Source organism: Carettochelys insculpta, chromosome 18 (genome assembly GCF_033958435.1).
Source record: "Carettochelys insculpta isolate YL-2023 chromosome 18, ASM3395843v1, whole genome shotgun sequence".
Taxonomy (NCBI): domain Eukaryota; kingdom Metazoa; phylum Chordata; order Testudines; family Carettochelyidae; genus Carettochelys; species Carettochelys insculpta.
This window is the reverse complement of record NC_134154.1, coordinates 23,197,313-23,339,939: the sequence shown is the minus strand read 5'-3', so window position 1 is coordinate 23,339,939 and position 142,627 is coordinate 23,197,313. Positions and strand designations below refer to the sequence as shown.

Below are 142,627 nucleotides of genomic sequence, written 5' to 3'. Positions count from 1 at the left end.
TTCCTTCCTGTAGCAGTTGAATCCTGAATGGCCCAGAGAGCTATTAATGGAGGTGAAAGGCTTTCTTCACTAGGTCCCACAGGAGGACAACACTGCTCCTTAGCATCACAGGTGCACCATCTTGGAATGTCCAAATGGCAACCTGGACTCCATCTTGGCTGCCTTCCTCCTTCCTCCCCTCGGGGCGCTTTCCCGCTCTTTTGGCCTTTGATGGGAAAAATGAGGAAGAGCAAGTGACCTAAGTTCTGCCTAGCAACTACGGGCTATTTAAGGGTGGCCGCTCCAGTGCTAAGGGGTTGCCCTTCCCAGGTGTAGCATGTGGAGGAACTCCTGAGGGTATCGCTGGGAAGCAGCACAGTAGTCACCTCAGCTCTTCAGCTGCTTAGAGGTGTACCCCAGTGCCACACATACAGGCGTGGGCGCAGGAGGCTGTTCTTCCCTTCACACAAGGGGGGGTGTCACTAGCTGCCCCCAGATTTTACCTGAGGACAAACACACCCACAGTGTCGCAGGGAGGGTGAATCAGACCATCGCTGGAGCAGAGCTCACACTGACCAGTCCAGAGGTCCACTTAGTGCCAGGAGATGGAGTCCAGAGCTGTCCCATCGTTGCGAGGGTCCTCAAGCTGCAGGACATGGTAGTGGTCATCTGATCCTCCATTCCCGTACTGGGCTCCTGTCCGGCGGGAGGGATCTCACCGGCCTCACAGTCAGCACACCGTTGTTTTGTCATTTACCCGGAGTTGGAGAGGGGCGTCCTCGCTACCCCTGTGATCGAATCCCCTGGTTTGCCTTGTTTTAGACCTGTTGCTGGTTTAATAAATACCCTGCTTTCCCCCACGCATTAGTTGGTTTTACTTTTAAGGGGCTGAAAGCAAACTCTGGTGAGAGCAGGGCAGGTAAGGGGCTATCCCTCTAGCCTGGTTCTCTTCGGCCAGACACAGAGGCAATGTGTGGGCGTGCAAAGGTCACATGCAACCCCTCAGCATCACCTCCCTGCTCTCACCATCAGCACTGTGCTGTTTCTGGGGTGTGGGGGGGAGGAGGATTAGTCCCACATCTTCCCTGGAGTGGTGCGGCCCAAGAACAGTGCAAGCTTCACGGTGCATCGCTCCTGGGAGAGAAAGCTGGGGCTGCCGCTACCCTCACTGGAAATGGCAGGTGAAGGCAGAGTAAAGGAAGGGGGCAGAGCAAGGACAGGATGAGGGCCTAGCATGGGCAGAGTAGGACTGGGACATATGGCCAGTGCCCCCTGGAATTTCCATACCAGCCACCTCTGGCCAAGTCCCACCTACAAGGAGGTCTGAAGCAAAACCTAGGCCTGAAACCCCGACCTTGGGCACATGTGGGTCTGCTTTGTCCCACTTCTAAACGTCTTGCCCTTTGACTAAGGACAGATGGCTAATACCTTTCCAAAAGAGCCTCCCAAGGCTCTGTGCAGTCACAGGAAACTGTTATAATAATTACCAAGCTGGTTTTGGCCAATTACAGTCCTCAAGAGAACATACCTGTCTTTGTGGTACAAAGATGCTGACCTGACAGCAGAAAGCAGAAGGAGCACATTAACCAAGGGTAGAAAACCTGCTGTGTTTTGTCTCTTTTTATTACCTTAACAGTCCTGTGGCAGGGAACGTAACGTGCACAGCAGAGTGGGCCTAGGAGAGCCAGTCAGGGCCAAGAAAGGACTTGGAGGTTGCTTGAAGAGTTTTTAAATGAATTGGAAACTTCAGAGGGAGCCAATGAGGTGAGTGAAGCAGTGGGGAAATGTAATCGGTATCGTCTGGGCGGAGGAGTTAACCATATTGCAGAGCTGCCGACCAGCTGTGGCTTCCGGGCAGCGTGTGCAGAGAGCCAGAGCCACATCGATTATCATACCCCAGCACCAGCTCGCAGAATGGAAGCTGCTGAGGAGAGAAAGTGGCCAAACAGCCTAGTGAGCATTGTTCATTGACCAAAGATCTCATTCGTGGGCTTAGAGCAGAGAAAAGAGATGCCCCAGATGCCCCGCTAGATACTGCTCCCAGCTCTATCAGGCGCCATCGACAAACCATTGCAATGTGCTGTGCCTCAGTTTCCCCCGCTGTAAAAATCAAAATAATAAGGACAGTCAGTTCCTTTCTCTCAAAGGTGTCGCAAAGCTTGCGTGGGAAGTGCTTCGAGGCTGCTGAGAATCTGCAACTTCTATGGCTATATGCAAATTATACAATCATCTGAACTGGGTCAAGCTTCACATTTCTACTGCGGGTGGATGGGTGTGCAAAACAGGAGCCCAAGTGTTAGGTGCCAGCAAATCCCTCTTTCCTGCATCACTTGCTGACCACCTGTTCTGTTCATTCCCTCCGAGACACCGGGCATTGGCCCCGGTTGGAGGAGAGGAGGCTGAGCTCGATGGATCTTTGCTCTGACTCAGTGTAGCTGTTCTTATGCTCATTAGAGATGAGCATAAATTTCTGAAGTGCCCAGCAGCACTGCCCATGCGGGGGCCCAGAGAAGCTGACTAAAGCTGGCTGTTAGCCCAAGAGACGTGAGCAGACAGGTGCTACAGGACAGAACCCTGGGGGACTCGTAAACACGGTGCTGGAAGTGACATGCTCAGCCCAAGCCTGAGTCTGCACCCTCTCAACCCACTGCTGAGGCAGAGCGAACGAGCATTAGGGAATCACCATGGATTCAGATCGTGGGAATATTCTGGTCTCACAGGGGAGCCCCCGTGAGACAAAGGGCAACAAAATAATCACTGAGAACATCAACTTTGCATCATGGCTGCATTCTTTTGCTGCCCCCTCCCGTTAGTCTGCAGCAGAAAAAGTGCTTCCTAGTGGTTAGAACAGGGGCTTGGGAACCTGGTTCTCTTCCCTAACAGATCCCTGCCTCAGCACAAGCAAGTGGTTTAACCTCTCTGTGCCAAGCATTAAACTTGGCTGTAAAATGAGCATGTTGATAGAAGAGGTGCTGCTGTTTGGGCACAGTTGCCCTCTACTGTACAGAATCAGAATGGCTCAACCATGTGTCATGTGACTTGCACTGCTAATGAAGATTCTCCAGTTGGAAACTGTGTGTTATCCCAGCTGTTGCCCTGGGGTTCTGAGCTGCTGTGGTGGATACAGCAAAGCAATGGCCATGAATTCCTAGTGGGGCAAAGACTGGGTGCAGTCTAATAGCTTCTGACCCACAATCAGGGTTTGGAAAAGACTTGAAGATCTTGGGCCCCTTTACAGAAGTGCCAGGTCTCATTGCCTGGAGCAGGTACTGGGAAGAAGCAGAGGTTAAAAATGTATCTCCCAGTTATTGGTGACATTAATGTTGTCCTGTGAGCAGCTGCAAGGGATCACAAGGGTCACCACTTAAAACTAAATGAAAGGTTTGCACATTCTACCCTTTCCTCTGCACTGTGAGGTTAAATTAAAACTTTATAACTTCAGTTGGCTCAGTCAGTTTTATCTACCTACAGCATTGCCAACAGCCGTTCATACAATCCTCCTCGGATTACTGGACTGGGACTGCGGGTTTGCTGATGTAAGACACTCGCCCTGCTGCCTGTATACCAACAGTGCCCTCCAGTGACCATTGGGATGTACTTCTAGTAGGAATTTCCTGACACAGTTGCTTTTAAAGATCTACTTCATGCCCCATGACATGTAAGTTCTCAGGCTTTTAGCAACAATTAATTATAGGGTAGGCTTCTAAATCTGTTTCTTATGCTCACTGACAAACAAATCCACAGGATTTATGCACTACTGCTTTCCATGCTACATAAAAGCCTCCGTCTGCTGTTTTAAAGAGAGACGAGCTCACCAACAGCAGATTTGTTTGGTGAAGAGGCACAGCAACTCCAGCAAACTCTTGAGTAAATCAGGGATTAAGTCATGGCTGCTGGTCTAGACACAGTCCTGGAAGTCTGGGACAACCTGGAACAGTGTCATGTTCTTATTTCACTTGCTTAAAAATCACAGGGATGGAGTGGTAGTGATAGGTTTACTTGCAGTATGTTAGCAGCCAATAATACCCACTTCCATTGTCTCATGTTCCAGACAAAGCAGAATTGGTAAACAGAAGGAACAAAGCTGGAGCTTAAACTGTGTGGAAGTCTCCATATCTATAGAGTGATTTTCTTTAATAGATACTTCCTGGTGAATATAATTCCACATAGCATGACAACGTAAGAGCAAGCCTAGAGAGTCAGCCCAGAGGCGGAGGCTAATATTTGTACTTCGAAAGACATCATCTACAAAACTAAAGTTCCTATTTTTAAAACAATTCCTAACATATGAGCAGCTAAGTACTTGGTAAAGAACTTCTTAAAATTCAGATATATAAGAGAAATGGAATGAAAGCAATTTCCTTCCCGTGAACTGTTTGGACAGTTATAAACCATAATTTCCAACTGCACACCAGTGCTTAAAATGATGGAGCAGCACCTCTATTCTTGTGTGCCCAGCTGTCCATCACCCACTCCATGTGCAGAGACTGAGGGGGCATTTCTCAGAGTGTTGGCAGAGTAAAGAGGTTGACACTCTCTGTGACTGTTGCTAAGCAGTTTGAGTTTGTTTTTAAGAGTTCAGGGTGGCTTTATGCATTCCAGAACAACAGCCATCTACCAAGAAGAGGAAATTCAGCCAGCTCCATGGAGGATGGTTGGGGTGGGAAGGAGACTGAACATCACAGCATGTTTTGCAAGTCACGTATAAGGAATGGCAAAATTGCACAGCCTCCTCACTGCATCAGTGTTGGAACATGCAGATTCCCATCTTCTACACAAAACTCACGCAGCACAGGAATTATGCCAACTTGGGTATATGGGCCAAACTGCTGGAGCCTTGTAAGCCCATAAGCTTAGTAGCCATGATATCTACCACCATAGAACCTACAAATCATAGAATACTAGAACTGGAAGGGACCTCAAGAGGTCACTGAGTCCAGGCCCCTGCCCTCTTGCAGGACTAAGCTGTACTTAGACCAGCCCCGATAGGTGTCTGTCTAACCTGCTCTTAAGTATCTTCAGTGATCAAGATTCTACAACCCCCTAGACAATTTATTCCACTGTTTAACCACCCTGGCAGTTGGGAAGTTTCTCCTACTGTCCATCCTTAACCTCCCTTGCTGCAGAAGCCAAGGAGCACAATTTTTCTCCCACCGCCTTGGAAACTTCTTCTAGGTACTTGAAAACCGCTATCATGTCCCCTCTAAGTCTTCTCTTTTCTAAGCTAAACAAGCTCGGTTCTTCCAGTCTTCCCTCATAGCTCTTGTTCTCTAGACCTTCCATCATTCTTGCTCCTCTCCTCAGGACCTCCTCCAAATTCTGCATATTTGTCTTGAAAGACAGTGCCCAGAACTGGACACAATACTCCAACTGAGACGGAATCAGCGCAGAGTAGAGCAGAATGACTTCTCGTGTCTTGCTCTCAACACTCCAGTTAATGCATCCCCGAGTCAAGCTACCTGATAGTGTTTCTCCCTCCTTGCTGAGCAGTGGGCCTACCTTATCCTTGGTCTTTGTCTTGCTACTGCAACAAAGCCCCAAGCTTGTCCTCCTTGAGTCATGCGCTTTGTGGCAGCTTAGGTGCTGCCTCAGAGGCTCACTATATCCCTGCTCTGCCTCCTGTTCACACAGAGGCCTGGGTTACAGCCTTATCGAGCCATCCTCATCATTGGCACAGTCATTAGTGGAGGAGACCCCTTAGGTGTGTCCAGTTGTTTTTCTACCCCCACCCCCAGGCTGCCCTGGGGAGGTGGACCCAGACCCCTCCCACATGAGGGGTTCTGGCCCAGAGACCCTATGCAGCTGCAGCTAGCGTGGCTTTCCTCTCTGGGCCACTTCTCCCAGACGGATCCCCAGTACCTTCCTCAGGTGACTGCAGCAAACCGTTTCTTCCTGCAAGCTCTCCTTTCACACACCTTGCTTCTTTCTCATCCCTCCCTTATTGGAGAGAAGCCCTTTTGAAGGGTTCTGCAGGCTGGTGCTGGTTTAGCCTGCTGCTGCTGGCTGCTTCTTGAGAAGCCTCAGTCTCAAGGAAACAAACGATAGACCCACCTGTAGGGTGACCCTCCCTGCCGTAGGGGACAGGACGGTCCCGTATTTGGAATGCCAAAAAGGCATCCTGACTTATTATGTAAAAGGGATGAATTGTCCCACATTTGGGCCCTCTCCCTGCTGACCTTTTCCACCAGCAGCTGTACAGCCACAGCTGCTGGCAGGAGTCACTTCCCTGAGCCTCAAGAAAGGGGAATGGGGGGCAAGTCAGGGCAGCTGCTGCTTCCCCAGGGGCTCAGGGAACAGGGCAGGTGCAGCTTCCCCAAGGCAGGGCCGGCGGCTGCTGCCCGCTTCCTGGCTCCCTGGGGCTTGGTGGAGCCAGGAGGAGCCTGTATTTGGGACAGGGAGATTGGTCAACCTATCCAACTGCCCACCTAATTGCCCTCCATAAGGCTACTGGTCCCCACTGTGGTCTAGTACACTATGAATATATTTATAGACTGTCTCCTTGATAGCCTTTACGTCTCTAGCTAGACTGAACTCATTTTGTGCCTTTGCCTTTCTAACCTTGCTCCTGCATACACATATTGTTTGCTTATATTCATCCTTTGTAATTTCTCCTGACTTCCACTTTTTATAGGACTCTTTGAGATCATGCAAGATCTCCTTGCTAAGCCAAGGCTGTCTTTTACCAGACTTTCCACCTCTCTTATGCAGCAGGATAGCTTTCTTTTGGGCCCTTAATAATGTCCCTTTGAAAAAAACTGCCAACTTTCTTCACCTGTTTTTCCTTTTTAGTCTTGCTTCCCATAGGGCCAGCTCTGCATTTAGCAAAATCTGCCTTCCTGAAATCCATTGTTTTGCTGTTCTTCCTTTCATCATTTCTTAGAATCATGAGCTCTGATTCCATGGTCACTTTCTCCCCCCCACCCCCCAGCCACCTTCCACTTTCAAATTCTCAACCAGTTCCTTGCTATTCATTAAAATCAAGATGATGTAGCCTTTGGGGGTAGACAGAGTTGCACTACACTTATGGAAAAACTTTGAAATGGCCATGCTAGTGGCCAAAATGAAGAATACTGATGAGGCACTGAAATGAATATTCAGTGCCTCATTAGCATGACACCAGCTGCAGCACTTCAAAAGTGCTGCATTTTGCTTACCTGTAGCTTGTCTACAGGAGGGGGGTCCTTTTCAAAAGGACCGTGCAAACATCAAAATCCCCTTAGTCCTAGCTGAAAAAGACTCCCATGTAGATGAGATACGGGAGAGCAAAACGTGGCACTTTCAAAGTGCCATGACTGGCAGCATGCTAATGAGGTGCTGAATATTCATTTCAGCACCTCATTGGTATTCTTTGATTTGGCCATTAGCACGGCCATTTTGAAGTTTTTCGTAAGTGTAGACACAGCCAAAATGTTTTATTGCCAAACACTAAAGAATACTGAGATACAGTAGTAGGCATCCTTCAGTCTGCATAGACTACGGATCGCGCCCTTTATAGTTTCAATTGAGGACTTCATTTACAGCGTCTACTGTGACTATGAAGACCCACACGAGAGTGACAGTCCTTGCTGCATCTCTTGCAGATGTGGTGGGTGTCTGGCAAGTCCTTAGCGTGCTTTCTGTGCGCTCGCTTCTCCTCTGCTAGCTGTCTGATCCTCATCTCGCCCTTCTGAAGGTCCTTGTGTAACCCCTGCCTCCATCTGCTGCGGTCGTCTGCTAGTTCTTCCCAGTTGTCCAGCTCGATGTCTACCTCTCTGAGGTCTCTCTTGCAGACATCTTTGTAGCACAACTGGGGGTGTCTGGGAGGTCTTTTGCCAGAGGCTAGCTCACCATACAGGATGTCTTTTGGAATCCTTCCATCATTCATCCTGTGGACGTGGCCAAGCCAGCGGAGCCGACGCTGCCTGAGGAGGGTGTGCATGGCTGGGATTCCAGCTTGCTCGAGGACAGCGGTGTTGGTCACTCTGTCCTTCCATGATATTCCAAGGATGCTCCTGAGGCAGCGCAAGTGGAAGACGTTCAGCCTCTTTTCCTGGCGGGCATACAGGGTCCAAGTCTCGCTGCCATAAAGGAGGGTGCTGAGGATGCAGGCTCTGTAGACTTGCATTTTGGTGTGAGTGTACAGCTTGTTGTTATTCCTTAGAGAGAAGACCATGTCAACGGTAGACCTCTCTGCGCAGAATCCGCACTGCGATTCGGGGTACACCCTCTCAGCAATCTTCTGGAGTCTGCCAAGGATGACGAGAGCAAACAGTTTACCAATGATGCTTAGGAGGGAGATTCCACGGTAGTTGTTGCAGTGGCTTCTGTCTCCTTTGTTCTTATACAACGTTACAATGTTAGCGTCGCGCATATCCTGTGGAACCTCATCCCCTTTCCAGCACAGGCACAGTAGCTTATGTAGGGGTTCCAGGAGTGTGTCCGCAGCACACTTGATTACCTCTGGCGGTATACCATCCTGGCCAGGGGCCTTTCCTGCTGCAATGCTGTCGATGGCTCTCTTCAGTTCATCCACAGTCGGTTCCTGGTCCAGTTCGTCCATTACTGGTAGGAGCTTGACGGCATCGAGGGCTGCGTCAACCACAACGTTCTCGCGTGAGTACAGCTCGGAGTAGTGCTCAACCCAGTGCTCCATCTGTGAGCGAACACTGTGAGCAGCGAACAGGGGCAGCAGCTAACAGGGAAGGGAGTTTGTCTCTGGGCAAAGCGTCCTAGAGGAGCTTGGGTGAGTGTGGGATTTGGGGGGGCTGTGTGGTGAGCTGGTGGGTGAATGTCTGTCTGTGCAGCTCTGTTACTTTGCAGAGAAGGGCAGTTTGATCAGCTGCCTGTGTGCCTGGGCCTGTATTGTGCAGAGAGGAGCAGTTTGCAAGGTGTGAATTCGGGGAGTTCCCTGCCAGGTGAGCCTTCAAGGGCTGATTAGACTGGAGACCAGGCTTTGAGCCAGGCCTAACCAGCTAGCAGCTCTCTCTCTAAGAAAGGAACTTTCAGCAAACACTGAGCAGTGAACAGGGGCAGCAGCTAACAGGGAAGGGAGTTTGTCTCAGAGTTTGCTGAGGGAGGAGCCCAGTGTTTGTTGTCCTTTTCAGGTATGGTGTTCCACCTGTGCTCTGCAAGGCAGCACTATCAGGAAAAGCAGTCTCTGAAGAGAAGAGCCTGAAGAGCAATGGGGGAAGGTGGACCTGGGGGCACTGAGAGCAGCTGGGGGGAGAGGGGCCAGTGCAGTGAGGAGGGTGGACATGGGAGCAGATGGAGGTAGTGGGTTGGGGAGGGTCCTTTGGTGATGGTAGCTGGGGGTGGGGCAAAAGGTGGGGAGAGGGTCCCAGGGATATGAGGTCATTGCTCCACAGGGAGCTATGGTGACAGGGAGGTATGAAGTAGTGGGATCCTTAACCACATTCTCCACACCCCACTGCCTTGTGGGTTATTCTGGGAAGGAGCAAGCCTAAGGGAGTAAACCCTGACAGAAAATGCGGAGTGGAGTCCAAAGGCGGTTCAGTGTCAACTTCTGGCACTGTCCCAGCAACTCCTGCAGCTGAGCTGGTACCAGACGTGGAGGTTATCCTCTCCTCTGTACTGTATCAGTAAAGGCGAGAGGGGGACACTGGTGTCTGAGAGATATATGTGTACTCCAACATAGCTATACACAGAAATGCCTTCACACAGCCAGTTATAAAGGGACTTTGTAACAACAGCTTATTTTGCTTCAGCAAATGCTGTATTAGCACAATTTTTTTTTTTTTTTTTTTTTTTTTTTAAAAACAGATGCTGGTACAACTTCACCTACAGTGAGGTCAGGAGGGGTTGCTAGTTTTGCTGTGCTGTCACAATGAGAGAGACCATTACCTTTTTTTAAAAAAAAATAAAGTAAAGATGTGGCTTGGGACGAAATAGAGGCCAAGCAGCACAGAAAGGAGAATTATTTTAAGTGACCGAGTTGCTTTGGGGTAGCAGAGACATTACAATGTAATGTCAAACGCTAAACAGTTAAGTGCTTTTCATGTAGCATCCGAGCTGGCTACTTCTCCTATCTGCTCTCTGCATTAGATTTCTAGCCCCAGATAGGGAACGGCCCACCCATCAGGCAGGAAGTATTTCTCCTTTAACTTAGGAGCAGCCAGGTTTCTGACTGACCCCATCCAGTTCCAGATGCTGGCTGTGCTGCACAGCTGACACCAAAGTGGGTGGAGTTGCCACTACTGCTGCTGTACCAAAACAATACCAAAACTTAGCCTGCTCCCTGCTGCAAGCCTCTTTTCCCCCACTAAAGGGGGATCAGCACCATCACTAGATTTGTCCAGTTGTAAGTGGGAGAGGGGAAGAGTAACTTCTCTTTGTTAAAGCAATTGGTTGGGGATCCCCAGCTGTAGTCCAACCCCTCTCCTGCTGAAGGTTAGGGTCAGTGTTCCTAAGCTGAGCACTTAAGCAGGCACACAGATTCAGGTGCTGCCCTGCCAACCAGCTGAGTGCCACTGCCAGAAGCATGTTTCTATTGATGGTGCACATCCACACTGCAGAAAGTTTATTCTGCATGTAAAGGGAACACTGGGGAGACCTGATACAAAGCTGGCTAGTGCACAGGAATGGAGTGAACAGCTGTTCCTAGCTCCTGCTCAACTAGCACAGCTGGCCATGGCAGTGGTGTTCCAAAGAAGGATCAGGGCTGGCAGGGAGATAGGGCTGTCCCACCTAGGCCACCTGTTCTAGATGCCCAGCTTTGCTATAGCATCTGGCTTTTGAAGGCAGCTGCAAAAGCATGACCAAAGCCTTCCTATTGCCACTAGCACTTCCACCCTTGTGAGATTTAGAGGCCATTAGTCACTTGAACTCCCTCCCCTGCCCCCATGCAGCTTGAGCCCTCTGTGTGCATGTGACTGGAGTACCACTCACTCCAATTGTCAAAAACAGGGTAGCCCATTACCCAGCCTCTGCCCAGCTATTAAATATGCTCTCCCCTCACCCCTGCCCCCAAGCACCCACCTCCCAGTCATAGGCCTCCTCTCCCAGCCTAGAGAGCAGCTCTGGGGGCTTTCATGCTGCAGGAAGGAAGGAGGAACAAGACTCCTGGCCCCATTTGCTTGTTGACAGTAGTGGAGGGGAGGTGGCTGACCCTCCTTCACTGTGAGTGCATAGTGGCTGGAGAGAAGACAGAGCTCTGCCTGGCACAGCTGCCCGGAGAATGCTCAGGGCAGAGCTTCTTGCTTTAGCAGTCAACTGCTCCAACCCCTGCAAAAACACAAAAGAAACCAGGGCTCTAGAAACACCCTGAGAGAGTTGGCAAGGTGGGGAGCAGGTGGACAGAGCTAGCTGAGGCAATGGACACAAAAGCAGCTTGTGTCATCTTGTTTCTTTATAATGGATTAAGCCTAGAAGGTCCTGTCAGAGGCAGCCCCTTTGGGCTTCAAGGGAAAAAGCACATTTCCAGTAGGACATGCAGAGCAGCTCAGAGGCACGAGTGCTCATGCCAGCTCTGACTTGGGTGCTATCCTCTCATCCTCCAATGAGTTACTATGGAACATGACTACCATGTGTAGCAGATGGGACCACCCACCCAGGGAACCTTATTAAACTTGCATCCTGCCAGCAGCTCCTCACTGTTGTATTCCTGGGACATTTGCTACCTCCACAAGGGCCAATGGGGGGGGGGGGGGGGGAAGAGGGCTTTTCCATTTCCTCCAGCCCCTCAAAAGCAGGAGGGGCCTATGGCAGAGGAGGGGGCTGGAAAGAGGAGCCCCCCTCCCCCCCACACCAGAAGATTTGACAAAGTTAAGTTCCAACCTTAAAGGCTGCATTTAAGCACAGATCTTGTGCCCTGAGCAAAGCCAAAAAAAAAAGGGACAGCCAAGCATGACATTAACCACACTTAAGAAAACCACACCAAGAAAAAAGTCCAGGTTTGAGTTCAGAATATTTTATTTTGCTCTTAGAGCAGCTCAACATAGGTGATTACACTAAAATCTTTGTTCCTTGCAGTACAATTTGGCCTGAAGTAAACAGAGGAAAGTTACCGCAACAGTTTTAGATAAGAAGTTTCAGGGTTTGTTTCCTATAAGTCAAAAAGGGAGAAAGATCAAGACAGTGCAAAGGGCAGACCTCCCTCAGAAGTCTGCTACTTTAATACTTCATGCAGATACAAATGAAAGACTTAAGTTATTGACTTTCAGTAATGTTGTACTCCATAGGAAAAAACCATTCCATCAGTGCATCACGCCCTGCAGGAGTGCAGACATGGGAAAGATCTATAAAATTCAAGGTAGTCTATTAAAATGGTCAGAATGACAATTATTGGACAGTGAAAGTGTTTTCCAGCTGTCCCTATACCCAGGCTGGTATTTACCAGATTATAAAAATCTAGGCCTTTGCTAATGACGTACATAGTTGTGTTTGGCAGATTTTTGGAGTCCACTTTAAGGACAGTCTTAGACCCAGACTAGAGTTGTTCATATTCCAGCATCGCTCCCTCATGGTCCTGTTGGTTGTGTGTTGTCTTTACCTCACCCACCCTCTGTGGTTGAGGCGGTTTTGGAAATGTGTCCATGGCTAGTTTGTGGCTCCAGTGCCGATTACTTAAAAGGGAGCAGTGTGTGGGTTACCCAGCTAACACATGGACTCTCCTCTCCTACCCCAAAGGACAGCAGCAAGAACTGTGCATGAGGAAATCCTCTGAAGGGAGTGAAGCAGCCAGAGAAGAGTCACTGAAGTTCTGTCATTTGATACAGTACTGGTTGTGCATATCCCTTACAAAGGCTACTACAGAAGCACCACAAGTGACAGATGGAACACAGCCATGGACTGGCCAGTCTAGCCTTGGCATTCTGAGCAGAGGCCATCCAGTAGACTGTGCGTGAGTCTTCTGCTGCTGACCTTAATACTTGGCTATTCCTCAGCCTTCAAGCTTTACTGTCTTTATATTACAGGCAAGGATAGATTTCCTCAGCTAGCTCTCCTAATGCAATCTACTGCAAAGTAGAGAATTCCAGGGTGCCCCAGGAAGGCTTTGGGCACTGCTAATCACTGGGATAAAAAGCTTTTGCTACAAAAAAGGTTGCAGTGGAAGAGAAAAATAGCCTGATAGCACAGAATAGGGAAGCCAGCATATACTTGTTTCACCAGGCAGGCCCAGATATAGCCTGTGAGAATGCAGCACCAGCTGGATATTGGAGATGAGGACAGGGAGTTTAGTGTGATTTGCCAGGAGTCCATCATCTAAGACAGTATCTTGGTACATGTCCCTCAACATCTCACACCTGCTTGGCAAGCCTAACATTGGCCCAAGAGCTGCAAGCCCAGCCCACTGATTGCTCTGAAACCAGACTGATTCAAGCAGTCCAGGGGCACAGTAGTTAATAGCACTTTATATGTGCAAAAGAAATCCCTACACTGTGCCACACACAGTCCTTTGCTGCCTCAAGTACTGCGACGTAAGCTGTGAGTTGGCAAGAGTGGATTTTCCTCCCATTCAGGTCCATTTCAGCTGTTGCTGCCTGCTTGTCTGCAGCCTGTATGGTGCCCTTGAACCACCCACAGAGTTACAGAGTTGCCTGACTTGGCAGCAGCTTTCCAGCCTGGAAAAACACAGCAAGTTACATTTTTCCTGCAAAGTGACTATTTTCATTCAGATGTTACACAGCTGCCAGGTGGGTGGGTTGGCCTCCCATTCTGCCAACAGACATGGAGCAGTGACAAATCACCACCCCCTCAGACAGCAAATCTCTGCAGCCTTGAATCTTACACCAGCCCATCCCTGTCTAGCTAATACTGCTCTATAAAAAAGTTGGCAACATGTTGACAAAGGTGTGAGGCACATGAGAATCCATTTCCACTCAGTGAAGCTCTGTGGAAATAAGCCCACTCTATCAAGTTTCAGATGGGATTATTAGTACCAACTGCAAATTACTGCAGTTTTCCCAGATTAGCATTAGCTCCTAATGGGAATCAACTTCAGCTCATGTTGATGTATTCAGTAAGCACCTGTCCATAAGCCCTGAGTGGCACAGATTGTTAAACACTGACATTTTCTATACATACCAGTTATTTCTACAGAAGATGTAAACCTTGTTTGCTGTGAAGGGTTAGCGATTAAAGTACCTTTTCCTTTTGTAATGCTCTCCATGTCTAGGTGGGGGCAGAGAGGGAGATTATGTCAGCAGAGGAAAGGATTATGCAGGGGATTAGCCAGCAAGTATCTTCCTTCATCCGTTCCAGGTTGAAAGCAGCACGTGAAGGGTCTTGGAACATGCCAGCCCCAGGCCAACAAGTGTTCTTTGAACAACATTTTGTATTTCAAAACAATGGGACTGAAGTGGCTCAATCCTCCTTTGTGTCTTGGTGCAGGAAGCAGGAGCCCTGGCAGTAGAATTCAATAGCCTTGGAGAGTATTAATTTGTGCTTCTCTTAAGATTGTTCAGAATCAAATACTTTATCCAACTCTGTACCTCCTTTCTAGGGCCCTGCTAAGGGACCCTGCATGAGTCTGATTCCCTTCAGTCACTGGTACCATGGGGCATTACTCTCCTGTAAGCAACTGGCAGTTCAGGCTTCAGCAGAAGCATCCTGGTTTGGTTTACTAGTATCTCGAAGGAGCGGTGTTGTTTCTGAATACTCAGGTGGTTCGTTCTGGGGGTCTGGCTCTTGGGGGCTCTTCTCTCTGGCATTTATCTGGATGAACAAAAGCAAGGACACATCACTCAGGGTGCATCTCGACACTAGCACTGGCCATCCCATAACCCCTGGACTATGGATTTACCTAGGATACCTGACAGTATGTTCAGAACTGGAATTCATCATTGAAAGACTGCAGTAAGGGGGAAAATGAGCTGCTTCCCCTCCATATGTCCCATTCAGAAACCAAAAATTGGAAGTTTAATTCACAGCTACTGTCCTCCCAAGGGCAGCAATAAACTCTGGGATGAAATAAATGCTTGAGAGTCACTTGACCCATTTTGTCATAGACCATTCTACATAGATTATGAAATGAAGCCAAAAGGTGAACTCTGGGTCCCAAGATGGAGTGTAAAATGGGCATTTACCACAGTAGCGTCTCAGTAAATACATCAGGCATTCTAGATTAATACTACCCCAGAAACCTGGCACTTGAGCCTGTGCTAGGTTATTCCAACCTGCATATACAAACTTTCATTGGCAGAAGGCTTTTGCAGTGAACAAGCTGCATAGCAGCTTCACACAGAAAGCTTTCCAGAATAAGCATCATGCAAGAGACCAGAGTGACCTGGGTGACATTCTGCAGAAGCGTGTTGATTTTGATTAGGATTGCTCTTCATTACAGAAAAGCATGCAATGAGTAGGAAACCGACTGGTATCTGGACACCTTGTGAGGAGTATTCTTTAGGTCTAAAGATCAGAAGCAATAAAACCTGTAGTCTGCCTAATGACAATGCATTCTCAGCTCCATACTTGCATAGAGCTCCCGAGACCTTACAGAAGCCCAACAGAGACCCCTCCTTGGGGGCTTCTCACCCAAATTACTATGCCATCACAGACTGCTCAACCACAAAAGCACTGAAGCATATGTACTGATTCCCTTCCCCCTCGGGAGGAGTTCCTCTTGATTGTAAGGCCTTGGCGCTTTAACCGGCGTATACATCCTGATTCACTTCGCAAAGCACATATGCTTAAAAGGTTGATTGTATCTAGATGTTAGGCTGTTCAACTAAAGATACTTAGCATGGGCCAAGAAAGTTGTATTCAAATCAGTTCATAACGCCCAGTCTCCCTGGTGTTGGCTGTACCCGTTACAACACTTAAGGAAAACACCCCACGAGTAATTTAGGGTCTCCAAATTCAGCCAAGGTCCACAGTTGTCACCCAGACTCTTACACATCATTGCCGATTTTAGCCCTCTTTGTCCCAGCAAGCAGAGTTCTTACAGATGATAGGACCTCACGCCCCTGCAGGCCAACCAATCCACACCCCTAGCCAATGCTGCACCCATCTCCAGGGCTTCAGATAGTGCTTCTCAGGAAGTCAACAAGACGAGTCTTAAAGCAGAGTTCCCTGCACCTTCTCCCTCAAGCACCTAATGAAGTGTGACCCGACACATGCAATAATTCCCCATTTCCTAGTCGATCCCAAAGTAAGTTTATTGCCATGAAGCAAACCAAGACATTACCCCAGCACCTTCTTATTCCAGAGCACTTCAGTTGGAGAGCAGATGTAAAGCAACATTTCAGCAAAGTTAGCATTGTTTAGAGAAGAGTTTTACCTTTACTGGGTACCCACCTACAGTCTGGCTTCCTGCAGCACCGTCCCCTTAACTGGAGTCAGCTGTTTGTCGGATAAGGCCTGGTTGGCCTCTTTAGTCTTTTTATTGCTACTCCAAAATAAAAAGCATTTTTCCTAGAAGATAATCAGGCTAGTTTATGTTGTATTTTAAAGAGACATTTTGAAGATTTTTACTTGGAAAAAGGGAGGCTGTGTTAAAGTTATAATCAATGTTTGCTTAAATTACTAAATTCTAGTTCTTTAGAAGTTGAGAGCTACAACTTTGTTCTTGTTTAGGAAGATTAATAATTTGCACTAAACCATCTTTAAAATGGTCTGTTCACCATTCAGATTCTATAAAAAGACTTGGAATACAGAAGGATTGGGATTATAACATGCTATCAGCTGCATGTAAGCTTTGCACAGCTACAGTAAATGGGAATTTTTAGCCCCAAACTTGTTTGGATTGGTGAAACAGAAACCCCATTTTAAAAAAGATCAAGTGAATCCAGAGTCTAATTTTGTATTTAAGAGACTATGTAACATTTTCCAGAATCTCATGGACATTGAGGTTAGACAGTGCTCCCTCTAGAATGCTGCTCTGGGAAAGGAAGTATATTTTACATGCAGTTGCAAGAATTTAAGGGGATTTCATAATGGATCACAGAGGAATTTAGCACTATATCCATCTCAGGCACCTAGTCAAGAGCATTTTGGCTCTTAGAGGGAGGACTGTGGTTGATTAAGCAATCTAGGAAAAGTTGATTAACACTTCACTAGAACAAAAAAAAAAAAAAAAAAAAAAAAAAAAAAAAATCAAGCAAGTACCTTAAATGTAGCTTTTATTTTGACCAGGGTTGCAATTTGTGTTGTGCACCTATTGATCACTATGCAGTTCTGTATTTCTAAAAGCTCAGCAGTGAATCCCTAGGGGAATCCTGAGCCACTTCCAGGTTCTCTGCTGTGATTTTTTTGGTCACTCACTTTTTCGTGAGCAAGAAGAAAGTCTCCTGAAGTTGTATTTGGTAGAGCCAGCACCTATACTGGCTCAGGAATGCCTTAACTGACAAACACTAGTCATTTAGCTCACCAATGAGGAACAGCAGCTACATTCTGCCTACGGCTCTCTTTTACAGCGCCACCTTCAGAGTTGGTCACCAGAGGTCTCCATTCATGCAACTCAAGTTTGTTAACCCTGCCCTAAATCCCCATTGGGGAAGGTGCTTCCTGTGAAGGATTCCCATGTTTCAGAGACCATCATGGGGTTTTAAAGCAGACTGGCCACTTGAAGGAGCTAAGGTGTAATTGACAGCAGAACACTGATTGCAATTTTGCTGTACAAACACCCCCATGAGTAGCTCTTTGGGCTCCTCTTGCCTGCAGATCAGGCTCCTTGCTTTGTGCTCAAAGCCCCACCTTTAAGGGTGCAGATGCTGAAAGGGAAGGACGTGGTCTCAGACCAGTGTGTCAGGTACCTTCTGGTTTCATAGATTCCAAAGCTAGTGAGAATTGGTATCATCTGACCTCACTTCCTGTATTGCATAGACCATAAAACCTCCAACAGGCCTTCTCAACTACAGCATCCCTTAAAAAAATCCAAAGGATTGAGAACCCCTCCGCACACAGCCTCCGTTAACGTTTTCCTATGGTTAACTATACTTACTCATTGTTCAAGTACAATCCAAGTCAACAGCATGCTTCCCACTTCAAGTCAAGCAATAGCAACATTTGGCATATCATGTAAGGAGGCTTGGTACTCAAGTCAGCCACTAGGGCTATGGCTAAAGGATGTTCAACACTCAGTTAATTTACTCATCTAAAATCACTTCAGAGAACCACAGAATGAATCCAACTCTGCTGAATCAGTTTCAGTAGTGAGTCAAGAGGTTAGCTTTAAGCTTCCAGAGATGTGGTATTCCTTTGAAACCACATCCGCACTCACTTTGCCATAGAGGGATTTGCAAATAACAGGCTTAAGACAATTATGCTGCTGCAAGGCTTTGTTTCAGTCCAATTATTTACCACTTGGACAATCCTGGCAATTAATTAAAATGGCTTTGAACTAAGATTTGAGTATCAGCTAGTAAAATGAACTTGCCAGGACAAGCTAAGCACTTCAGAATATGCTTAAGTCAATACTTAAGGATTTTAAGGACTTGAGGGGTAAGTATTGATCTGCTGGGGCATCTGGTGAAATCATGGCTGGCAAACTGAGCCAAAACACCGAGATTTAAAGCCAAGTTTAAACAGGATAATAGTGAGGATATGTACCCACATGACTTGAGGATCAATAACCAAGAGGCTGTTTTAAAGCAAAACATGAACAGCTTGGGTTACTGTAACCTTCTCATGTGCACATTTTGGGACCAAAGCTGGAAGACCTCGCTCTCAAAAGGTTTTAAAAGGCTATTTAACTTTGCACATGCCACTCTCCTGTTACACAGCTATTGTCAAGATTACTCCAGCACACTAAGGGTACATCTACACAAAAAGTTATTTCAAAATAACTTTGTGCCTACAAAACGAAAGTGCTACAATCAAGATACTTCGAAAAAGCCAACTGCCATTTCAAATGTAGGTAAGCCTCTTTCCATAAGGCATGGCACCTATTCTGAAATAGGGGAGTGCAGACAGGAAAAGAGGGCTATTTCAAAATACATTTTGACTACCTCTACACTTGCATTCCTCTATCAAAATGCAGATGAGACACTGATTTACATCTCATGCTTTATCTGCATAATCTCTTTTCTGGGGAGATTCTTTCCAAAGGAAAAAATCAGTGTAGAGAGGGCTCTTTCAAAAATAAACCCCAGTCTTTGAAAGAACCCTTATTCCCAATTCCAAAAAGATTATGCAAATGAACTACATGTAAATCTGCACCTCATTTGCATTCAGTTTTCCTCATTTGCATTCCTCCTTTGAAAGTGTAGGCTTAGCCTGTGTGTTGTGTTCTCAAAATAAGCTATTCTAGAATCTCTCTTCCAAAACAGCTCATTTTGAAATAATGCTGATGTGCAGACATAGCCTAAGGGAGTGGGATCGCCCCATAGTGCCTGTAAGTCCCAAAGTCACTCACGTTAAGATGCCCTATAAAGCTGCACTGTGAGTGAACAGCACAGACTGACCACCAGATCTTCCCTCAGAAAGCCCGGCAGGAAGTTTTCCTGCCCTGTGTACACCTGGGAGGAACCACTGCACGCATACTTTGACTAAGACTTCTTCAGCGCTGGCTTGAGCCACCAACACCTTGTCTACATTACAGTTCAGTTGACCTAAGGCAGCTGATGTCCATCTAATGATGGCACAGCTTTAGTCCATCCACAGAGTGCCATGTTACACAGCCGCAACTTCACCAGCACAAGAGGCGTAAGGCTCATTGCAGGGTAGACAAGAAGCTGAGTATGAGTGGCCACTTACATGGGATGGCCCCTGATCCCTGCAGGGATCTGCCATCTAAGCTGGGTGACAGGGTTCTGTTCCCCACACTGCCAGCCACTTTGTCAGGAGAAGTGCTCCTGGTGAGAGCCATACCACTGATCCAAGGAAGGTCATGGGGACATGGACTCACCATAGTAATTATAGGGGTGGCTCTAAGGTGACATTATACAAGTCGACTTAAGCTGGTGTTGAGGCACCCTAAAAGCACCAGACACCAGCAATGGAGTCTGAAGTCTAGACTAGGACTCACTAACTCACACTACTGCCTTGGGTATCAGCATGCAGCAAGACGACCAGGCATCAGAGTTAAAAATGGATAAGAGGGAGAAAGCAACTCGCCCTCTTCTTCCTCACTTGCTGCAATCAATATAGTGAGCACCCAGCCTTGTTCAAAGCTGATGACCATTGGTCAGGGATGAGCTAGAAGGTGCTTGGCCTGGCAGGGGACAGGACACTAAAACCTCTCAAAGTCCCTTCTGTTCTAGGATTTGCTGTCCAGTTTCTGCATAGCTTACCAAATCCCACTGTGAAGGCACCAAGCCATCTTAAAACAGAGATGTCCATCGGCGCTATCATTGCTGGGGTGGAGCCATCTCTTTGCTTCTAAGATGCTAAACAAGGTAATCTCTCATTGGATCAACTTCTATTACTGAGAGACAGACAAGCTTGAGCATGAGATCACCCAAAAGGAGAGCACCATTGAAGAGCTTGTCTCCCTCACCAACAGAAGTTGGGGCAGTAAAAGATTCCCTCACCCACATTGTCTGGTGCCTGTCCTGGCACCCAATCTAGCTACCGAAACACTAAGTAAACTAAGCCAGACTTCCGGAGAGCAAGCTTAGGGTTTAGCTAAGACTAGTCTCAGGTGAAAGAGTGTCAGTAAACTTCAAGCCATTCAAGCAAGAATGAATGGTTACTTCATTGCCTATTCTGGTCAGAACTCAGAAGAGGGCGCATGAGGAGGAATTTGGAGGCAGGGCTGGATCATCTAAGACAAGGAAGCCTCATTGCCCCGAGTGTCAGCTAAGAGACCTGCTCATTTACTGAAGACTTTCAGGTATCAAGTGTTAGAAGTGACCAGAGGTGAGCAATGCCCACAAGTGCCAGCTTCACAGCAGGGAGCGAGACCATCAAGCTAGAACATAATGTAAGGTGGCAGGTGTCTTAAGATCAATAGCGCAACACAGGGGAGCGGTGGGGGTGGGGGAACCACATGAATTTCTTGATTAAGTGGAAAGTTGGCATCAGCTGATTGAGCCATGAGTTTTGCCATGTGTTTGCACCTACCTGTCTCTTCATGTCCAACACAATGGCCATGATAATCAGAGCCACACCTAGACCGAGGCAGATATATTGCACGTATTCCATCACAGAGGGGATCAGGACCAGGCTGGTGTAGAACTGCTGTAAGACTGAACCTTCAATGGCTCCACTCTGCCCAGAAGAGAGTAGTTTTCAGTGGCAGTTTTGTACATCAATTCACAATTATCACCTCCCTTCCTCTGAGACAGTGGTTCTAAAAACTGTGTAACAGGAGAACTACAGAGGTCTCCATAAACCACTTAATGATATTTCCAGTGTTTGTACGAGTGTCCCATTATTGTGAAGTGCTTTGGGTAAAAGCATTAAACCAAAAGCCTCATTAAATTTGTTTATAAATAAAAATCCTCATTTGCGTATCAATAGGGAGTCTCTCCCCTGCCACAGGAAAGACTGGTAAGGAAGGCCCTCTCCCCCCTCTGCTCCAGGGCTGCAGCTTCCAAAGTTGTGTCTCTGGTCATGACAGCCCAGCAAGTCCTAGATCTCTGCCTCCTCTCTTCTCTCCAGTTCCCCAGCATCACCCATCTACCTGACCTCACTGCCCCTTATCCACTCCCACTTGTTCCCCCTCCCCAGAACATGACCTCACTTCACATAGGATGGTCCAAGCATCTAATGCACAGACCCATACCTGTGAGGCACTAATTAAATGGCCAGCCCTTCAGCTTCTCATGTGTGGCCACAGGGGTATGCCCCTTACGGCAGGGGTGGGTGTAAAATTCCATAATGGAGCACAGTATGATCAGCTGCTGGTGTCAGGCCCATTTATCTCATTGAAAACGGTAACATTAATCAAAACAAAAAGCAGTCAAGTAGCACTTTAAAGACTAGCAAAATGGTTTTAGGTGAGCTTTCGTGGGACAGACACACTTCTTCAGACCATAGCCAGACCAGAACAGACTCAATATTTAAGACACGAGAACCAAAAACAGTAAGCAAGGAGGACAAATCATAAAGATAATATTTCAGGTTTATGAATATTTGGCAAGCTCTTAGGTACAATCACATTTGCTCTGATCCAACTGACAGAGACCAAAAACTACAAGAACTTTACCAAATATTCATAAACCTGAAATATTATCTTTTTACGATTTGTCCTCCTTGCTTACTGTTTTGGTTCTCTGTGTCTTAAATATTGAGTCTGTTCTGGTCTGGCTATGGTCTGAAGAAGTGGGTCTGTCCCACAAAAGCTCACCTAATAAGCTATTTTGCTAGTCTTGAAAGTGCTACTTGACTGCTTTTTGTTTTGGTATGTATAGACTAGCACGGCTTCCTCTCTGTTACTAGCACACACTTGTTGATATGGGTGTGTGTATGTATATATAATATATATCCCATTTATATACCCAGCAAAGTTTTTACATTCTACAGACTTCCTTTCTTACACATACCAAAAAGGCTTTTCATATCAAGTGTATCTGAAATTTCCACTGGTTTGGATTACATTGGACAGGTTGTGAGGGGGGGGCATGCTAGCTGCAGGGATGAAGGTTGGACTCAATATAAAGCAGCTCAGCCCTGCTTAGGGGAACCCATCTGCAAGTCACCCAAGCAGAGATCATGGGTCACTGTTTGGAAGAAAAAAAAAATATCTGCTCTAAAGCATGGCCTGGCAAACTGAAATCTGGGAATATAAAGAGGAAGATCAGTAACTAGAGAGCAAGGAAATAAGTGCTAATCTTTACAACAGAAGCTGCACTGAAACTTTGTATTACAACTGAAGTCTACTATTGGTAAGAAACGCCTAGGCAGCATTTACAGATCCAAAACATTTTGGCCAGCAGCATGTTTTATTCATGTAATTAAGTAATAACCAACATGCTGTTCCAACCTGTATGGCTGTTAGTCATTTGTGTTAACTTGAGACCTAGACCAAGAAGTTGAACTAGAATATCACTGATGCTTTTTAAGAGACTCACAGAAATGGACAGAAGTTACAGGAGCGCCTCTATTTACAGGAGGGTTGCATTCCCATGCACCCTCCCATAACCACAATTTCATGTAAGTCGGGGACAGCTTTCCCCCCCAGCGGAATGCACATTCTGCAGCTGGGGAAGCAGCAGGAGCACCCAGAGATTCTTTAGAAAGGTAAGTCCTGCAGTTGGGGAGAATTAAGCCTAGGGGTGGGCTGAGGGTTAAGCCTGAGGTGGGTTAGACCTGGAGCCACACAGCCCTACGGGATCTTCAGCTGGAGCCAGGCATGGAGGTGAGTGGGGCGGGGGTTGAGCCAGGGCGAGTGGGATTTTGAGTTGCGCTAAGAGTTAAGCACAACCCAAAAGTTGCAAATTGAGGGTTTGCTGTACTCAAAATTACAAATCTAAGTCAGGGGGAGACTAAGCGCCCAGCCAAGTGTTTCTAACCTGCTTATGCTAAGTTGCCAATTTCTTAAAAAAAAAAAAAAAAAAAAGGGGTGGGGGGCAGCTAAGACTATTCTAATTGACCTTTCTTTCTCCTGTAAAGTCATACAAAAACACCCTCTGCTGCAATCCCTTCCCCCACATTGCTGCTCATCACAGGCTCTCCACTTGCCTCTGCATTTTCCTCATCAATACAGATTTTGCATGGTTAACATTAGTTCTCCACCCAAGGGAAGGAAGTCAACTTACCTCTGCAAACCAAAGTAAAGGCAAGACAACCGGCTTGATCTCTCCTGTTTGACTAAACAGAAAAGATTAGGGCATGCTTATAAATCAGTCCGTCTATCTAAACAGATCAGCATTATGCTCCAATGGTTTCTAAGGAGCTTCTCAGAAACTTTGACATATCTGGTAAAAAACAGACACGCATTAAGACAATGGAGAGTCAGTCATACCCCTCTTATCTCCCCCATTTCAGTGTATTCTTTCTGGAGCAGATCAAATATCACATTTGTTAGGTTTTAGGAGAACCTCAGTTTTAGTTCGCTTTCAATAATTACAGCCAGCATTTGCCAGACCTCAAATACTCCAGTAACAGTGTTCTTCCCTTCACCTTCCAAAAGGGATCACTAAACTCCATGCTTGGAAAAAAGGTCACCTCTGTACTTAATCCAAGATTTGTTGGAACTCATTCTGGCCATCTATAGGATGCCAAAGCACAGGCAAGTGTTGCTGTGTCTCTGCTCATTGATAGGGGCTGGAATAGAACAGACTAAGAGGGCAAGTTTATCTCCAAGAGGAAGTAGCCTCCTGCTCTCACAGCTAAGCACCCACTTTTGCCACTTGTTTCAATACATGAGTGGCACGAGTGCATGCTTTTAGAAGGCTGGCTGCAAGCATGAGCAAAACAGCACTTTGAAATCAGATCCAGAGAGTGTTTGTATTGCATTTGAAACAGGGCCAGCCAAACAGACTATCCCATACCTAAGCACTGCTATGTTGTAAATGCCTAAAGCTACAGTCTGATGTTCGGCAAAGCATTTCTAATGTGGACCTAGCCTATGGATTGCCTACTATGGATGCAAAACTGTGCCTTGCACCAGTATAGAAACTGCCCCCCAAACACACACCCCCCACCCACCGTGGAATGAAACAAGGTACGCAAGTAAAAGTAGTTTTGCCTTTATCACAGACAGCACTTGAGGCTTCTGCAGGCACCACTATATCAGGGAGTCTAGTGTGGCCATAGCCACAAAGTAGTACAGAGCTTTCATCCATGTCAGTCATGAAAGCAAGCCAAAGCAGCAAGCCTACTGAAGAGGCAGGCACCAGCACATGGTGTGCTAGATGGGGAAGGCCATGTAGAACTTGTCTGTTCACAGGGGGGGACCCCCTAGGGACTGGGCTGCAACATGAGTATACCTGTAAGAAACTCTTGGGGGCATGCAAGAGAGCTGAGCAAGTGTTGAGGACTTGGGAATCTGGGCTGGAGGCACCTCAGGGCAGGGGGTTGGAGGGAGGCAAGGGCATGCTTTGAAAAGAGGGGGCTGAAGCCCTGCCCCCACTATCTCCTACCTTTGCTGCTCTTCCCCTTCTGTCCCTGTCAGAGGGAGAGGAAAGCTCACAGCATGGGTCAGCCACGGCTCTATTTCCCCCCCAGCCCCCTCCGAAGTGACTCCAGGGGGAGGGGAGAGAGACTCAGGGCTGGAGAGAGTCAGTTACCCCAGCCAGCTCCTTTCACACCAGCCTACAGAGAGCCCTGGGAGCCAGGCTGGGTGTGCATCAGGCTGCCTCCTGTAGCCAAGCACCCCAGCCAGCTCTTACTGGAATAGTGCACTGGACACACCACCTTCCTTTCACCTCCTAGTGAGAGGCCAAGTACATCTTCCTCTCAGACAGAGAAGAAGTGAGGCTTTGAGGTATATGTAGGACCGATGTAGGTTTAACATGTGAAACTGAGGAATTGGATTAGATGGTGACCAGAGTATTACAGTAAGAGCTGGTTTTTGGCTCCAATGATATGAGCAACATTATGCTTGAAAGTTAACTTTCAAGCATGTTTCTAGGACAGCCTCACAGTGAGCTACTGACCTTATGCCAGCAACCTTCTTCATATACAAACTCAGTTGCAGCTTGATGGAGCAGCTCATTGGAATCCCCGTGACCTGCATTAAAACCAGTCATTTGTTACTGCCTGCATGTTCCTGAAGAAAGCCCTCACAAAGCCAAAAGCCACTAACAGACATGTGAAAGGACATGCCAAAGAGGCAAAGGGAGGAGGAGAGAAAGGACACTGGAAAGCAATGATAAATGGTTAGAGAGAAACTTTCACTTCACACCAGAGCTATTGGTAGCGCTTAGGCAGACACAAGGAGACAGGCCAGCCAAGTTGGGATTCAGAGACAGAACAGTTGTCTAGAAGGATCTTAACACCTTCTTAGCAGAATGGGGGTGGGGGGTGCCGAGTTTACAGAACTCGGCTTTCAAGAGACACTTGAAAAGGGCCCTCCCATGGGAATGACTGAGCTGTTCCTCAAATCACACAGAGAACCGAAAGCCAAAGCAGACATGGAGAACTGATGCTACTGAGAGAGCAGAACAGTAATGCTAGGTGGCACTGTAGCAGACAGCGAACATCAATTTAGCACACAGCCATGGGCCAGACTGGCCAAATAACTGGCCTACACTCAAGCTCCGACAGGCAAGAGACACTTAAATTTGTATTTTATATCCTAGTCTAGATTAGAAGACCATAGCTGCAGTGGAACTTCAGCTTGCTTTGAAGTTTGAGAGCATGAGGATATTGCAGACAGCTAAGTGCGGCAGTGACACAAAAAGCCCCAACCCCAGGAACTATGATAATTTATCACTCATACAACATTCCATTTTCCTTTCTCCAGGCCATTTAATAAGCATTTACTCATTACACCCACAACTGCATTAATATCTGTTAATATTATTAGCAGGTGCCAAGATACAGACCACTCAAATCTCAAAACAACAGCGTTCCAGAGAGGTAAAGCTAAGATTAAATCTTCAGCAGAATCCAGGCTCGTGACAGCTTATGTTCACAGGCAACACAATACTTACACCTACTTCACATCTTCCCCTCCCCTGCACTCCTTCTCCTACAAACTGCCAGTAGGTCTGTACAGCAAAGTGACAGACCACCTTGTGAGTTGTGCAGTACTGAGATTTTATCTCTACAGATAACTTTATTGTAGCTATTTTAATTAAGCTTTTATTGCTATGGACTTTATTTTATTGTCTACTCAGATTAGCAAGTAATTGAGAAAATTAATCTTTTCCTTTTGAAAGGACAAAGTACAGTTACCTCAGCCCAAACATTGTAAAAACACGGGGACTGATGGCACCCAGCCATGTGCAGAAGATGGTGCTTCGCTCTAGAAGACCTGCTACCTCAAGGATGGGAAAGACACCTGCAGGAAGCATCCTGTTGTGGTTAGCCAGAGGAATTTGTTTGAAGCCTGTGCTCCTCTAACAGCAGGCTTTGAACAGCTACCCAAGTGATATTGGGAAGTCAGGACACAGGATCTTTATTTCCTAGAATCACAGAACTCGAGAACTGGAAGAGACCTTGAGAGGTCACGAAGTTCAGTCCCCTGCTCTCATGGTAGGGCCAGCCACCAGCTAGACCATCCCCAACCTGCTTTTAAATAACTCCTCTACGCAATTTATTCCAGTGTTTACCCACCTTGACAGTTAGGAAGAGTTTCCTAATGTCCCACCTAAACCTCCATTGCTGCAGTTTGCTCTTCTCTGGAGCATCTTTAAATTCTCCACATCTTTGATATGTGGTGCTCAGAACTGGACACAAAACACACTCCAGTTGAGGCTTAATGAGCACTGAAGAGTCGAACAGTGACTTTGTATCACAACTCTCCGGTTAATGTAAATCAAGATTGCTTCACTGCCCTACAACCCACACTCTGGGAAGACAGCACCACGGCACTCTGCGGGTTCCCTGACTGTTGGTCAAGAGGTGAGCCTCAAATTGTTTTCATGGAGCTTTAACACACCAGACCAGGCCTTGATGGTTTGTTACCTGGAGAAGCCCTATAAAATACAGGAACCAGGACAGTAACTGGACTTTAGAATGGACCTTATGGCCCCTCTGACATGGTAGGCCATGTGTGCTAAACATGGGGAATGGAAAAGAAACTGGTGAGAAATACAAGGGAAGCCAGCCAAGCACTAGTAACCAGAGGTGATGGGAAAAAAGGAAGATTACCTCCAGAAGGTTCAGTTAGGCTTTGGATATAAACATTTAAATTTTAGGAGAGGCTCATCCAAAAATGAATTGAAAGGGCCCCCAAGGCGCTAAGTAGTGCGGTATGCAGAGAAGCAATGATAGCATGTTACTTACACTTATGTTGCACCAGGAAGCAGGCCCTGTTTGAACCTGCCACTGGGATACTCTCCATCGCATCGAGCAGCTTTGTTTTTAACTCTGTGGACAGCTTTCCTATTTGCACTACCCAGCAGTCTTACCAAGAGATACCAAGAAACCATTTCACCCACTGTAATAGGTTAGCTATCAGCTCCAGATAAGTATTTCTCCAGGATTAGCTGGTGCTCATCAGCTCTGAATGTTGTCAGGACAGACTACATAGGAGAAAGGCCACATTCTGATCATGTACAACAGTGATGGGCAACCCAGCTGAGAGTGGGTCACATGAGTGGCCCTCCATCTCAGTGGGCTGCAAGATTGTTGTAACCAAGACAGTCTCCCAGGACAAACGGGTAGTCAATGGCTCAGTATCTGGATGGCGGTCGGTTTCGAGCAGAGGGCCGCAAGGCTGAGTTCTGGTGGCTGGCATTGTTCAACATCTTTATTAGTGGACCTAGGTGAGGGACTGGATTGCACCCTCAGCAAGTTTGCGGATGACAACTAGAGGGAGAGGTAGATATGTTGAGGGCAGAGCTAGAATCCAGAGTGACCTGGATAAACTGGAGGATTGGGCCAAAATAAATCTGATGTGGTTCAGCAAGGAGAAGTGTAGAGTCCTGCATCCAGGGCAGAAGAATCCCAACCATTGTTATAGGCTGGGGACCAACTGGCTCAGCAGCAGTACAGTGGAAAGACCTAGGGGTCAGAGTGGATGAAAGGCTGGTTATGAGTAAACAGTGTGCCCCTGTAGCTGAGAAGGCTAATGGCATACTAGGGTGGCTCGAAATGCTCCTCCTAATGCAATCTAGAGAAACGTTTGTTCCCCCTCTATTCGGCACTGATGAGGCCACATCTGGAATTGTCCAGTTCGGGCCCCCCAGTATAAAAAGGATGTGGATGTACTGGAGCAGGCTCAGCAAAGAGCAACAGAAGTGATTAAGGGGCTGGAGCACTAGACCTATGAGGAGAGGCTGAGGGATTTGGGCTTGTTTAGTTTACAGAAGAGAAGACTGAGGGGTGATTTTAATAGCAGCCTTCAACTTCCAGAAGGGGAACTCTAAAGGAGGAGTGTGAGAAACTGTTCTCAGTGGTGTCAGATGGCAGAACAAGGAGTAATGGTCTGAAGTTGAAGAGGGAGAGGTGTAGGTTAGATAATCAGGAAAAAACTTCACCAGGAGGGTGGTGAAGCACTGGAATGCGTTGCCTAGAGAGGGGGGGCTTCTCCATCCCTTGGAGTTTAAGTCCTGGCTTGACGAGGTCCTGGCTGGGATGACTTAGCTGGGGTTGATGCTGCTTGAAGCAGGGGGCTAGACTGGATGAGCTCCTGAGATCCCTTCCAGCCCTAGGATTCTATGACAGGGAAGTTTTGCTAACTGTGCTTGCATATCTAGAATTTATGATCTATTCCAACTGAACCATAGCAGTGGTTTGAGTGGCTGCAGATGGAGCACCCGGCTCAGACAGTCAATGTTGTGTGCAGTCACACCTCACTTCCTGTGCACGTCACTTTAGTGATACTAGTGTGTGGGGAGAGCCATGAACAGAAAGCAGCAGAATCTGGCAACTGTAAGCAAAATTCTTTTGAGCTACACACAAAACCCTGATATACAGTCCATGGACTAAGTTGCTCACTGTTGCTATTCAGTCAAACACAGGACTTAGGTGAGGTTCTATGTGCAGCGATGAAAGGGAAGTGGAGGGGTTTGACCCCCTTATTTTATTCCTTAGCACAGATTAGACTACTCTTCACTAACTGAACAGCCTCACAGGGGGTAAGCACTCTGCCCGCTAGGGCTATTTGACCAGAACTATCAGTTCTGCTGATGGGAGTCTCTGGCACACTGTATTTTGCAATTCTCTGAGAGATCAACACGTTTGTTTAATTAAGGTTTTACGACCATTTTATCTAAACCCATCTCAGCAATAACCATTTAACATCCTTGTACTATGGAATCTGCATTTGTGGCAGCAGTTTGTGTGTCAGTTTCTTCATGCTCAGACAAGCGGCCATTCTGCAGCTCTGCCGGGGGGTTGGTGCCTACACCAAAACCAGCATTCCCAGCCCCTATTTTGGGCAAGGCAGCTAGAGTCTGCCTCAGAAAGCCTGCATGAGAGCAGAAGCCAGCTCACCGGATGAATGTCAAGGAAGAGGGCATGCTGCTCCTTGCTGGGATGTAATCCACCAACGGCTTCCACCAGGACAGGGTCAGCGTTGTAAAAGTGTGGATGGGAGATGAACACTGGTGCATCTGAACAGAGTTAAGACACCTTAGCAGGCATGCATGAACACACTTGAGGGGTGTTAGCTGGAAAACACAAGCCTGAGGTCTTTCTGGGCTGGGAGCCAGATTCTGAAGGGCTTGCATTTCCCCTGGTCACCACTCCACATCCCAGAATTGGGCAGACAGAAAGCAGCTCTAATCCTGCTTTGGCAGATGCATATGAAGGAAAGAAGATTTCCATACCTCCCCAGCAGCTAATTTCACTGCTCAAAGCTTAAAAATTTCTTAATACTTAACCTACATTTTCCCTTCTGCAGTTAATCCAATTATTTCTCATGGTCTGTGTTGATTTAATAACTCATTTGTTTCCTCACGCATCTACATGCTGGGATATTACAAAGCCTCAGGCTTTACTGGCCAATTTACCCTTCTGGGATCTGCTGTTCTCTAGAGCAGCAGCTGAAAAGGTGACCTGGCTTCACCTTAGCTTCTTTGCACTCTGGGATATTTGTGTGCCCAACTGACACATGTACTAGAGATGAAAAGTATCAGAGGGGGAGCTGTGTTAGTCTACCTTCGAAACAATGAGAAGCCCTGTGGTATCTTATAGGCTAACATTTTGGAGCATAAGCTTTCGGAGGCAGAGACCCACTGTCAGATGTATGCCCATGTCTTTGCCCGTGAAAGCTTATGCTCCAAAATATGTTAGTCTAAGATGTCACAGGACTGTTGCATTCTAGGGATGTTAAAAAATTCACTGTTTTGACGCAGCTCAGGCCCACTGATGGGTAAGGAGGGGTGGATACCAGGAGCAGTTGCCCAGAGCCTTGGGTCCTTTTTTACACACCAAATCACTGCTGGAGTGTTGTCCTCTGGGCAGCACTGATAGATGAGGGAGACAGTGTCCCAGCCCTTCTGCCTGAGGTCACACCCCTCCCAGGGGCACAGAGCAGATACCTCCTCTCCCACCTCCTACACGTCCCTGGCACAGCAAGGCTACTATTTCCTGACTCCACTCTTATCACCCCACCTACTGCCCAGCCCTGATGTGACTGGGGTCCCACCATGGCTGTGTGATCCTGCTGCCCGACCCATTCTGGCTGGAACAGCTCTGGCCACACACGGCACCAGGTGGGGGAGGGTGATGGAGTCCGCTGCCAAAGGTTGGTTAACTGGTAAAAAACACACAAGTAGGCCTCTTGCTTACTGGTTAACTGATTTACATCCCTAGATAAGCACAACTGATAAGATATATATGCTATGTCACCTCCCTGTCAAGTTAGGAATGCACAATTCAGAGTTTCAAATTTCCTTCAGGGTTTAATGTCCTAGCCTTACCACTAATCCCCTGGAAACACTCCAGATACAATGAAGTGGTTTGTCTAGCCCATGGACTCATGCCATCACTGTACAGGGCACAAGCCAAAAGTAAAGGGCTTGGTTCTACAGGGCAACATTCACTGTTATCTGGATGTCTGCATTTTTAAGAACTAATTGCATGGACTTCCTTTCATTTGTTTTAAACCTGCTGCTCAGTTTCTTTTGGAGTCTCCTCACTGTTATATTACGGGAACGAGTAAATTTTCCCTTCTTCACTTTCACACCATTCAGTTTTATATACCTCTCATATCCCCCCTTAGCCTCCTCTTTTCTAAGATGCAAAGTCTTAGTCTCTTTAATCTCTCTTCATATGGAACCCGTTCCAAACCCCTAATCATTTTAGCTGACCTTTCCCGAACATTTTCTAGTGCCAATACATCTTTCATAAGAGGTGACCATATCTCTACACAGGCCCAAGCATGCTGCCCTCACTCACTTGTCTATTGCTTAGATCAGCACAAAGATCAAGAAGGTTTTTGCCTCCAGGGAGTGCTCAAAGCATTATTGCTTATGTCTGGATATTAGCCTAGCGAACACCATGCACTAAGGCACATTCTCCCCAGTGGAAAGGGAACAGACTGCATTGAACAACAGCCCTGTCTCCAACCGCCACTGAGCAGACACGGACATAAGAGACTCACTCATTCTACAGGTGCTGACATTCTGGATTCCAGATTCCCTGCAGGGGCAGAAGCCTTCATTTGGTGGGTACTCTGTTCCATTAGCAAATAAAGTCTTCGGAGCCACAAACCGATAGGTTGGCACCCCTTTAAATACTCCAGACTGCTCATACACTAGCTTCATAGACCTAGAGGGATGACAGTGAACTGTTAGAGGGAAGGAAACTGCCCTTCTTACGGATGACTAAGGGATATGGATTAGCTATGGTGTGGTGTCACTAGCCTGATGGCACCACAATGTCTCCTTTAGTCTTATGTTCAAAGTGAGCGCTCTGGGGAGAAAGTTCAACCCTTCACCGGTGCTCCATACCAGAGGAATGCTGAGTGGCCCCAAAAGGAAAGATTCAGGCATCCCCCATCTTATCCAGATAAGCAACACAGCCAGCAGCATGTGATTCTATGGTGATGCACATCTGCACGTGCCTTGGTGCATATAAAATTTATTCCACCCAGGATGGAAGCATTATAGGAACACTGCATTTCACCCTCTGGGGCATTACTCTTCAGGGCACTCTGGTAAGAGGAGTCAGGCAAACATACATTGTAGCACTCAAGGGAAGTTAAGAGGCCTGGTGGAAAATCCCAGGCCCCTTCCTCATGTAGTTTCACTCATGGCTCTAGGAATTAGAGTCCTCCCTCCTTTGTTTGGTTCTGGGACAGCAATACTCAGAGCACACTAGCCTGACAGCCATGCTGCTGGGGGAAGGCAGGGAGAAGCAGCCAGGAAACTGGCCAAGCCTCACGTGCTGTTCCGTTTCCTGGGTCTGCAAGCAGAGAGGACCTGGGAACCATGTGGTAGCCTGGTTCCCATCTCCCACTGGACTTGTGTGAAAATTCAAGTTAGATGGGGGTTGCAGGAACACAATCCCTGCATAACTCAAGTGTTTACTGTACATAGGTTTCCCAATGCAGAGAGATCTGTTTAGTGATGAGCTGTGATTGCTGCGTGGTGTGCAGCACCCAGGAAAAACACCCAACAGCTACTTTGGCCCTCTGGCATTTGCTCATCCTTGGAAGAGAATATATTTATTCTGTTGGAGAATGATAAGACCAATACATGATCCTTGCTTGAGTCTTACAACCCAAACCTCGGGACTCAATTACTTGGGTGCCCAACCCTGAGTCCTTAGCACTAGGTTCTCTTGGTATTGCTTAAGCCCTGTAGACAGAAGGGAAGTGTCTACTGTAGGGCAGACTTTGGCTTTGAGAGCTAGTTGGCATGGTAACAAAGAAAAAGTTTGTTTTGTTTGCTAGAAGCTCAATCTCAAGATTTTACATTGCAAATGCTCTAACACAGCTCATGTTGTCATGTGTGTTGCAGACAGCGTCTGTTTTGCAATGAACATCTGTCCCAGCAATACACGTTTCAAAACACTTTATGCACATCTGTAACCTCTACTGCCATGAAAGTAGTTTCCTTGCTTTCCAGCAACATTCAGGGTCTAAGTATTACTGCTTCCGACTTGGCCATCCCAAGTACTGTTAATAACGAAGGTCACCAATTTAATACCTAAAGAGATATGCTGAAGACCTTTTATATACATGAAAGTGCAGCGGGAGCATCTGAGCTGGTTAGAAAGCAAAGAATACCTCCACTTCCCTAAAGTTACTTCTGTAATTGACTGTCCTAGAGTTCCTAGACACCAGAAGGCACCACAGTGACCAGAGTGATCTCCTGCCTTATACCAGCCATAGGCCTTAACCATACTCATGGCGGTTTGAATTAGATTAAAAGACCAACTTTTTTTTAAAAAAAGGTGGTCTAACACTAGAAACAAGTCACAATCATTCTTGTGACAATTCACATAAGAATGGCCATATGGGGTTGGATCGAAGGTCCATTCAGCCCAGTATACTGTCTGCTGACAGTGGCCAATGCCAGGTGTCCAAGAGGGAGTGCACCAAGACAGGGAATATTCAAGTGATGGCTCACCTGCCACCCTTCTCCAGCCTCTGACAAACAGAAGCTAGGGACACCATTCCTTACCCGTTCTAGCAAAGAGCCATTAATGGACCTATGAATTTATCTAGCTCTTTTTTAAATGCTGTTATAGTCTTTGCCTTCACAGCCTCCCCTGGCAAGGAATTCCACAGGTTGACTGCGCACAGAACTTAGTTTTATTTGTTTAAGCCTGCTGCCCAGCAATTTCATCGGGTGTCCCCTAGTTCTTATATTATGCGAATAAGTAAAAACAACAACAACAACAACTTCTCCTTATTCACTGTTTCCATACCTGTCATGATCTTACAGGCCATGATCATATCCCACTTCGTCTCCTCTTTTCTAAGATGAGTCCAAGTCTCTAATCTCTTCCCTCATGTGGGACCTGTTCCAACCCCATAATCATTTTAATTGCCCCTTTTTAATGCCAATATCTGAACACCATATTCAAGATGTGGTCATACCGTGGACTTATATACAGGCAGTAAAATATTCTGTCTTATTCTGTCCCTGTTTTAGCTATTTTTAACATTCCATTTGCTTTGACTGCTGCTGCACACGGCAGGGACATTTTCCGTGAACTATCCACAATGATGCCAAGGTATTTCCTTATTAAATTGTAGCTAAAATTAGCCCTCATGTATGTATAGTTGGGGTCGTCCCCCCCCCCCCAATATGCATCACGATGTTTAACCACTATGTTTTTTTGCCTTTTGTTGCCCAATCACTTTGTTTTGAGAGAGAGACTTTATTGGAAGCTCTTCAGTCTGCTTTGGTCTCAACTATCTTGAGCCGTTTAGTATCATCTGCAAGCTCTCTCTGAATCATAGGTTGAAAGGGATTGGCCCTAGGACTGACTCTTGGGAAACACCACTAGTTACCCCTCTCCATTCTGAGAATTTACTATTTATTCCTACCCTTTGGTTTCCAGTCTAACCAGTTCTCAATCCACAAAAGCATCTTCCCTCTTACCCCATGAGGAACTTTATGTAAGAGCCTTTGGTGAGAGATGTGGTGAAAGGCTTTCTGGAAATCTAAGTATACTTTATGTACTGAATCCCCTGATCCACGTTTGCTGTCCTCTTCATAGAGCTAACAGGATTAGCAAGACATGATTTCCCTTTACAGAAAGGATGTTGACTTTTGCCCAATAAATTAATGTCCTGCTATGTGTCTGACAATTTCATTCTTTACTATTGTTTCAACTAAGTTGCCCAGGACTGACAGACTTTTTGGTCTGTAATTGCCAGGGTCACCTTTAGACCCCTCTAAATATAAGCATTATGTTAGCTGTCTTCTAATCACCAGGTACAGAAGGTGATTTAAAGACAGTTATAAACCACAGTTCTGCCATTTCACATTTGATTTCTTTCAGAACTCTTGGTTGAATGCCATCTGGTCCTGGTGACTTGTTACTGTTAAGTTTATCAATTAGTTCCAAAACTGCTAATGAAACTTCAGTCTGGGACAATTCCTCAGATGTCACCTATGAAGGCAGCTCAAGTTTGGCCATGAAACCTGAAGCCACAAAAGCTGAAGCTAAGAATACGTTTAGGTTGTCTGCAGTGACTGGATTGTCTTTGAGTGCTTCTTTTGTATCTTGATCCTCTCTAATCTTCATTAGCATTTCATTGTCATGATCACCGTCCTTGTCAGATGGGTGGTAAAAGATCCCTACTATTATATTCTTATTACAGCATGGACTTATTAGCCACCAAGATTCTCTGGAACATTGATTCATTTAATATTTTTACTTCATTTGATTCTACATTTTCTTTCACATCAGCTGTGTCTACACTAGCACAAATCTTCAAAATGGCCATACAAATGCATGTTAAGTGCCTCATTAGCATGCCCCCAGCTCCAGCTCTTCAAAATTGCCACTACTCCCTACCCGCACAACTCGTTCTGTCCTTCTGACATATTTTGTACTCTGGTAAGATTGCATTCCATTGATTGACCTCATCCCACCATGTTTGTGTTGCCTGTTACATTAATATCCTCCTTTAACATGAGGCACTAGTTCACCCATCTTTTTAGACTTCAGCATTTGCATATAAGCACTTTTAAAAAAAAAAAAAAAAAAGCTTGTCACTGTTTGTCTGCCCTTTCCTGATGCATTAAATTCTTCCATGTGATTGTTTCTAGTCTGATCTGGCCCGTACTGTGTCTTCTTCCATCCTCTCCTCCTGACTAAAACCTAGAAAATCTTTAAGAGAAGTCTCTGTCCCATCCACCTACTCCTCTGCACCAATCAGCTTCCCCCTGCCATCTCTTCATTTAAAAGCTGCTCTGTGATCTTCTTAATGGTCAGTGTCAGCAGTCTAGTTTCACTTTGGTTTAGGTGGAGTTCATACCTCCTGTATAGGCTCCCCCATCCCCAAAATTTCCCTACTTCCTAATGAATCTAAACCCCTCCTCCCTACACTGTGATTCATGCATTGAGACTGAATTTCTGCCTGCCTACCTAGAAGCATTTCTGAGAATGCCACCATAGAGGTCCTGGATTTGTGGATGCTGCCATGGGGGAAATTACCCTGTTAAAAGTTTGCATCTTATGCCCAGTTTATCTAGCTTTGACTTCCAGCACTTTGATCCACCCCATCTGTCTTCTAGGCTGAGTCTCTGAAGACTGGGTTCTATAACATTTGAGAGTGTTAGTCTATAGGTTAAAGAAAGAATAAAATCAAGCCTGCCTTAGTCAAATCCTTTCTGCCTTATATAAAATTTCCATTTCCCAATACCCATTCACCTTTGGATTAAAGAGGCAGTAGACAAGCACAAACTCTTATGAGAGCAGCAGATCCTTTGATAGTAAGACACACCCAGTCAAACTGCTCTGCTTAGTTCTACAAATCAGTGTTCTTAGAAGAGGGGACTTATAATGAAGATAAGTAGCTAAACAAGACCACCCACCTTTCACCAACATTGCATTCTAGAGATGAAGGCTCTGCACTTCCACTAACAGGGTAGACGTGCAGATAGTGTAGAAGATGAAAAAATTTAAGCTAATCTTACCGGCAGGCATCAGGACTATAAAACTCTAGAGAAGAGGAAGGGGTCATGAAAGGAGGCCACATCTGTCCAGAAGTCCCATTGATCATGTTACACTCGTCTGAGCGCCAGTAATTTACCTGCAAGAAAAGTTGAGAGATTTAAGAGGCAAACAGCTATTCTAACTGCTGCCTCTACATTTTCACCCCTAGTTTGATTCTTTCCCTATGTCAAAACAAGGTCATCCTCTAGCATGCCTCTAAACTTCTGCTTGGCTGCACACCATATAGAAGTTGGAGAACTCAGACTTGGGGCAGGGGGACCCTTCAAAAAGGCTGCCATGTAAACCTTGTCTCCAATTCAACCACCAGAGGAAGTCTGCTCCCCAAATAGAGTCATGTCACGCCAGAGTAAGCAAGAGGTGGCAGGATCCTCTCCAGAGAGCTCCACCAGGGAAGGAAGATTTTAAAAACACAAACACACCACACACAACTACTGTTAAAAGGGCTTGAGTTTCCCATGCAGGCAAGGCTCTTTCTAAAAATCCAGTCCCCCACCAAGCTTATTGTCTATCTGATGACCTCATGTATGCAGACAGACCAAATAAATACCAGTGCTTCATGACAAAATAGATTTAAGGGAATCAGAAGCCAGACTACAATTGTCATCTGAGAGCAGTAGGCTTTGAATTGATGTTACAAAAAATCCCCAGTGTTGTAGGTCTGCTAAAGTTAGCGAGTAGATACAGGTCTGACCCAGATCTCTGGACAGTTTTTCCCCCCCACTTTAAGCTGCATCACTACCAAGCCAGCCTTGCTAAAATAGCCAGAGTTTGAAAGAGCCTGAGAACATTTCTCCAACATTATGTTGATCAGTATTGGCTTCCTGGGAATAAAACACTGAAGTCATGGTTTTCCAAACAAACACCAGCCTTCCAGCTAGGTTACAAGCAGCATTTCCCTGAAGCTGAGCATTTGGGCTGCCACCCAGGACAAATTCAAATGCTGTGCAGCCACTTAGAGGACCCACAGCTGCCCTCCACCAATTGCACATATTTCTGTGGGTGATACACATCTGGTTATGCCTCCATCCATGTAACAAAACGTATTCTGTTTGTGGATGGAAAAAAGCTTAGCGGCAACACCGATTACCAGTCTTAAATCTTAGACCCTGCAGTGGCGAACAGGGAGTGTATTGGACACACGCAGCGGATAGGGCTGCAGGATGTGGTGAATCCTGCTCAGGTGAGCCGCACATGTGCCCACCACATGGCAGTAGGACAAGCACATGGTGGAGGTAGCGGTAGAGGTTCCAGCCCCAGGGCAGCTCCAGCCATGGTGAGCAGTCTCACAGCAGGCGATTGGATGAATTTGTCTTGGACACCACTGTCTTAGGCCTTTGAATAGCCTCCATACCATTTAGCGGTGGGGGAAAAATACTGGGTCAGCCATAAAGAGCCCTCGAGTTTCGTTAGCAAGTGATGCAGTCAGAGGTCTTTCGAAAGCCTGTCCTTTTCTAGGAAGCAAGGGAACATTTTTACCTTTTTCAATCCATTCCATGTATCCACGATGTGGATTTTAGTGATGTCTGTGGCCCCGGTATACACCGTGAACAGTCCCGAATTCGAGTTGTTAAACTGTACAGACAGGAAGAACAAGAACAACAGCTTCCCCAAACCTGTCATAGGCAGCAAGGTGATGGCATGGGGCAGCAGGGCTACCTACAGAAGCTTAGTTCTGTGGACACTTTCAGAAGAGGAATCAGGTTATTAATGGACTTGACCACCTCTGTGGTGTGCCTAGGGCCACCTTTGAGAATGAAAAGGGACTTAACACTAGGCAACACTGCCCCAGAAGAGAGGGACTCAGGATCCAGTCTTGGCACAGACTTACTAGACAACCTTGAATAAGATTGTTCCTCAGGTCCCTTCTATGTAAGATGCAGGCAATACTGCACAGGGGTATTGGGCCACCACCACCACAGGCTCATTCAGGCAGGAGGGGCAGCCAAGGAGCTGGCATTCCCACTACCCAGCCCAGGTTTTACTTACATCGATAAATAAGCCAAACTTCCCCTTGAAAGGGATCAGGCCAGGCACAAAGCTGTTCAGCAGGTCAATAAGCGGGTCGTCGTAGCCCCACATAATCTCCTGCACTGTGCGGTTCATGAAAGCTTCCTGCTTCAAGCCAGCCAGTGTGCCGCTTATCATCACCTTCAGAAAGTGAGGTAGCTTCTCCATCATAACAGCTGCCCCCTAGGTGGGGAGAGAGATTCGGATGAGGAGCCCAAGGATACCCTCTTGTGCAGGATGTCAATGGGGAGTGTCCAAGTAACTGGGAAAGCTCGCGTCAGCTCTGTCGTTCAGCCAGGAAGGATTCCTCAAGTTGCAGAGGTCTCCTCCCCTTGAGCCTTTTTATGGTTGTTTCCCACTGCCAGGGCCCAATTTGTTCTACTATCCTAGTCCTCCCAGGCTGTGGCATAGGGCCAGAAGAGGGGTTGTGTGCAGGAAGGAGCTGCTGGGAAGTGGGCTGGAGGCATGAAGTCTGGGAGGGAGTTGGGGGTGCAGGACCAGGCTGCAGGGGTTTCTGGGAGGGTGAGGATGAAGACAGGAGGAGGAGAGTGGGGTGTTTAACTGGCACAGGTCCCAGGTGGAGGGGACACAAGGGGTTTAGGGGCCCCCAAACTTGCAGGTACCTCTTCCCACCACTTCTATTGGCTGCAACTCCTGGCCAATGGGAGCAGCAGGGGAAAAGCCTGAGGGTGAGTGCAGAGATGGAAAGCTTCCCTGAGCACACAGCCAACACGGCTCCAGCCTGGAGAGAGAGGTGAATAGCAGCATGCAGAGCCACCTGTCCCTTTTGTCCCCTGCTCCCCAATCAGGCACAGCCGTCCAGGAATGCAGCATGCAGAGACTTCAATAGCTGCATCCCAGGAACCAGGGATGAACCATGAAAGCCCCTCGCATAATCTGTCCTTGCAATGGGCAGGCACAGGATACTCAGGAATATTTTTCCCTTAGAGGTCTGCTGAGTTCTTGTTCAAAACCCACATGACCCCCAGGCTTACATCGTCATCAGCTAAGTCCGGCCCAGCTTGGTTAAGGCTAGAGAACCAGTCAACATTCCCCATCCCACATCAATTCTCTGGAAATGCTTTTGTTACCAACTATCCACAGGCCAAGCTACTTTCGGGAGTCTGAAGAAGGCCCAGCTCCACGAAGGAGGGTTTCAGGCACTAAGTACCACATGGAGTGAAGCACAGGCTCCTTTACTCTCCAAGAGTTTTAATGCTTGTTCCCCCACCCTGGGCTTTACCTCAGCCCTGGCTGCAGCACACTATGGGATTAATAGGACATCCCTCACATACTTACCACCACACATCTGTCCTGGACAATTTCGTAGTTGCTCATACCTCTGCCTTTTTGCAGGGGTGAACTATTTCCCCCTCCCAGCTCCAATCCCCAGTTTTGGAAGTAGGCATGACCAGGGCAGTATTTTTCTGGTCATCTCTACATTTTGGGTCTCTGCTGCCTGCCCACCTCCACTCTATCCTCTGCATCTGACAATGCCTTTCCACTTCTACAGAGCCCACATTTGGCTGGCTCACCTCTAGGGTGCTAGGTCATAATTACACAGCTATCAAGAGGCACCTGCCCACAAGAAAGTTCCTCACATCCTGTAGGCCACAGCAGGCCTGACAAAGCCTCTTCTGGATTAGTTCTAATGTCTGTAGTCAAAGCAGGGAGAGGCCTTTGGTTTGCCAAGTCTGTGTACTCACAGTAGGGTAACTCTCCCAAGGCCTGCATACATCAGGGAAACTTATACCCCTCTGGAGCATAAGCCAGTCTTACCATCACAAGGATGTTTGGCACAACAATGTAATCCTCTTCCATGCCATCAGACAGGTCTGGACGGAAGTAAAATCTCCGGTATTCCAGGAAGGAAACTGTACCATTGTCATGGAAGGTTATGTTGGTTTTATACCTGTGCTCTCTGTAAAACAACCACCACATAACAAGACATAAGTCATCACTGGGACACTCCAGCAACTCCAGGTTACATGCCTCCAACTCTCATGCTGCACCAGTGTGAGCTTTGCTCTGACAGCTTGCTCATCTTTTGCTGGTACAGCATGAGTGCCTCTTCAACAGTGGAGTTAATGAAGCCAAAACTGAAGTGGCCACTCTGGTTATCTTCTGCAAAAGGAGTAGGTGCTTATCTGGCACTTCAGGGCATTTTACATAGGAAAACCTGTCGAGAGATTTGCCTCTGGGACAGGGAGGCTGGGAAGGCTTGCACCAGGCAGCCAGCCATTGTAACTGGCCACCTTTGCTGGTTGCAGACCAGGCCAAACAGGAGATCAGGACTGAAGCACTGCAACAATTCTGCTTAGAGTGAAAGTGGGTGAGGGAGGAGGCAGAAGACAAACAAAGCTACAGCAAAAGGAACCTTCAGGAACAGAGTCATCTGCACAACAGAAAGTGAAATCAGGCAAAGAGCAATAAGAGGAACAGAGCCTTGCTACTTGATGTAGCACCTCTTAGCTGCCAGATTCGGCAGCTGGCAGACAGTGATCTGAAGGAAGAATCAATGCATCCTGATGACACAGCTACTGGAACCCATAAATAGCAGTAGCTACCGGCTATTAACATCTAGCTACCTTCCAAACCAGCTGCCACAGAAGCAGTTTGCATCTGATCAACTTAATGTCACCCATCTTTCCCCTCCCCCCTCGCCCCCAACATATCTTGGAAAAGACCTTAGTTTTGTCTGGTACTGGTTTGCACAAATTCACCAAGTCACAGCTATTAAGAGGCAGGCATGTTGTACAAGCCTACTTACTGGAGAGTCCAATGACAGCGAGACAGAAGAGAAGAAAAAAAGTATCTGCCTTGGGGAGACATACCTGAACATTGAGTTCCCATGATAATTTAAGTGACTGTCAAGGACTTGAGACTCATATGGCCAGCACAGTACACTGGACCTGCTCCATCAGGCTGGGAGTTTCCCCATGAGTCACTAGGGCTGCTTTCTACACTAGCTCCCAACTTCAAAGGGAGCATGGTAAGTAGGGTGTTGGAGATTGCTAAGGAAGTGCTGCAGTGCATATGCAGCACTTCTTTAAGCTATTCTTCCCCTGCAGCAAGTTTGAAGTTCAAAGTACCCACAGGTTACCTGTGGCTACACACAAGCCAGCACTTTGAAGTTTGCCAGTACAAAAGTTGCCATGGGGGGCAGGGGGGAGAATTAGGTTAATGAAGTGCTGCATGTGCACCGCAGCACTTCATTAGTAGTCTCCCGACATTAAATTACCATGCTCCCTTCAAAGCTGGGAGCTAATGTAGAAATGGCCTGTGTACACGTTGTAGGATTCTGGAAAAATGTCCAATTATGCAGATTTCAATCAGTGGCAATCCAAAGACTTGTATTGCCCATGCCCAGGAAGAGCAGAGGCCCAGAGGCACCAAGAGTCTCAGTTTGCTTTAAATAATCAGCTGGGAAGCAGATGTTTCTATTAAGCTGCTTTGCTTTTATTCATTCTGTGGACTCATAACACATTCAGAATGGCAAGCCTGTTAAGGTATCTCAACCTATAGGCAGTCAATGTGGCTTCAGCAGAATGCTGACCAGCCAGTGCTGATGGCAGTTTCAAAGTATATGAATCAAGCTTCCTATGCCACCTAAATCAAAAATGCTTTGGGATTAAAGAAAGCCCATCTCCCCAACTCAACCTTTGTTTGCTTGATTGACTTGGGGTACATGTTTGTGCCCAGGGATGGCTGATAAGATTGCTTTTAACAAAGGTGGGCATCTGGTCTAATGCCTCCCCTTCCAAACACATTGAAGCTAAGATTTTCCAAGAGCTACTGACTTTTGTCTGTACCTCTTAATGCTTTGCTCCCTTTAACAAGCCAGATTGCAGAGGAGGCAGGAGCTTGGTACCTTCTGAAAGTTAGGCTTTTTAAATGGTGTGCAGGGTTGCACCTCTGCTTGGTAACCAACATATTGGTCTGAAACAGGGTTTGCTGGAATATTTTCCATCCACAGTTGGATTAAGTTTTGTTATGTGCCCCATCAGTAGAAATGTTGCCAGCTGGGGTGCTCTGCTAATCAGCTGGGTGGCACCTGAATCTCTCCTGGGCAGCTGTCCAAGCGCTCAGCTCAGAGAGAACATTGGCCTGAAATATTCTAGCAGTTGTTTAAAGGGTAGAGCTCTCAGCCTACATTTCCCACCCCCACCCCAAACTATGCATCTTTCTCCCATGCCTCCTACCCACACTGTTTGCTCAGCCCTATTTACAACCTCAGTCATCTCTGTGGCTGACAGCCATGAGCTGGAGGAGTAAAAGACGACTTCAAACAAAAAGTTCCCAGCCTTATCTTGTCTGGGTGCAGGAGCTCTGTTGTGGGATTTCAGCTACTCTGCTCCTCAGCTTGGCTCTGCAGGGAAGGATCATTGCTCAACCACAAAAAGCCTTGGTCAAGCTGGAGGGGTACTTCAGGTGTGTATAATAGTTAATCTTTGGGTTCCCATCAGCACATATGCAGGTGATTACACCAAGAGCAATACCACACCTGTACACATAAGGCCCACGCTGATTCACCACTGGCTTGGCTCCCAGCTCAATCTCTTTCGGATTCATCACTTCAAAGAAGTAGGCTGACAGGTAAAAGGGAACGGGAATGTCTTTCCACATGCCATAGGAGATGCTGTTGGGATCAATCCTCACATTCTGTAAGAGAAAGCAGGCACTTGGCTAAGCTTTAATCACACCAGCCCTCTTCCCCTCAAAGCACACAGGGATCTGACCACCATGAATGCAATGGGCTTGTTAGGGAGCAGCTCTGAAAGCTTATAGGCAGCAAACCGACAGGATCTCCTTACCTTTGACATCCAAGGGCTAGGTTAGAAGAAGGCTCTTCACTGTGTTCTCCCCCTTCTGCGCCCTCCCCCCCAGTTAGGGTTCCAAGTAGACAGCACAAATTGTGTCACTTATTTCAAGCTTCGGCTATGCAAATTGCATAGCTTATTTTGACTAGATTTCAAAATAGGCAATTTTTGGCATGTGGCACTGTGTAAACAGCACCACATACCAAAACAAAGCCTTATTCTGAGGCATCCCTGTACTCTTGAGATGAAGCATACAGGTATGCTGAAACAGCACACCCCTTGTCTCCAAAACGGTGTGCAAAAATGGAGGCATTGTTTAGATCCAGGCTGCTATTTTGGTACACTTTTGTATCCCCAAATAGCACTGCACCATGTAGACATAACCTTAGACTCCCTTGTGAGCCTGGAGAATTGGCCTTTAGCAAGATCTAACCCAGCTCAGGAAGATCAAGTGAAACCAGCGAGGCCAACAGGCACTGCGGACCCTGGGACAAGATGGGAGGGAGGCACTAGCGGGGGCAGGGCCAAAAGCCATCAATCAGCCCTTAGCCCTGAGGCTACCATGTTGCCTCCCCTCCTCCAAGTCCCTGCAGCAGCCCAGGGTAGAACTTGATCTAGCAGAGCAGGTCACAGAGATGCAGACAGCCGGGCCCTCTAGGGCACTGGAGCAACTCATTTTTTATTTGAATTAGTCACCACTCTTACCAGCGCACTGGATTACCTTCACCTCGGGTTGAGACACTGGCTCTGGGCTCAGGACTCTGGATGCTGCCAGCACACTGGACAGCACACCCCAGCTATAGCCCCAGTGGTACAGCTAGGCAAGCACAGTGGCCACACTACCTGCCCCGATGCTGCCTAAGCCCCCTGCCCTACTCCCTCCACACAGGCCTCTGCCTTGAGCCTCCTGTGTTCCACCCCACACTTAGAACTGTACCTTTAAGAACTCATATCGCCAGCCTCCTCCACCCTGGCTCCCATGCCCTGCATGTCCTAAACAGTGAGGGTGGATTGTGATAGGACAATACCTGTAAGAAAATTAAGTTGCTTTCACCTGACTGTACCCTGCCACCCCCTCAACACATACACACAGTGAATGCCATCTACTGAGCTGGCTTCTCCAGTCGCCTCAGCACAAGCCCGACTCGCATCGCCCCATTTCATCTCCATGAGAAATGCTGATGCTGCCTGGGAACAAGATTCTACCCTCCGGCACCAACTTGTTCTTGCTATTTTTTTTCCCCCCACACCAGCCACTCCTAGCCCTGAACGCTTTGCTGCGACAGAACCAGTCAGGGCAGGGGAGGGGGAAAACCTTTGCAGACAGGTGTCTGTGGGGCAGAAGGAAAGGAGCATGGAGTGAAGCATAGGCCATGAGGGGAGGAAGCTGACAGGAGTGGTTGGCACAGGGGCATGGGTGGCACCAAGAAGCAGGAAGTTTAGTTTTGCCCTAAGCTGCTTTGGCAAGAGGACTTTGAATGGTCACAATATGCTTCCCTTCACCCTGCTTGTATTCACAGAATAAAAGAATGGGAAGGGACCTCATGAAGTCCAGTCCCCTGACCTCACAACAGGGCCAGGCACTGTCAAGATCAGCTGCAACAGATGTCTAACCTTTTCTTAAATATGGCCAGCGATGAAGATTCCACAAGCCACCCAAGGCAATCTATTCCAGCACTTAGACAAGAACATTTTCCTGATGTCTAACCTAAGCCTCCCTTGCTGCAATTTAAGCCCCTATTTGAGCTGTCACCAGCCATCACAGGATACTAGTTGTACTCCAACAAGGCAGGAAGACGGCAGCGGATGAAGTCTGGTAGGATTCTGCTGAAGTCTTCATTCCAATGAGGATGGAAGGCTGTCCTGTCACCGCTCCAACTCCAGAGTGAGGATAGGGTAGGATTCTAAAGAGATGCTCTGGAAAGCCAGAAAGTGCCTGTGGCACTTAACCCTGGGTTTCTATTTGGCTGTGGTTGTTCGTACAACTGCACCTTGCTGGTAAACTCTGTTCATTGGCGCTATGGTTGTCAGCAGCACTGGTAAGAGCAATGTGGGGTTGAAGAAGGGGAATGAAGCCCTGGATCCTGCAGGCTGATTTATAGAAGGGCCAACCAATTCCCAGTCATCTCCCATTGGGGTGAAGTGACCTTAATTTATTCAGGGAATATTGGAAAGGGGGACTGACTCCCTATTAAGACACCCCCCCACCCCTCCAGGGAACCTTATAACTTGTTAGATTGTTGACTGACAGACTCATCTGGTACTGAGATGTGGCTTATTGTTCCCTGTTAGGCAACCATCAAGTCCTATTTGACACAAATGAGCATTAGAGCATCATCTGGGGAGTTTCCCCTCCAGCGCAGAGTTCAACCACTATTCGGTTAGTGACATGGTGGAAGAAGGAAGGATAATGGAGGAGATAAAAGACTATCCTAGGACTAGCAAATTCTCCCTTCAAAATAAGGGAGAGAGACAGGTTTATCAATAAGGAAACAACATGACAGACTGCAAAGGTGCTGGAGAAAGCAACGAGATTTCAGATATTGTAATTGGAGAAGCACTTCCACCAGCCCCAGAATACACAGAGCCTTGTGTCCCAGGACTCCCCAGACTGTAACCAAGTGCCACTTACATTCCCTCTATTTTTTCCAATCCACGGGCTGAATAAATTTTATCTGCACAAAGGCATGCATGGATGTGCACCACCAATACAGACACATGCTTCCAGCTCTGTGTGGCTGTGCTGCTAACAGGCTGGGCAGCACCTGCATGTCCCCTGGACAGCCATCCAAGTGCTCAGCTTACAGAGAACACTGGTGTCAACCTACTATCCAAGGTAGAGATGAGTCACGTCTAAGTACCAGGTGGGCTCAGACAAGAATGTTCAATGTCTGATGTTTCTTTATAAATATACATCAAATGAAGGAAGGATTGTTGAGAAAAACAAGGGCAAGCTAGCATGATTGAATAGGCCCCTGTTGTGCTAGGGATATCATTTGATGATTTCAGTGGTCCAACAAGCATTTCTAGGACTTAGAGATTTTGCAAAGCCTTTAATTCTCAATAGCCCTCAGAAGGATAAGCCGTCTAGAGAGAAGATTTGCTTTAAGCTAGTGCCTATGTAGTAAGTATCTATGGAAATAAAGGTCCTTGCCTGAGAAATTTTACATGCTCAAGGCACACTATGCTCAAACTGTTAAGTGGGCCTGGGACCAGAGTTTCATTCACCAAATCAGGTAAAGTGAACCAGTCTTCTGGAGTGATCAGGATCAACAAGCAGCCTGTCTGCAAGCACAGCTGATGTAGTTACATTATGAGCATCACTTTTGATATTTGAATTGGTGTATGTTCAATAGTTAGTTTTGTGTCCTTCCTTTGCTTAGGAGCTTAAATTCCATTCAAGTGATTAAGTAACTCGAGACACTTATGGAACCAGATTAATGTTGTGCTCATAATCAGTTAAGGAATTTCACCATCTAACCTGCTATGCACAGTTTTGTTCTGGGACAAGTCTGGTCTTTAGAAAGGGAAGCCACATGATGGGATGAAGAGTTCCAAAACTTAGCGTTCTTACACAAGATCCGTTACTAAACTGGATTTATCAGGGTCAGTCATTTCAGAGTAGCAGCAACATTTTGCAGTCAATATATGACCTGACTTTTTTTTTTTGCCATACCACTCACCATTCCCTGTGGTCACTATCATGCAGAGGGCTGGCCACAGTATCTTGGGAAGGCTCATACTAACTCAGTTGATTCATTTTATAAGGGGCTGGGACAGAGGAGGTCTTAGGAGCACCACTGGCCTCTGAAAGGGCAGGAGAATCAAAGTATGGCTGTTCTGAAGGTTCCTCCTTCAGAGCAGCCAAGGACATGCCCACCACTGTCAATCCCTCAAACTATGATCCAGAGTCACCTGCAACATCATCAGGGCTACAGAGCCATCCTGTCATCTCCCAAGTTGCAAAGAGCATCTGGTGGGAAACTAAGCAGGAAGGATTCACTCAAGTTTCACTTCATTCCTCTCTTGTCTTCCATCTATGTGACTGCTATCCCATGCTTTTATAACCAATATTTTTCAGTTTAAAGAGCAGCTCTCCCATTCCAACAGCCACCCTCCCACTGGCTTCTGTTCTCTCTAGTCTGCCTTGATCCCACTGTCCTTATCCCACCCGCATACATTGAAGAGAGCACTTCATGCTTTACAGCATTATTTCTTGAGACTGGAATACCAAACGATATTTTATGCAGAACACCTATGAAAATTTTCTTCAAAAAAAAACAAAAAAAAACAAACAAACCAGAATTGTCAGACTAAAAAGCCCCCAAAACCAAAACAGCAACAAATACAGCAAAACCAAAATGAAGTAATTTAAATAGAGTACCATAATGAAGGAGTGATACATATCTGGCTTTAACAGAAGATACCCCAGCAGTGTGTTCCCCACCCAAAACACACACTTATGGCACACCTGTGATCTGTTCACAGAACACCAGTGTTCCACAGAACACAGTTTTAAAAAAGACAAAAACCACCACTTTACATACACTCACTTTCACCACACCCCTCTGAGGCAGTAAGTAGTCAACTGATTTGAACCGACAGAGACCCCAGAGTTAGTGATTTGAAGGCCAGGAGTGACAGAGACTAGATGCAGGAGTTCCCAGTGGAGCTGCAAAAGGCAGCTTGCAGTAAATGTGTTAGCCTGGCATTCTGTAATGAAGTTCTTGAGTCTACTGTTGCTTGTGTACAGCAAGATAATCAACTTATCTGGTGTTAAAGCCAGCAGGGACCACCACAAGAGCCATTTGTGTACCAGACTTTTACTAAAACAGAAGATTAGCCCTATCAGGGCAGGCCACTGAGTCAGGTAGGTCTTAAGACAAGGAGCAGTTCATTCTAGGTTTGTATGTGTGTATTTGTCACTTCTAACTATGTACATTCTGGATCCCATGACACTAACTAGAGTCAGCAACCCAAAGGCCTGATCATGAATGGTAAATCTCATTTGTTATACCATGCTCATGTGCACCATCCAGACAGTCACAGCTTGTTTTTTACCCATTTAAGCTTACCACATCCACAGCTTGCTTTCATGTAATCCCATAAAAGCAAAAACAGCAATTTAATAGGACTTGTTATAATGTTGCCAAGTCAGAGTTTCCCTCAGGTTAAAGCATGCTTTCAAATAATTTGTACAAAATATTGAAGATAAGCATTTGATGTTTGCAACAGTGGAAAATGCCAGAGCTTTCAAACCCTATAAAAGTATGCTGCTGTTGAGAAAGCAATAAAGCTCAGAAACATGGCAAGTTTTTCAAATGATATTGCCAAGCGTTTGAGCTAATGACTGGTGCTAAGCTTTGCCAGAACCCCAAAGACCATGGTGAAAATGGCATAAGGGAAGAGAGAACTAGTGACAGAAAGGAAGAGCACTGGAACAAGCAAGGCTGTTCATCTTTCAATGGGTGGGTTGCAGAACTCTGGCTGAAGATCACATAACTAATTCCTTCAGTACAGGACAGGTGCTTTGAAGGGAGTTAGGTGTTTTTCCTGCTGCAGCACTTCCTGAACACAAACCATCACAACCCACAGACCCTATTATGTAGTGTAATTACTAATATTTGCATTTACAGCAAGACAATGCTCTAGGCCAGCAAGCTCAGCCCTAGGGAAGAAAGCAAAATCTGAGCATGGTGTCCTATCAGGCAATTAAAGAACAGTTCTAAAAGTTAGTCATGTTGGCTATGTCTGCATATAGGCATTTTCAAACTACACCATTCTGGAATAGCTATTCCGAAACAGCTTACTTTGAAATAAGAGTTCCACACAAGAACGCATTCCGAAACAGCACCCAGTGATTTTGAAACAACATGTCTGACATGGTGCCAATTTTCAAATAGTACCATTAGATGCCATTGCTTATTTTGAAATAGTGCTATTCCATGTCTTAACAGCACCTATTTTGAAATAGGTTTTACTCTTCCTCCAAAGGAGTTTATTAGATTCAAAATAATGGGCCTGCAAATTTGAGTTTCAAAACAACATGCACATAGTGTAGATGCTGGCAAAGTTATTTTCAAACAGCTGTTATCTTGAAATAACTTGGCTATGCGGCTGTAGCCTATGTACAGTCCTCAGCCATAAGGAAGGAAGCAGAGAGATGCCCTGCAAAGGGTTGAAAAATGGGGAAGTTCAGAGGGACTTTGCAAGAATGCAGCAGAGATCAGGAAGGGAATTAAAAAACCACACACACACACACCAGCTAGTGATTCTCAGAGCAGTTTTACTGAGCACACATCAAAAGCAAGGCGCAATAATTTGTTTTACTCTGGATTAAGTGGTGTTTCATGTGATGTGCATGCAAAGATCAGTTTAGGCACCAAAGCAAATTCCTTTCTGCCTAAAAACCCTGAGCATTGTCTTGCTTAGCTGGCAAGCAACCATATGATAGGATTAGGGAAGTGTCAGGAAGCATGTCAATACCAGAAAATAGGATAAATGCCACTTACTCTTAAGGCTTTTTCATGCTTCATGATGAAATCTAGTATCATATGACATTGTAGATGTTAGGCCACATGACTTATCTGGGGACACGAAGTCTTTTGGAAGAGGGAAGGGGTGTTATTTTGGTAATAATTTGGAGCTACTACAAAAACAGCAAACATGTGCCTGAAAGTCTATTATCTGTAGATAGAGGGGGACCAGACAGGTGGACATCCATATTTCCAAACCATCACATTGGCCTGTTTTCTCACTCTTTGGATTGGTGGGATTTGAATGAGGAGCTGATGCTCATCTGTCTTCCAGGACATTCCTGGGTGACATTCCTACCACCCCAAGGCAGTGATTCAGGCCACTGAGGGAGAATTAATATTCTCCCACCGCTTACACAAGCTGTCTACTCCTGCACCACTGCCAAAAACCTGTGTTCTACAACAAGCGCATAAGCTCAGTCAGCATCCTCTATTGCTTCAACACTCCCATCTTCACTGCATTTCTACAGCATTCACCCCGAAGAACAGCTCTGCCTTGCTAGCAAAATAGATCAGTGCAGGAATTGCCAAGTCTGCTGGCAGTTCCAATTGTGGACTCAGGTTCAACCACACACACACACACACGGGGATCACACTTCAGTCATGTGATCTGATCTCACCTCCACATCCCTCTGTGTACCAGGAGTCGTGTGTCTGCCAGACAGAGTGAAATCCACACTCCTTTCTGTTGGCATCAAAGAGGATTTTCAATTCTAAACAGGACACTGAAGCCCAGACCCTTCCAAGTAGTTAGGCTCTTGACATCAATTAAATTAGGATCTTAAATACTTGGGATGATCTGGGCCACAGCACTTTTCTCCACTTTTGAAATATTTAATGCCTTGTCCGAAGTCAGAGCCAGTGGGCTGTAGGGGCATAACAGAAGGCACAATTTGGTTAATGCCTGATGCCTTCTTTGAGGAAGAGGCTGGATCTTTAAATTGCTGTAGGGGAGGGCTGGGTGTCTCGCATACTGACCAGTCAGGACTCTTACTAAAAAGAGTTATACAAGCCATTCCAGACAGTTCTGCACTGCTTTTCTTGAAGAAACAGAGCTAGAATTAGCAACAATTTAGTCTGTTGGAAAGCCAGGGGCTGCAATTGGCAACAAGCAGTCTGGCAGTTCTCATGGCCTCTAAGCTGCGTGTTCCTTTGTATCCACCCATACTCTTCCCACTCCACAGGTTTCTTGAGCAGAGGGTAAGTGCTCAGCATCCTCCACCTGGCAAAGTTCCCTTTCGCTCTAAGCCAGAAGCCTGGTTGTCGGTCTTTGGCTTTCCTGAAGGAAGAGAGAGAGAGCCACTCACTGGGCATTTTAAACAAGGGTTTGTATAATGCTCCTCAACCACCACTTTCTCCTAGATATGACTCTACAAGATATGCCTCTATTTCCACACCACCATCACAGAGAGCAGCGACAAAAGAGGGGGAGAATATTATAAGTGGAGTGCTAAAGCATTAGGAGCAAGGGCAGGGAGAGAGCAGAGCTTCCCACCCTGGGTCAATGACATGCTGAGATCAGCTCCTCACTTGTGAGTGAGTGAAGGGGCTGATGCAATCAAAGAAAGGCCCCCTTGGAAAGATAATGGGTGACAGATTTCCTTCAGGTAATGAAGAGGTGGGAGATGCAGGAATAAATAACTCCTCAGCCCCACTCAGAGCAGGTTTTCAGACAGTGACCCTGAGTAACTCACTGGAAGCGTTCAGTACCTGTTATCTGATGATCACCTGACACGAAGCCTCCACTCTCTGAACTTCCCTCTTGTTCCATCATGTTATTTCAGAGCAGCGGCAGCATTTCCAGACAGCAGCTACTGAACCTTCTGTCGCAAATGCTGCCTATTACAGTCAGGAGCACAGGGCCATGCAAACTGACACGGCTGAAGACAGTGAGGAACAGCACGGACAACCCTTCCTTAAGCATCCTTAGCCAGCATGACCAGGACAACAGTGTACCTGACACACCCATTAGAGCATTTTACTGCTTTTACACCAACTTGCAAATATTTTGCAATGAAAATTGATCCATAGCACCTCAGACTCACTGCTACAAGGAGATTCCTACCAGCGCCTCACCCAGTTCTTCTATCTGCAGCAGTGACCACTCAAAAGCCTATAAAACCTGGCAGCTGTAGCCCAGAAACACCTTGAACTTCACAGCTGGGCCACCTGATGGTTGTGCATTGGCCAGTTGTCCTGCTTGTCCAAGGACTTTGGCTGCAGAAGCCTGCTAAGCCAGTGTTCCGTTCAAGCTGATAGGTGCATGGATCTGATGAACCAGGTCTTTGCCCACGAAACCTTGTGCTCCACAAACTCTATTAGTCTATACGGTGCCATTGTTTTGTAGAAAGTACATGGACTAAAGTCATGCAGCAAGTCTGACTAGAAGGAATTCATGGATGTTCCAGTCCCAATCTCCCCAGTAAGCCCACTACAGCCACAATGGGGTTCAACTTGTTTTATGAAATGGAGATAAATGTGCCCAGTACAAACTGACAGAGGCAAGTGTAATTGACCTACTTAAACTAGTGTTTATCCACACTGGTACTTGGGGATAGCTGAAAGTGGCCAAGCTACTTGGAAGCAGCTCATTATCAGTGGCCCTAGTCACTAACTGCTGATCTAAACGAGGGGAGCACAAAGCATGCCCGGAGGGAGTGAAATGTCCTAAGGGGGCACAGCACTATCAGCTACTGATCTCAGTTTCATCCATCTCCTGAAAAAATATTGAACTATTAGTTTTTATGGATGTGTATTCACATTTATAGACTGATTAGACATTAAAAACCTTTACATACTTATTTTTATACCTGCTGAAAGTCCCCCCACCCACCACCACATAAACAAAACCAAAATTTTCATCTGTTTGGATTACATTAGATGGGTTGGGGGGGGGGGCTGCTAATTGCAGGGATGAAAAGTGGGGCCTGATATTAAAAAAAACTTGCTTTTCTCTGGTCTAGAGACATTTTAGAAGTTGAAGACTTGCATAAGTTGCTTCATCGCATCTTATCAGTGCAAGCCTCACACCGGTTCCACAGTTATAAGTTTTCCTCCTTCCTCTCCCACGTCCAATATTTATGTTGTATCATGCTAGCAAGAGGCTGAGGGAAAAAGAGGGGGAAGTCTCCTCAGTAACATTTCTTGCCATGCTTGCCACACTTCTTGAAAGTGCCAGCAAGTTCATCTCACTGCCTCCTTCCTCGACCTTAGATGCTCTCAACTCCCAAGTCAGCATCACATGCCCAAGAAGCCCCTTAACCTAAAAACCTCCTACTGCCAGGCACCCAATATAGTAATCTACATAATCTTTGACCTGCTACATAATAAGCACATGAACTGCACTTGCACCCGAGGCAACGTGTTGAACATACTGTTAAGACAATCTTTGACCTTACGAGCACGTACCAGCAGCTGGCACTGCCTAAGAAGCTGGCTCTGCCATTGGTGATTTAGGTAGTTCAGTGAGCAGCTTTCCCATGCTGAGCCCTTCCTACTATTGAGTGGCAACAGCCCACAAGCTAGTAAGGACCAGCCAAGGATGAGGTTTTCAATTGTTTGCCAAACACACTCCTTAAGGACAGCACCACATAACAGATAGCTGGCTCCCAAGTATACTACCTACTTACTGGGAGAGCCATACAACCACCTATTCACCCATTCAAAGTGGGTCAGGCCTGGAAGCTGCACTGCACCTGAAGGTTTGATTCATCCAAACTAAAGAAAAAGTTACAATACTTGCCGCCATTTACAGGAATAAAAGAGTGTTCCAACATGCTGCAGGTTTCCTTTAAAAATCACAGCCTAACAGCAGTCCCAAAGCCACCTGCTACGGGCACCAGAACTTGAGAGCAACATTTTTGAACCTCCTGCTTGAAGGGGAAACGCCTCTAATGATTTGAGCTTCAGAACATATCCTTTACCTTTTGGGAACATAGGCCCTAACACTCAAGAGAGCAGCCATGTCTTTACCCAGACTAATAATTAACACGTGCTATCTAGAACAACAAGAAGTCCTGTGGCACCTTAATAGACTAACAGATATTTCAGAGCATAAGTTTTCTTGGGCCAAGACCCACTTCATCAGATGTGCAAAAGCTTTATTCCAAAATATCTGTTCGTCTATAAGGTGCCACAGGACTTGTTCTCAAAGATACAGACTAGCATGTATGATAGAGGTAGCCATGTTATCTAGTACAATCGCTAACATGAATCACCTCCCACCACATTTTAGTTATTGAGTTACCCAGTATGTTTGTTCCTTAATGCTGAGTGCAAAAACTGCTAAAAGATGCCAAAATAATAGATGACTACAGAGGATTAATTTAAACTCATGAAGAGGACACACCCCCCTTGCCAAAAGAAATCCAGTTTAAAAAGAAAGCTATTAAAGTTAAGACTCTTTAAACCACACTGCTTTATTAGAAGAAAAAAAGAGAGTCACCCTCCAGCAATCTCATCTCAATGGAAGCATAACCACTTGTGTCTCTGAAGGATCCCAAGCAGAAGACGGATAACATTTTTGACATTCATAAGAAGATTGTTACAAGGAAGAGGGAGAACAATTGTTCTCAAACAGGTAGGATAAGATGCAATGGGCTTAAAAATTGTAGCCAGAGAGATTTAAATTAGACTTTAGAAAAACAGTTAACACTGCAATAAATGGCCTAAGGAAGTTGGGGAATCAAAATAACTGCCTAACCGGCACTTTAAAAATCTTTGACCATCTGTGAGGGATGGTCTGGATAATATTTAGTCCTGTCTTGAGTGTAGGGACTGGGTTGAACACCTCTCCAGGTCCTTTTCTGGACCTATAAGCCTAGCACCTTGTCTATAAGTAGGCAAGTTTGACCCACTGTAGCGTCATTCCTAGACTAAAACAAACCAGCAAAAAAAAAGCCACAACAAGTATTTCCTTGTTTAAAGGCGGCCTATGACACACAGGGAGGAAGACTCCAGCAACCACTAACTAGAGCTATCAGAAATCAGGGTTCTCAGTTCATGAGAAATTCTGTCATTTCAAAATATGGTTTAGTTTTGCCTTACTAGAAAGCCAGATGTTCTGGAACCAGGTTTTGAAATCAAAACTTGCTCTGTCAGATCAGCCTACAGCTATGGAGTTTATTACACCAGTGGCCCTTATAAGCATGCCAATTTCACCTTTAAAGCTGTTGGGACTCCCAGGACCTGTGGTTTGACAAACATCTGGACTGGGGTTACAGATGCTCAAGTGGCTAGGCTCCAAGCCAGCTGCCTTTCAACACTATATTTCCAAGCTGCTCTCCTGCCAATACTGCCTCTTGCCAACACTCAGAGAGGCAATAGCAGGAAATTTCAGGGAAAAGGAACATAGCAGCTAGGCTCATTGTCCTAATTTGTTCAGGTTTGTGAGGTCATCTTATATTCCTTTTCTCCCAGTCCTTCTGGTCTTCCATGGCTACTTATCTCATGGGCCCAAACACTTCCTTTTCATCAACAAATGCTGCTAATTGCTAAGTGACCAAATGGGAATATTGCTTGGGAAGGGAATGGAGCTAAAATACACTGCTGTTGAACCTCTCTGATCCAGCATGCTCTTGGCCAGCAACATCCATACTCCAATTTGTTAGTTAGCCCAACAATCACTGATCATGCGTGTGGCCAAGCTTCCCGTGGTTCCATTAAGCTTGCTTACAGCCACAAGGCTGGGTTCTCAGTGCTCTGTGCTGTCATTTAGCTGTAATTTATCCCTAAATGTCTTCTAACAGCCCACTGGAAGTGCTGATAGTGCCAAACCACAGGAGGTCAATATTTTCTAGTGGCAAGTGCTCTCATGCAGCAGCAGTCCTGTTCCAAAGGTGCTGGTCAAGAGAGAACCTGTCTAGCACAGTTAGTTCACATGTTAGTGCTAACCCTAACCATACTACTGCATCCTGCATTTTAGTAACAATGTTTTGAACAAATAAGGGACGACCCAGGATCTGTGTTTTGTAGTATGCACACAGCAACAGCTTACAGAAGCATTCCCATCTAGGGCTTGGAGGTCATTAGCATTGCTCAGTGTAGTATATCTTTAAGAGCTGAAAGTCAATCAGCAAACCTCATCCATATCTAGAGCACAGGACAGAAAGGTGTACTAAAAATTTTAGTGCCAAGGGTTTCCATTTAACAGAGAAGCAGGTCATGAGTCTATAGAACTCCTAATTGTCTATACCACCAATGCATTTTAGGGGGACAGGAGGAGAAAGCATAGAAACCAAGCACAGGTGCTCTCTTTAATTTTTTTCCCCCACGCATGTGTGGAATATATTTGCACCAAGGTACGTGCAAGCATGTCTTACCATTAGAAAGACATGCTACTGGCTGTGGGCCCTCTGCTAATCTCTCCCGGGTGGCCATCCAAGCACTTAGCTTACAGGGAACACTACTCAACACCACAGTATCATCTGTTTAAAACTGGATGGAAAGGAGAGCCAGTTTCAGTCACTGGCACAGGGAGCAGAAGGAGAAAGTTAGACCCTCACAGCACTGCCTGTTCATTGCCAGAGGAAGAGACACCTGCTTCAGGCAACAAGCCATGGCTGACCATAACTCCCATTCTGTCATTTGGGTGTCTGACCTCTGACTCCTCACAGCAGTTTATGTGAACACTCCACGTCAGTGGTATTTGCCCTGACCCCATTTACTCCTTCCCAGACCAGACCATTCCTACTTTTGTATCTTCCACACAGAGCCACTTTAACTCTTTGATTTCAAGGGGCAGCACCTGTGTAATTTGATGGTGTTTCTGGGCACATCTAAGGAAATCAATCCAGGGTCTGTTTCCTTAAAACCTGGCCATTTACAGCCTCAGGCAGGGATTTCCTTCTCACTAAGGCAAATCCTACCAGCCACAAAACTACCTCGGTCACAGCCTGACTGGCCAGCCAGAAGCCACAAAAGCAAACCCACAGATTTTCCAGCTGCTCCTAAACAGCCCAGACCAACAACCCCCAACTCAGGTGAGAGGTTCTTAAAAAACTTATTTCATCAACACCACAGAGATTCTCCTGGGCCTCAAAGGGTCCAGCAAGGGTCCCCGGTCTATAATATACATATATGGGTCTTATCCAAAAAGAAGATGCTTGCCAACCCTTCAGATCTAAAAGCCTAAAGGTTTATTAATAGAGAAGAAAAAACAGGTTTAAGAGAGGAAAAACTTAGAGATCCTTTACTTGCTGGCCTGAATCAATAACTAATTAATGCAATGTTCTATACTGATTCTTGAAAGTCTCTGGAAAAAAATACACCCCCTAGGTGTATTGATTCCAGGTTACATAGTCTTAGTTACTGGACAACTGCAAATGTGGTGAGCTGGGGCCAGCCTGTTGGTACATGAACAGGAACCAGAGCTAAGATGGACACTGCTAGACCCATTTTTTAGTTCCCGAGGGGAAAAAAACTTTTCTCCTTCCCATTGGTTGTTGGGCTTGCCAGCATATGCCAGATCATATACATAAGATATGGAACGGATGTCTGGGCATCCCACTGCTTACCCCAAAGTCACCTGACACAGCTGAGCTATTGTGCCCCCGCATCACTGGATGCGTCCCAGGAGAGAAGTGCCACATTCAAGATGTGGATCAGCTGTCTGAGTCTTTGTTCAGTCTATGGGCCTGGCTGGGGGTGGAGATCACACTGCCTATTGTGCATTTTAGCGCTAAAACATTTTTAGTACAGTGCTAAAACATATAAGCATGGCACAGACATACAAGTAGCATGCACAGACTCAGGGCATCCTCAGCTGTCATTACACATGACACAGCGCCCTCTTGACACAATAGTTGGTGCCAGCAGATACAAACCAACACATCAAATAGATTTTTATATTGGCTATGGAAGGCAGTCACATCGCAACCTGGCAGGCTCAAAGAAAATCCCTAATTAGAACGGAGTTCCCTGCTACTGGGGCCCTAGAGAAGATGGGGCACAGCCACGTGGGCTGGCTGGGGGTTAGACAGTATTTCCAGCTGGCTATACCTACAGCCCACTCTTGCTGTCCTACGCACCCCATCTCTGCAGGGCAGAGAAGCCAGGACACAGCCTAGCTAGGGAGCAGAGGCAGCCTCCTGAGGTCCCCGCCAGCCCTGTGGTTCCATGAGCCTTACTTGGGCGGGGGGAAGAAGAGGTTTGAAACATTACCCAGGCTAACAGCTTGGCTGGCTCTAGGGAGGCTGCAGCTGGAGCCGGCACAGCAAGGCAGATCTGGAGGACGAGACACGCTGGGGGGTGCGGGCGAGGGGAACCTGGGCACAGGTGACACGCGGCAGCACTCAGCACCCCCTTCCCCCCCAACAAGTTTTCAATCGCTAAATGGGGTGCCCCGCATGCCCCAGTCACCCCCTGCCTGGGCACGTGGGGCCACCCAGGCTGCAACGGCCAAGGGCAGCAGGGGGCGACCCCCCGCGCGCAGGAGGGCCCCGGGGCGGGCCTCACCTTGATGACCTGGTCCCGGACCACGCTGGGCAGGACGAAGAGCAGCACGAGACCGAAGAGCGCGACGCCCAGTCCGAGCAGCCCCAGCACCACCGGGGCTCTGCGCCCAGCGAGAGCAGCCATAGCGCGCAACGACCAACACCTCAGCCGCCAGCCCGCCCGGCGCGGTTTTATCCCCTGCGCCAGCCTCGGCGCCGCCCCCTCGGCCGGCGGGACAGCCTCCCTCTGCGCCCCGCCCCAGCGCCCTTTGCGCGGCTGCCGGGCGGGACGCAGAGAAGCCGGGGGGGTTCCTAGCGCTCTGCTGCGCCAGACGCTGGGGGAAGGCTCTGCTAAGGCGGCGGTGAGCAGCCCCCCCACCCCCGCCTGTCTGCTGTGCTCCAAACCCACGGAAATGTGGGGCGAGCTCCGAGGGAACCAAAACCCTTTGGGCGCTGGAAGAAAACGTGTATCAGAGGGGGAGCCGCGTTAGTCTGTATCCGCAAAAACAAGGGGGAAGTCCTGGGGCGCCCCCAAGAGGTCTTTGCCCACCAAAGGTTATGCTCCAAAATATCTGTTAGTCGATAAGGTGCCCCAGGACTTCTGTTGTTTCTCTGGACGGTAAACACGTGATGAATCTCTCTGCCCCTGTGAATGCACTGCCGGAAGAACAGTCGCAGATGTCAACGTTTTTCATGAGCTGGATGAGCGGCAGACCCGGAAGCCGATTGTTCTGCGCCCCCACCCCTTATGGAATTTAACACACACACACACACCCCACCCATCCACCCCTGCTTTAGGTGAGCAAACATTTTACGTCCTGTCCCAATTTTCATTCCTGCAATTAGCAGCCTCCCCCTCCCCTGCAACCTGTCTAATGTAATCCGAACTGATGTACATTTTGATTATGTTCATATGGAAAAAAAAAACAAAACCTTTTGTCATGTGTAAGAAAATATGTAGAAGGTCAAATCTTTATTAATTGGCCTATAAATGTGAATACACCTGCATAAAAATAGTAACATAGTTCAACATTTTTAATAAGATGGATGAGCCAGAGACCTAGCAGCCAATCCTGGTGCACTCCCTTCTCCCATTAAATGTCACGCCCGGTTTGGGGATGTGCCCTCCTCATTTTGTGCACCCCTTCTCTAAGGCACTGCGGGGAGTCCTCATTTGGAGCAAGTGCTGGGAGAGGGTGGGTAGGTGTGTGAGTCAGCAGACATTCCTTGGCACCCAGTGTCAGCAGAGAGGCCAGGAAGCTAACAGACACTTCGTTTCCCATGCCAGGGTAACACCAGCCCCAGGGGGGAGAATGGGCCCACTAGCTAACCAGAATTGATGAGTTTGCACTGATGCTGCCCTTCTTTGTCCTGAGTTGGTTTTGTAAACAAAGGCTTTCAGTCTGGCAGCTGTTAAGCCAGTGGCTTGCTGCAGCACTGACATTACATTCCTACCATTGTTTTTTAAGGTACATTTAAAATCTATGAAATTAAAGGGCTAGCTGAGTGGCTTGAGCCTTGGCCTGCTAAACTCAGGGATGTGAGCTCAATCCTTGAGGAGGCTAAGTGGTTTGGGTCACATAAATGGGGAAAAAATCAAATCTGCCAGGGATGGAGCTTGGTCCTACCACCAGAGCAGCAGACGGGACTCAATGACCACCTGAGGGTCCCTTTCAGCTCTGTGAGATGTGTATTGTGTAAATGACTAATACCAGGCCTCATGTATTTACAACCAGGAATCTTAGTAAGTGTAATAACAAGTTAATCAGTAAAGGTATGGACAGTAATATCAATCATGCAAACAGATACATAACCTTTCCCATTATGGACTGCGGATCTCTAATGTACTTAAGCAAGAACATTCCTGTGGGATATTAACAGAGAGGGAGCTGTGCTAGTCTATATACTATCAAAACAAAAAACCAGTAAAGTAGCACTTTAAAGACTAGCAAAATAATTCTGTAGGTCATGAGCTTTCATGGGACAGACCCACTTCTTCAGACCACAGCCATACCAGAACAGACTCAATATTTAAGGCACAGAGAAGCAAAAACAGTAATCAAGGTTGACAAGCCTGCTGAACTCTCTTTCAGATTCAAATTCAACACATTAACACGTGGTTTGAACCAGGATGCAGATTTTCTGGGACACTATAGGGGCTCTTTTGCATACTTGGCTTAATCTAATTCTTGCCCCCACCCCCGCTCTCTGATTTGCTCACCTTGATAATTTTTTTCTGATTTGTCAACCTTGATTACTGTTTTTGGTTCTCTATGCCTTAAATATTGACTCTGTTCTGGTATGACTATGGTCTGAAGAAGTGGGTTTGTCCCATGAAAGCTCACCTAATAAATTATTTTGTTAGTCTTTCAAGTTCTACTTTACTGCTTTTTTGTTTTTATTCCTGTGGGATGGCAGGATGGAGGGCTACCGCAGCTGCTAGTCCCACAGACATCCTAAGGCAAAGCTGGAAAATTAGCAAAGGAGGAAGTGGGTCTTACCCACAAAGCTCATTATCTAATAAATAAATGTATTAGTCATTAAGGTACTACAGGATTGCTTGTTATTGGTGTAGCAAAGGAGGAGACCTCTGCTCCAAGGGAAGCTTTTTGCTATTATATTGCACTTTTCAGCATGGAAGGTGCATAGTGTCTGCAGGATTGCACGTGCAATATTTAAAAATACATTAATGCATTTCACCAACTGGTTTGGCACATTAGAGAAAGCAATGAACCTACATAACTAGGAAAATACTGACCCCTCATCCTCAAATATTCACATAAATATACAATGGCTATGATATGTGATCGGAGTAACCTTTGTGACAGAGATGTGCATTTTGCTGTCCTTGGGAAATGCACTCAAATAATAATCATTCAGAAAAATGTATTTGCACAACATGTTCAGTAGCATCTTCTGGGACCAGGAGCCAAGGAGTAGGGAGACTGAAATTAAATGAGAAGCTCAAGAGAGAAAACCAGAATCACCAATCAGCAGAGTCAAGGAAGATACAGATGAAACCATGACAACTGAAAATCAACTGTTTGAAGCAAAACAACTATTGGTGAGTGCCAGATGGAGTTTTTACTTAATAAGGACCACAAAATTGGACCCAGTTGGGCAGAGCCCAATTCTCTAAGGCTATAGTTACACTATAGCAATCTGTTGACAGAAGTTAATGTTGGAAGAGATTTCCCGACAAAACTTCTGTCAACAGAGTGTGGCCACATACCAAAACAAATGGAAGCACGCTAGGCTCTGTCGACAGAGCAATCCAGCCACTCTCTGGACAACACAGGCACCGGGAAGCACAGCAGACCAGGCTGTTTGTTGTTCTGGATGTCCTGTCTATCAAGAGAAGTCCCCCATCCCTCCAAAAAAAGCATCCACACAGCCTTTTTGTCTACAGATTCTGTCAACACCACTGTCACGCCTCATGGCTGAGAGGCAGAACACTGCCAGCAAAAGTGCTGAGTTTTGTTGACAAACTATCAATGAAACACTTTTTGTGTGTGGACACTTCACTGGTGCTCTTGGCAAAACTCACTAGTGTAACTGTAGCCCAAGTTGGCCAACCCAAAGACTCTCCCATTCAAACTGTTCTATAAAATTGTTTATGAAAGTTAACAAAAGGTGAAATTAAACAGACTGGTTCAAACCAGATTCAGTAAACCAACAATGATAAGCAGACTTTTTCAAGGCTCCTCGTGAAGCCATATATTGAAACGACAATGAACTGAAGGATTATAAAAATGAGAGGGAATGTTTACAGTTGGAATCAATGAAGTATGTTTCATTTGGTTACTATTAATAGGATGAAGTTGTAACCCCTTTGTGGACATGGCTTATCTGGGGAATCATAGGAGATCGGTCCAAAAGCAGCTATCAAGAAATCCTGTCAGAGAAGCCCTTGGCAGGGTTTCAAGACGCCCCCAGCCTCTGGTGTATTGCAAGGTCTCCTTGGTGATAGGTCATGCTTGATACATCAACAAAGCCCAAAGTTTTACCTCAGAAATTTCTTCAGAAAGTGATTTTAACTTAAAATCAATACATAGCTATCCATTTAATCCGCGGGGGTAACTTTGAGCAGGAAAAGACTTCTGGAAAAATCCGAAGTCTCCGGACCTGTCAGGGGTAGTTCTCTGTCAGGTCCACACCCAGCCCCCAGACTCATGAATAATTCATCAGCTGGGTGTATAAAAGAAGGCTGCTCACCACAGACAAGGCCCTTCGGGAGGGCCTTGTCTTATGACTTGGACCAGTCCCTTTTGGTAGCCCCTCGGGGTGAAGCAGCTGAAAAATCATTTTGCACCATCTTGAGAGAGAGCGTGCCACCGAACAGACAAGCGGCACTGAGGGGACCTGGATCGCCGCACCAGGCGTCGCCTGCAGCTCACAGCTATAACGTTGCGGCAAAGCCCAGCAGTGACAGCAGTATATCACATCACCTGACACTGCTCCGTTGCAGGGGCCGACTGGGCTGGGGCCGGCCCTCACTCCAAAGAGACTTCTGTACCAGACTGGACAACTCATCAACTAAGCAGCTGTAAGCTGAGGCTACAAAAGAAAGGCCGCTCCAGTTGCTGTATCCTTCCAGTATTGACTCTCTCTCTCTTTACTCCTATTCACAGTTACCGATATTATTGTTAATAGTTAATTATTACTGTAGTTATTGTTAAGTGTTAGGTATAGTATTATTATTAGAAGTTTAGTGTCTCTTAAAGACCTTTTATTGCTGTTAACTTAGTACAATTATATATACTTACAAATTCGTTTTAAATTACTATTGGTGTCAGGGATTAGCAACACTGGGCCGAACACTTATAAATATGGGGTGCTAGGAAGCAGCAGCTCCTCCCCCCCTTTAGGTAAATGCAGGGGGTAGCAGGGCCCCCAAGCGTATTATACTTGAACACAGTATTATACTGTCATATTTTCTTTTTGGGTCCCTGGGGAGTAGCGCCCCCAGTGGACTTAATTGACAGCAGGGATTGTTGTCCAGTTTAAACACCCTGTCGGTCATATGGAGCAGCGTCTCCCACACAGGGGCACTTTGTTCTCACACACAATCATATCCGTTTTGGGGACAATTTATACCTCTAGATTAGTGGAACTGCTATGGGCACCCGCATGGCCCCACAATATGCTAATATATTTATGGCTGACCTGGAAAAATGATTCCTCAGCTCTCGTCCCCTATCACCACTCCTCTACTTAAGATACATTGATGACATCTTTATGATTTGGACCCATGGTACAGAGGCTCTAGAAGAATTCCACAGAGACTTTAACAATCTACACCCCACCATCAACTTATGCCTCGATTACCACATGCAAGAGATACATTTCCTGGACACTACAGTACTAATCAAGGATGGCCTGATCAGTACCACACTGTACCGAAAACCTACTGATCGCTATACTTATCTACACCCTTCTAGTTTCCATCCTGCACACATGACTAGATCCATTGTTTACAGTCCAGCTCTTAGGTACAGTCACATTTGCTCGGATCCAACTGACAGAGACCAAAAACTACAAGAACTTTACCAAATATTCATAAACCTGAATTACCCACCAGGAGAAGTAAAAAAACAAATTGACAGGGCCAGACGCATACCCAGAGACCAGCTACTCCAAGATCGGCCCAAAAAAGCCAAGAACAGAACACCACTGGTCATCACCTACAGCCCCCAACTCAGACCACTGCAACGAATTATTAAAGACCTACAACCTATTCTTAATCAGGATGTTACACTCCAGAAGGCCCTGGGTGACATGCCTGTTCTCTCCTACAGACAACCTCCCAACCTCATGAGGATCCTCACTAACAGCCACAGTCTATACCCCAGGAACACCAGTCCTGGAACCTTTCCCTGCAACAAAGCCCGCTGCCAGTTTTGTCCACATATCTTCTCTGGAAATACCATCACTGGACCTAACCAGGTTACTCACAGAATCACGGGCACTTCCTCATGCTCCTCTACTAACATCATATATGCCAACGTGTGCCAACCATATGCCCAGATGCTTTGTATATTGGACAGACTTCTAACTCTCTTAGACAAAGGGTCAATGGGCACAAAACAGACATCAAAACACTCCAGATCCACAAACCAGTTAGTCAACATTTTAATGGAATGGGGCATTCTGTCAATGACCTCAAGGTATGCATGTTACTGAAGAGGAATTATTGCACTGTTTTGGAAAGAGAAGTGGACGAGCTGACTTTTATATTCAAATTCGGCACATTAACACATGGTTTAAATCGTGATGGGAGCTGAGTCACTATAGGGGCTCATCTGCATACTTGGCTCAATCTAATTCTTGACCTTCCCCCCACCCCTCCACTCTCTGATTTGCTCACCTTGATTATCTTTTTCTGATCTGTCCTCCTTGCTTACTGTTTTTGGTTCTCTGTGCCTTAAATATTGAGTCTTTTCTGGTCTGGCTATGGTCTGAAGAAGTGGGTCTGTCCCACAAAAGCTCACCTAATAAACTATTTTGCTAGTCTTTAAAGTGCTACTTGACTGCTTTTTGTTTTGATAGGGGCACACTAGTGTGTATTCTTTGGTGCTTCTTTGGGCAGTCTGTCAGAAGGCATGGGAATGGCAATTATATTCATCTTTTAAATAAGTAGTGTAATCAACTGGATTAACTGTAACCAAAGGGGTTTTTTAGTGAACACTTATAATAAACTTCCACTTTGTTTTTTTGCAACAGCTAACTTCTCTCAGCCTCCATTTTCTCTGGGCCATGCAGGGAACTGCAGGGACCTAACACCAGGAGATGTCCTCTAAGGAAATTTATTAGCCAATGCTGACATCTGTGTTTCTTTTAATCTGACCACTGTGCTAAATTGCCCTTGGGTCTTTTTAATTCAATCAGGCATCACTGTGTTTAATTTTTAAAGCAAATTGTTTTTATTAACAGGGGGAAACCCACGAGGGGTTGTTACACCACAGACCTAGAGCCATTGTTAGAGACTAGGTCTGATAGAACTCGGCATTTTCGGTCAGCTCTCGCTGCTCATGCAGCCCCCTCGTCTCGTGATTGCTTGCCACATTCGGCAGCGGCTGCAACAGCAGCATGCTTCATTGGGATAGGCATCCCCCAGAATCCACCATAATACCCTGATCCTTCATCATCCTAATCCTGAACAGTAATCTAACCAAATGAGTCCAGAAAGGGGGACTCAGTCTAATGCCTGACAGCTTGGACTGTCTGTTCTGGGGAGGAGGTCTCATAGTTGGTTGGCAGTTTGGGTTATTAGTACTGGGCCGGGGCAGGATGCCCAGCTGTCAGCACCATTTCATGCTCACAGCCCATAGATGATGTAAGCAGTGCAAACTCTTTTCACTCCATCAGCATAAGCACTATCATGGTTATGTCAGTGCTGTGGGTTACTTCGGCCATGTACTATATTTGTTCACTAAATGTTATGCTATTTTGTATTAAATTCTATATTATTGCAAATTGTGAGCAAAATGTTAGTAAACAAGCAATGTATCATTTTCCATTTTCTAGCATAATGAAAACAATTAAGACTTCAAACATATTAAGCTGTATAGTTGCTTAAACAAACATATACTGGATATAGCAGGGGGTGTGTGCCCTCTCAGGAGATGCATGAAATTTTATAAGGGGGAATGGCACAGCACAACCAGCTTAACCAGTCATAGAGGCAGAAATCTTCTTGCACACTTTGAACACGTATGATGCCTTTTGTATATGTCACCTGCTCACATTAAAGGGGCTGACAGAGGCACTGTTGGGGATAGCAGTGACTTCTCTACCCCCCACCCCCACACACAGAGTGTAAAGCTGGGGGATATCACTGGCGCCTCCTTCTCTCTTCTGCAGACTTTCAGCTATGATGGCCAAATCAATGCGTGACATTTCATCTTCCCTTCACTGCCCAGTGCCTGCTTGGAAAGAGTCTGCATCCCTGGCTGTGCAGCCCCCACCAAGGGAAACTCCACTCCCAGGGCCATCCTTCTGCTCCAGGTTGCACTTCCCCTTCAAGGTCCTGCTTGCTGTGAGTGCAGCCTGGCTCTTCTGAGCTGGGCACCAAATGGACCACAGTAGGGGCCAGTATGTACCTTGCCACAGGGCTAGCCACCCTGCCACCACCTTCCTGAGCTGCAGGCAGAGCCAGGTCTGTTGATTTTGGACCCCTCATGCCCCAAGTAACATCATCATCACTCCCAACAGGTGCTATAACAAAAACAGTGGACCACTTGCTCAGGCTTTTCTGTGCATCTTGCAAGAGTGAAACTGACTTTCATTAGCAAAAAGGGCACTGTCCCTCTCACGATCCCCTCAGCATTGGTGCTTGAAGAGGAGGCCCTAGCAGCCTGCTGGCCTTCTCTGTTGTGCCTAGAACAGGCATGCACAAAGCATATGTGGGGGGAGGGGAACCACTCAGGGGGCATCAAAGGCAGAGCACAAGCAGCTTCTCCCCTCACTCCACCCCCCACTGCAGCCTCTCCTGGGGCCTCCAATGCCCCTCTCCCCTACAGTTTCCATGTCTGGCAAGGGACTAGCGGGAACCTATTAATTGGGACACATAGGACCCGACACACAGTTTGCTGCCTTCTCCCTCCCCACCTCTCTGTTCAGTATTCCCCCTCAGGCAGCAAAACCAGATAGCAAATCTGATTAAGGGCTCTATTTTAGTTTCAAGTCAGCACATTCTAGGTGTTCATATTAACTGAGAATGCACCTTTTAAAAATCGAAACACAAGAATCAGTTAAAATAGATTAAAATCAATCTATCCTGATTCTTAGTATTGAAATCAGGAGCATGGAACCTTTTGTAGTCACAGCCACTGACACCCACAAATTAATACAAGGTGACAAGAAGTGCAGACCCTGGCACGCCCCTCATGCTCTAGCCACACAAGTACACAGGGACAGATTTCAGGGCTTCCCTTGTGTTAGTCTTCTGAGAGTCCAGGCTGGGACTGAAAATGGGATTCAGGGCATAGGAGAGGATGTTGTGTCTTGGTGTGACGGACACTACAAGAACAGGCTGGGGTGTGATGTCTGCATTGGAATGAGGTTGCACAACCATATTGAGCAAGGAATCTAGATGAGAGGGCACAGGAGCAGGCTGATGTCAGTCTGAGGAGGAGTACAGCAACAGGCTAGGACTGGGAGATTAGGTGGGAGGAAGGATGCAGGAGTGGAGAGATCTAGGTGTGAGGGAGAAAGCAGAAACTAGCCGAATATGGAAAATGCAGGAATGGCGTGGGTGGTCTGGATGGGAAGAGGGTGCAGGATCTCAGGGACAGGGAGGCACTTACCTAGTGCAGCTGCCTTGCCACTCAGGTGCTTCCTGCTGGTCTGACTGGCCAGAATTGCCACCTCCAGGCAGCACTAATCCCCCAGTAGTGGCTGATGAAATCACTTCCTGTCCTCCCTGTGTCAGACTCCATGGCCCAGATTGGACTCCAGCCCCAAAGGCTTGTGCCTGCACATCCCCAAACCCACACCATACGCTGTAAAGAGCCCCAAGCTTCTGGGTCCAGATCCAGAAGTCACAGGATGGGGGTTCCCCACCCACTGTGAAGTAGCATTTTATGTTCCAAGACCTATTACATTTGCATATTATACAATCAATTACAACACAAACGATTAGAAATCACTGCTTTGAAGTAAAATGGTATCAGCCTCATATACTACCTTGGGGTAGTTGTGAAAAAAATTTGAAATTGTACAGTGATTTACACACAGGTTGGAGTCAGCAAGAGAACCTGATCTAACTTCTAGAATTTCCCCTCAAATTTTTCCCCCAGGGATTAGGACTTTCCATTTACTCAAAATACAATTATTCAGCATCCTTCCAGCACTATTTCAGAATAAAGGTCACACCCAACTACAACTCAGATTCTCCTGGAAGGCCTAGGGACTTTTGTTTGCAGGCAAAACAGCAGGTCCTGACTGCAGCACAGATCAGGAATTGTTAAGTCACCAGAACAAGACTATTTCACCAGGAGGGGGAAGCACGGGAACAGATTTCCAAAACAGGAAGTAGAATCTCCACTCCTAGAGGTTTTTAACACCAGTTTGACATAGTCCTGACTGGGATGACTACTTGTTCATTTTGCTTTAGGCAGGGTGCTGGACTACACAGCCTCCTGAAGTCCCTTGCAGCCCTAGTATTCTATGATTGAACTCTAATGGACAGCACAGTGGTGTAGCACCAGGTTATACAAAAAGATAGTTACTTATTTTGCATAGAATTTTTCAGATGAACTCACCCCTACCAGTGATTAAAGCATTTTGAGAAAATGTGTTGACTCCTCCTGTTATTCCATCACAAATTAGAACCTATCTACATAGGGACAATTCATTTAGCATTAGGTGGATCCTTGACAATAACCCCCCTTACCACCAATTGTTTGGATGCCCTTCTAATGGTTTTTCCAATAGCAGCACTTCTTACACTGCACTGAAACAGCATGTGTTGCACCCCTTTATTTGCATTGTATATAGGATTAATGTGGCAATTTTAGCACTTTGGTTTTCTTCACCCCTATAATTTAGTAGGAAATCAAGCATCCTCACCTCTCATTAATGGTAAGGTAACTACTGAATGGACTAGTGAAACATGCCTGTACTAGAGGGCTTCACTATGTAGTGCAGTCTATCCAGTCAGACTAACGCCCACTTGACATATGCCCAACTATAATTACAGCTGTTGAAATGGATTCTGGACCAGTCTCCTACAGGGGACAGGCCAGTCTACCTTGCCAACATTCAACTGGGTTCTAATTTTTACTGGGCAACTCTAGTGTTTTCTTAAAGTAGAATTGTTTTATTTAAAAACTATTTAAATGATGGCTTGTCAACAATGAGCTTTTAAAAATTAACTAATCATGTTAAGCCTAAACTTATTTTAGCCATAAGCCTAACAAAAACAATTTAAAGGCTGATTTTTCTATGTACACAATGTATCAGGGCAGAAAGTCATATTTCTGAGGCCAAGATTCATAAATGCCATACAAGATACTCACTAGCTAAATCAGAGCACCTTCACCCCCTGCCTGGTCCACTAAACCCTGCACACACCCAGGTAAACTGGCCTAGGGCCAATGCCTGCTGTACCACTCTTAAAAGCACAGCTGACTGCCAGAAAAAAAAAAAAAAGAGGAAAGCCGCCATACCTCACCTTCCCTTGCAAGCTTCAGCAGGGAGACAGGCCAGAATGCAATTAGGATTGCTGAGTTCAGAGAGCAATAACCTTATAAAAACTAAAGAGGATGTGGATTTTGTCATTTTTGATTGAGAAAAACACACAAGTATATTTTCAATGTAAAAGGTAGTATTATGTTTTACCTCTTAAGCAGGACACCAGCACTTCCAAATTTTTTCCAGGGGAAGGCTTTGATATGGCAAGACAGCCTATAGGCCAGGACCTGATCTGACTATAGATTGCTTTCTACAGCACAGCTGTTCTATTTAGAACAGCTCTGCACTAGGATGCAGGATAGCAAAGCTGGCTCATTTAGATTGCCATCACATCGGAAGTCTTCTACCATTATAGGGTGTACTACACTACAACATTTTAGCTGTGCTACTCTTGTACAAAGTGATGTATTGCAGTCACATACATGGAAGACAAACCTCATACGGTGCAGTTATTTCATAGACCCTTTAATTCTTATAGTTTCAGCAGCATTCTAGCAATGACTAGCCAAGACTGCTGACTTTTTTTAAGCCAAACTGAGAATGAATCTTTACATCTGTGCTTCCTTGTATCAAATTAAGCTTCTTCAGAAAGGATCCTATGCCTTAATGAGCACATTGTACAGCACAAAACAGGGCACACACACCTGAGCACACTTAAAAGGCTAATCTTATTTAGAAGCAACTGATACAGCTCAGTTACAAGAGACCTGAGTCTTATTTCAAAAGTACTTAGTGTAATTTTTTTAACACCCATAACAGCTTACAAACTTATTAAGAACAATGGAATAAAAATATAGTTTACTGGTTGCATTAAATGGTTCAAGCTCTCTGAATAAAAATCAGACTAAACTAGTATACCTTTCCATTAAGTAAACAGACAAGTAACTTGTGAATGCAACAGCTTTATTGAAACAAAGTGCAGTGACTATTTATTCAGCTGCTAACAGCAGCAAGTTTAGTTACCACCCCTCAAACGCAGGACCAAGTGCAGCGTGGATTCTTTCTGAATGTTGTAGTCGGACAGGGTGCGTCCATCTTCCAGCTGCTTCCCAGCAAAGATCAACCTCTGCTGATCGGGAGGAATGCCTTCTTTGTCCTGGATTTTAGCCTTGACATTCTCAATGGTGTCGCTGGGCTCTACTTCTAGGGTGATGGTTTTGCCAGTCAGGGTTTTCACAAAGATCTGCATACCACCTCTGAGACGCAGAACCAAGTGCAGAGTGGATTCTTTCTGGATGTTGTAGTCGGACAGGGTGCGTCCATCTTCCAGCTGCTTCCCAGCAAAGATCAACCTCTGCTGATCGGGAGGAATGCCTTCTTTGTCCTGGATTTTAGCCTTGACATTCTCAATGGTGTCGCTGGGCTCTACTTCTAGGGTGATGGTTTTGCCAGTCAGGGTTTTCACAAAGATCTGCATACCACCTCTGAGACGCAAGACCAAGTGCAGAGTGGATTCTTTCTGGATGTTGTAGTCGGACAGGGTGCGTCCATCTTCCAGCTGCTTCCCAGCAAAGATCAACCTCTGCTGATCGGGAGGAATGCCTTCTTTGTCCTGGATTTTAGCCTTGACATTCTCAATGGTGTCGCTGGGCTCTACTTCTAGGGTGATGGTTTTGCCAGTCAAGGTTTTCACAAAGATCTGCATACCACCTCTGAGACGCAAGACCAAGTGCAGAGTGGATTCTTTCTGGATGTTGTAGTCGGACAGGGTGCGTCCATCTTCCAGCTGCTTCCCAGCAAAGATCAACCTCTGCTGATCGGGAGGAATGCCTTCTTTGTCCTGGATTTTAGCCTTGACATTCTCAATGGTGTCGCTGGGCTCTACTTCTAGGGTGATGGTTTTGCCAGTCAGGGTTTTCACAAAGATCTGCATACCACCTCTGAGACGCAAGACCAAGTGCAGAGTGGATTCTTTCTGGATGTTGTAGTCGGACAGGGTGCGTCCATCTTCCAGCTGCTTCCCAGCAAAGATCAACCTCTGCTGATCTGGAGGAATGCCTTCTTTGTCCTGGATTTTAGCCTTGACATTCTCAATGGTGTCGCTGGGCTCTACTTCTAGGGTGATGGTTTTGCCAGTCAGGGTTTTCACAAAGATCTGCATACCACCTCTGAGACGCAGAACCAAGTGCAGAGTGGATTCTTTCTGGATGTTGTAGTCGGACAGGGTGCGTCCATCTTCCAGCTGCTTCCCAGCAAAGATCAACCTCTGCTGATCGGGAGGAATGCCTTCTTTGTCCTGGATTTTAGCCTTGACATTCTCAATGGTGTCGCTGGGCTCTACTTCTAGGGTGATGGTTTTGCCAGTCAGGGTTTTCACAAAGATCTGCATACCACCTCTGAGACGCAAGACCAAGTGCAGAGTGGATTCTTTCTGGATGTTGTAGTCGGACAGGGTGCGTCCATCTTCCAGCTGCTTCCCAGCAAAGATCAACCTCTGCTGATCAGGAGGAATGCCTTCTTTGTCCTGGATTTTAGCCTTGACATTCTCAATGGTGTCGCTGGGCTCTACTTCTAGGGTGATGGTTTTGCCAGTCAAGGTTTTCACAAAGATCTGCATCTTCTGTTAAAAACAAATGAAACATGGAAGCATTATTGAACACCAAAAATACTTATTAGACCTCAGTAAGGGAGAAAACCCAGACTACGCTTTTGTCCACTTAACAAACCCCTGGAAAGACCTTCTGACACCAGGCTAGGAACCTGCTCCTCACAGCGGGCGCACTGAACTACAGCAGTCCCGCACTTCCGTTTGATCCGCCGCGCCCTCCCGCAGTCTGACGGCCCCCTGCCGCCAACGCTGCGCACCAGAGCGCGCGGGTTGCCACTGAGCCACTCCCTAACTCCGCCCCCCGCCCTCCCGCGCATTAGAGCGGCAGGCCGCGCACGCGCCACATCATCTCTTCCCAGCTCTCGCGCCCAGGCCGCCATCTTAAGACAGCCCCTCCTCATGAAGCCGCCATTCTCCGGCCTCAACAGAGTGAGCCGTTCCCTTCAAGCCGGGGTCTCTAAGGCTGCCCGTCTCGCTGACCGCCCAGAATTGCTTCCTTACCCTGCCCGCTCCCCGAGGCTCAACGCCAGGCTACTCCATGGGACCACCGACACAGCCCCCCAGCGTCAGACCTTCTTTTCCCTCTGGGCCGACTCGCCCCTGTCCCGCCCCCCAGAAGCCAGGCGCGCGCCTCCAACTCACCACAGCAACGGCGGCGCCCCCCACAAACAACGGAGTCACAGAGAGTACAGCTGAACTAATGCGTCACACAACCCGCGGGCGGACTTTATATAGCCTCTTCCGCCCCTCGTTGGTATCCCTCCGCCGGGGACTAGCTCTCTGAACCTTTGGCACGCGCAGACAGCGTGGGGGCTGGCTGAACTGCGGCGGGCAATGCGGAGGAATCAACTGATGGCTCAGGGTGTAACTGATGTATGACGTGACGGGCTAAGGAACTGACGGCAGAGCGTGGTGTAAAACCAGGAGTGGGGAATTTCGCTTGTCTGAAACGGGGTCTCAGCTGCTTGCTGTGGTTCCATGGGCACCGAATGAGTCGGGCACGGGCCCTTGGGTGTAGTTGTGTGTGTGTGTGTCTGGGTCGCCGTGTATCTGCGTGGGCTGGGGTCGCTTGTGATGTCGTGTATCATCGGGCTGAGGAAAGAAGGTTTTGAGTGTTTGAACGTGTTTGTGTGACTTGTGTGCACGTCTAGGTTTTATTATACATTCTCTGCGTTTAGGTGGTGGTGCATGGGCTTGCGCACGTGCATGGTTGTGTGTTCCTGGCCAAATGGCTTTAAATATGGTGTGGTGCGTGTCTTGGCTGTGTTGTCATAGTTGACTATACTATACCTTGACGAGAAGCAAATACTTTTATTTTTGACGGCACTTTGTTCCTGCAAAATATATCTGACTTGAATTCTGACCAGCTCTCGTGTTTTATTTTTTATCATTTTCATGTTCTTATGTCATGCCTGCTTTGCACAGATACGAAGAAAAGCTGTGTGTAGCTCACAAGATTGTACCTTCCACGGAGAGAAGTTGTTCCCAAAAGGTATTATCCTATCTTAGATGACTTTCTAAGGCCCCTTCCAGCCTTATGATTCTATGATTCTCTAATTGTCTCCGAGGTCCCACGAGGCTACAACTACATTGGAGACATATTTGCTGCCTCTCCTTCATTTGGGCAGAGACCCCTTCTTTCGGGGGTAAATCTGAAAGCAGATATTGACATCCTTTGACAAAAGGAAAAAATCATGACATTTATTTAGATTCAAAGGAATGTGAACAGCTGAGTATTTTTATTTCAATTTCTATTTTCCCATGATTTTTGTCAAATCCTCAAAATCAAAATAACATCATGGTCTTCCCCTAACTGTGATGGAACTGTCAGAAGAAATGAGGTTTCACATTGTTGTGGTCCAATAAATGATTCCCATAAGTATTAATAAAATATGTGAACACTATAAATACAAGTTTAAGCACAAGTTTAATACTAACACAATATGCACCTCTTCCTTTTACATGAAAATTAATGTGGAAAAAATTAAAAACAAACATGCAGCATTGTGGGTTCTGGCTTCACCTGATAATACTTGTATTTTTTTTTCTCGGATCCAGATCCTGAGGCCAGAGGGGTCTGAAGGAAAAAGCAGACTGGGCCAGGCAGATGGCAATTGAATATATAGGAAGGAAAACCAAACACTCGGAAATGTGAGAAAGGCAAAGAGGAAGAAAACTTTATCAAGGATTCCCCAAAATGAGCCTTGTCAGGTCTGATCTCTAGCTACCCTTGGTGTACTTTCATAGCTCACTGTAAATAGTGATTTCACTAGTGCAGATGGGACTTTCTCACTCCCTGGTACTTTTCCACTGAATTGGTGAATACATAGCCAGCCAGTTCTAACACATGCACCAAATTTGATGCAACTCTGTTCATTCAAAGTGTACTGAGCTGCAAAGCCATGACAAAATCTGGCTTTGCTTGCCTAATTCATTCAGATACCTTTTAGTTCACTCCACCTTCAAAATCCTTCGTTTGTACATAACCAAAAGCAAACAGCTGCCTAATAGTTGACGCGACAGGGAGTGCTGCAGTCCATTTGGAAAGGATCAGAAACCCAGCAACTGCTACCTGATTGGCTTTAGACACCCATTCTCATGACACACATAGATTTTATGGGGGAGGGGTATCTGGGGATTTATTTCAACCTGTAAGTGGCTTGTAGGCTAGTTCTGTATTACAAACAATTCACTCAACAGTATTATAATTGTTTACAGTAAAACCAGTGCAAACATCTAGTTTAATTGATGCAAAGGTCCCAGAATTTGCGATCAAACTAGGGTTGGAGTCATAGGTAGGGTGTTGGTTGCATAGTGTGCATTCTTAATTATACACACACAAAGAGTTGGCAAGAAACTCAAATTTAGAAAGTCAGTAATCTAGCCTGAAAATATACAGGGATGTTAGACCTATTCTGTAACACGTTAAACCCTTTTAGTGAACAGTACTGTAACTATAACCTTACAAAGAACCCTTTCACTAAACAGTGAGGTGTGACTGTATTTTATATGTGCTCCCCTCCTGTTGTTGGGTAGTAATCTGGCATGCACTCAGGTGGCACTGATTTTAAAATAATCAAATTTTAAAACTTCAGAACACTCTTTCACCACAAGATGGAGTTTCACAGCATAATTGGATACATAATGGATACCTGCCTAATTTTCATGCCCTACATGCCATGTACAGTAAACGCTCATATCCGGCAGCCCTGGGACTGGGAGCTTTCTGGATATTCAAATATGCTGGATAATAGAGAGGTATACCTAGCAATGCATGACTAAAGAAAAACAAGTTTAAATATTAAGAAACAAACAAATGTATGCAGAGTGCTCTATTTACCAGCAACAGTAGTATTGTACATTGTAAACTTATTTGCTGTATTTATTTAAATTTCCTTTTACTATACTGTACTTATAGAAAACTGAATTAAAATTTACTTATGGTTAAAATGCCAGTTATTTGAGAGTTACGGATGATAGAATGTGGTTAAGGAAAGGCTACAGTTACACTACAGTGATCTGTTTACAGAAGTCACTGTTGGAAGAGATTTCCTGACAAAACTTCCGATGTCAGAGTGCAGCCACATACAAAAGCCAATCAGAAGAGTACTCTGCTCTGTCGACAGAGCGACCGGACTGCCCAGATGTTCTCTTGACAAAACAGGCCCCCCGGGAGCACAGCAGACAGGGCTATCCCTTGTTCTGGATGCCCTGTCTGTGGACAGAAGGCCCCCCCGAGAGCATCCACATGATTGAGGGGCAGAACGCTGCCAGCGAAAGTGCAGAGTTCTGTCGACAAATTGTTGACAAAACATACTTTGTGTGTGAACGCTTCACCTGTTTTGTTGACAAAACCAGGGGCTTTTTTGGCAAAACTCGCTAGCGTACCTGTAGCATGAATTTTTACTCTATCTTCATTAGTGGTGTATGGCCTAGGGTCTGTCACTATGAATTAATTTCTCTGGAAAGCCTTACACCTGTGGGGTTCCTCACCGTTGCAGGGATCTGTGATAGAGTAGAGGTTCTCCAGCTACATACTCAGCCTATAACTCCTTTGCCCGGAGCTGAAGCCTTTGGGCTTCAGTGTATCCCCACCCAGGTGTTGGGGCTTAGGCTGGCGTTGTCACGTGTCCAGTTTTGGACTGGAATGCTTGGTTAAAAAGGGACCTGAGCAGCTCAGGTTGGGATCACGGTTGATGCAGCAGGGGTCCAGAGCTAAGAGAGGTTACCTACCTGACCTTGCTCTGCCACAGAACCTCTGGGCCTCCCTGGACATCCATGGGCAGGCTTAAGGGCTGCAGGGACCTGGCAAACACTTGCTGGGAGCTATAGTAAGTGATGCTGGAGCTCTGCACCCCTTGGCGACCGGGTGCTCGCGAACAGGGTGCGTGCTAACAGGAGGGAGTTTTGAGAGGCTCTCCTGGAGGAGGAGAAGGAAGGAGCAAACTAAAGCACCTTGGGGTAAGTGGCTGCTTATATTTGGAGGTTTTGGGCTTGTGTGTTTGTTTGTTTGGAGTTTGTTTGTTTGGAGTGCTGAGCTGAGTGTTTGTTTGTTTGAAAGGCCGTGTGCTCAGGCAGGCAGGCAGGCAGGCAGTTGGAAGCTGATTAGGTTTGAATTGAAACACCGTGTGCTGATTGGCTGAGCTGTAGGCAGAGGGAGGAGCTATCAGGGAGGCCGAGCACTTAAACCCTGCTAGTAAGCGACCAGGTGCTCGCGAACAGGGTGCGTGCTAACAGGAGGGAGTTTTGAGAGGGGAGTTGAGAGGGGGAGTTTGGAGACAGCCAGTGACTTTTATTGCCCTTAAACTAAATCCTTTATAACAACCTCTATCTGAAACATTTAATTAACCCTCATATATAACTAGAGTAGGAAATGGAGGCAGAAGCCCAGCAGCAGAGTGGGGGCTATCCTGTTTATTGTGTCGAGTGCAGTATGTATGACTACCTACCCTGTGGGTGGGTGGCGTATGTGTGCGCTCGATGCAAGGAGCTCCTGGCCCTCAGAGACCGAGTGCGTGCTTTGGAGGCCAGGGTGGCTGAACTGGAGGAGCTAAGGAAGGCAGAGGTGTTTGTGGATGAAACTTTCCGGGACATATTAGGGCTGTCCCACCTCCAATCTGACAGTCCTGATGCTGTTACGGAGGATGAAAGGCTCAGGGAAGGAGAGCAGTCAATGGGAGCAGAGGGAAACCATCCCATAGTTGGGACCCTCCTTCCAGAGGGTGGTGATGTATCCTCTCGTGCCGAGGATACTTCTCCGGGGGAGGGAGCGCCAGCTGTTAGGAAGAAGCAGGTTTTAGTAGTGGGGGATTCGATCATTAGAAATATAGATAGTTGGGTTTGTGATGACCGGGAGAACCGTATGGTGACTTGGCTGCCTGGTGCGAAGGTTGCGGATCTCTCGAGGCATCTAGACAGACTTATGGGCAGTGCTGGGGAGGAGCCGGTCGTCGTGGTACATGTTGGTACCAATGACATAGGGAAGGGTAGAAGAGATGTTCTGGAGGCCAAATTTAGGTTACTAGGAAAGAGACTGAAATCTAGAACATCTTTGGTGGCATTCTCTGAAATGCTTCCAGTTCCACGCGCAGGGCCAGATAGACAGGCAGAACTTCAGAGTCTCAATGCGTGGATGAGACGATGGTGTAGGGAAGAGGGGTTTAGATTTATTAGGAACTGGGGACACTTTTGGGGTAGGGGGAGCCTATACAGGAATGATGGGCTCCACCTAAATCAAGGTGGATCCAGACTGCTGGCATTAAACATTAAGAAGGTCGTAGAGCAGTTTTTAAACTAAGAGGTGGGGGAAAGCCGATTGGTGCGGGGGAGCACCTGGATCGGACGGAGACTTCTCTTACACGAGGCTCCATAGATAGGGATTCCCTAGAAGTTAGTCAGATAGGGAACGTGGGAAATAATATATGGGCAAGATCAGATGTGAAACAATCGTGCATAAAAAAATCCAACGCGTCTGTGAAAGGCGGACATATAAATAGTGGTAGTTTTCTAACATGCTTTTACACTAATGCTAGGAGTCTGTCTAATAAGATGGGTGAACTGGAGTACCTCATATCAAAGGAGGAAGTTGACATAATAGGCATCTCAGAAACATGGTGGAATGAGGAAAATCAGTGGGACACTATCATACCGGGATATAAATTATATCGGAAAGACAGAACAGGTCGTGCGGGTGGCGGAGTGGTACTATATGTGAAGGATAATATAGAATCAAATGAAGTAAAAATCCTGAAGGAATCAAAATGTTCCATAGAATCATTATGGATAACAATTCATTCCTCTAATATGAATATGGCATTAGGAATATATTACCGACCACCTAACCAGGACAGTGATAGTGATGCTGAAATGATAAGGGAGATTAGAGAGGCTATCAAAATAAAAAACACAGTAATAATAGGAGATTTCAATTATCCCCATATTGATTGGGTGCATGTCACCTCAGGACGGGAGTCAGAGATTAAATTTCTTGATGCCTTAAATGACTGCTTCTTGGAGCAGCTAGTACAGGAACCCACAAGGGGAGAGTCGATTCTCGATCTAGTCTTGACTGGAACGCAGGATCTGGTCCAAGAGGTAACTGTTACTGGACCGCTTGGAAATAGTGACCACAATATAATAACTTTTAATATTCCTGTGTTGGGGAGAACACCGCAGCGGTCAAACACTCTGGCATTTAATTTCAAAAAGGGGAATTACACTAAAATGAGGAAGCTAGTTAAACAGAAACTAAAAGGTAGAGTAATTAAACTAAAATCCCTGGAAGCTGCATGGAAACTGTTTAAAGACACCATACTTGAGGCCCAACTTAAATGTATACCCCAAATAAAAAAACACAGTAAGAGACCTAACAAAGAACCACCATGGCTAAACAGCCATGTTAAAAAGGCAGTGAGAGAGAAAAGGGCAGCTTTTAAAAAGTGGAAGTCAAATCCTAGTGAGGAAAATAGAAAGGAACATAAACACTCCCAAATTAAGTGTCATAATGTAGTAAGAAAAGCCAAAAAAGAGTTTGAGGAACAGCTAGCCAAAAATTCAAAAAACGATAGTAAAATGTTTTTTAAATACATTAGAAGCAGGAAGCCTGCTAAAAAAGCAGTGGGGCCCTTGGATGATAAAGATATAAAAGGAGCGATCAAGGAAGACAGTGCCATTGCGGAGCGATTAAATGATTTCTTTGCTTCAGTCTTCACGTCTGAAGATGTTACAGAGGTTCCTAAATCTGAGCCAGCCTTTTTAGGTGACAAATCTGAGGAACTCACTCAGATTGAAGTGACATTAGAGGAGGTTTTGGAATTAATTGATAAGCTGAATAGTAACAAGTCTCCAGGACCGGACGGCATTCACCCAAGGGTTCTGAAAGAACTCAAATGTGAAATTGCGGAGTTATTAACAGTGGTTTGTAACCTATCCTTTAAATCCACTTTGGTACCAAATGACTGGAAGACGGCCAATATAACGCCAATATTTAAAAAAGGCTCTAGAGGAGATCCTGGCAATTATAGACCGATAAGTTTAACATCAGTACCAGGCAAATTAGTAGAAACACTAGTAAAGAGTAAAATTGCAAGGCACGTAGAAGAGCACGAATTGTTGGGCAAAAGTCAGCATGGTTTCTGCAGAGGGAAGTCGTGTCTAACTAATCTATTAGAATTCTTTGAAGGGGTTAATAAACATGCGGACAAGGGGCACCCAGTGGACATAATATACCTAGATTTCCAGAAAGCCTTTGACACGGTCCCACACCAAAGGCTTTTATGTAAATTAGGTGGTCATGGGATAGGAGGAAAGGTCCTTTCATGGATCGGGAATTGGTTAAAAGGCAGAAAACAAAGGGTGGGAATAAATGGTAAATTTTCACAATGGAGGAGGGTAACTAGTAGTGTTCCCCAGGGGTCAGTCCTGGGACCGATCCTGTTCAACTTGTTCATCAATGATCTAGAAAATGAGGTAAGCAGTGAGGTGGCAAAGTTTGCAGATGACACCAAGTTGTTCAGGACAGTCAAAAGCTAAAGGGATTGTGAAGAACTACAAAAAGATCTCAGCAAACTGAGTGATTGGGCAGCAAAATGGCAAATGAAATTTAATGTGGGTAAGTGTAAGGTAATGCATGTTGGAAAAAATAACCCAAATTACATGTACTACATGATGGGGTCAAATTTAGCTACGACAGATCAGGAAAGGGATCTTGGAGTTATAGTGGATAGTTCTCTGAAGACATCCACGCAGTGTGCAGCGGCAGTTAGTAAGGCAAATAGGATGTTAGGAATTATTAAAAAAGGGATCGATAATAAGACAAGATATCATACTTCCCCTATATAAAACTATGGTACGCCCACATCTCGAGTACTGCGTGCAGATGTGGTCTCCTCACCTCAAAAAAGATATAACGGCATTAGAAAAGGTTCAGAAAAGGGCGACTAAGATGATTAGGGGCTTGGAAAGGGTCCCATATGGGGAGAGGCTAGAGAGACTGGGACTTTTCAGTTTGGAAAAAAGGCGATTGAGGGGCGATATGATAGAGGTATATAAAATCATGAATGGTGTGGAGAAAGTGAATATAGAAAAATTATTTACCTTTTCCCATAATACAAGAACTAGGGGACACCAAATGAAATTGATGGGTAGTAGGTTCAAAACTAATAAAAGGAAATTTTTCTTCACACAGCGCACAGTCAACCTGTGGAACTCCTTGCCCGAGGAGGCTGTGAAGGCCAGGACTCTATTAGGGTTTAAAAAAGAGCTTGATAAATTTTTGCAGGTTAGGTCCATAAATGGCTATTAGCCAGGGATAAAGTATGGTGCCCTAGCCTTCAGAACAAGGGCAGGAGATGGATGGCAGGAGATAAATCACTTGATCATTGTCTTCTGTTCTCCTTCTCTGGGGCACCTGGCATTGGCCACCGTCGGCAGATGGGATGCTGGGCTCGATGGACCTTTGGTCTGACCCAGTATGGCCATTCTTATGTTCTTATGTTATGGCCCAGCCTGGAGTTGCAGCCCAAGCCTCTGATCTCTAGCTCCCGAAGAGGAGAACCTACCCGTCTGCCCACATAAACCCCAACTTTCTGACCCAGCCTGGAGCTCTCTCCTGTACCCTGAACTCTTCATTTCTGGCCCTACGCAGAGCCTCCATCAGAGCCCAGATCACCTCCTGCACCCTATCTGAGCTGGGTGAAAGCATGTGAGGATGGGGAAGAGCAAGCCACCAGCCAGAGTGAGGTGGAAGAAGCTCGGGGTATGGCCTTGGGGAAGGGGTGCAACATGGGTGTTCGGTTTGGTGCTATTCAGAAATTAGCAGCCCTAGGCTGGGCTTTGGCCCACCCATACTCGCAGGGCAGTGGTTCTCAGGTTTGGCCTCCCTTCCTGGCCTTGGGTAGGAACTTTTGCGCAGTGAAGCTTGAGAAGCCCTGTGCCAGAGGCTCAGATTACAAAGCCAAAAACCTTAGCCCAGTGCTTGTTGATAATAGTGAGCCCACAGACCAAATCTGGGCTGCCAAACACTTTTGAATGGACCTAGAAATCTTCTTTAATATTATCATTATTATTTTAGTAGTACATTCTCTGATAAAGTATATATATAAATAATTGACTGCCTCACGTTACAGCCTGAATCAGAAACGTACTTGCATGCAGAGGTGCTGGAACATTTTTAATGCGGGGATGCTAGGAGCTACTAAAATGCATTGTGAATTCTGCAGCTGATGGGAACCACTTCAGTCCAGGGGCTGCTGCAGTACTCTTAGCACACCTGTGCTTAAATATGCAACTTCCTGATGTGGGACTAAGATTGTAAACTTGTCTTCAGAGTTGGTTGTAGGGCATTTTTGGCACCATGACATTCATGAATAAATAGTTCATTGACCTAGTCTTATCATGTTGCTAGAACCATCATTTTAGGGCTTTTTAAATATGTGCAATTTGCCTGCTCATGCTGGTATGGAGCACAAAAAGCAGTGGGTTATGCCAGTGGTTCTTGTAAAACGTAAAAAATTACCGTTAGTGGAGTTTCAACCTGTACCGGTTCAAGTTATAGTAAAACATCAGACCCTTAAAGTAGTAAATGCGAAACAGTGAAGGGGAGGAAAAACAATTGGAGATGCCGGGGATTGAACCCGGGGCCTCATACATGCAAAGCATGCGCTCTACCACTGAGCTACATCCCCTTGCTTATTTAGTGGTTGTCAATGGAGAGCAATATTGCCACCATACAAGTTGCTCTCAATTTCTAGGTTGACGTTCTTTCTCTGTCTAGGGAAAGTGCAGCTGTACGTTGCACCTTGCAGCTCGTACACACCATAGACGCCCAATGGCTTACCTAATGGAACCACGGGAAAGGGAAGCGGGCTGCAACGCGTCAGAGAGAGTCCGCTGTGGATACAATGGGGCTGCGCTGTCGATTTACGGGGGAGTATTTAACTAAAACTGCTGAGCGCTGGGTGAGAAACTGAGGCGGCGGACTGGGCCCGCAAGAGCCCAGTAGCTTCACCAGCTTCGCGGAGAGAAAGAGCGGGGAGAAATGCAAGAGAAGGCACTGGGCATGCAATGCAAAGCTGAGGAAGCCAGCTGCGGCACAGGCAGCTGCATCGCCCATATGCAATCCGCTGCTGGCCGCCTAGCCGCGCTGTGAGTCCAGCCCTCCTCCGGTGGGCGGCAGCTATAGCCCCGAGAAGAAGCGGGATGCCATCCCGCTAGATGAGCGAGAAACCGCCAGTGGTCTGAACTGAACGGCCTTTGTTTGCTGCCGGTGGAAAAGAGCGAAGAGCTCCCAACCTACGACTATGTAGCAAAAGGTACCTCTCTCTCCCCGTCGGGGAATCGAACCCCGGTCTCCCGCGTGACAGGCGGGGATACTTACCACTATACTAACGAGGATTGGGTGAAGGGCAGGATTGCAGCAAGGCTCTTTGGAACCTGCTCCACCTGCCACACCACCCAGCACAGCACGTCTCCGTCCGCGTATGTGACATGCCCTGTACGTTGAGGCACCTGCCAAAGGTGTTTCAGGCTGATGCGCCGTGAGCGCACAGCTCCCTGCAGGGGGACCAGCCGGTTCCCACACCTGGGAGACGCGCCGCCTGGCTGTCTGCACCCCATGCAGAAGAGCGCGGGTTCTTTGTGGGGGCGGGCAGCCGGCTGGCTCGGCTTTGCACGGGACTCTGCGGCCCGGGATACCCCGTCGCGACAGAGCCGGGTGGAGGGTGGGCGCGTGCTCCAGGGGGGCGACTACGAACATGCGCTATAGCACGCTTGCAAGCCCTCAAGTCGCTGATACACCCTAAAGGAGACCCGTACGGGTGGGGGGCGGGGTAAGAGCCCCACTTACATACGCACCCCCCCTGGCAGGTGCTGCTGACAGCCTCATCCCCAGCAGCCCCTTCCAGGCCCACGTGCTGCACAGGCGCAAACAGCAGCGTTTCGTTAGGGAGCAAACTGCAAAGTTCAAGCGCGCCCCCTGCCGTTAGATGATTTCTCCTTGCATAGCAGAACTAAAAAGGCATTGCTACAAAACAATAGCAGCGCAAAAGGAGTGCCGGAATTATTGCTTCGTGGGGTAACCTTTGTCTTCTCCCCCGTAATAATTTCTTCGGCTTTTTTCTTGTAAAAGGAAACTTCTTCTGCCGAAACCCGGGATCGAACCAGGGACCTTTAGATCTTCAGTCTAACGCTCTCCCAACTGAGCTATTTCGGCGGGTAAGAAAAAGTGTGGCTGAATTGTAACACCTTCCTGTCCCATGCAAGTGGCTCACATACAATTTGTTTTCGCTTTTCTTTTTTGCAGAGCTACCCACCTCATACCAACAGTAACTGCAAACTACATGTGACCACTTGGTACTGAAAGCATTTTGAACCTGGTAATTTTCCTTGAGAAGAGGAAACAGGACTGTGAAGGGCTGGAGACCTACGTCAGAGTTAAAGATGATCTTTGACTTGAAGTTTATACTTGAAGTAAGACTAGCTGTTTAGGGTAAGATTTTTGCATGTAACAAGTTAATTGGTGAATTAGAAGCAGTGATGCATTTTCTATTCATTTTAATTCAGTAACTTACTTTGATCTGTCTGTTTTTTATTTGCAGCCACTTAAATCATACTTGTTGTACTTAATAAAAACACTTTTGTTTACTATCAGTGCTGATGATTGGTACCTGGAGTGAGTAACCGCTGTGCATATCTCTCCCTAATAAAAGGAGCTTACCTGATGAATTTTCAGAGTTCCAGAGCAGCCAAGGCCACTTCCAGTTTTTGAGGCCCTTAGCTATAATAAAAATAGAAAAAAAATATGACACATGAAAACAAAACAAGGCACCAAAAATGTGCAGCTTTCTGCCAAGAGAATGTGTCACGTTTTGGTGCAAGAGGGATGTGCATTAAAACAATAGCAAAAATTATCAAATGGCAAAGAATTAAGATGTAAATGGATCCTTCTCTGTCATATTCCACTCTGTGCAATAATAAGATTCCATGGAAGGTTGAAGTCTAGAAACATGCCTAAGGGAATTAGACACCCACCTCCGATTTGCTTTTTGTAATGGGCCGTGCCCACTGCCCTTACAATTCTTACTCAAAGCAGGCTGCAAGCAATGAACTGAGCTTTCCAGTCTTCACTCCCTCCAGTTTTCAGACTGGTATATTGAAACGCAGAGAAGCCATTTACCTAAGATTGTGCAGAGTCCACAGCAGAGCTGAGAAAAGGTCCCAGTACTCTGCCTTAAACCAGGGATCACACATGCACCCAGAGCAAGCGACAGTAGATGGAGTCCTGACTTCCTGAGGTCTCTGCACTAACCACTAGACACAACTGTCTTCCTTTAAATAATACTTTGCCTTTTATCATGTTGCTTTCCATCCCCATTTCAGGGACTCACAGGTCGTGTCCACACTTGGCCCATATGGTCCCAGGGGAAACCCCTTCAGTGTTACAGGCTCTTTTCAGGGGGTCAGTCTCTCTTAGGGCAGCTCCTCCACCTCCTGCAACCACCACCTCTTAGAGCCCCCAGCACGACTGTCTGCTGTGGGCCCTTATGGGGGGTCCCCTTGCTCTGGACTCCTGAGGGTTTCTTGAGCACTGAACCCAGCACAGGAATTCTCCAGCTCATAAGCCTGGCCTCTCTAGCACAGCACAAATAAGTCCCTCCTGCAGCCCAGTGAGCTCTGTCTGATCTCTCTCCTGTCCAGTCCTGCAACCCTCTCCTTCCATCCAAGGCTCCCATTCCCCTTCAGCAGCTCCTCCTCTGTCCAGGGAACCAGGGTCATCTGGGCCCCTATCTTCTTGGTCTCTCCTCTCATCCGGTCCTTTCTCACCCCTCACACACCCCCAAACCACCAAAGATAGAACCAGCTCTATTAACGGTAGCTTTTGCAGCTAAATTTCCTTCAAATAAGCCTCATACTGTACTAAACCTGAACAGGGAAAATAAAACAGGTCCACTTTACAGTCTGTCTTACACCTTAGGACAAGGCACTTGCAATCTTTACAATATCCTAGGAGAATGTTTGCATAATTTTTATGTCTAAAACTGCTTTAATTAATAGATATCACTGGCACATTTCTATTGCATGTCAGTTTGTTTGAAGTTGAACAAAATTTGCACGTGACCCACAAGCTGAGGGAATCCTGAAAATAAACTGTGGCCTCTGTTCATAAAAGTTCTCATAGCTCCACACACTTAGGCTCTGTCAAGACTAGCCCAACTTCAAAGGGGGCCTGGTAATTAGGGTGTTGGGAGATTACTAACGAAGTGCTGCGGTTTATATGTAGCACTTTATTAGGCTAAATCTCTCCCGCAGCAACTTTGAAGTGTGAAACTTCCCAGTGGCGGTTTGCATGTAGCTGTGGGTCAAGCATGGGCACTTCAAAGTGTGCACGCTACTTCAAAGTCCCTTTACTCCTCAACATTTTGAAGTTTCGGGCTTTGAAGATGCCACAAGGGAGATTTAGCCTAATGAAGTGCTGCATATGCACCGCAGGACTTCATTAGTAATCTCCCAGCACCCTAATTACCATGCCCCCTTTGAAGTTAGGGGCTAATCTAGACACAGCCTTAGCACCGAAGGCCTTTGCAAAGCCTATGTTCCAATGCTTGTTAATTTGGGGGCCTAAGTGGAAAACTTAAGCACTGTAGAGGGACCTTATATTGGTTCTTGGGTACAGATGTGAATTTCACCTGCACAGAGCTGTGAACTACCAAAGCGTACTAGGTGCAGAGTTGGCACAGTCTTTAGGTGCCATTAAGAAGCTGATCCTTGGAATTTTTACCCAGGGACAAAAGCGCTTGCTAACAGAGTGATAGGAAAACAAAACCAACATCCACTACTGTTCTGGCTTATAAGCAGCACCACCAGGAGGTTCAGATCCTGCAATTAAATCTATGCAAGTCGACTCGGTGGCTGCTTGGAGCCCCGTGTTCTGCAACAGGACTCTTTGTGGGCATATATCGGTTTGCAAATATTAACCTGGCCCTAAACTGACAGAAAAAAGGAACTCTGCACTGTGCCAGCTTTAGGCTCCAGACATATGAGGTGCTCATTTTCTTCAAACAGCACTGAGCACACTCAGCACATTGTATGGAAGACCAGGGACAGGGTAGGGCCATTGCTCAGTGAGGAGGAAGAAACAGTAATAGGGAACTTGAAAATGGCAGAGATGCTTAATGACTTCTTTGTTTCGGTCTTCACTGAGAAGTCTGATGAAGGAATGCTCAACGTAGTGAATGCTAGTGGGAAAGGGGTAGGGTTAGAAGCTGAAATAAAAAAAGAACAAGTTAAAAATCACTTAGGAAAATTAGATGTCTGCAAGTCACCAGGGCCTGATGAAATGCACCCTAGAATACTCAAGGAGCTGATACAGGAGGTATCTGAGCCTTTATCTATCATCTTTGGAAAATCATGGGAGACAGGAGAGATTCCAGAAGACTGGAAAAGGGCAAATATAGTGTCCATCTATAAAAAGGGGAATAAGAATAACCCAGGAAACTACAGGCCAGTCAGCTTAACTTCAGTGCCAGGAAAGATAATGGAGCAGGTAATTAAAGAAATCATCTGCAAGCACTTGGAAGGTGGTAAGGTAATAGGAAACAGCCAGCATGGGTTTGTAAAGAATAAATCTTATCAAACTAATCTGATAGCTTTCTTTGATAGGATAACGAGCCTTGTGGATAGGGGAGAAGTGGTAGATGTGGTCTACCTAGGCTTTAGTAAAGCATTTGATATGGTCTCTCATGATATTCTTATCAAAAAACTAGGCAAATACAATTTAGATGAGGCTACTATAAGGTGGGCGCATAACTGGCTGGATAACCGTACCCAGAGAGTAGTTCTTAATGGTTCTCAATCCTGCTGGAAAGTATAACAAGTGGGGTTCCGCGGGGGTCTGTGTTAGGACCGGTTCTGTTCAACGTCTTCATCAATGATTTAGATATTGGCATAGAAAGTACGCTTATTAAGTTTGCAGATGATACCAAGTTGGGAGGGGTTGCAACAGCTTTGGAGGATGGGGTCATAATTCAAAATGATCTGGATAAATTGGAGAAATGGTCTGAGGTAAACAGGATGAAGTCTAATAAGGACAAATGCAAAGTGCTCCACTTGGGAAGGAACAATCAGTTTCACACATACAGAATGGGGAGAGACTGTCTAGGAATGACTACAGCAGAAAGGGATCTAGGGATTATAGTGGACCACAAGCTAAATATGAGTCAACAGTGTGATGCTGTTGCAAAAAAAGCAAATATGATTCTGGGATGCATTAACAGGTGTGTTGTGAACAAGACACGAGAAGTCCTTCTTCCGCTCTACTCTGCGCTGGTTAGGCCTCAGCTGGAGTATTGTGTCCAGTTCTGGGCACCGCAGTTCAAAAAAGATGTGGAGAAACTAGAGAGGGTCCAGAAAAGAGCGACAAGAATGATTAAAGGTCTAGAGAATGTGAGCTATGAAAAAAGGTTGAAAGAATTTGGCTTGTTTAGTTTGGAAAAGAGAAGATTGAGAGGAGACGATAGCGGTTTTCAGGTATCTAAAAGGGAGTCATAAGGAGGAAGGAGAAAACTTGTCCTTCTTGGCCTCTGAGGGTAGAACAAGAGGCAATGGACTTAAACTGCAGCAAGGGAGGTTTAGGTTGGATATTAGGAAAAAGTTCCTAACTGTCAGGGTGATCAAACAGTGGAATAAATTGCCCAGGGAGGTTGTGGAATCTCCATCGCTGGAGATATTTAAGAACAGGTTAGATAGATGTCGATCAGGGATGGTTTAGATAGTACTTGGTCCTGCCATTGGGGCAGGGGGCTGGACTCGATGGCCTCTCTAGGTCCCTTCCAGTCCTAGTGTTCTGTGATTCTATGACTGGGAAAGAGGAGTGCAGTCAACAGCATACTGTTTGCTGGGCACTTCGGAGAGCACTCAGAGACCCTGCTCGGTTCACATCCCCAGACTGAAACCTCCTGTGCTCTCTAAAGAAAGAAGAAAGTGTGCCTGGTACTTCCACAAGGGGAAGAAATGGTTTTTCTTCCCTTATAGCTTTGAATTAACAAAATTAATGCAAAAGCTTGATTTTTTATTATTTTGTAATTATGACTCATAGCTGCACATTTTTTACCTTAGAACTAGTTCCACCAGCTGTAATCATTTGCCATTAACAATAATTAGCCATCCAGTGAAGCTACTGAAAAAGAAAACCAACATCCCACATTTGTCAAAGTACCACTCAATAATTCTTCACCACATTTTCTTCTTCTCGCAGCCACTTGATAACAAGTAGGATGCCTTCTTGTCACCCTCCTATTTGTGAGTCCGTATTTGTCCCCACATGCCTTGGTGCTTATTTGTTGATGGCAGCAGGAAGAATTTTGGTTGAATGAAATGCAACATGAAGAGGTTAACAGGAAGACCGACAATGGCTAGGGCAAGAATGAAGATGAAGGCTAAACGTGGTGCTATTCTATAACATCCTCTTCCTCTGACATTGACCCCACTAGCATCGTGCTGGGTTTTGGGATTCAAGATGCAGGGAGCGGCTGTGAGAAGGTCATACCTAAAACACACATCTCTCTCTCTCTTCCCATAAAACATAGAGGTAACAGTGAAGTCATTGTAGTCAATGGAAGAATGACTCCTACCAGCAGAAATGGTTATGAATTCCCCTAGATAATGTAGCATGAGCAATGTGGAACAGACTGGGTAAGGCAGAAATTATCCAGAAGAACAGTTAGATTATATGTTAAAATATGGGAGGCACACTTACCCCAGCTTATATACAAATTTGTCATAAGCTATCATAAGCTTTAGTCCAAGATCTATAGCCCTGAGCCTCACACACAGGTTTAACAAACAACAGCGGTCCTATAGCATCTTAGATACTAACGAATTCATTAGGTCATGCGCTTTAGTGGGTAAGACCCACCTCTTCAGTGGAAACATGGATTTAACTTTGCCCTGTGGGGCCCTGATTCAGTGATGCATTTGGATTGTGTGCTTAACTTTATCACCAGGTGTGCCCTCGTTGACAACAATGGACAACAGTGTGCGAACTTAAACGTGCCTCAGTCAGCCATACACTTCTGAGTTATTAGAGTGACATAAGGAAGCTTACGTCGGCTTAACCAAGGACATGTCAACCAGCGGGCAGAGCTGTCCCGTCGTATGGATGGTTTGACCAACTGCCCCAGGCCCCGTGCTTTGGGACACCCTGTGGGACCAAGGGGGCTAGCTGCGGGCCACAATTATAGCACTTGCTGAATGCAGCCTGCTGTGTAAATGAGCTCCATCCTTTGCAAGCCTGCTCACTTCTCTCTTGCAAAAGTACCAGAATGCTCCTACTTTTAAAACAACATCTGAAAAGGTTCTTGACCTCTGGTGCTTTCCTGAGGGCTCCTGCAGCTTGCAGTTTCCAACATTTCATGAGTTCCAGAGCTTTGGAGAGGGTTTCTGCGTGTCTAGTTTTCAACCGGAAGGTCTGGTCAAAAAGGGGTCAAATCAGAGGTACTGGCTGGATGCTAAAAGTCTGGTTACCATGGGCAGGGTGGCTGCCTGTTCCTGAGCAGCTGCTTCCACAGCAGCATGGGTGTACCGCCTGCGGCAGCAGACAGGCCCTTTTAGGAACATGATTTGCAGGGCTACAGTCGAGGACAGAATGCAAGGGCCCATGTTGAGCAGGGCAAGAGGCTCCAGCAACCATGAGGTGCTCAGGTAGGTGGGGAAAGGGACTGCTGGCCTGGCAGCGCAAAGGAAGTCAGGGAGGTGCTGTGACACATTGTAACTGTAGGGCTGCCTGGTGACTCCTGCTCTGCTGACCTGCACTTCTAGGCAGCCTGATGGAGCAGGGGTTTGCAAGTCCCTTGACACATGGAGGAGGGAGAGCAATGGTTAGGGGGAGAGGAGAGGAGCAAGTGGGAGGCAGGGCAGGGCCTTAAGGGGAGAGGCCTGACAGAGATGGGGCCTGATGGAAGAGCTGGCCCGGACAGGGGGATGGTCCGGTTTTCAGACATTAGAAATTTAGCCAGCCTAGCCCTGGAGCATGAAAATCTGATGGGCACGGAGTTCTTTCAGGCAATGCCAAAACTCTTTAGAGTTCCTCCAGTTTGAACTAGGCCAGTGTGTTGGATTCTGCCTTGCTCCTTGCCAAAGAATGGCCACTCGCTAGCCATTGTCTGTCACCTTTGATGACACCTGGCTCATGATGTCGGCTCATTCTTCAGCTCTAAGAAACAGGTTTGCCCATTCCCCAGGCATGTCTGGCAAAGATACTTTGGGTATGATTTCAGCTGGTGTTGTTTAAGACTATGTACAATGTTCACACTCATTTCATCATCACCTTATCGACCATGGAGTTATTAGGTTTTTCAGATGGCACTTCCCAAGTTATATTTTGTAGGACAATTATTACACTACCCTAGGAGGTTCATTCTCTCACCTCCCCCCCAGTTTATTACTTCGTTAACATCAAAGAGGCTGCAGGCCTCATGCACTCTCTTTTTTCAATAATCTGCCATCTAGCCCACATAGATAATACTTCGATTAGCCACACACCTTAGCACTTTACAGCAGAATGATGTCAGAGCAGCAATGTGGCTTGCAAAAAAGTACGCCTCACCACAGTGAACGCACTTCTGATGTGACTGGGGTGGAGGGCCATCATTTTTACAGCATTAAAGCAAAATCATTCTGAAGCAAGAATTAAACAGATTGCTTGGCCCGAGGTGTTTCTCTGCAGAAGCTGCCTGGTGGGTAGCAATGCTGAAAGGTTTCAGGAAGAGTTTAGTTTTTTTTACCCCTCACCATCATCAATACAAACGTCTCCCTAAAGGGAAGGTAGAGGAAATAAAAGTTACTGGCCCTCCCCGTCGGGGAATCGAACCCCGGTCTCCCGCGTGACAGGCGGGGATACTTACCACTATACTAACGAGGATTTGCCTGAATTCCATTTTCCTCCTAGCTGTGGTATACCTCTTTTTCACCGTGCACAGGGCTCAACATCAGTTTTTGCTGTTTCTGTGGTGGTGTCCCTGAATCTATTCCGGGGCAGCTACTGGCTTTCTCGTGCTCTGGTCCCTTCTAGTGCATGCACCAAGCGGCTGCTTCCTTCATCCCCCTCCACTCCCGGGGAGTACACCCCGGAAACCCCCCAGCAGGCAGACTGCAACTGTCAGCACCAGCCTGGCGTCCAATGCCACGCGCTCGTGGAGGGCAGGTGCAATGTGGCACCTGGGACTGACAGGGCCGGATCGGACGGGTTCCCAGGTTAGACTGCTCAGGTGACGGGGGCTGTAAGGGGATGGTGGTGGGGTGCGGTGCATGCTGCAAGGGGGCGCTGGCGAGTTGTGCATGCTGTGTAAAGAGCACAAGGTGCAGGGCCTGGCGCGAGAGAGCTGTCGGGCGCTGCAGGCTGGCTCCGTATTGCGCAGCTGGGAGGGTGCTGAATAGATCCCAGCAGCGGAGAGAGAGAAACGTATTTCGAGCAGGACGCGCACAGCTGTTCTTTGCTTGCCTGTACAAGGAGCTTGCCGAGAAGCTGTCACGCGGGGGATGTAGCTCAGTGGTAGAGCGCATGCTTTGCATGTATGAGGCCCCGGGTTCAATCCCCGGCATCTCCACTTTTGGGCCACGTTCGCCTGTTACAGACCCCGGAACTTTGCAATCCACTAGCTCTCCGGGGACCGGCCGCTTGGAAATCGGTAATCGCCCCTGCAGGGGGTAGCTATGTTCGAAATTGATGCAACGTGATTGCAACAAGCGCGGGAACTTAATCCCCGCGCGCCTGCGGGGCCTCTCCAGCCCCGGCAGGCAGGCAGGGCTGTGCCCACACACCCAGGGAGGACAGCAGGTGAGGGCAGGGCTAGTAAACCACACTTACCTCAGAGGCCCTGCAACGCTGTGCGGGTGCAAAAGTTCAGCGGCAGCTCCTGGATTTTAGTGCTGGTGTCTCCAGTGCTGGTGAACACAGGAGTCACCATATTGTGCACATGGTAACGGCTGAGGGATCCAGAGGTGCCCGTGTGAGGGAGAGGTGAACAGGTGTTTGTTGCAGGCTGCTCTGCACTCACGCTGAACATAAGAACCAGCATACTGGGTCAGCCCCATGTCCTCTCTTCCAACAGTGGCCACTGGCAGGTGTTCCAGATGGTATGAACAGGACAAATACCCATCAAGCAATCCCTCCCAGCACCCATTTCTAGCTTGTGCCAGAGGCTGTGGACATCATTCCTATGCAACCAGGCTAGTAGTCCTTGATGGGCCTATCCTCCATGAATTTATCTAGCTCCTTTTTGAACACTAAAAGCTTCTCTTTGGCCCTGTTCTGCAATTTTCAATGGCTTTAGAGCAGCTGCCATTCTGATCTGGAGCAGCAGCAGAAGCTTCCTATGAGCTTGCGTCAACATGGACCTCTCTCATGGTGAGCCCAGTGTGCCCTTACATAGTGAACAAGTCATCTTGGGGCACTTACAGACTAACATTTTGGAGTATAAGCTTTGGTGGGCAGAGACTGGTATTTGCCCACCAAAGCTTATCTTCCAAAATATCTGTTAGTCTATAAGTGCCCCAAGACTTCTTGTTGTTCTCAAAGCTACAGACGAACACAGCTACCTCTCTGCCCCAACACAGTGTTCGTTAACCTCCCAGCCTACGTGCTTCTGTTTTCAAGTGTCCACATCACGCTATCTACAAAAGTGACCAGCCCAGTGAAGCTGCAAGGGATTTAATGTTAATGATGGAGCACAGCTCAGGACTTTCAGGTTTGATTTCCTGACCACTAGACATTCAGATGAGATAGTACATGTGAAAATGTTCTAGTTGTTTTCAAGTGGCTGTTTCACAGCCAAAGGCAAGAATGTTTAACATAATGCACAATAGACACAACTGCTACAGGGAGAAGGGGTACAAGGGGAGAAAGTTGCCATAAGATACACAACTCCAACTATGAGCATAGCACACAGCTGGAGTCGACGTACCTGAGGGTGACTTTTTCTGCCCTCCTCACAGTAGCAACTGCAAGTCAACGAGGACAATCCCAGTGTTTGATTTAGTGTGTCCTACTAGACGTACTAAAAATCAAACAAATGCTGTATCGATTTCCCTCGTGTCATCCAACAGGTAAGTGTAGGATGTAGCCTTAGTGTGAAGTTGAATGCCTCTCATGTTCCTTAGGTAGCAACAAAGTCAGCCTTAGGTGGAACTAACATTTAAAACATGCTGCAGATTTCAGTGTAGATAGTGACTGTGACAGAGTCCCTTGTAAGCCCCTGTGGGTCCCTGCACTTCCTGGTGTTTCTCTGTTGTGCCTCAGAGACCCCTTATCTGCCCAGGCCTTTCCAAAGGTAGGCGTCTCTCCTAGAGAGCCATCCTCATCATAGTCAAGTCCAGAGTGGGGAGGATAAAGCCAGTCCCCTTCCAGGCAGCACCTGCTCCAGTGGAGTAAGCCCTCTGGGGAAGGGTGGGGGGAGTCCAGACCCACCCTCTACCCTGGACTCCGTCCCAGGGTCCCTACGAGGACAAGAGACAACTGGTAGGGCCTCTACCCCTGCCCCAAAGTAGCAACCTCACCCTGGGCCACTTCACCCGCCGCTTCCCCATGGTACCTTCTCGCTCGCTCACTCTGCTCTCACTCAGCTCCTCCGGTGAGCATTCCAAAACCTTGCCCCATGCAACCAGTGAGGGGAACCTTTTATAGGGAGTGCAGGGCCTCAGTTGACCAATGAGGGCTTGGGCCTAATCAGGGAACAAAAAGGCATTGGCCCACCACCCAGTATACCGTCCTTCCAGAAGGTTCCTGAAGCTCCAAGGTAGGGGTCTGCCACATGACATTATTCAAATGAAGCTAAACTAGCAACTTTTTAAACTGCATTTATCAGTGTGTCATCAATTACAATTTCAGGCATAAAATAACCTTTTCCATGAAGCAAGGTAGTGAAGAACTTTGATTTTCTTGAGGCTGAGAGTCCAAATCACTTTGCCAGTCCAGAAGTGCAGGCAATTAGATGCTGCATGCGTTGGATGGCACGTGCTAGGTGCACACAGTGGGCTTTTAGCTGAAGTTCATTCATCTGCTTTGTATATTTTGACATGACATTGAAAATGTGTTGACTTGTAAAGTTTTAGTTTTCTGAATTGCAACATCTGCTGTCCATTACTGTGACACCATCCTCATTTCTCGCAACTGAGAATTTAAGTGGATAAAAATAAAATGCTTGTTGTAGTAAGATGGAAGGCCTAAGTCCAAGCAGCACAGGCCTGGTCTGAGGCCTAGCTAACAATGGGCAAAACGTGGCTAACGTAAAGTAAAGCTAGCGGTGAGCAAGAGGCAGGCCCTTGCTGACAGAACTTGCCACAAACAGGGCAGAGTGCAAACCACTAATGGGTAATCAGCCCAGCTGCAGAACAGCCACTGGTACTGGTCATAAGTTGAAATCATGTGGTACTCCCAAATTCAGTAGAAAAGGCCGTGGTAGTCATGCCGCAGAGATACAGACCAAGGTTCAGGAAGGGGTCTAAAATAACAGGATGATGGATAAGAAATCATCTAATCAAACCACAAGATAAGGGTGAGGAGTGGTAACCTGACACACTCACAGGGTGGCAACCCGACAGGTCAGCAGTGAGGTGTGAACTGTTTGTACCTGTATATAAAGTGGTGGCTTGGGGAGACAGTCTTTGGGCTGGGGGCAGTGGAAATTTCCGATAACTGTTACTGTACTTTGCTTAATGATACATCTGGCCTGGAACCTTTGATCCTTATCTGGTTTGTAGTCTTTGGGGCCCGCTCGGGGTGTCTGGTGGTCACTGGCCCCACACCACTGAGTATGCACACAAGCAGCCTTCTGGTTATCATCAACAGAGCCAGAGATCTGTGAGGACACCACAGCAGTAAATCCTCCTAACCGTACTCATAACCCATAATTTTGCACAGCTGCAAAAATTTAAATTGATCAAAGTATCAGAATTATTGAAAACAAAACACTGATATCACTAACATTTAAAAAATAAAATAAAAATCAAATTATGCCACACCTATTGTGGTTCAATGTTTATGTTATAAAACACTTAAAACATGAAAAATTGCCGATATAAAAGAAATAAACATTTTAATTCACAGATGCCCTTCCAAAATATGAACATATTTTACATTTTTTACAATGTATAAACACTTTAAACAGCTATTTATGGTCATATTTCATTAACTGCAGATCTGCAGTCTCTGTTAAGGATAAAAGCACCTATTTTATACGCGACAGCTGCCACATTTCTAGACATGCACACTGAACAGTCAAACCCCAAAGAAGCTGCATCAGCTTTTTCCACATTTAAATTCATCTCCAGTTTAGCAGGGGATGCCAACTTGCCTATGCAAGGAAATCAAAATACCTTTTAATGATGCTTTCACCGGGTTCGCTTTTTATATTAAAAAGAGTCGATTATTTTACAGAACGAAGGCATCTCTTGCATACGCTTTCCCCCTTTGCCATATGACTTTTCAAAAGTTTTGCACTGGGCAAACTGGTGATGCAAATAACCCAACAATGTTTGCCAACCACATGAAATACGATCACACCAACTGGATGTCTGGCAAGACGCAGCGTGCTGGGCTAATAGACAGTAATCCTGGAACCCTTTCCCAACTGGGGCTAAATGTGAGTGGCTTGCAGAGGGATATCGCAGGAAAAAGGAAAAAAAAAACAAAACAACACAAAAACAAAACACAACAAAAAACCAGTTGGAGAAAGAAATGGGACAGAAAGAGAATTTAAAAAAAAAAAGACTGACGTGGCTCGAAGGTTTCAGGTTTACAGCTATCCTGGTGCTGGAGTGAATTCAAATGATTAAAGGAATCCTGGAAGGCTGCATACTCATCTGTCATGATTTCAGGTGTGCATATGGAGCGTTCATTCTGGAAGGCTAGAACACTAGAGTTATTCTTTTTACGCTACCACACTGCACAGTGACATACAGATCCCTTTACTTTTCCAAGTCAAGTACTCTTCCTATTTGCTGTAATCTGCTTGACTAATATAGTCTAAAAAGAAGCTTTTAAGAAAAGTTAAATACACTTGATAAAAAGTTACCCAAAAGATAAAGACTTGGATACATCCTAGCAACGCAGGTGGTAAGATGTCCTCCATTAGTACAACTGTCTTTCCACACCAAAACACAGACTACTTCTTCTTCTGAGTTTTCCTAGAAAAACGTAGTTCTAGTGATGTCTGACAGATAGAGATTATCCGTAGAAATCTTAATTCATGTTGTCACAGGCGGCCAACGTTTGGCTACATCATTGTGCATAGCTTCAGGGAGCCAATGGCAATATGCAGACAGCAAGTCTGAAACAAAGATACGAATCAAAATAGTTAACAGTGGAAGATGATCAACTAGAAGGAAGGGCTCTAACAACTGGGTCAGTTTCATTATGCTCTCCAGAGAGTCTATAAAAAAAGAGTTAGAATCTGTTTACATCCAGTGAAATACAGTAATGGAAGCTTGGATTATCTAAATTTCTCTGTTGCATTGCGTCTTCCAATGAAAGACCAAAGAAGAAACTCCTTTGCACACATTCATTCCAAAAGAAACCTCAGTGTTCAAAGCCACAAACTTGAGAGAGAACTTATTTCTCCTTGGGAAAGTTGGAGTTTTGGGGCATCTCTACTTTTTGTGATGAAGACAAATTCTCTTTTAATCATTAAGCTCAACTTAATGCCCCGATCCAAAAGAGTGCTTATACATATGTGTAAGGCCCGGGGCCTTAAAACTGAACAGGAGAACACAGAGAGGTACAGCAGTGGAAACCAACAACAACCGAAAGCTCTGCCTGGGACCTTGGGCTTGGTCTACACTAGGCATGTAAGTCCACTGCAGATACAAAATTCTAGCTATGGCAATTGCATAGCTAGAATCGACTTATCTGCAATCGACTTACCTGGCAGTCTTTACAGAGGGAGGTTGATAGAAGAAACTCTCCCACTGATATCCCTTACTCCTTGTGATAGCAGAGAGTATAGGAGTTGACTGCCGACCCCAGATAGTTCTATTTTGTGCGTCTCTAGCAGGCACGTGAAACTGAACTCTGGAAGATCAACTCTGGTGGGGTCAATTTTCCTTGTAGTCTAGATGTACCGTTAGATAGGCCCCCCAGCCTCTGCCTCAGCTTCTCCACCTGTAAGAATGGGAAAATAACTGTCCCACATGTAACACACCTGAAGCGTTTAAATGAGCCAAAAGTATGAAAAAGAATGCAAGTGTTACCACTCAAGTTAACACTAGAAATCCTTTTAGAAAATGAATTTTTACTCCTTGCACCATCTTGTATAAAAGTCAGATTATTTGGTATGCTTAATATTGTCAAAAGTACATTAATTGGCACAAGATTTTTCCTGTAACACAGCCACTTTGTGATAGAGCTGCTGCAAAGTCTGCTTATCGCTGACAAATCAAGACAACTGTATTTTGGAGAGCATTAAAAGGAAAGAATCTTTCCAAATCTTCATTTTCATCAGATGATAATTTTAGGAACTCTCTCAATATACTGAAAGACCAAAACCACAACACAGTTACCCTAATGAGAAGATGTTGAAAATGGTTGCTATTTTCTTTGGTATGGTATTGTGTGCTCCATTAGTTAAAGTTCAAAAGATCAGGTGTGCTTAAAATCAAATAAGAGCCCGATGCTGGAATGGCTAATAATCACCACACAGCAAACTTAACACTTACACTTGGGATTTTTCTTCCATGCAGCCAGCAAAGCATCACAATTATCCACCCTTTCTGAAACAAGAGCCTTCATCAGGATTTCTGTCCGGGGTTGAAGCCTGAGTGAATTCCAAAATAAAAAGGAACCAAATGTATATGCGAGCTACATTCGTCTAACTATATCACGGACGCATGTCTACTTTAGTGCTTGCAATCTAGAGTTTTGCTTTAGTTTTATAACAATACTGATTAGAGGTTAGATGTACACACAAAACAGCAAACTCAAGATTAAAGGAAGGTCTAACTGCAGCCATGTTGAGCCCAGGATATTAAAGAGACAAGGTGGGTGAGGGAGTATATTTTATTGAACCAACTTCTGATGGTCAGAGAGACAACCTCTCAAGCTACAAAGAGCTGTTCTTCTGGTCTGGGAAAGATCCTCAGAGCGTCACTGCTAAATAGAAGATTGAACAGGGAGTTTAACATGAAGTAGTATATAGTCTAATGGACCATTCAAAGTGAAAGTTGTTAATATTCCCGTTGTCATCAGACAAAAAGGGGACATATTCCAGATTAATGTAATGAGACATACATCCAGTGTTTTTATTAAGACTAGGATTTTCGGTGTCTAGTAAAGCTATGAATTCAAGCTTCCAGGTTCATCTTTCGAAAGCATGCGTGTCTCCTCTGGATGGAGATGTGAGAGGTCAGGTACAGAGTGATAGGGAGTTTCTCTCTGCTATCATTCTCCTGTGTGTGTGAGTTCATTCAAGAGCGTCGTAACTGTCACCCACACAGTTGTTACTGCGGCATTTAGTGCACTGGAGGAATTCCGTGGATTTTGAAAGGTGCCTTGTGAGGGTGCAGGGGGTTAATCACCGTACTGCTATGTCACGGCCATGAACAGCAAAAACAGGTGAAAAACCTCTTTGGACCTTCTGTTTTCTTAGATGACTGAAAATAGTTTAGTTGGCTAAACTGTGAAGAAAATGAAGGAGTCCCAGGGACTGATCCTGCAAGAAGTTACGCATGCAAGCAGTGTTCCCTCTAGTCATTTCCATCCATGTGCAGATTGTTTCTATCAAGGTTCAGAACACATTTTTTATGTGCATCACCAACAGAATCAAAAACATAGCTGTGGGCACTCTGCCCATCAGCCGGGCAACACTGGAATCTCTCCTGAGCATCCCCACAAGCGCAAATCTTACAGGAAAGCATTGCATACAAGTAGTTTTACTGACAATAATCCCCTGGAACCGGTGTAATTAACTCTCATATGTAAGTGTTTACAGGATCCTTACAATTCTACACTTTCGCTTAATGAAGGCCATTGGCCTTAGGTTTGCTAAGACAATCTTCCTTTGCGCTCTCATTAACAGCATCTTTCCAGTTTGAAAGTCCCTTTCTTTTAAGAAGGCTCAAGAGACTAACACTAAGATACTGGGTGGCGTGACATATGTTTGACTGTTTTAACTTACTTAGACCATGTCTTCAGCATTGTGAGTGGACTGGACAGCAAACAGTGCTTACAAGAGCCCAGCTGTTTGATGATCTAAAGTAAACATTAGCATCTGTTAAGACACTCGCCATAAAGTAAATGGATACTCTGAAAATGTAGGGGGAAAGCATGCAAGTTCTCACACACATACCTTTCCTTCCATTAAAAACTTGGCAAAGTATTTGTAGCGATCAATACCCTCTGGGTAATCTACCTCCACTGCGGGAAGCTGCCAGCCTACTCGATCTGAAAATACAGGTCATATTAAGTCCTCCAACGTTGAATGTGAATTTTCTGTCAGTGTAAGCTGGCAGAACACAAAGATGTTGCAGGCATTGGTTTGAGCATTGGCCTGCTAAACCCAGGATTGTGAGTTCAGTCCTTGAGGGGGCCATTTAGGGATGTGGGGCAAATAGATTAAAAAAAAAAATAAATGGGGGGGAATGTTGTTTGGTCCTGCCAAGAGGGCAGGGGACTGGACTGGATGACTTACCAAGGTCCCTTCCAGCTCTATGAGATGTGTATCTCCATATATGAAGATTATTATTAGAAATGCACAGCTAGTAATGGTGACATCTGAAGGCCACCAATATAGGACTGGGTGTGACACGCCTCAGCAATATCAGTGCCAAGAGGTTAGTACGCTTGCAGTTCTATGCTAACTCCAGAGAACCCAACGGAGCAACATAAGCCTTATCAAGACACTTAAAATATTGAAAATGAGCAGGGTTCAGTCTTTTTGCAAATAAAGACTTTTTCTTCCATGGCCTTGCAGCCAATAGGGAAATACTGAGCAGTTTTCAGTGAATCTAATATTCATCAGAGCTACATTACAACATGTAACGTTTCAAGAAACTCACAGAAGACACTTGGCCTGTGGCATCTTATTCTGCCTGTTTCAAGGCAATAAAATGGAGGAGGATTTTCCAAGGGTTTCCCAAAGTGACAGTATGGTGGTAACAGGACAGGTATCCATTCAGGTTCAACGGCCGAAACACCTTTGGAATGGAAACACATACCACAAAATGAAGCACATGTTCAGCCCTGTTTACGCAGATGTAATGTACAGCGAAACTGGGACTTCCCGGAGATGAGCTCCTCAAATGGATTGCCACAGGTTTCCCCTGGATTCTAGCAGAGTTCTGACTGACCTAGAGTCAAAGAGCCATCGTGACCAAGGAGAGCGGAGAGGGACTCTGAGTTTTAGTTTCAGAGCCCAAACTTCACTCTCCTGCTCCATTTTGCAGGGTGGGAAGCAAAGCACCATCTGACTTGATCAGGCCCATTTCTCATGGGCTGGTCTCTGGAAAGCAGCTGCCAGCCACAGGGCTCCAGCTCCTCCATTGGTCACATAGCTCCTTTGAGAGTCTCTCTTCCTGTTTATGACAGTCAATTATGGGTGTGGAGACAACTGCTCGAGCAGCAGGAAGGAATGCAATGTACAGCTGGGAGTTCTCTTCCCAAGCCAATTCAACTCTGCACCTAGACAAGCAAAGACCACAAGGAGTTTTTCGGGTTGGTCCAGCTTTGGACTCGATGATGACCTGAGAGGTCTCTTCCAGTCCTAGGATTCTATGAGGTAGAGGGACACAAGGAGCCAGGACTGGAATATCGTTAAACAAGGAGGAAATCAGCAGCAATTTCCAGGGTTGCTCTGGGGAAACCCACAGCTACCTAAGGCTGGCGACTCTGCAGGCTGTTTCCACCTGGGCACAGCTCCTTCGTCATGGGGATCAATTCCAAGTCAATGGAAACTAAACACTGCCCTCTATTGATCTCCACCCCGGCCAGCAACAAAGAGACTTGTGCTGCCAGCAAGTGATTTCTCCGATTCCCTTGCGAAGTGCTGAATGGATGTGAAGAGGGAGCAGGAGCTGAGCCATCTTACCTTTCATGTACATTTTAGTAGTTTCAACAATTTCTTGATACACCACATACTCTGGGAGTTGTTTGAAGAGGACAGAATTTGGGTGGATAAAAACCGGGTCATCCAGCAAAGCAGTCTTAAAGAAAAAGCACCAAGAACTTGAGATGAATAGCAGTGTGGAAGGAGATACTGGTTATTAGCAATCCACTTCCCTGCGAGCACCTAGTGTAAATCCTTCACCCATTTACCATCCATGTTCTCTAAGGGATAGAGATTCCCCAGTTTTCTGCCTCACCTTCCTTCAAGGGACCTCAAGACACTTTGTAAACAGCTGTTTGTTCAGCTTTGCAATATCTTTAGGCAACACCTCAGAAAAATCACCCCATGCCATGAGGGTGGTAACAGCAGCATGGAAGAGTTAATTTCCTACAGAGACACTGGAGCAGGGCTGGGAACAGAGCCCCAAACCTGTGTTTGGGTGACTGGACTTTGCTAAGCACAGAGCTCTATTTCTAAAACCACCGTGTTACAGGAAGATGGTCATGGTTAAATTGACCCACACCACTCATCTTTACCTTGTAGGCATTTCTCCATTTTTCATCCAGAAGTTCCTCTGCCTGGATCCTTCGGGCAATATGATCCCCTAGCCCTGCTAACACAATCTGTCTCAAATAGGTCACCTGGGACTCCGTCGGGGGCTTCATTTTTGGATCAACAAAGAGGCCAGCGTCTGGCCAGACTGAATTTACTGAGGGAAAGAGGAGATAAAATTCTCACAAAGTTGGAAAGAAACAGGTGTGACTAGAGAATCCCAGTTAATTTCACCACTACCTGGAGATAGCAAGTGGCTTGAGTTGAAGCAAAGGAGATTTAGATTGGACATTAAGAAAAACTTCCTGTCAGGGCGGTCAAGCACCAGAATATATTACCTAAGGAGGTTGTGGCATCTCTATAATTGTTTAACTTGCTCTTAAATGTCTCCAAATACTTGTCAGGGATGATCTAGATGGTGCCTGGTCCTGCTGTGAGTGCAGGGGACTGGACTTGATGACCTCTTGAGGTCCCTTCCATTTCTAGTATTTCAAACTGGCTTGCTATCTAAAGCCACGGGTATTTGCCTTGGAGGCAATCTCTGCTTAAATTGGTTTACAAAACAAATACCAGTTGTCAGCCACAGAGGATGGGCTACGCTGCTAGCAGCATAAAAGGCTGCAGCTTGCTGAGCAGAGGAGGCCCAAGCCAGCAGCTGAGTAATATCTGCGGCTCAACTTTTACCTGCTGACGTCAGCTGCCCCCGTAGGCGCCTGATTTCCACCATGGCTTTGTATCGCAGCCCGTTCACTTCACAGAACTTAGGAGTACACCCTGCATACTCACAGGCCCCCACAGCTCCTGGAAGAGAATATTTATTCAGCAGGGAAAGGACAAAGAGTTTCACCTCCCCTGCAAAAGGTCAGTTAGCTTCCCAGAGTTGAAATTGATTTGGTTGACGAACATTTCCCTCAATGGGGTTGTAAATCCCCCAGTTTTTGTCTAGTAACGTTCACTTATTGGCTGGAACTAGCCTGGACGATGCACTGGTGAACATATTTATCGTCCAGAGAGCAAGTGATAGACTACTGGACCCAACTTCTACAAACAGGAAGTAGCTCTCCTTATACAGCTTGGACTGACATTAGCCACCTCCCCACAATAAGCTGCACGTTCAAACCCCTGGTAGTAGATACCTAACATCACCATGAGGTCTCCTAGCTTTTGAAAAGGCCCTTGTCCAGCCCAGATCCTTTGCATCTGTAGAACTCTAGCTTTCTTCCCTCTGAGCTTCTCCGTCTCTTCTTCGCTTACAGCTGGTCTAAACCAAAAACACAGTCAATGCACTTTCAAGCTTTCTAGCAAACACCATAAACCAGGTCAAAACATCTCTGTATTTTCCCTTCTGGTAGCATTAAACACCAGATTAATCTCAAACTGACAGCAAAAAACCTGTATAAAATGGGACACTAAACAGAAAACCCAGGGATCTGCTAGTCTTATCATCTCAGCCGGATACAAAACAGATACAACTAGGAAAAGAAATTCCCGACCCTACACTTTAGTGGTTGTTCTACCACATGGGAGAATGAAGCATGAGCTCCAAGCCTGGAGATATTAAGAGGCTACAGTACAGGACCAGGGATGCTGCAGCTGGAGAAGCTAGTACTACATCCTGTCCTATCCTATACATCTGAACAGGGTACTGAGAAAGTCATGGGATTAGAGATACAGATTCACCAGCTATGGACCCATTTCCCAGTCCGGCTGGTGAAACTGAAGAACAAAACACGACCCTGAGCGGGTTTTCAAAAAGCTAAATTTACTGACGGGGATCAGACTGACACACACCACACTGGTCACATCTTGCCCCTCCTCTAATCTACCCTAAAGCATTCCAACTTTTGGCTACCAGTGCCATGACCACTGAGGTCAGCTTGACAGGGTTTGCGTTTTAGTTTATTGTCCCTAACTCTTCAGCAGTGCAATCAAAAGACACATGTTAGAAATGGGGAGAAAAGGTCTCCAAGAGGTTGGAATTTTAATTAATACCGCCAAGCACAGCACAGAGGACACTCGCTGATACAGTGACACTTTTACTTCTATAGGCACTAGTTCCACAGGGTTGCCATTACAGATGCAATGCAGAAGGGTTAAGAGAAACATTTCTGTACTCCATAGATGAGGGGTCAGAAACTTTTCACAGGCAGAGTGCTGAAATTTGACCTTTTGACCTTCGTGAAGGGTCCGGGTGCCAATGATACTTTTTAAAGTCACTATTAGTCCTACTTACAACAGCTCTATTAATACATAAATGAAGAAGCTGAGCTTTACCATTCAGGTGGTGGTTGGATTGGTAGCATTAGCTGGTCTTTTGTTAATCCACAGGCAACGTGGCTTTGGGCAAGCTCCCAGCTGCAGGGGGGAGGAGGGGCAGGGCTAAGCTCTCACCTCACATGCGGATGAAAATTAGCTCATGTGCCACTCTTGGTCTCCTTGCCAGGGGCTGCTGACCCCTGCAACAGACCACCTCCTTGCACAGCCTGTCTTGCCAGTTTTGGCTGGAACTGCAGCGAACAATAGCAAGGCACTCTTGAAATGGGATTAGTGCTAAAGGAACCTATCTTTGCTCCAGTGCAAGCCACTCACCTCTCAAACTCTTCAAAGAGCTCTCGCACGGTCATTGCAGACACGATGGTAATGGCATAGGGGAGGCAGCCGTGCTGTTTACTTAGAGCAAGCATCTTAGCATAGCGTGGGGCCACGGGAAAAGATGCCATGGTCATGCCCACGGGACTAATTGGACAGCTCAGCTTTGCTATCTGCAGCTCTTTCAGCCTGGAAGAAGGGGAAACCCAGTCATGTGAAAACAGCATTTTCCCCCGTTAACACAAGCTTTTTCTGTAGATTGTGACTAGCCATCTCTTCATTGCACACTTGTACTTTTCTTGCTTTAATCACATGTGACTTTAGAAGTGATGAAAGACACAAAATTCAGCCCAAATTCCTCTCTTCCCAGCACTGCCTCTGCTCTGCCCTGGAGGAACCACCTCCCACTGTCAAGCCAGGAGCTCTCAGCGTGTGAGCAAGCCGACCAGCTGTGGGGACAGCTTCTCCTCCAGGAGTCAGGGTAAAACACCATTTCAGTTCACAGAAGGAGAATTGCTAGATGACAGTTTCTTATCCCTAGGGCTGATTTAAATGTTCACATCGAAGGAAACTCCATTAGTTTTAATTCAGCCCTTTTATTATTTCATTTCCAGTCCATGTGCAAGTACTTCTTTCAGAATAAAACTGTGAGGTACCATGAACTGTAATTTTCAGTGATTTAAATGAATATCAAAAAAGGGCAGATTCCAGAGTGACCATCCAGAGACTTGCGTCAAAACACAAAAGGGGTGAATTAAAACCAACTGTGCCGAAGTATTCTGAAGCTTCATCTCCCAGTTATCAATCCACTCAGCGATCGAGTCCCTTTGTTTCACTTTTTAATTGATGCAAACACTACAAGGCATAGGAAGAACACTGAACACGACCAACCAGGATTTCAGTAGCACATGAAGTGATCCTCACTGCTAGGGTATATAAAGTGTGTCAAGAGCTGTCTGGATTCAAGGGCAGGGGAAATCCAATGACAGAGGAGCAAAACCCAAGACATTAAAGTCTAAATTTGGATGTTGTAAACATCAGTTTATGACAGACTAGAAAGTGCAAAAGATTCCGGGAAGCAGCTTAGCTGACAAACGTGCTACAGGTTGAACCTCTCGTCTGGCACCTGCGGTACCTGGTCAGTGCTGGATGAGAGAATTTGCTGGACGATGGGAGGTCAATATCTAGCACATTCCCAACACTTTCACTGCTTACTGGGCTCTTAGAAAACGTTTAAGAGTAAATTACAGCTATATTTGAACAGCACAGAAGACTGAAAGCCAGGACTGGTGGCTGCAAAGAAACTTTATGGATCCCTGGGAAACTCTGCTACAGCCATGATAAGTGGTCATCTGGCTAACTAAAGTCACACCTGATTACAGAGTTTGCTGGACGAGATTAGAGAGGTTCAACTTGTACAGCACTGATAGAAGAGATGGGGAGGCAAAGCTTTGCCAATCATGAAAAAGATGATGTAGGGGGTTGGAAAATAACACTTATTGCTGCCTCCAGCCACTGCTATGATCCTCACTGAGTCATCACTGTGAAGAAATTTGTGGGAGACCTCAAATACGCTACCTTCCTGTCTTGGGTGGTTCCTGCAGGGCTCCGAGTGCTATGAGTAGCTCTTCAGCAGCTGCAAGTGCCTCTGTTGGAGGTGGGGTAGGAAATGGGAAGTTGATTACCTAAGAACACATGAAGAAATGAACGTATAACTGACACTGCAACAGCTGAACAGTTGAGTTTAGATGTAGTTCAGAGACCAGGTTTGGGTTCCAAAAGCCAGAGAGGGAGAGAGGCCATATATTTAGAACCCCACAACACAGAGAGAAACAGACACAAAGAAGGGGATGGCTAGGGCACATGATTAGGAGTTCAGAATATGGGGTTTTATTCTCGATTGTTAGTGGATCAAAGTACAGCCTTCAATAAACCTGCTGAAGGCCTCTTCAGAAGTGCTGATTACCCAGAACTCCCCATTTAAGGCAATGAGAGTGTGGAGGTACTCAGTACCTCTGAAAAAGTAGTCTGTGTGACTCAGGAGTACCCCTCTGTAAAATGGAGCTATTGCCCCTCATGGGAGAGGTGAGAGGAGAACATTAGTGAAGCTAATATACACAAACTATGTAAATGTAACAGAGAGGAAGTGATGTCTGTCTGGATCTGGGCGAGTTTTTTCCCATGTAGTTGATGGATCTCCATTCCAAACGGCTAAATGTAGTGCCGTGCATGTTGAATAGTACCAGATACCTTTATATAAACGTAGTTTTTTTTGTTTTTTGTACGAACATAGCCCCCATTTTTAAAAAGGAACAACAGATTTATTCTCCTCTCTACATTTGTAAAACGCCAGGCCTGTGCTTTGCGGCCTGTTTTAATGAGCTTGCCTGTGAGAAAGCGCAGTGTTTGCAGAAGAGATGAGACTGTAAAGCCTACGGAGGTGGTCTGATGCAATGCATTGCAAGACCAGTGCTGAATGCAAACCAACCCGTTATACCTGCCTTCCCTTGCTCATTTATGATACACGGTACAATGTATCATCAAACCAGACAGACACTGGCAAGGCAATTTATACCGATTTCTGGCTCCCAGCAGACATCTTACAGAGTGCTACAATATAAAGCTGGACTTTTGGTTTACCTTTTCAATGTTTAATGCTTTCATCTGTAGAATCAAATCTTCCACAGGTCGCCTCGTAATTTCCGGTGGAGAAAATTTCTCAAAATCACTGAAAACTGCAGATGAATAGAGCCTAATGGAAGCAGTGCTGGTTAGATACCTATATGAACCCACAAGATACACTTTGCAGAGATGGAAACAAAAGCAAGGTTTTTTTTTTGTTTGTTTGTTTTGGTTTTTGCTTTCTGCTTTGGACTTTTTTTTTTAAACGATTTTTTAAACTTTTAGTGTTCTGCTTTTAAATCATCTTAACCACATTTCTATCTAACAAACCACACAAAGAGAAATCAATTCATCTTGATGCATAAATTATTAAGCTAGCAATACAAAATGGGAGCCTGACATAGACAGTGTTGACAGGTATTTCTAAAGATCACATTGGTACAAATTAAGCCAGCACAAGCACCAGCTCATTGTGTCCGTCCCTCATTGTACTGTATTTTCCTCCACTACATGAGATTGTATAGTTAACATATCACGCAGGAGGTGGCTGGTGGAAATGATCGCACTACATGTGTTTCAGTCACATAATAGAGCTGCTGTCTATGCTGTGATAAAAGCTAAGCCAACTAATACACTATCTTCGAGCGTGTCTTCACTCGTGACCGAACAGACTGACAATAATCAATCCAATAGGGGTCCATTTATTGCCCCTTGTCTATCACTTTGCTCTCTAAAGTATCGTTTTGGTGAAGTACTGCAGTGGATGGGAAAGAGCCAACTGTCAATATTCACGTAGCTGAAGCTGACATACTTAGGTCAACAGCCCAAGGTACTATAGACAAGGTTTTAGTGGGTTATATTCTGCAGTGCCACACCAGTCATTCTGGGTAGTTCCTCCCACTGAAAGACATCTCGTTCCTTGAGCCAGCGGCAGCTAGGAATGTTACAAGTTAGGAAATCATGACTTCTCAGAACTACAGGTGGCTGTAGAGTCCTAGCCAGACTTTTCTTTTCAAGGCTGAATAGGCAAGGGATTTTCAGGAAGACTTCCAGAAGTTAAGCATCTAGTACACAGTGGCTCTGTCTACACTACAAAAATAAGTTTGAAGTGAGCACCTTCGAAGTTGACCATCTACACACACCCTACTTTGAAGTTTAACTTCGAAGTAGGGGACTACTCCATTCCCAGGAATGGAGTAAGGACTTCAAAATTGGGCTCCCTATTTCAAAGTTAACTTTGAAGTAACAGAAAATGTGTGTAGACTCTCTGCCGGCTACTTCAAAAAGTTAGTTCCCAACGTAGACAAGCCAGTAACTTGCAATCCTTTCCTCGCGTGGCTAACATTACCGAGGGTCTCTCCTGGTATTTTCCTTTCGCTTGGCTGACCAAACAGAGGATAATTTTCAGACACGGATGTTGCCTTTATGAGAAGCCTACTGAGAGGGAATTGGCTAACCTGTAACAGTGCCCTGGCTCCGTGCGGCCAGCTCGTCCCGCTCGCTGGTTTGCAGACGCCTGAGACGTCCAAGTGACTCTGAATGATGAAACCCCGGTAACTTTGTCATAGAAGCGTTTCTTGACTTTCCCACAGTCAACCACATATTTAATGTTGGGAATAGTCAGAGATGTCTCAGCCACGTTGGTTGCTACAACACACAGTCTTGTTCCAAGAGGTGGTGGTCGGAACACCTGCGGCAAACACAAGTGGGCAGATGAAATGCACAGCCTGTAAAAAAACATTTGCAGGGTCTACTCAAATAAGCTAGAAAGACAGAAGCAATCACAAAGAGCGTGGCTTCACTACACATCTCCTGGGGTGTGAACTGAGCACAAAAGAAGCAACACACGTCAGCAGAGGCCTGCTTTCTCCACTACCTGAATCTCCCATTGGAGATTCATCCATTCAGATCTGCCCATTGCAGGCTATTCAAGATGCTAATTTTAAGCACACAGACCAAGTGCTGCTGCATATTTTCTAAATTCAGGGATTCATGATGGTCATTTAGTCCTGTGCAAATAAACCTTTACCTTGGCTTGCTTTTCTGGTGCTAGCAAAGAGTAGAGTGGGAGCACAAAGAGCGGAAGGGAAGAATCAGGCTTCTCACCTGTCAAGAAACAAAAATGGGATTCTTAAAAATATGGCAAGCAAACACGAGGTGTTTCGTTCCCAACAGTGTCCTGGCAAATTCAACTTTTCGACATGAAAAAAGTCAGACCTTTGTAAAAGACTTTTTAAAATTCCCATCCGAAACCCCGCAAACCTCAGCCTTCGTACAATAACGCTTTACACTGCACACACCCAAATGCTAAGACACCCACTTAGAAACGAAGGAAAGAGGACAGGTGGCCAATAATAATTTCACGTGTTGGTAAGCGAAGTTTGTTTTACACATGTGATTTTTCATTTCAATAGTGTCAAACCTTCTTCCAAACCATCATCCCCCAAATCCAGGTCAAGGTCAGAGCCCACAGCTTCGTCATCATCATCCATTTCAGCTTCTCGGTCCTCATCACCTTCATCCACTGGCAAAACGGAGTAACTGTTCAGATCAATTTTAGGTAGCGGCTAGGAGTGAGAAAAGGAGAACCATTAAGCCTTCTGGATTTAACAGTTGCAGATGTGCAAAAGGCTATTGAAACCAAGTAATAAAGGCAGCTCTAGGGTCCCCATCCTGAACTTTCATTGACCTCAAGATGCATGAGAGTTGGGCCCTAAAGGATTTCATTTGTACTACTCAGCAAGAATCTGGATCCGTAACCAAGGGGATCAGGAAAGACAAACCGGTTTAATGTCTTCAACAAGATTCTGCGTAGACATGATGTTTCGTACATCAGATTTGTCCCATCCCCACAGTCCTTCTGTACATCAGACAATTTTACTTATCGGGGTCTAAAATCAGAGAGCCATCTTTTCATAATTTAATTATCTGTGGGCAACAAAGTTTCCATCACTTACCCAGTCAGCGGCCAAACACCAGTTTTCCCGAGCCACCAACTCCAGAGTTCCTTCACTTAAAGTGCTAATTTATTAGTAGAGGTTGCACCTGCTAAAACTGGCACTCTATGGCCCATCAACATCCTTTGTCCAGCAGGACCAGGGATATTGCTGGACCAGAGAGAGTTAGCTGGCTCCGCGGGGCCAGAGCCAGAGTGAGCATTCCCCCAGCAGCCCCGTGTGGGAGAGCATGGACGGGAGCTCCTGCAGCAGCACAGACTGGGGCTGCTGGCTCAGCAGCAGGTGGGTGAGCAGCCCGTGGAGGCCGCTAACATCTTGTGGGGCCTATATAAGGAGCCTCCCCTGCTCCTGCAGTTTCTCATTTGGGACTGGTCAGGTATCAACTGTGCCACACCAGGGAGGTGCAAACTGCATAAAGGGAATCCAGGTCCTCCCCTCTTAGTGCCCATGGATGCATATAAACCCTCTCCCTACCACTTAATGTAGCAGCTACAAATCTAAGTCCAAGTGGGATGGAACTGTTAAGGGACAGACAGACTGCTTCAAGTTTCTTATAAACCACGCACAGAATTAAAAAATCTGTTTGAAAGCTAGACTCCCGCTCTTTTGCGACGATTATCCACTGATCTGAGCGCCAGTTCCATTCCAGTTTAAAAGTTATTACCATAGTTTTCTTCTGTTTGGATTTCTTAAATTTCTTTGTTTCTTCAACCGATTCTTCCTTCTCTCCATCTCCTAAGAAGAAGCATGTGGGATTATCAGAGTGCTGGAAGTGGACTCTGCAGAACACAGCATAACATCGCCTGTCCTTAAGGAGCTCAAAATTCCAGACATCAAAACAAAAAGCAGCAAGTGACCAAGTGGGACAGGGGTCCTCAGAGGCATTTTTGTTACGTTAAGGAATAACTGCAGGTCAGTGGATGAACTCTGGCAGATTGCCGTGAAGCACTGTATTCTGGGGAGGAACCTGAAGCAGAGGATTAGCTTGCACTGGGGGGAGGATGTGAAAGTGATTTTCCATTTTAGGAAAGCACACCATTCCTTGCAAGACCCAAAAATCCTCCTGTGGCTTCTCTCACCCGCTCCTATACTCAATTCAAGGCTGAAACAGTGGTGAAATGTAGTGGAACCCAAGGTAGCTAGAGACAAGGGGGTGGGGTGGCCGGGGGGGAACCACACAACACAGAAAGATCTGTTTTCTGAAAGGTTATTTAGTTGAACCTCTGTCCTCAGCATGTCTCTCGGAAGATCTTGTCTCAAGTTTCTTTCTGGAACATTCACTGATTAAAACCGTGGTGTCCAATAGGCTAACCGCTAGCCACATTTGGCCAGTTGAGTGTGGCTAGTTGCCTTCAACAATAAACATATTTCCAGAATAACATGGCTAGCTCACTATAGCAGCACTGGTTGGACACCACAGGCTTAAAACATTAAAAGTTAACATATGTCTCAGTACAATGTAAAAATTCAAAGCCAGCAGCCCTTGACTCCCTGTGGCGTTACCTTCAGTTTCATGTCTACGGAATGGAAAGGCTCTTCTGAGTCTTCTGCAGAGCGAGTGTACTTCTGCTTGGCCTGTTAAGAACACCAAAATCCCTCCTGCAAGAGAACAAGTCACCTTAAATCCAAAGACAAGTCACTTCAAAAGGGAAATCACAGAACTAGTGCTCACTCCTCAGAGAGGACACTGTCAAATATGTCCAGCACTACAAAAGAGGCTGTGTGATCCACTTCACAATTCTTTACTAACACGTGAGAAATCACGAAGAACACCACAGCATATTTAAATAGATGCTTATTCCCCCAAAACATCCCTTGCAAGGTATAAAGTACCAGATAGAATGTTGTGCTGATTCTTATGGTTGTTTTGGGTTTGTTTGGGTTTTTTTCCCCTTTTTGAGGGGCTGGGGTTTGTTATTAAAATACTTTTAGATCCTGAAAGCAGTTAGACCCTTTTGGCAAACATTTCAAGTGTAAAAAATGTTAGATGCTGAAGAGTTCTCTGCAACCCTCTTACCTGCAGGTAACATTCGGTGGATTTTACAGACCTTTCTGAAACATTCCCCATTATAGTCTTCTATTGGTGTTCTCTTATTAAAATGAACAGTCACAGGGAATTGCCTTGCATCTACCTAGAAAGGAACACAGCCGGAAACAATCCCTATTTTTATATTACAGCAGAAGTCGTTTTTACATACTGTAGTTCAGAAAGAATCAGAAAGCTCATTAAAGCCTTAGTAAGGTATTCTTCCACACTGCTAACCAGACTTTTTACTACACTCTAAAGAACCAGCTTATGCATTTGTTTTAAATAGCCCAGTTTCTTGTAAACCATGTCTTTTCTTTTCTGTCTTTATGCTAATTTTTACTGTTTTGACCCTCAAAATATGAGTGCAGTGAATCAGCTTAAAAAAAACCAAAAAACATAGGAAGTAACTCAGACCAGCAGTTCCCTTGGTAAGCATTCTATCTGAAACCCCAGTATCTAATAACAGAGAGGAAAGCCATGCTAGTCTGTATACTATCAAAACAAAAAAGCAGTAAAGTAGCACTTTAAAGACAAACAAGCAGTAAATTTCCCAGTATCTAATATATAGTTAGAGACCCAGGAGATTGGAAGCTCACTCCAATCAATCTGTCTGGCTTTTCCACTAGGGTGCAACAGCATTTTTCATACTACAGGTTGTACCTCTCTAATCTGGGACTCTCTCATTCGGCAAACTTCATAATCAGGCATGACTTTAGTTAGCCAGAGGACCATTTATCATGGGTGTGGCCAAGTTTCCCATGGTTCCATAAAGTTTGTTTACACCCACCAGTCTTGGCTCTTCGTGTTCTGTGCTGTTATTCAGCTCTAATTTACCCCTAAATGTCTTCTAGGGCCCAGTAAACAGTGAAATTGTTGGTAATATGCTAGACAATATTGACCACCCGTCATCAGACAAATTCTTTCGTCCAGCATTGATCAGGTGCTGTGGATGCTGGATGAGAGAGGTTCAACACGTATAAAAGAAATTTCCTATTATACTTCACATTCAGTCAACCAGAATTGCCACTTTGACTGGACACCTCTCTTTCCAGTATATCTTTCTAAACAAACCAAGGTTTAAAATTCCTCATATCTAGCTTGCTACCCACAGAAAATTAGCTGTAATATTTAGTGCAACAGACTCATCGCTCACAACATGCACTTCTACTAAACACAACAGCAGTAAATCAACATTAAAGTGACTTCAAAGTAAGAATAAAGGCTGTTAACCTGCCCTAAGGATGCCTTTCACCATCTGTACATTGGCAGCATCACCACTGCTCTGAGGACTTTGTAAACTGCTTCAGCAGAGCCATAATTTTGTATGTTGCCAAAAATAGCAGGCACCTCTCCAGGCCCTACCACACCAACCGATGACAAGTCCCCAGAGAGATACTTAGAAACTAAAAGGCTTTTAAAAAATTTAGTGTTAAAATGTGAGGGATTCTACTCTGTGAATAGCAGAATTCCAGTCAGATCATTTTCTAAACTGTTACCGTCAGTGTCTGAGACCTCTTTTTTCTGTGGAAGCTGGAATTCTAAGAAAAGCCTTAAAATGCATAGTTCAAAGCAAAGTACAAGCAGGGTAATTCCCAGCACAGCTATTGCTGTAATGACTGCAATGCTGGCTGAGAGGACAACAAAAGAAAAACTCCTCTACAAGCATCTAGATTTATAAAGGAAACTGAAGTTTCATTCATTACAGCCATGTCAGCAGACACCATCTGGCTGAACTGTTTCTTACCTGTACAGCAGGAGGAACAACAGGAAACAGTTTCTTGTTATCAGTGAAGTCTTCAACACGAAGGGTTGCAGACATAATGATTAGCTTCATAGGCTGCCCTTTCTGTAGAAACGTAAGCGGGCACCTGTAATCATTTTTGTAGCACTAGACATACATACATATGTAGCTATAACACATGTAAGCCTCAGCCTCAAAGCCCTCTTAGCCTGAAGGAACACAGTGACCAAATGACACAAGAGAGAGAGACAAATATTGTGGTCCTTAAACAGTCAAAAATCCTAACTCTGCTATGCACTTACCAAGAGGCCAGCCTTAGACAAGGCACCCATCCTCCTCCTCCTGCATGACTGCTACAGGCAACATGAGAATCACTCACTTATATCGTGAAGGATGAGGGCTTACATCCTAATGTAATGGTGAATGTCCGCACTTTCTAAATAAATGTCTAATTTTCAATCCCACTCAGCTCTTGGACTTGATGTTTGTGATAGTGACTTATGCAAGTTAAATGGGTAACTTGTAAACAACTTGTTTTCTTTTTCATCAGTGTTTAGGTGTACTACCTGTCAGTTTCACTGACCATCCCCAAGTTCCTGTGATAAGACAAAAGGGGCCCCCTATCTACCTTTGCTTTGCTATTTATTAATCTAGCTTCCTTTTTATTCCATCTCATCTCTGAGTAAAGGAATCCTTATTTTTCCCCACTCTTCTCTCACACAGAAGCCTTTCCATGCATTTCACCACTACTGTCCCCCATTTTTGACACATATCTGCTCCTAGTAAAAAGACAACCACCTCTGCTTTTCTGACCTTTCCACGAAGGGGCACGATGCGAGACAGGAGACCGATCAGGATATCTGTGTACACGCTTCTTTCATGAGCTTCATCAATAATGACCACTTTGTACTTCAAAAGCAAGAAGTCCTGGGGGAAAAAAGAGGGAAGCCAAGGAACCTCATCACAAGTCCCAGTTGGGTCTGTCTCTATGTGATGGTTGGGTCACTCATCTTAGTCTTCACTTAGAATTTAGAATATCTAGATTTAGATATTTAAAATCTAGAATATCTGTCCCGTTCACTTTCATATCTGAGCACATCACAATGTTTAGTGCACTACAATGGAAAGTCTTGAAATTGGTTGTGCTTCATGAGGGTGGGAGAGAAGGTCAGTGATCCAAATTTGGGATCATCTGTCCTAATACCTCTGTGAGATAGGAACGTGCTATTATCCTCATTTCAAACATGGGAAATGGAGGCATACTGCTAGTCTAGCCATAGATCACAGTCTAAGTAATTTGCCCAAGGTTACACAGGAAGCCAGTGGTAGAACAAGGGCTTGAACCCAGGTTTCCCAAGATGTGAGCTAGTGTTTTAATCCCTGGAACAGCCTGAGGGCCTGTCTAACTTCGGGCTGGACAGATGGGCAGCAATTGATCCAGTGGGGGTCAATTTATCACATCTAGTATAGACTTGAGAAATTATTGCCCTTCGTTCTCTTGTCAATACCAACCCTAACCCTACACCTCAATGAGAAATGCAAGGAGATGCGACCAGAGATGCTCTCCCATAAACATACCACTGCGCAGACGCTGGGGTAAGTAGATCAAGCTATGGCAACTTCACCTATGCTATTCACATAACTGAAGTTGCATAATTTAGATCAATCTCCCACTGTAGTGTAGACAGCCCCTTAATCTAAACAACACGATGAAGAACTCCCAACACCTATTTCCTTACAGATCAGTACAGCAGCTGGAACAAGAACTGTACCTTCTACAAGCATAAAAAGTAGCTATAAATACCTAGTCATCAAAAATACAACTTAGCTGCTGAAAGGGGTTTTTGTTTCAGGTAGGAATGCTTGTCCTCATGGCAAGTCCTAGCAGGAATGTGTGGAATTTCTCTCTAGAGGCATTAAATCCCTTCCATTTTTTCGCTGCAGAAGGTAGTTTACCTTCTGAATTTCTTTCAGCAGCACACCATCCGTCATGAACTTAATTTTGGTTTCATCTGTTACATTTCCTTCATACCGTATTTGATATGAAACGACCCTGCAGAGAAAAATAAATCAGTATTATTCAAACAAAGCCACACGCTTTAAAAAAATTCATTATAGATAAAATGTAAAAGAACTGGGAAAGGAAGGCAAGTCAGAGTTCAGGTTAGAATCTATCAGAGAGGCAGCTGTGTTAGTCTGTATCTTCAAAAACAACAAGAAGTCCTGTTGCACCTGATAGACTAACAGATATTTTGGAGCATAAGCTTTCGTGGGCAAAGACCCGCTTTGTCAGTGTCTTCAGCCTAGTTCAGCTAGGAGTCAGTACCACAGTGGAAGGTGGAAGATAAGAGCTTGCCTGAATCTCAGCGCCCCAGAATCCAGCACATGCAGAATGCTACTGTCCTATACAGGAACATTTCCCTCTAAGGAAGCAGGACACAGAAAAGCTCCATTTTCAACTTGCCCAATGTTATGGCACACCTGCTTTTCACCCACGCCAACATAGCAAAATCTCCTTCCACATCTCCTCAGCTATCTGCTAGGAGGGCATGTTAACACCAAGATCATCATCGTTTTTTCTAGGGAGCTGCAGAGTGGAGCTCATTGAAAACTTCTGACTGTTCCTTTCTGGAAAGGCTAGAAGAACAAGCTGCAGCTAATCCGACCCCCAGATTTCATACTTCCAACCTGTCACACTCAGCAGAAGATTTATACTAATAGGCAACAGCATTTTGTTAGTTTTGACTTTCCTGGTTAGTCCTGATCTTTTAGCCCTTACCTGTGTGACAAATTCATTTCCTTAGCGACCCGATGAGACATAGACACTGCAGCTACACGCCGAGGCTCTGTGATTCCAATGATCCCATCGGAACTAGGACAGAGAAGAGCTTTTTACAGACAAACCTAGGAAAGAGGACAAGAGCATTTCTTCTGGATAGGTTTTGGCTTGTCTACACATTCCCCTTTGGGGTTGGAAGGACCAGGTAATCGCTACCAAACTGGCTCCATTGGGGAAGACGCCTGTGCTGGAGAGGGAATACTGCAGAAGCAGCCTGTTTACTGGAACTGAGCTGTAGCAGGGCAGCAGCATCTTGGATGTGCTGCCTAACCCTGTAAAAGGGGCCATCACACCTGACAAACTGCAGATTTTTTTTCCACAAAGGTTTAATGGGGTTCATTTTGATTTTGCAAGGAACACTTGAAGAGAGTCTTTGAGAGAGGCCCCCACCAGCTTTCCCCTCAGCCAACCTACCTTCACAGTCACTGACAAGCACTAGAGCTCTACTGTGAAAAATAAAACAGTTATGTTTAAAAGACAACAGCAAAATGCTCAAAAATAATTTATCTGGAGGATCTTTCTGCAAACTTCAAAATTGCCCATGTGGTTGTTTTCCATAGATTTTTTCTTCTCCTTCAGATTCACTTCCCCTCCGTCTAATGTAGGCACTATTATTGCTCATAGTGGTGACAGCACTAATATAGGAGTCTAAAGCAGAGACAACATTCTAAAGACAGAAAGGGATAGAATTAAAGAGAAAAAAACTCACAAATTTTCGGTATAAAATAACAGACCCCTACCTGGCATAGCCAGCTTCATACAGAAATTGAGGTACTTGAGTGGTCTTACCACTCCCCGTTTCTCCACATATGATGACAACAGGATTCTCGTTAATGGTTTCCATGATAACTTGTTCTTCAGCGAGGATGGGAAGCTTTAATCTCACTTCCTATTGAAAACAGAAAAGAAACTTTACTTTCAGTAAGTGTCTCTTAACCCCTCTTTCTGCTTGACTTTTAATGGGCCTAGTACCATTTAAAAAAAGCTGTGGGAAAAGTCTAAAGTAGCCCACCCATCCTGTATTTTCCACTCCCAAAGTCACAAATGGCATTTACGCATACAGTCCAATACTTGTAAGAACAGAAGCAGCTATAGGCTCCTTATATCTGGGGCATCTTGGTAAAACTCTGCCTTCCTTGTGGCTTGAAAAGTTTTAAAATGTAGGGTAAACCACTGCCTGGCCATCCTAGGGTCAGCAAAATATTCCATCCTGACTTCTAAAAAGGTATCTGGCTACTCAAGCATGAAACTAAACCAATGCTCTGATTTAGTAATTCCACATTGTTACCTAAGATTCACTTGAGTTCAACATTTCAAACATCCAGCATTTCAAATGGAAACTTGCTCCATAATTCACTATTATGTACCTGCTCAATGATAAGTGGACCCTTTCAAATTCCTGCAGAATTAAATTCATCCAGAACTATATTTAGCATAATGGAGAGTGAAATTCAGTTTAACAAGTAAGATTTTTTCATTACAAGGTTTAAGATCTCAGATAATTAATTCCTTGCATATTTGGAATTAGGGGCAAATACGTGTTCTGAAACAAAACAAAGTTGTTTCTTTTGCTTGATAAGTTCAAACCCCAAAGCCGTGTGTCTGTCTACCAGTGGCAACACTTAAAGCAATTCTGGGAATGCACTCTGCACTGTTGGCAGCGTTGTTATTGTTAGGGACTGATGCAGGCGAATCCCCCAAGTCATACTCAAGTACTTGCCATGAATGATGGCGAGTGCTGCTCCGATTTTTCCTTCTTGAATAATGTTTATTGGGATGGATAGATTAACAAAGACTGACCTGTATCTCAGGAGATCTGTCCACTGGGATGAAAACTGCAGGTTTGGAAGGTGGTTTATGAGCAGCTTTTTGATGAGGTGGTGTGCTAGGTAAAGTCTGTTCACTATTCAGTGGCTTCTTACTGCTTTCTTCCACCTTCCCACAGTTAAAGCTGTTAGCAGCTGTCTTTGCAATTGCTTCTTTATGTTCTTCCTCTTCATCCTCATCAGAATTATCAGCGGATTCAGACTTCATCTCAGCCTCCAGTTCCAGATCTAGTTTGTGCCTTTTTTTATTTGCACCACTGATGCTACTAATCTTCTCTGGGCATGTGGTACCTGCTTCCTGCACTGTCCTAAACCAGAACATTTATACACATCATGGACATCTTCCCCAATATAGTTGGTGTTTTCACACTTCAGATCCTCTGATCGGATGCTCCCCACTCCCCAAAAAGGAAATAATCTCAAAGAACATTAGGCTGTAATAAGTCTCATTTTCCTTCTATGTCACCACAACTACCAAACTATTCTGACTTTAAATAACTTCAAAAATCTAGCAAGCGATATTTATAGTAACATGAGTGAAGAAGTCATTTAAAGGTGCCTTTTTTGCTATATGCAACACAGAGACTACGAAAGCCATAACATGCCGGAGTCAAAACAGCAGTGATGGAAGTTTACCGTTTGGTCCGATACATGCGTTCTCCGATACCCAGCTTGGAAGTGGTGTACAAAAGTTTCATTTCAGCCTCCGAAGCTTGGACTTCATTTAACTTACTTAGCAAGTCAGCACGCTAGAGAAAAAAAAAATCACATTTAGAACTGTTGTACTCGCAAAGAGATTCACTTCAAGTTCTTCTTCAGCTACCAAATCAATTTGAATTCAGCTGACTGCGGGGACAGAATGTATTATATTTGCACAATAAGTTAGAGATGCTATGGAGGTGTTAGCAGTGACTCCATGAGTAAGGCTAGTCAAGGATCATCATCCAGATTATTTCTTTACACTTGATTTTTTACAAGAATGAAAAGCTCCACTACCCCATAGTACCAAAATATGAGACAAAACCACATGAAGTAATCTATCCCCAATGCTTTTAGTTTACAAGAAACATTTTCATCTTCAAAATACTTGGCAAATATGGGCCAATCCTGATAACAATACCCCGCTAAGAACCATTTTTATACTATTGATGCTGTAAGTGGTTAAGTGACTTGCTCAGAAAGTACTAGATCTCAGAAGTCATAGGCTTCTAGACCTAATGTCCTGCCTCCTCACTGCACTCAGATGTTAGACTAGTAGAAAAGTGGTAGGACTCCATTCAAACATTGTCCACAGTCACACCGTGTAAGAACAGTCCACACACAGCTGTATACTTTTACTATAATAGGCAGCATTTAAATAGTGAAAACTATTCCAATTTAAAGTGGCAGCAGACTTCACCATCAACATAGTAGGAGTTTGCAGGGGTGCTGCAGCACCTCCAGGTTTTGGGCATCACAGCCCCATGTCCCTGCTACCCCAGTTCCCAGCCACTGGCCTGCTGCCTAGGGGCTCAGACATTGGTTTCCTGGGGGTGTCTGCTGCCAGCCTCAGGTCCCATTCAGTTGCTGGCTCTGCACACAGGGGATCAGGTAAGGGAGGGTGCAGGATGCAACTCAGCATCCTCTTTCCAAAAATTATTCTTACACCTCTCTATCCTTCTGAAACGCATGCAGCAGTCTACACAGTTCTTGACACAACGCTGGGTCACAAGAAGGTGTTTAGACACTTCTTCTCCGCTCACCCAAGCTGGAGACAGGCAATGCCATAAATATGATTTGAAGGAGAAAATCCTTGCTTGCATCCTCTAGTATGCCACAACAGCAGCTCTGGTTAAACACTGTTCTCTTTATCATGACCTCAGTCACAGCTGGGCAGAGCCTTCCGACCAAGATGCAACATACCTGTTTTTTCTTCTCCTTCTGCTCTAAAACTTTCTGCAAGATTTTCCTCTGTTTTTTGCTTAAGGGCTTCTTCTCTTGTCGTGTCTCACAAGCTACTTTTTTCGTCTTCGTCTTTTTAGCTGGCAGGACCAGGGCATTACTTGCATCCACTCCTTTCAGCTTCACCTCATCTGAAAGAGTCAGTTTTGGTCAGTTACAGGCCCCACATAGCTTATTTTTAACAGGCTTATTGCAAAGCTCACTGATGTTAATTAAAAGGGTAATAGCAACAATGGGTTGGCTGTGCAGGGAAACAATGCTCCTTTCCCTACGGTTGCTTTTCTGATAAAATCTGCCCTTGTTTTCCAGTAACATGACCACAAAAAAGGCTAAGTTTTTATAACCAAAGTGTATCAAATAATTCTTCTCAGGGAAGTGACCACTACTCCTGTTTTCATAACAAAGAAAGGGATACTTGCAAGCTGAGAGACTTGTCCAAGCCTAAACACTCAATAGTTTTATCACATGCCTCTAAAATGTGCCTTGATTTTGGGCCGAACCTACTCACACCTCTTGTTGATCCTAAAATGTAAGTAAACCTGGATTTATTGATAGGCTCAGATCTGACACTAGGGCTATGTCTACACTAGCCCCAAACTTCAAAATGGCCACGCAAATGGCCATTTCGAAGTTTACTAATGAAGCGCTGAAATACATATTCGGCGCTTCATTCGCATGAAGGCGGCCGCGGCACTTCGAATCATGGGAATATGGGGACTTTGAAGTAGGCGGGGTCCTTTCGAAAAGGAGCCCCGTCGGGACGAGCCGCGCGGCGGTGAGGTGCGTCAATTTCGAAGTGCCGCGCATCAATTTCGAAGTGCTGCGGCCGCCCGCATGCTAATGAAGCGCTAAATATGTATCTCAGCGCTCCATTAGTAAACTTCGAAATGGCCATTTGTGTGGCCATTTCGAAGTCTGGGGCTAGTGTAGACACGGCCTAGGAAAGGTACAGCACAAACACAGTGTAAGTTTCCACATGCTACCAATGACAATGGACCCCAACATAATGATAGCTGGAGGTGGTCCTTCCAAATAATGCAGTAATTCAGCCTTCTCTGGAATGCCAGCTACAATGAAGATTCCTGTAATAATCTATCTAAATACTCTGCTTAAAATGATTTGCTTTTAGAGACAGCTGCTGTCCCCTGCAAGAATAAGTGTTGTGCTATCAGTAACACAGAACCAAGTCCATCAAAACAACTCTTACCTGTGATTAAGCACAGTAGGCCCCCCGACTTACACAATTTCGACTTATACTTTTCTTGCAATAACATGAGTTGAAATCGTGAGTGGCAGGGAGCCAGGAACCAGGCAGCAGCCTGGCTCCCTTCTCCTCTCCACTTGCAGGAGCTAGGAAACTAACTAGCATAGCTGCACTGCTCAGTTTCTTGGCTCCCCTGTGTGGCAGGGAGTCCCGAGCCAGGCACTGCAGTGCTGGTCAGTTTCCCAGCTCACACAAGTGGTGGTGGGGGGCTGGCCGGGGGGGCTGGGAAACTGATTGGCATTGCTGCACCTGCCTCCCAAATGCCCACCAACCCAGCAGCAGTGGTCAGTTTCCTGACTCCCGCAAGTGGCCGGCAGCCTGGAAAGCGACCAGAGGTGCTGTGCCTGGCTCCCAGCTGCATGCCCTTTGCTGGAGCCTGGAAAATGACCAGTGCTGCTTTGCTGGTCAGTTTCCTGGCTCCAGTGAGTGGAAGGGAGTCAGGAACCAGGTGGCACCCTGGCTCCTCTCAGCTTGTGGGAGCCATGAAAGTGACCAGCGCTGCTGTCACCTAGTTCCTGGCTCCCCGCCACTTGCTGGAGCCATGAAACGGACCAGCACTGCTGTTCCTGGCTCTGGGCTTCCCGCTGTTCATGGGAGAAGGGAGCCAGGGGCAGCCAAGACTGGGGTACCTGAAAGCAGCAGGGCCCCTCCTCCACATGGTCCTGACTTATGCAAAATTTGACTTATGCACGGTTGCTCAGTAATGCAACTTATGCGTAAATCAGGGGTCTACTGTATGCACTCAAGACCAGGACTTTTCCATTTTAAGATCAGACAGCTGTAGTATGACAAATAAATTATTTCTTTTAAAGAATAATTAAACCAAATATAATGGCAGCCTGGAACCATTTTTACCCCATCCCATCTCATATCTTTTACAGCTTCCTTACAACAAGAGTCTATCACTGTGGTTTGTTTTTCAAAAAAGTGAACACCAATCCCCTAGTACGAGATGCACCCCAATTACAAACTTTGCAGAAACCAAGAGCTAGAGACTGTGGGAGTAAGTGTGGTTGTGCCTGCCCCCAAAGCACATTGACTACGCCTACACTAGCAAGCTTTGCCTACAAAACCCTGTTGTCAACAAAACTGGTGGAACATCCACGCACAAAATACATTTTGTTGAAAAGGCGGCAATTCTGCCAACATCCTTCTGCCTCTCTGCGATGAGAAATAACACCAACCTGTGGACAAAAAAGCCATGTAAACACTCTGGCTACAGTTACACTAGCAAGGTTTGCCAGCAAAACCCTGGTTTTGTCAACAAACTCATGGAGCGCGCACACACAAAATGCATTTTGTCAACACTATCTTGACAAACCTCAGCACCTTTGCCAGCAGCATTCTGCCTCAAAGCTTTGAGGCATACTGCTGCTGTCAGCAGATTGTCAACAAAAAAGATGTGTGAACACCCCCCAGGGGCCTCTCTCAACAGACAGGGCATCCACAACTATGGGCAGCCCTGTCTTCTGTGCTTTCGGGTGCCTGTTTGGTCAAGAGAGCAGTTGGGCAGTCCAGCTGGTTTGTTGACGGAGCAGAGCACTCTCCCAATTGGCTTTTGTGTGTGTGGCTTTGTTGATGGAGGAGAGCACTCGCCCAATTTACGTACGTACGTACGTACGTACGTACGTGTGTGTGTGTGTGTGTGGCCTCACTGTGGCAACAAGTTTTGTCGGAAAATCTCTTCCAACAGGGACTTCTGTCGACAGATCACTGTTGTGTAACTGTAGTCTCTGGGTGGGGCCCTCTGTTGACATACAGTGCTTCCAGGGGGCAGCCGTGTTTGCTGAGCTTCCCCTTGGCCCCTCTGTTGAGAGAGAGTGGCCAGGGAGTCTGGCCACTCTGTTGACAAAGCAGATTGTTCTTTCAATATTTGTGGGGGGGGGGGAGACGTGATCTGGCGCCACAAGTTTTGTCGACACATTGCTGTAATGTAAACGTAGGCATTTTATTTACAACCTATGAGATAAAAGGGAGGCAGGACAAACTGACAGGGAACAGAGCTGTTACCAGCCAAGCTGTAATTAGCCGGTTACCCTCCATGGGAGTTTCACTGTTTGACATCAAAAACAAGACGAAACTAGCTTTATTCCCTTGATGGTACCTGCTGCTGCAATTCAGTGCCCCCAACACGGGGGAGAGGAAAGAATGAGGAAGAGGAGACAACTCATCCCCGACCCAAGGAAACAGAGCAACTCGACTTCTCAACTAAGACAATTCTCTCCTTAAAAGGGCGACATTAAGGACCCGGCAGGAGCGCCTTAGTTTGCAAAGCGGCCATCCGCGGGGGAAGCCCAGACTGAGCGCTCGGGGCGCCCACCGAGTGTGCACGGGGGTGACGGCATAAGGCGGCGCCCATTCTGGAAGCGGTGGGCGTGCATGGGTGAGTATGCGGGTTGGGGGGAGGGTCCATTCCGGCCCCTCACTCCCCGGTGTGGTCATACAGCGCCGGACTCACCTCCCAGCTCCAGCTGCACAGGCTCTGGGGCGAGCGGCGCCTGACCCCCGCCGCCCGCCGGCAGCCGCGCCTTCCAGTTGTGCCTCTTGCGAACTTTTCCCATGGCGGGGACAAACGAGCAACGACAAGCGCGGGGATCCCGTCCAGGCTTGAGACTAGGCCACCTACTTGGCCGCTACCCACGTGCGGCACCAGGAGCGAATCCTTCCGGGGTCGTAGAGCCGTATTACGTCACGCGAGAGCGACAGTGGAGGGCGTGGAGCATGCACAGAGGCAGGAGTGGTGCAGGTGGGGGCGGGGAGGGACTGGTCCAGAGAGGGGTGGAGCATGGGTGGAGAGACCCTGAGCCGGAGAGGGAAGGATGCAGGGATAGGGAAGGGGTGAAGGCGGGCAATGTGCAAAGGGGCTGAGGAAAGGCTGCAATAGGAGCCGCTGGCTTTTCTCTTCTCTGTGTGAGCAGAACAGGTCGGTTGCATATTCTTATTGCCCCTAAAATCAGCAAAAAAAGAACTGGCGTTTTCACTTCTCAGAGGACACAGCTACAAGGAAATGCCCTACGAGGAAATATGTGTTTATTGGCGATAATAACATATGACGGGGGGAGGGACAATGCACATAACTTGACTGCAGCCTTCAAGTTCCTGGCAAATTGCCAGTGCAGCTCCCAGTATTGATTTTTGGAATCCAAATATATGTACATGTGAATAGCTTCCTGGATTGCAACGAGATGGAAGCAAAGTTTGTGCATCTTGGAAGGATGAAGGGCAGAGCTGACTCTGTTAGTGGATGAAAGAATAGTTACCCAAATTTCAGAACAGTAGCAGTGTTAGTCCGTATGCATAAAAACAAGGAGTCCTGTGGAATCTTAAAGACTAACAGAATTATTTGGGCATAAGCTTTCATGGGCAAAAGCTCATTTCATCACAGTAAAAGTACTGTAACTTTCTTCAACATCTGTTGGTCATCCAGATTCCATATAGTGTGCTTGTACTCCATGTAGATTCATTTTAGCTAGTCGTTGTCCCTTGAGGCTTTCACCAACAGAACTTGGTTGGATAAAAGATATTACCTCACCCACCTTATCTCTACTACCCTGGTGGGGGAGGGTGATGTGGCCACAACTACATTGCCAGCTACAAACTGCATGAGTACAATTATACTGAACTGAACTGCAATCCTGTAGCATGGAAACAAACTGTCATACTATTGCATTGTGCAAACAGATAAAGGCCCCCTGCCTGACTTACCTAACTGTAGGACAAGATACCACAGATGGATACAAATAGGGACAATAAGATACCAATGAGACAAAACTGTGAATGCTGAAAAGTACACAAAGGTCTTTGTTCTCATATTTTTGCTTCTCTGCCAGTATCGAATGTTCAAAATTCACAACTCAGGCACCTTCAGAAAGCATCAGAATTTATTTAAAAATGCCGGGGGAGTTCACTTTATTTAGCTTCTGTTTTTTGAAGCTTTGTGGTACACGAAGGTCACATTTTTAAGCTTCTCGCCACAACCATGAGGATTAGAAACATGATGGATTTTTAAAAAAATGTTATGATAGTCTCACTTAATCAAATGTTACCAGAAGCTGGCTGTGATGTTTGCTGGTCAGGTGCTCACTCTTACCCAGGCTGCAGGTGTTAGCTGAGAACTGACAATTTCATAGCTGGAGATTAGGTCATATGCTTATCAGCTTTTCTTAAAATAGATATTTGAATTATAAGAATAGTCGTGGAGATCAGGAGAGATCCCGGATGATTGGAAAAAGGCAAATATAGTGCCCATCTTTAAAAAAGGGAAGAAGGATAATCCAGGGAACTATAGGCCGGTCAGTCTTACATCAGTCCCTGGAAAAATCATGGAGGGGCTCCTCAAGGAAGTCATTTTGAGGCACTAGGAGGAGGGGAAAGTGATCAGGAATAGTCAGCATGGATTCATGAAAGGCAAGTCATGCCTGACCAATCTGATTAGTTTCTACGATGAGATAACTGGCTCTGTGGATAGGGGAAAATCAATGGATGTGATTTATCTTGACTTTAGCAAAGCTTTTGACACGGTCTCCCACAATATTCTTGTCAGCAAGTTAAAGGAATGTGGATTGGATAAATGGACGGCAAGATGGATAGAAAGCTAGCTAGAAGGTCGGGCCCAGCGGGTAGTGATCAACGGCTCGGTGTCAGGATGGCGGTCGGTTTCTAGTGGAGTGCCTCAATGTTCAGTTCTGGGTCCTGTTCTGTTCAACATATTTATCAATGACCTGGATGAGGGGTTGGATTGCACCCTCAGCAAATTTGTGGATGACACGAAGCTAGAGGGAGAGGTCGATGCACTTGGAGGGTAGGGACAGGGTCCAGAGTGACTTAGACAGATTGGAAGACTGGGCCACAAGAAATCTGATGAGGTTCAATAAGGACAAGTGGAGAGTCCTGCACTTGGGCTGAAAGAATCCCAAGGCTTGTTACAGGCTGGGGTCCGACTGGCTTAGTAGTAGTTCTGCAGAAAAGGACCTGGGAGCTGTAGTGGACGAGAAGCTGGACATGAGTCAACAGTGTGCCATTGTAGCCTAGAAGGCTAATGACATATTAGGTTGCATCAAGAGGAGCGTTGCCAGTAGATCCAAAGAAGTGATTATTCATCTTTATTCCGCTTTGGTGAGGCCGCATCTGGAGTACTGTGTCCAGTTCTGGGCCCCCAGTTATAGGAAAGATGTGGACACACTGGAGAGGGTCCAGTGGAGGGAGAGCAAAATAATTAGGGGACTGGAGCATATGACCTATGAAGAAAGGTTGAGGGAATTGGGACTGTTTAGTCTGCAGAAGAGAAGACGGAGGGGGGACTTGATAACAGCCTTCAACTTACTGAAGGGAGGTTGCAAAGAGGCTGGAGAGAGGCTGTTCACAGTGGTCACGGATGGCAGAACACGGAACAATGGTCTCAAGCTGCGGTTGGGAAGGTCAAGGTTGAACATTAGGAAAACCTTTTTCACTAGGAGGGTGGTGAAGTATTGGAATGGTCTACCCAGGGAAGTAGTGGAGTCTCCATCCCTGGAGGTGTTTAAGTCTCACCTGGACAAAGCCCTGGCTGGGCTGATCTGATGGGTTTGGTCCTGCTGAGGGCAGGGGGCTGGACTTGATGGCCTTTTTAGCTCTCTTCCATCTCTATTGTTCTATGATTCTATGATTTAGTGTTTAAACTCTATGAAATGCCTATAAATTGCTACATGTATCCATCTTACTTATATATGTGTACTCCATGCAATAAGAACATATGTAAGTTTTGCTTCATAACTTTACAAATGTTTGCTCTGAACTTGTGAATTTAGGAACAGAAATTATCCTGCTGGGGGTGAGGCCAAGGGATGCTCTCAGGCAGCCTGGCCTCCTCCTCAGGGCAGGTGGGGGGTCAAGGGCCTCAGAGGAAGAAGAAGGGCAGAGGGTGGGGCTCCAGCAAGTTTGCTTACTTTCACCTGTAAGTAACTCATTTCTTTTTTCCTAATTAATAAGCCTTTATATATAATTACTGGATTGGTCATGCCCAGGGGTTGGCTACGTGTGGCTCCGGAGCCGCAGGCGCCTCTTTAAGGAGCCACTTGCAGCTCTGAGCGCTGTCACTGGTGTCTCCACTTGTGGCTCTGGAGGATGCCTCATCCACCTTATCTCTAATACGCTGGGGGCTTTAGATTTTTTTTTTTTTTTTTTTTGGTTTAAGTGATTGCAGCCTGTAGAGCCCCAAGTGGAGTCAGCGGCGGCAGAGAGAACAGGAAGAAGAAGCCAGCAGCTGCCCGTGTGCCGCACACGGGGGATGGAGAGCAGGGGGTAGGGGCGGCCAAGCCTGCCCTGCCAGACCTAAGCTGAGGAAGAGGAGGAGGGGGCCGGGCAGCTGCGAAGGCTCTGCCTCCCAGTCACGTGGGAGCTGCTGTCCAATGTGAAAGGCTGCTCAAACCTCCTGCCGTGCTCAAACCAGCGCAAGCAGGGCTGGACTGCGTGACTTGCCGCAGTTGTGTTGAGCCCAGGGTGTGCACCTGGCACAGTGACTCTCTCCTGCCCTGGGACACTGCAGGGTGTCTGCCCCGCACCCAGAGCTTTCAGCTTCCCCCAGCTGAAATCAGTCACTTCCCTTCAAACAGCCCTTAGAATAAACACCCAGGTGGCGGGGTGGGGGGTGAGCATGCTGATAGGGGTTAAGCCTGGGGCTAGGAGGCAGTTTGTGGGATGGGGGTTTAAAGCTTGGGGATAAAAGGGTGGATTTGGGGGCTGAAGCAGGTAAAGTCTGGAGATCGGGTAACAACTTTCTAACTGGTACAAATCATTGTGTGCACTGTTCTTAAATAGGGGTGACAGGAAGCCCGGTTTGATGTTATTTATTAAAGACGGTCTCTATTCACGTGCACTGCAGCTCTTGCAGTACTGATTTTGTAACTGAATTTGAAAAAATGGCTCTTCTCGCTATTTCGGTTGCAGACCCCTGGCCATGCTTCTCAGGCAGTGGGGCACCAGAGCCCCACCCTGACTCCTCCCTGTCCCTGCCAGCACTTTCAGAGTGCCCTGATGATGCACACTGTCCCAACTCCTTCCCCTTCACCCTAGAGTTGTGACACTGAATCACCTGTTTCCTGGTGCTCCAAAAGTGCTGGGTGGGCGGGGGAGGAGAAGGTAAGTGTGGGGAAATGGGGCGGAGAGGGCATGCACGGGCACCGGTGGGAGCCCTGTGGGCAGCAGGGTGCCCGCCTGTGCTGTAAGGTGACTGTCTGTAACTCCAGGGTGAGCAGGTTAAGAGCGACCCAGGAGTTCAGTTTTGTCCGGCATGGTGAATACTAGTTCTGGGACATAGGACCCGTGTGGACCCTCTGCCCTGTTTTTGACAGTTGTGAGCCAGACAGCGAGAGAGTATTAATACAACCAGCAGATATTGAGAGACTAAGAAGATTAGCACCACCACTGCTGGGCATAGGGGCTGCTCTGGTGACACGTTTATATTGACTCTCCCAAGGGGCCCCCGGCAGCGTAGTACAGCTTTCCCTCTTCTGCGAGGAAGCTTATGCCAGTAACAGCAGAACGCCTTTGCCGCGCTATCGCAGCCGTGTGCGTCTCCCATCCACAGGGCACACACAGAGAAACCCCCTTAGCTTCCCTGCCCGTACGTCACTCTATCCCACAAGCATCAGCAGCGCGGGAAAAGGCGGGGGGGGGGAGGGGAGGGGACGGCTCGGAGCCGTTAGCCAGGCGGGAAGCGCGTTTGAAACTCGCGCGTCGTCTCTCTCGCGCTGCCTCCCGGCTGCGGGGAAAGCTCTCGCGTGGGAGGCAGCGGCCGCACGGAGGGAGGACCACGTGATAGTGGCCGGGCTCGGGCTGCGGCCAGGCCGCCCCTGCGGCGTTAGCCTGTTACGGCCGAGGCCCGGGTCCCACAGCTCCGACAGCGGCCGGTGACCGCTGCCTCAGGCTCTGCCAACGTCCGGCCTGGGGAGGAGCTGGGCCTGAGGGAACCCTTCCCCCGACAGAGGCCTCGCGTACGGGCAGTGCGAGGCGGGCGCCCCGCCTTGTCCAGTCCGAGGCTGTGGAAGGAGCTGGCGCCGCCCGACCCACACCCAGCTCAGTAATCACCACAGGGGGTGCGCAAACAAAGAGGCCCTGGAGGCCCAGGCAGCACCACGGAACTGCTGCAGGGAGCATTAGCGGGCACCTGCAGCGTTGGAATAGAGCCCAGGAAGGAACCGGCAGGAGGGAGCTTTGCAACTGCAAAACCTGTGCAGGAGGCAATCATAAAATCACAGAGCTGGAAGGGACCTCAGGAGGTCATCGAGTCCAGCCCTCCCCCACTGCCCAAAGCAGGACCAGCCCTAACTAAATCATCCCAGGAAGGAGTATGTCAAGCTGCGACTTAAAAACCTCTAGGGATGGAGATACCATCACCTCTCCAGGCAACGCATTACAGTGCTTCACCACCCTCCTGGGGAAGTAGGTTTTCCTAATATCCAACTTACTCCTCTCCTGCTGTAACTTAAGGCCATTGCTCCTTGTTCTGCCATCTTTCACCGCTGAGAATAGTGTCTCTCCCTCCTATTTAGAGCTCCCTTTCAGGAAGTTGAAGGCTGGTATTAAATCACCCTGGTCTTCTCTGCTGTAAACTAAATAAGCCCAAATCCTCAGCTTCTCCACAGGGGTCACATACTCCAGCCCCTTAACCATTTTTGTTGCTCTCCACTGAACCTGCTCCAGCACATCTGCATCCTTTCTATGCTGGGGGGCCCAAAACTGGACACAGTACTCCAGATGTGGTCTTAACAAGTGCCAAATAGAGGGGAAAAACAACTTTAGATATGCTTCAAATGCTCCTCCTACTGCACCCCAATATGCTGCTGGCTGCAAGAGCACACTGTTGACTCATATCCAGGCTTTGATCCACCATAATCCCTATGTCCCTGTCTGCTATACTGCAGTTTAGCCAGTTGGTCCCCAGCCTATAGCACTGCTTGGGATTCTTCCATCCCAAGTGCAGGACTCTACGCTTCTCCTTGTTGAATTGCATCAGATTTCTTTTGGCCCAGTCCTCCAATTTATCCAGGTCACTCTGGATGCCCTCTCTACCCTCCAATGTATCTACCTCTCCCCCTAGCTTAGTGTCATCTGCAAACTTGTTGAGGGTGCCATCCAGTCCTCATCCAGTCCCTTAATAAAGATGTTGAACACCAGCCCCAGAACCGAGCCTGGGGGCACTCCAGTTGAAACCAACTGCCATCCACATATTGAACCACTGACTACCACCCATTGGGCGCCACTGTCAAGCCAGCTTTCTGTCCATCGTACAGTCCACGTATCCAATCCAGACTTCCTTTACTTATGGGCAAGAATGGTCCACCCTCCATCTTATGTGACCTAGCCCCAGACCAACAGCACCGGGGCAACTACCAAAGGAGGCAGGTTTTCAACAACTTTTGTAGTATAGTTAAGTGTAAAGAAGGGTAAAAGAGACGTAGGCCGGTTAGTCTCAAGATCTGAGAAAGTGGGTCTGCCCCAGGAAAGCTCCTCACCTAACAAATTATTTTGTTACTCTTTAAAATGCTACATAAAGAAGGACCTGCTTCCCTTAAAGGTCTTAAGCTGCAGGGTTATCATGCACGATGTACACTGCACATTTTCTGATTTAATTAAGAGGCTGGTGCCATCCATCTTTCTCAAATAGTACAGCTGTGGAGTTCCAGAAGATTACTTTCCTCCAACAGATGATTTGCAACAAAAGTCTTAACCGCAATTCAGGTCTCAGTGCAAAGTTCAGTGAACGTTTATTTTTACCATACCATAATTTATTTGTGAAATCAGTCTACAAATAATTAACTACGTAATACACTGATCTGGTGGTCAGAGAAGTAATAAATAAAGCCATGTAGAGCTCTGTAAAAATAAGTTTGATATTCATAACAACTTGAACTTCAGATAGTAAATCTATTATCTCCTTAAAGGTCACATGTAAAAATTATACATACACAATTTTCTTCAGAACAAATCATTTTACATAACACAATTTGCACAAACTTAAACACAATTTAAATGTTATATCATGTACAAATCAGGATGTTACATAAATGTCTATCAGGGATGGTCTAGACAGTACTTGGTCCTGCCATTAGGACAGGGGGCTGGACTCAATGACCTCTCAAGGTCCCTTCCAGTCCTAGCATTCTACGATTCTATGTGAAATTAAACAACTGACATCAGTGCTGATAACTAGCGTTATAATAGCAAATATAGTTCCTTGTTAAAAAGATCAATTTTAATGTGCTAGTTGTAATCACAGTTCAATGAAATTATTCCAAAGTTTAAAATACATGCAGATACAATAAAATCTTTAGTCTCAAAAAACAGACAAGTAGAACTTATGGTTAATAACATCATTAGCTGCCAAATACCAAATACTAGTATGTGAGGCAAATCACATTAAAAAAAAAAACTCCACCCCATCAAAAAGCTAAGGTTGGTACTGAATCTATTTTCCACACTATCTATGCAACAAGTCTTTAAAAGCAAATCACAATTTGAAGAACACACTATTACATACAATATCACACTACACCAGATTTTGTACGTTGTACTCTGACATTCAATACCACTTTTGAAAGCATTACATTCTGAATACAAAACACTTAAGTATAGATGGTGTGTACTTTCAGATAAATGCTACTAATATAAAGCTTTGCAGAAGGTTGATATACTGAAATACATACAGTAGCTTCAATTAGGCCCTAACGTATGAAAATGAAATACTTAAGACCTTCGTGGAATTTGGTAAAGCCAGATAGCTTAGATCCATCATAAACTATGTCAATCAAAGTAAGATATTTTAAGTAGCTGCTGAAGACAGGACAATAAAAAGGGACAAATTCAATATTACTAGCCTCAGATGACAAGATCTGTTAAACTGTGCCAAAGAATGCAAAGACACCACTGCCCATCTGAGAGAGAGCAGTTTAGTGATTAGAGCAAAGTACTGGAAGTCAACAGATCTGAGTTTTATTCCTACCTCTGCCACTGACTGGTGCAGTCTTGGGCAGGTCACTCAAACTCTGTGCCTCCCTTTATCCACCTGTAAAATGGAGGTGATTACACATCTTTGTAAAGTGCCCAGAAATGCTCAGATAAAAGGCAGCATGACAAAATAACTGTCTGTCTATGGAATGAATGATGAAGAATGGAGTAGAAGAGCCTAGTAGCAGAACAATATAATTTTGTATGGAAAAAATATTTGTAAATTCTACTTACAAATATAACTTGAGACAACTTAAATACATCACCCGATTAGCTTCCATAAAGCATTTTAACTACTGTGCACATTAAATTCAGAGCATTTTCAAGTACAATCATTGAATTGTTGTTTGTGCTCTTTCAAAATAACTTTTAAAGTTAGCAGACTATATGGTAAGATAATTGAATATTGGGAAACAATACTGATTAAAATAGCCAATTTTAAATAAATGCCTAAGCATATTTGTCTTGTCTACAATATTATAAGTTTTCTGTGTTTAAAATGATACATTTCACTGTACATGGGATGTAAATAAATACAAAAATATACTTTCCTGCATTCAGCAGGGTAGGCAAGTTTGGGAGAAGAGCGTTGATACAAAAGGACTGGTTTTACAAGAAATTTAAAAAGTCATAAAGATATGGGAATAATATGAATATAATCAAAAATAAATTTTATGATAACATTTTAATGTAAATCTGTTATATGCAATTCTTGTTGTTCTTATATTAATCTTTGTGTTTTTGTCTTCAATACTAAATATAGATTACCTAAAATTCAAATGTTTTATGTAAAATATAAATAGAAAAGAAAAGAGGCATGCATGTACAGACTTCGGGTGACAGGGACGTGTCCCTGTATTTCCTTATTTAGGACAATTAGGAGAACTGACACACGTGGGACACCTTCTTTCCTAGAAGTTGTCCAACTAAAGGCAAGACAACTATACACTCATAAGAATTGCAGACTTCAGTCCTTAAAGCCCCAATTTAGTAATTTTTTTGTGAATTTGGGGCCCAATACCTAATTTCATAGTCTACATTGTACCCATAAGCATTACTTAAGATAGTCATTTTTACTATGCATAGCCCCACTGATGTCCATGGCATTAGAATTCACAGGGTTGAGCCTGTAGGACCCTAACCTAGTTTTTAAAGTCTAAGAATGAAGAAAATTAGTTACACAAAATAACACAGGCAGTTTTAATACAGCTTTAATTGCTCTGGAATCCTGCACGTAATCTCTCAGTTATTTTTTTTTTTTTAATAGGCAAGGGCATTTATTTTTATTGTTAAATCAGACCCTTCACAATTCTCGAAAAAATTTGTAAGAATTCAGGATGTTTGCATTTGCATGGATGAAGGATTAAAATGGCTTGCACGACACACTGTCAATTGTTTGTCATACCAATTAAGTTTTTAAATTATCACGGACACAAGTTGGTGCCAAAGATCAAAATTAAAATACCTATAAAAGTGGATTTAAAAATAGAGATTAGGCAAGTAACATGCATTTTAGAAATAGCTTTGTATGCTTCAGCATTAAAAATTAAAAGAAAATTTGCAAAAAAGCAATTACATTCAATGAAATGTTACAATCCTGGTTAGCCCAAACCCAGCAAGTTGAAGACTGAATGCCAAATTTTGCTTGGGTGGATATATGCAACTCCTCTAAAGAAAACAGGGATACATATGCGAAATAGCAGTTTTTGGCTCAGCACCAAATTTTAGTTTAACACAGCTTTTAAAAAATATTAGGAACAGGTGCTTCTGTAACGTAATGTTACGCATTTTACCTATTTATACTGTGCTCATTGTTATGGTATATATGCTTTCCTCCCACACATTCCCATAACTTCCTGGAAAGCACTGCATTATAAAAGTTAAATGATTTTTCCGACTTTCTTCCCTGAGGTTACCTTGTCTCAACGCATGCAATAAATCTTACAGTCAGTGTTGTCACAATCTATCTTGTTAATATGATGAGGATACAAATACATACATCCACCAAAATAAAGTTGCTTCAAAGCTCTCTAACATCATTTTGCAATAATACCCTATTTTTATACTTCTTATAATATAACTGATCTCCCCAAAGATCCATTGGGGACACACACTTCAAGCAAAAAGCACCCATAAGACTATTAAAACTTTAGGAAAAAATCCAGATCTTCCCCAAGATAGATTTATTGCTGCTTATTGGTCCTGAGAAAGCTTTAAGCAACAATACCTTTGCAAGTATTTTATCTGCTGCATTTTTTTGTTCTTAGGAAGCACATGGGTCCTGAGATTTAAAAAAAAATTAAAAAAAAATTTCTTCCTATGCACTTCTATGTGGAAAATGTTTTGCTGTGAAGATCAAATATAAGCTACTCTGACACTAAAAACTGACAGCACACTACATTTCTCATCCTCAGACGAATTTTTGTTTTAAACTGCACTTAAAAAAAGCCACTGAAGGCAATGTCCATAACATGAAAAGCTAAGAAAGAAAACCACACACCTGTAGAGAGTTATGGGTTCTTCATTTTGGAATGGCTTTACAGGGCTTCTGATTCACAAAGCAGCCCCTTTTTTTTGCCAATAAAAGCTATGGTATGATATTTTTTGGCCTGAACATGAAAATATTCTTCATACTATATGGAAAGGCAACTTTAGGCAATGAAATTACTCAACAGTAATTACAATGCTCATAACTTTATAAAAAATAAAATGTGGACCCACAATCACTACTTCTCAAGAAAATCATTTGGTAACTTGAATAAGATTTTTTTAAATGTCAAATTTGCATAATGCTCAGCTCAGCTTCAATATTTTAAATAGATTGCTCAATTTGCTTGTATAAAAACTCTACAAAAAGATGCTGTTAAATGCTTGGAAAAGTAAGCGTTTATTCACTGATAAAATTCTAGTCATGGATCAAATTCTGTGAACAAACAACTAACATCTCATATCTCGTTTCACAAGTATAAAGTTTGAGTGTATACTCTAGATACTCTTACTCTTAACATATAACCTAAAGTTTTAACATGACTCATTTTTACCATGAGATGTTTTGTTGCTTAAGTAACTTTCAATGAAATAGTGCTTAGTAACCTTCTAGTGAGCTGGTGTAAGGTGATCTACAGGTTTTATTCATTGGTCATTGGCTCTGTCCATGTTTTCAATTATCCTAGTAAGACGTATGTTCAGAAGTCTAACTTGATTGTCAATATGGTCAATCTTCTCCTCAAGGCTGTTGCTGCTGTTTCTCCTCCAGTAGAATCCAACTGGCCCAGTCATGAAGTAGACTGCTACAACAAAGCACAGTGGCAAGACTGCATGCTCTGGTTCTCCTTCATACTTCTGGAGGATGTATACACACGAGAGGGCAAACAGCGCAACCCTTACAATCCAGAAGAAGCGACCAAACAGCATATGTAAGAGACAGAAGAAAAATCCAAGGAAGACAGACAAAAACCAATAGGCAAGTAAAACAGCACCAATCAGCAGAAGAACACGGGTAGGGTTGTTGGTAACTGCTGCAGGGCTGAAATAATGAGTCAGGTTGGAAGCTGAAAAATAAAATAAAGTTTAGGAGAAATTAAATGATAATTTACTTACATCAGGCAAAGGTAATAAGTTAACTGTGAGCATAACTAATGTAGGGCCATACATCTGCACAAGTGTCAAAGCTGTGTTTTTTTAAAAGGGCAGGGAGAAATTACTAAGTTCACGATCAATATACATGAACCTCATAAGCCCCTTTTATACTGCAGCAATCATTAGATTATCTCTATAGTTGACTGACTGAATTCACTTGCTCACCCGCCTCCTTCAGTCCTATGTACTTGATTTGTCAGTTTTTATTGCAATTTTTTTGGGACCTCTGTACTTATAGATGTTAGTCTGTACTGGAAATGCTACTGATCTGATGAAGTGGGTCTGTCCCACAAAAGCTCATCACGAAAAACATCATTTTGTTAGTCTTTAAAGTGCTACATTACAGCTGTTTTGTTTTGTTTTGAATTCACTTTAGGCAGTGGGAAGGCCACATGGTCCAGAGCACAAGGTTAGAATGAAGAGGGCAAGTTTAGCTTTCATGTAGTAACAACTTTTAGATATTATTTGTTAAGATGTATTCAGCATCACCAACACAACAGTGCATGCACCTTATCCTGTTTCTTTTCATTCCCCGCCCCTTTCCTTCTCTACCAATCTTCCTTTGTTTCTCTGCCCTTTTCCTGTCTGTCTGCATTTTCCCCTGCAGCAACTTTGAGTTTAACCTTTGGACTTCTTCTTCAATGTAGTTATCTGGTAAAATGTTCAGTGATAAAATAACAAAAACTTGTAAAGAGATTAATCGCAAGTTGCTCTTTCCTAGGCAAAATGGTAGCTAATCTAAACAAGCCTTCGCAGTTGCATATTCGAGATACTCTGGAAACTGTCCTCTCCATTCTCTAATGTGGATGACTCCCAGTCACAAATCTCAAAACAACCAGCCAAGAACACAGATTAACCACTAACTTGTCTAGATTTAGAAAGATATTCAGGACATCTGTTTGCCCAGATTTTCAACTCACTGAACTATATGATCTTGGATTTTTAGCTCACTGGTCAGATCTCTTTCCATTCTCTGCATTAAAGCTACAGAATGCAGAATGGAAGGGTTGTTTTACTTTCTTGATTTGGAAATATTGATGGCAAAATGCAAACCTTGGTAAGTACTCCCAGAAACTGCAGTGATGGAGGGCTTGTATATGCATGTAATAAACTGGCATGAAAGTTAACACACAAGCAAAAGTAATACAAAACTTAGTAATATTTTCTACCTTTCTCAAACCTGTAAAAACATCCATGAGGATTACCTGCATAATTTTGGGTTTACTAGACAGCAGGCTTACCATCAATTCCAAGAACATCCAGCACATCAGTCCATATTCTCCAGAATGTGTCTACTAATACATCCACACCGTAAACAAATCTTTCTGTCAGCCTAGAGAAAAACTGAAAAATAAAACATACTACTGTAAAAATGGCCATTGAAAACCAAATTGAAGGGTTTATGCAGTTTATTCACGTTTCAGTCCATCTAAAATAATATTGCTGATTGATCAATCTGGGTACATATATATATAGATCCAATTACCATACAAGTTTTTTAAAAATAAAGGAAGCAAAATCTCTCTTGCCTTTGAGATCACAGAAGCAGCTGAATTAACACAGATTTGCGGTTGCCTGCTTGTTCATGTATGTATGCTCTTTGCAATAAATTCAGAAGTGGCTGTGAACCAAGAATTCTTTCAATACAATTCTCAAATATTTACTGACAACCTGACAAGTTCATAATCAGTATGTTGGAAATGTACATAAACCTTTAACAACAGTACAAATTTTAGTTATTCAGTTCAGTACCTTAACATACCTTCATGTTACTATGATGCAGAGAGAGTTAAGACTAGGAATTCTGAAATTAGAGGACTGAATAAACCTGAAGGCTGACTTGGTTTCCTTTGGTAACAGTATAATTAGGGATGTAAAATGAAGTGCAACTGGTTAACCAGGTTAAACCAGGGGTCAGCAGCCTTTCCAAGACTTAGAGCTGAAATTTGACCTTTTGACTTGTTTGTCCCAATGCCATATATACTTTTAAACTGACTAGGGCTAAGGCTCCACTGTGGTTTCTATTTGGGGTTGCATTTGTACAAATGTATCCCAAAATAGAAACCCTGCAGCTAAATGCTGCACTCAAAATAGCTGGGCTAATTTGAGTGTGGTATTTTGGTTCCCGCTACCCCTCGGCGTATGAGGAATAGTGGGAAGTTCCACATAAGCACTTACTTTGAACCCCGATGCAGTGTTTAAGCACCACGTTCCAAATAACGTGCACAAATTGTGTAAGTTATTTTGAGATAGGGCTAACCTAATAGTCCTACTTACAACAGCTTCATTAATAAATAAAGATGCAGATCTTTACTGTTTAGCTGGTGGTTGGTAGCATAAATTGGTCTTTTGTTAAACCACTGGTGGCATGGCTTTGAGCAAGGTCCCTGCTGCATGAAGGAGGAGGGATAGGGCTGAGCTCCCACTTCACATGCCTCTTGGCATGGGTGCTGGGGGTTACTGACCCTGGGTTAAATGGTACCAGTTAACCAGTTGGACAGGGGGGCAGCTGGGATAGGGATATTAATGTAGAAAAGCATAGGGCACTCTGTCTCTAACGCACTAAAGCGAAGAAAAACAGGACTTGAAATAGGGCTGTTAATGGTTAACCAGCAGAGGCTGGAGTAGGCACCTTGTCACAGAGGTTGCTCCAGCTGGACAAAATCACCCCTTCCCGGGGTGTGCTAGGAACCAGGGCTGCTCTGCCTGGCTGGAGCTTCCCTTCCCCAGGTGTTGCAGTAGGCAGGGTTACTCCAGCACAGCCCCTACCCAGGGCAAGGGGGCCACTCCAGTCCGTCCGGTGGATCAGTTTAATTAACATCCCTATCTCGAACCCTGTTTTCCTCTGCTTTAAAAGCACTAGCGATGGAGGGCCCCACACTTTACTGCCATTGACATAACTGACTTGCCTGCTTAAAGCAGTTATTTTAAACTAACCACATGCTCTAAAATGGTCACGCTTGAACCAACCGCAGGTGCAAAGCAAACAGTACACCCAAAACCGCCCACCGCCTTTGGCCACTGCTTCAACTGAAACAGTACGAACCTGCTCTGGCGGATTAGAGAACAGTCACCCACAGAGGGAGCCAGACAGCCCGCTGCTGCGCTGAGCTGCTCGCAAAGCCCACGCCGGCCAACCCCCCGGCGGTCACCGCGAAGCCCTCTTTCCTGTTGTTTAGTCCTTACGAGGGGCAGAGATGAAGCTGGGGGGTATGTGCACGCGGCGGGAGGAGGAGCTGTTTCTCAGTCGACAAGCCCCACAGGAAAGTGCACGCGCCAAGCCTCCCTTCCAGCCTCGCCACATGCAACCAACCCAGAGGCGCTTCGGGGTGCGGGGGAAAAGGGAAGCGGCCCCAGCGCTGATGTCATTCCCGCTTCCAGCCGGGGCGCACCCCCTGCGGGTCCCGAGCGCGCAGCGCAAGGAGAGGGGGCCTGCTGGGAGCGCCGAAGGCGGGAACAGGGCGGGAGGCGGCCGGAAGGGTCAGCTGGGCGGCAGGGCAGGGGCTGGGCTCTCCCGCAGGGCAGGGCAGGGCAGGGGCTGGTCTCACCTTCTGCAGAGCGCGCACGTTCTCCTCCCCGAACAGGCTGCTCACGCCCTGGTAGATGCCGCTGGCCGCCCGGCGTAGGCTGTTCTGCTTGTCGGCGCCGCGGCTCCGGGCCGCCCAAGCGCCGGGGTCCACCACCTCGCCCAGCAGCAGCAAGAGCAGCAGCAGCCACCCCCTGCCTCCCGCCGCCATGTCGCTCAGCCCGGCCAGGAACACCTAGCACTGCACGCTGCCGCCCGACCGCGCGGAGCCTGGAGCCGCGGTTCCCAGCATCCTCCCGTCGAGCGGCGGCTACAGCGCCCCCTGCGGGCGGGAGGCGGGGCGCGAGAGCCTGTCCCGAGGTACCCGCTTGTCAGCTCTCCTGGGATCTGCGGCGAGCCCGGCCCGGGCAGCCTTCATCGCGGGACGCCCTCGCCCGGCCGAGTGATGGGCCTCTCAGCGCAACACACACATTGACTGCACATCCCACATCACATACACACTCTGCACACGCTGCACCTCACAACACACACACTAAGTGCACAGCCCTCACTTCACAAAGCACACACTAACGCTACAGCCCTCATCTCACAATACACGCACGCACTGCGTGCCCCTCCACAACACACACTGATTGCACCCCTCCCCCCACAGCATACACACTGCACCTCCCTTTTTGCACATTACACACACACATGCCGCTCACCTCACAATACATATGCTTCATACACCTGTCAGCACAGCACGCACACTACACACCCCTGCCTCACCACATGCAAACATTGCCCATCTGTCAACATGCAACACATACGCTGCACCTTTCAAAGCACAAACGCACACTCTCTCGTCACAATACACATCTTACCTGACAACACACAGAACACCCCCCCCTCACGGGGTGACCAGATAACAAGTATGAAAAATTATGATACTTTTTTTCCCAGGATGTATGTGCTATCGGTGCGTATCTGACAAAGTCTCTAATGTTGGAATGTGTGGTCACCTACTCACAGTGCATTGGGCACACACACTCTTCTAGTGAAACGTGCACACAGGATTTTGAAAATAGGAAATGTCATGATTTCAGATATTTAAATTTGAAATTTCATGGTGAAGTAATTATAGAGATCCCGATCCAAAAAGGAGTTGCCGATGGCTGGTGGTTTACAAGGTCACTGTAGGGTTGCTGTAGTACTGCTCCTCTTAGCACTGCCTTCAGAGCTAGGTAGCTGAAAAGCTGCAGGTATTGACTGAGAGGACAGCTCTGAAGGCAAAGCTGCTGCCAGGGGTAGCATAGAAGTAAGAATGGCATGGTATGGTATTGCCACCCTTACTTCTGCACTGCTGCTAGTGGACCTGGTCCCTCACTCAGTAGCTGCCTCTCTCCAGCTGCCCAGAATGGAATACAGCAGCACAGAAGTAAAGGTGGCATTGTATGGTATAGTCACCCTTACTTTTGCACTGATGCTGGGTGGGTGCTACCTTCAGAGCTGGCCATCTGGCCAAGAGCCACTGCTCTCTGGCCACCTGGCTCTGAAGGCAGCACAGAAATAAAGATGGCAATAATGTGTGCCCTCCCCCAAATAATCTTGTGACCCTCCACCGCACTTGTCTTTTGGGTCAGGACCCCCAGTCTGAGAAATGTTGGTCTCCCCCATGAAATCTGTATAGTAGAGGGCAAAAAATCGCAAAAGATCAGATTTTGTGGGAGGGAGGAGAGCTGATGAATTTTTTAGGCCCCTGAATTTGGTGAGACCCTGCTTATAAAACATAGGGTGTGTCTACACTGTAAAGTTATTTCAGAATAATGGCCGCTATTCCGAAATAACTTCAGGAGCATCTACATGGCAAAACCGCTATTTTTAAATAATTTCAAAATAGTGGACTGCTTATTTCAATTTCTGTAAACCTCATTCTACAAGGAGGAGCGCCTATGCCAAAACAGATATTTCAGAACAGAGGCTGTAAAGAGAGTGAATAGGGGCTATTTCGAAA

The 142,627-nt window shown here is 45.8% G+C and overlaps 4 protein-coding genes and 5 non-coding genes across 13 annotated transcripts; 1 reads left to right on the top strand and 8 right to left on the bottom strand.

The window, feature by feature from the left end:
• Positions 1-11,868: 11,868 nt before the first annotated feature.
• SCARB1 (scavenger receptor class B member 1) lies at positions 11,869-58,978 on the bottom strand. 4 transcript variants are annotated; one of them, XM_075012366.1, is made up of 14 exons: positions 58,820-58,978; positions 43,514-43,671; positions 40,789-40,930; positions 38,989-39,192; positions 38,479-38,574; positions 36,963-37,078; positions 31,964-32,130; positions 29,851-29,969; positions 26,400-26,456; positions 25,401-25,474; positions 23,559-23,610; positions 20,920-21,066; positions 16,213-16,329; positions 14,498-14,631 (listed from the first exon to the last, which is right to left on the bottom strand). In XM_075012366.1, the coding sequence occupies exons 1-13, from the start codon at positions 58,940-58,942 to the stop codon at positions 16,213-16,215; spliced, it is 1,572 nt and encodes a 523-aa protein (XP_074868467.1). In that variant the 5' UTR covers positions 58,943-58,978; the 3' UTR covers positions 14,498-14,631. The 4 variants fall into 4 exon arrangements, with proteins under 4 accessions (XP_074868466.1, XP_074868469.1, XP_074868467.1 ...); XM_075012365.1 differs by lacking the exon at positions 16,213-16,329 and having other exon boundaries at positions 11,869-14,631; XM_075012369.1 differs by lacking the exon at positions 26,400-26,456.
• An 11,901-nt stretch (positions 58,979-70,879) lies between these two features.
• UBC (ubiquitin C) lies at positions 70,880-73,320 on the bottom strand. The gene is made up of 2 exons (XM_075013080.1): positions 73,184-73,320; positions 70,880-72,553 (listed from the first exon to the last, which is right to left on the bottom strand). Exon 2 carries the CDS (start codon positions 72,548-72,550, stop codon positions 70,949-70,951), a length of 1,602 nt encoding a protein of 533 aa, XP_074869181.1. The 5' UTR covers positions 72,551-72,553; positions 73,184-73,320; the 3' UTR covers positions 70,880-70,948.
• Positions 73,321-82,653: 9,333 nt separating this feature from the next.
• On the bottom strand, positions 82,654-82,725 carry TRNAA-UGC (transfer RNA alanine (anticodon UGC)). The gene has a single exon. It is a non-coding gene; the product is annotated as a tRNA-Ala (tRNA).
• A 637-nt stretch (positions 82,726-83,362) lies between these two features.
• TRNAD-GUC (transfer RNA aspartic acid (anticodon GUC)) lies at positions 83,363-83,434 on the bottom strand. Its single transcript has one exon. It is a non-coding gene; the product is annotated as a tRNA-Asp (tRNA).
• Positions 83,435-84,178: 744 nt separating this feature from the next.
• Positions 84,179-84,251, bottom strand: TRNAF-GAA (transfer RNA phenylalanine (anticodon GAA)). Its single transcript has one exon. It is a non-coding gene; the product is annotated as a tRNA-Phe (tRNA).
• Positions 84,252-91,883: 7,632 nt separating this feature from the next.
• On the bottom strand, positions 91,884-91,955 carry TRNAD-GUC (transfer RNA aspartic acid (anticodon GUC)). Its single transcript has one exon. It is a non-coding gene; the product is annotated as a tRNA-Asp (tRNA).
• A 613-nt stretch (positions 91,956-92,568) lies between these two features.
• TRNAA-UGC (transfer RNA alanine (anticodon UGC)) lies at positions 92,569-92,640 on the top strand. The gene has a single exon. It is a non-coding gene; the product is annotated as a tRNA-Ala (tRNA).
• Positions 92,641-96,109: 3,469 nt separating this feature from the next.
• Positions 96,110-125,109, bottom strand: DHX37 (DEAH-box helicase 37). Of its 2 annotated transcripts, none has more exons than XM_075012832.1 (27): positions 124,945-125,109; positions 121,184-121,353; positions 119,918-120,030; positions 119,256-119,589; positions 118,196-118,344; positions 117,396-117,488; positions 116,573-116,669; positions 115,415-115,543; positions 114,620-114,721; positions 112,864-112,978; positions 112,350-112,445; positions 111,511-111,581; positions 110,312-110,456; positions 109,919-109,995; positions 109,347-109,579; positions 107,908-108,019; positions 106,846-106,952; positions 105,268-105,456; positions 103,815-103,939; positions 103,363-103,479; positions 102,663-102,835; positions 102,109-102,223; positions 101,081-101,218; positions 100,372-100,466; positions 100,201-100,274; positions 98,744-98,841; positions 96,110-97,359 (listed from the first exon to the last, which is right to left on the bottom strand). In XM_075012832.1, exons 1-27 carry the CDS (start codon positions 125,045-125,047, stop codon positions 97,277-97,279), a joined length of 3,453 nt encoding a protein of 1,150 aa, XP_074868933.1. In that variant the 5' UTR covers positions 125,048-125,109; the 3' UTR covers positions 96,110-97,276. The 2 variants fall into 2 exon arrangements, with proteins under 2 accessions (XP_074868933.1, XP_074868935.1); XM_075012834.1 differs by having other exon boundaries at positions 115,430-115,543.
• A 7,102-nt stretch (positions 125,110-132,211) lies between these two features.
• Positions 132,212-140,892, bottom strand: BRI3BP (BRI3 binding protein). Its single transcript, XM_075012459.1, has 3 exons — positions 140,657-140,892; positions 138,350-138,452; positions 132,212-137,020 (listed from the first exon to the last, which is right to left on the bottom strand). The coding sequence occupies exons 1-3, from the start codon at positions 140,843-140,845 to the stop codon at positions 136,602-136,604; spliced, it is 711 nt and encodes a 236-aa protein (XP_074868560.1). The 5' UTR covers positions 140,846-140,892; the 3' UTR covers positions 132,212-136,601.
• Between the last annotated feature and the right edge of the window lie 1,735 nt (positions 140,893-142,627).

Excerpts from the sequence above, each read along its gene's own strand:
- SCARB1 (XM_075012365.1), bottom strand. The coding sequence starts at position 58,942 with ATGGCTGCTCTCGCTGGGCGCAGAGCCCCGGTGGTGCTGGGGCTGCTC. Across the intron at positions 29,970-31,963 it reads TGTCAGCACCTGTAGAATGA|ATGCACCAGTGTTCATCTCC; the intron begins GTGAGTCTCTTA and ends AACTCTGTTCAG. Across the intron at positions 21,067-23,558 it reads CTTTACTTTGGTTTGCAGAG|AGTGGAGCCATTGAAGGTTC; the intron begins GTAAGTTGACTT and ends TCTTCTGGGCAG.
- UBC (XM_075013080.1), bottom strand. The coding sequence starts at position 72,550 with ATGCAGATCTTTGTGAAAACCTTGACTGGCAAAACCATCACCCTAGAA.
- DHX37 (XM_075012832.1), bottom strand. The coding sequence starts at position 125,047 with ATGGGAAAAGTTCGCAAGAGGCACAACTGGAAGGCGCGGCTGCCGGCG. Across the intron at positions 112,446-112,863 it reads CCACCGAATGTTACCTGCAG|GAGGGATTTTGGTGTTCTTA; the intron begins GTAAGAGGGTTG and ends GTTCTCTTGCAG. Across the intron at positions 100,275-100,371 it reads AGTTTTTAATGGAAGGAAAG|ATCATCAAACAGCTGGGCTC; the intron begins GTATGTGTGTGA and ends TGTTTACTTTAG.
- BRI3BP (XM_075012459.1), bottom strand. The coding sequence starts at position 140,845 with ATGGCGGCGGGAGGCAGGGGGTGGCTGCTGCTGCTCTTGCTGCTGCTG. Across the intron at positions 138,453-140,656 it reads ACGTGCGCGCTCTGCAGAAG|TTTTTCTCTAGGCTGACAGA; the intron begins GTGAGACCAGCC and ends TTTATTTTTCAG. Across the intron at positions 137,021-138,349 it reads GGATGTTCTTGGAATTGATG|CTTCCAACCTGACTCATTAT; the intron begins GTAAGCCTGCTG and ends TTTATTTTTCAG.